Source organism: Hemiscyllium ocellatum, chromosome 28 (genome assembly GCF_020745735.1).
Source record: "Hemiscyllium ocellatum isolate sHemOce1 chromosome 28, sHemOce1.pat.X.cur, whole genome shotgun sequence".
Classification (NCBI taxonomy): Eukaryota; Metazoa; Chordata; class Chondrichthyes; order Orectolobiformes; family Hemiscylliidae; genus Hemiscyllium; species Hemiscyllium ocellatum.
The window spans coordinates 25,755,034-25,899,212 of NC_083428.1; the positions used below are offsets into that span (position 1 = coordinate 25,755,034).

Sequence of the window (144,179 nt, forward strand, 5' to 3'; positions counted from 1 at the left end):
TTAACAGCCATGATAGAAAGGCGGGAGACATCCAGACAGCCCCCACCGTGCCATCTCCATTCTCTGTTCCACTCCTCTAAACCATCCCCCCATACGCAATAAATACAGGGTCCCCTTTGTCCTTACCTACCACCCACCAGTCTCTGCATCCAACGCATCATCCTTAAACACTTCCGCCAACTCCAAATGGTACGCACCACCAAGAACATCTTCCCCTTGTACCCCTTTCTGCCTTCCGCAAGGACAGTCCCCTTTACCAATCCTTGGTTTGCGCCACTCTCCCCACAAACCCCCCAAACCCCCAGGTACTTTCCCCTGCAATTGGAAAAGATACAAAACCTGCTGGCATACCACCCCCTCTCACCTCCATCCAGGGCCCCAAACAGTCCTTCCAGGTGAGACAGGGGTTCACCTGCCTCTCCTCCAACCTAGTTTACGGTATCCAGTGCTCCCGATGTGGTCTTTTCTACATCGGGGAGACCAAACCTAAATAAAGGGAACGTTTCGCCAAGCATCTCAGCTGAGCCTGCAGTGGCCAACCGGACCTCTCAGTCACCGCCTATTTTAATTCCCCTTCACACTCCCTTTCCAAAATGACTATCCTTGGCCTCCTCCATTGCCACAATGCATCAAACTGCAAATTGGAGGAACAACATCTCACCTTCCACTTGGGCAGCCTACAGCCTGGAGGACTCAACATTGAGTTCTCCAATTTCAAATAACCTCTCTTCTTATCCGACTCCCTTCCCAGCCCCTCCCCCTCACTTCTATTCCTCTCAGCCTCCTACTGGATTCATCCCTCCCATCAACCAACCAGGTCATACCCTCTCCCGGTCTCCATCTAGCCCCAACTCAACATCTTGCACCCCCTCCCCCCTCCAAACTCCTTTAACTGCAGCTCTCCGTACACCCATCCCAGTCCTGAAGAAGGGTTACACCCAAAACGTCTACTTCTCCATTTCCCGATACTGCCTGGCTCGCTGTGTTCTCCCAGCCTCCTGTTGGTCTACCTGTGGTTGAATGGCAAAGTAGACTTGATGGGCTGAATAACCTAATTTCTGCTCCTATGATTTATGGTCACATGGTATACCCAAAACAACAAGGGCATATGTTTAGCAATTCAGGGAAAGTCTAGAATATATAATTTGATGGATAGGAGGGTGACTTTCCCTCTCTCAAATGGTTGTGAACCTTTCAATCTCTCTATTCCAAAAAAGGGGTCCAAGTTTTTGAATATATTCAAGGCTCAGTTAGACCAAGATTTGAACTTAAGGGCATCAAGGGTTAAGGTTCAGTGCAAGATAAAAGATCAGACTTGACTACTCTAATTGAATTTTTAAAGAAGGAAATGCATGACTGTTGTCTCTATGGATTTTAAGAAAGTTTTGAGCAATGCTGGATAAGAAAAGTGAGGATCATAGATAAGTCAGCATCACCTCAAAAATAAAAGGGCACAGGATGGAAAACAGAGTTGTAATAGATGGTTCTTTTTCAGACAGTGCTAGGGTCCAAGGGTTAGTACTAGGGAAACCACTTTTATATTTACTTGCACTTCTGCTAATATGTGCCACCGAGATAGAATCTGTGCTTTCAGACATTGCTTCTTTTGAGACCAATCCCAATTAAAAATGAAACCAGCCCTTCCAGTTTCCAAGGAAACTAACACTCAAATGGAAAGTACATATACAAACTTCTGAGGAGACCGAAACTGGTTGAAACCATAACAAAGACTGTGCTTTTAGATGATGATCCCAGTAATATAGCACAGTACAGACAGCCTGAAGATCAACAATAGATTCAGAAACTGAAGGTAAGTAAATATATAGCTCCTGCAGTTATTACTTGAAGATTACACTGGTTGACCTATGACATCCAGATAAACAGAGTTGAGGAGGTCCTCCTGACATGTGCCATATTTGGTGAAAACCTTGCTCATGAAACTCAGGTTTAATGCATTACCACCAGTTGAGGATCAGGTCAAATCCTAGAAGCTAAAACTTTTCTTCAGGGTCTTTAAACGCACTGAGTAGATCCCATACCAAGCCAATTCTTAACTGTTTCTGTCAATTAACGTATCACTTATAGTTCGAATTAAACAGGGACATTATGGAGTCATAAGGCAAACAGCATGGACCCTTCAGTACAACTCATCCATACCAACCAATTTTGCCAAACTAAATTAGTCCCACGTCCCCCTCGACCTTTCCTATTCATGTACCTAACCAAAGGTCTTTTAAAAGTTGAAACTGTACCTGCATCTACCCCTTCCTCTGGCAGTTAATTCCACATGACAATCACCCTCTATGTTATGGCTGTTTATATTTAATTCTATTACACTAAATACTAGATCATTACACTAATTTTGGGTTCCAGAGTATAGGCAGTTACCCAAGACAGTATTTAATGCTTGTTTAATACTTTTAAGTTGACATTTGACATTAATTCCAAACTTGCAGGTGTAACAAATAGCAAGATACCAGCAATCAACTGCAACTGGGCAATGGCTAACATAACGAGTAGGCAAGCAACAGGTGGAACCTTACACAGACAAGTGGGAGGTGATACAAACTGATGCATTCTGGTCTCTTCTGTCAAAAGGGGAAAGATAAGACTGCTGAAACAAAAATGAAGAATCCAAAAGAAGCCAGTTAGGCCAATATTTCTACATCATGGAGAAACTTGAGAAATGTAAAGAGAGGAACAATGAATGCGTTATTAGACTGCTGAATGAACCTCTCTAACTTCAAATAATATTGATCTTGTTTTGCGCACCTCTGGTGCAGCCGTAACCTTGTATTCCTCACTATGTCTATGCACCCTATGATCTGCCTCTGCTGCAAAATAAGGCTTTTCATTGTACTTAGGTACATGCAACTACAATAAATCAAATCAAATCATTTGAATGAGACGTGGACATTAAGATGGATGTCAGAGTAATGAGAAAAAAACAGCAGGAATTAGCACATCAGGACTGAAGAATCTATGAAGATTCTAGAAGCATTAAGAAGTGGTCAAGAGTGACTGAATTTATATGATCATGTGCTGCAGTGGAAGAGGAATGTGTGATTGAGGTCAGGAAATGGAAAATGCGATGAATAATCATCATTACAGTAATGAAGTAAAGCAGGAGAGGAAAAAGGAGGAGATGATGATTGAGAGTGAGGGGTAAGACAAACATAAAAACACAATTCTAAAAGAACGATGGGGGACATGATGGTACTTGCGCACAGACCTTTTAAAGTAGCTGACCATTTTAGGAGAGAACTTCGTAAAATATAAGAGACCCTGGACTTCATAAATGGAAGCATTGAAGCAGGAAAGGAATATCAAATCTATAAAATCTCTGTAATATTCTTGTATGTCATAATCAAAGTTAAAAATCACAACACCAGGTTATAGTCCAACAGGTTTATTTGGAAGCAGTAGCTTTTGATGCTTCGTCAGAAAAAAGCAATTGCATTAATTGTCTGTATAAGGACAAGTGGTACATTCATTAAAGGTTCTGCTCAAGACAGAAGATTAAGAAGGAAACTTTTATGCTGTCATGAGGTGGACCTCACTGCCTTGGAAGGTGATAGAAGCAGAGACAACGAATGATTTCAAAACACTAATGGATGCATACTTGAGGAAAACAAATGTAAATGTTTACAAAGGTTGAGTGACGAGACAGACTGAATTGCTCTACAGACAGCTGACATCAACAAAATGGATGAAATAGCCATGATAGGCTAATTTCTGAGGTCCTGCTGCATAACAGAAATGATGGCAATGGAGGATGAAAATACAGGTGTGACCAGAATGCTAACTGCTCATTGCCATTCCCTGAGAGAGGACAGTCCTGAGAAACTGCCTATTCCAGTAACAACTAAAATAATCAAAGACAGTTCTTAGAGGGCCATGGTTGGATTTTGAAGTAGGTGCATGGATGGAGTACGATGTCTGTGGCAGACTAGGTGCATAAGGATGACAACACAATAGGCAGCCTTCATAGCCATCCAAAAAAGGTGGGTCTCACTGAAGTGGGAATGGTGGGGTTAACCATTGATGAACAGGCACCATTGGGACAGAGGTTGTGGGGAAAGTGCTCAAGAGTTAAATCATCATCAAATGGGCTGCTTTTTGACAGATGTTAAAAGATTGAGTTAGGGGTCGTTAGGGCCGACTGCCTGCCCCTCTTCCGCGGTTACGTTAGGGCCCGGGTGTCCTTGGAGAAGGAGCACGCGGTGTCCACCAACACCCTGGAGTTGTTCAGGGAGAGGTGGGCGCTGCAGGGAGTGGAGTGCATCATTTCCCCCTCCAACTCTATTTTGATTTAGTCCCTGCCCTCCCCTTCACTGTTTGTTCACACAGCATTGCCCTTTGATGTGAAGGGCACTGCTTGTCACAGGCCACTCGGGTATTTTCCTACTTTTCCTGGTGGTGGAAATTGAATAAAGATTTGTACACCTTGTCTCTCACTGTGTCTCACACCTGCACACACACACCATGGGTGCTGGGAAAAAATAAGCACTACTGCAGTTAGGCGGTAGTGTGGGGGTTAATAAAAAAAAAGATTGAGTTAGACCTAGATTTAACTTGTAAAAAGAGCATTCATGCTCATGGCTTGTGCCTTGTAGAGGCTTGAGAGATTTTGGAGAGTCAGTTTTGGTGTAGCAGTTTGACTGACGTTCCACATTTGGACTTGCTCTTCTAACCACAGTACTTATGTGGCTGGTCCAATTATGTTTAATAGTGATCCCCACAATATTGAGGATGGAGAAAATTACTGAAGGCAACGCCTTTAAATGTCAAGAGGAGTTGATTAGATTCTCTTGTTACAGAGAGTCATTTGCTCGGCACTGAAGTACACACAAAACACTGTGCGGCAAATGTTACTTCTTAAAATCTGACGTGTAGTTTATCATCTTAAAATGTATTCCCTTGAATGTAGAAAGTTGATCCAACTTAAGCACACAGGAAATTGAAGTATAATTTTTTGTCATTGACATGAGCTAACAAAAGGTATAAATCTAAATGCAACTCAAATTACATTACTACAGAAAATGCCAGCCTAATGTTTATACATCGTGTCAGGATGTCCTACCTAAAGCTTAGAACTGCCAGATTCCAGAGGCTATGCAGCATCTGTTCTTTATCTTAATTAAGAGATCAAACAAACAATCTGGTTTATTTTGACTGTGATGTCTAACTTCATTCTCAACTGGTTGGTTTCTCACAAAAAGAGCGTTTCCAGATTTTGAAGGGACAACTATGGACTACAACTTAAAAACTGACAGGACAAAGCTTAGTATCCATCATAATGGAGTGGAAGCCTGAATATATGAACCAGCGGATTCAGATGACTGTCAAAGCATTGGTCTATAGTTTTTGTTGCTAACTAAAACCAGTTTTGGTAATTTACAAAAAGATCTGTGCATTTTCAATCTTCAGCTGGATAACAAATTAACATGATATATCATCGTGTGTACTTCTCAAGAAATGTTTATGTGATAATTGGGCAGGAAGGAACCCCACTGAGCCATGTGCTCACTACTGGCCCTTCAGGATTGGTTGCATTCATAAAACGTGACTTGCAGCCAGTTTAACACGTATGTGAATCAACTTCCTATAACCAGGGAGTGCCAGAGCATGACAGGATTTTTAATCAATTCATTCATGGGACATGGACATGGTTGCATTTATTGCCTATCTCTAATAGACCATAGGGCAGTTGAGAGTCAACCAACTGTGGATCTTCAGTCAACTGTTGGCTAGCCAAGGCAAGAGTTGCAAATTTCCTTCCCTAAAGGACATTAGTGAACCAGATGCAACAATCAGCAATCGTTTCATGATTATTGTTAAACTCTTAATCCCCATTTTTTAAAATTGGGATTTAATTCCACCATCTTTGACAAGATTTGAACCTGGGTGTCCAGGACATGGTTTCTGAATTAATAGTCTAGTAATAATACCACTAGGTCATCAACTCCCCAACTTACATTGTGACTTACCTTTAAAAGTAGTCTGCATCTGAGTGCAACCCAAGCCTTCCAAACTTCACCTTGAACAGATGCTTCACCCATTTTATACCATTTACCAATTTTATAACCAAAAGAAAAGCAAATACACCCCTCACCCCATATCCTAACTATTTCTCCTCAGTTCTCAGTTTCAGTATGGAGTATGGACAGATGCAGTAAATAATATAAGTATCTTCAAGCAATTATTCAAACATTCCTTTATTGCAAATATTACACACTTAATTAGACTTCAAAATCAAATTGCTGATCTTTAGGTTTTGGTGGTCAAATTAAGCGCACAGGAAATCTTTTTGAAAATCACCATTGGTAAAATGGACATACAATTGTAGTAAATCTCCATGTAACCTTGACTACGGTGCCACAGGAAATTTCAACCCAACACTTCCATCATACGTAGGTCTTGAACAACTAGACTTTAAATCTCTATTCACGCTTGCTAATAAATAAGTTTAGTGATTTGTAACTCACTGCTAAAGTTGGAAAGGGACATAATGCCACAAAAGCCAATTTGTAAAACACATTCCTGGAGACAAAAATGTACCAGAAGTGGGTAGCTTTGGAATGTCGATCATGAGCAACTGCACCGTGCCATATGGCTACAATGGGCAAGCAGGTAGAGGCATTGATTAGGCAGCTCAGACCAATTTTGTTCAGTCCGCCTTTCTCAGAAAAAGTTAAAAATCACACAACATCAGGTTATAGTCCAACCTCTCGGACTATACCCTGGTAATCATGTGATTTTTAAACTTTGTCCACACCAGTCCAACATCAGTACCTCCACATCATTTCTCAGAATAGACACAAACAGGCTTGAAGGTGACTAAATTAGGGAGAGAAATTGAATAACAGGCTCGTTCAGATGGGGCTTCTCTCTTTCCCAAGAAATCAACTGGTGCGAGCAGAAGAGTTAGACACTTAACAGCGGAAGCAAAGCAGCTGAGAAGCAGCATGCCATATGACGACATGCTGGGAGAGACTGTGGGAGGCCACAGCACAGAACAATGAATCACTGAAGCTCTGTAAACACAAGAGCATCTTCAATAGGGATGGGAGAAGTACGTTTGCAGCAAATCACTCACGCAGTCTATTTCAAATCATTCTCACAGTTAACCAGTGAACTGACAGCTCAAGTCAGTATACATTATGACACCAGTTCCCAGATTTACTAGTTTTTTTTAATTTCAAAAATATACTTTATTCATAAAATATTTTGATGGTCTGTACAGTTGGTCATGCCATACATACGTAAACATTCCATTTCTTTGCATAGAGATCAGAATTTATCATTTGTATATACAGGTCTGTACATTTATTGATCATATATCCACATACTTAGCTGAGGTGTCAGCAGAGCCCAAATGACTGCGTGGGCCCCCTGTTCTTCTTAGGCAGGAAGATGTTACACGGTGCTCCTTCTCCACCGCGCCTTGGCAGCAGCTGCCCCAAGCTTCAGCATGTCCCTGAACACGTAGTCCTGAACCTTGGAATGTGCCAGTCTGCAACACTCAGTCGGGGTCAACTCCTTCAGCTGGAAGATCAACAGGTTTCGGACCGCCCAGAGAGCATCCTTCACCGAGTTGATGATCCTCCAGGCACAGTTGATGTTCGTCTCAGTGTGCGTCCCGGGGAACAGGCTGTAGAGCACGGAGTCCCGCGTCACGGCGCTGCTCAGGACGAACCTTGACAAACACCACTACATTCCTCTCCAGACTTCTTCTGCATAGGCACATTCCAGAAGGTGGTGCGTGGCAGTCTCGTTCCTTCCGCAGCTGCTTCGAGGGCAGCGTACGGTGCGGCAGAGAGCCGGGCATACATAAAGGATCTCACAGGCAGAGCTCTTCTCACCACCAGCCAAGCCATGTCTTGGTGCTTGTTGGAAAGTTCTGGCGATGACGCATTCTGCCAAATGACTTTGACAGTCTGCTCAGGGAACCGCTCGATAGGATCCATCCTCTCCTTTTCCCGAAGAGTCTCAAGGACACTACGTGCTGACCACTTCTTGATGGACTTGTGGTCAAAGGTGTTTTTCTTCATAAACTTCTCCATGAAGGACAGGTGATACGGAACGGTCCAACTACTCACAGCGTTCTGTGGCAGTGAGGCCAGGCCCATCCTTCGCAACACCGGGGACAGGTAGAACCTCAGTACATAGTGACACTTGGTGTTTTAGTACCGGGGTTCCATGCACAGCTTGATGCAGCCACACACAAAGGTGGCCATCAGGGTGAGGGTGTATTTTCTCCCCCATTATCCAGATCTTTATACATTGAGTCCCTTCGGACCTGGTCCATCTTTGATCTCCATAAATTGGAAGATGGCCCAGGTGACTGCAGTGGCACAGGTTCTGGGAATAGGACAGACGTGTGCCACGTACAACAGAAATGACAGTGCCTCACACCTGATGACTAGGTTTTTATCAGTGATGGAGAGCGACTGTAGCTTCCATCTGCCCAGTTTCTGTCTCACTTTGCTGATATGCTCCTCCCAAGACTTGGCGCACGCCCCAGCCCCCACGAACCAAATACCCAGTATCTTCAGGTGGTCGGTCCTGACGGTGAAGGGGATCGAGGATTGGTCGGCCCAGTTCCCGAAGAGCACGGCCTTGCTCTTGCCTCGGTTTACCTAGGCCCCCGAGGCCCGTTCAAACTGGTCACATATGCACATGAGGCTGTGCATGGACAGCGGATCTGAGCAGAAAACGGCGATGCCATCCATGTGCAGGGAGGCCTTAACCTGCAGGCCCCCGCTGCCAGGAATAGACACTCCTCTCAGGCTCACATGCTTCCTGATGGACTCAGCAAATGGCTCTATGCAGCACACAAACAAGGCAGGAGAGAGGGGGCAGCCCTGCCTGACTCCAGATCTGACTGGGAAGCTATCTGATTCCCACCCATTGATTGAGACTGCACTGACAATGTTGGTGTAGAGCAGTCTGATCCATTTGCAGCTTTCGCCCCCCTCCGACCCCAAGCCCATTTTGGAGAGAACATCTCTCATATATATGTGTGATATCCTGTCAAAAGCTTTGCCCTGGTACAGGCTGATGAGGCAGGTGTCCAAACCTCTGTCCTGCACGTAGGCGATCGTATCCCTGAGGAGTGCGAGACTCTTAACGATCTTCCTGCCCGGTACAGCACAGATTTGGTCAGGGTGAATCACCGACCCCAGAGCAGACCTGACCCGGTTGGCGATAACCTTTGACAAAATTTTGTAATCCGCATTCAATAGTGAGATTGGTCTCCAATTTCTGAGTTCCTCCCCCTCCCGCTTGTAGATGAGGGTGATGATGCCTTTCCTCATGGATTCATTCATGGTACCTGCCCGAAACATACTGACATACACCTCCAGCAGGTCCTGGCCAATCAAGTCCAACAGAGCAGAATAGAGCTCGAGTGGTAAGCTGTCACTTCCGGGAGTTTTATTCTTTTCGAAGGACTCAAGGACCATGGTCAGCTCATCCAGAGATAGCGGCTGGTCCAGCCTCTCCCATATTCTGTCACCTAAGACCTCCGTGATAGAGGACAGGAACGTCTGGGAGGCCGCGCTGTCGGTCGGCTTCACGTCATACAGACTGGCATTGAAGGATTTGCTGATCCTCATGACGTCGGCCTGAGATGACGTTATCGAGCCATCTCCTTCCTTCAGGCTGCTGAGCACAGAGGTCTCTTCGCGCACCTTCTAGAAGAAGAAACGTAAGCATGTCTCATCCTGCTCCACCGAGTGGACCCTGGACTAGAAGATTATCTTGGCGGCCTCCGAGGCAAAGAGCGAGGCTTGATGACCCTTCACCTCCTTGGAGGTCTTGCGTGACATCGACCCCCATCGCCTGCAGCAGGAGCAGGTTCTGGATACTTTACTGGAGCTGGGACAGTTTTCCCCGCCTCTCTCTCGCCTTCTGAACACCTTTGAGGATGAAGAACCTCATGATGTTCCCTTTTACTGTTTACCACCAGTCCGCTGGAGACTCAAAGAGGGGCTTCACAGTTCTCCAGTCTGCGTAGTCCCTCTTGAGCTCCTCAATGTTTCCCGGGGTCAACAGCTTTGTGTTCAGCTTCCACATTCCCTTACCACCCCGCTGCTTGTCCTGTAGGTGACAGTCAGCCAGCAGGAGGCAGTGGTCAGAGAAGAGCACCGGTTTGACATCGGTGGAGTTGACCGAGAGCGTTCGGGACACAAACAGGTATTCTATCCTTGAGCAGATAGACCCGTCTGCCCGTGACCAGGTGTATCTACGCTGCGCTCCGTCTGCAGGGGTGCTGAAGACGTCGTGCAGCTTGGCATCTTTTACCGTTTCCGTCAGGGCTCTGGATGTGGCGTCCAGTTTACTGTCCCCCCCGCCGGATCGTCCATCTGCATCAATGATACAGTGGAAGTCTCCGGCCAGAATGACCGGCCTAGACGTAGCCAGCAACAGTGGAAGCTGCTGCAGGATGGCCAACCGTTCACTCATACCCACTGGGCCGCACACATTAATCATTCTCGGGGACCATTCCTATTCATGACGTCGGTGATGAGTAGGCACCCGCCCACCACCTCCTTAACCTCGGAGATAGTGAAGTTGCCTCCTCGCAACAGGATACCCAGGTCGGATGCATGGCTATCGTTGCCCCCCAACCAAACTGACGGCCCATGGGCCCACAAGCTCGACCATCTCCTGTAGCTGCTGAGGTGCGGTATCCCACACTCTTGCAGAAACAGGACATCGGCTTTAACGTTGGCCAGGAAGGCCATCGTAGAAACACATCGCGTAGCCGATTTGATGCTACGCACATTGATGCTGGCAATTCTTATCCCCATTTTAACAGTTTACGAGGTTACCAGTGCCTATTTGCTGCTGGTCTTGCCTTTCTGGGGTAGCTGTGTGCATCCCCGTGGTGACGGCAAACTGCTGGACCCTCCCAGGGCTGAGGTAGCTGTCCGGCTCCATGCTGGGGACATTTCCCTGCTCTGGTGTCTTCGGGTTGGGCCCAGGGTCCGCACAGTCCAGTTCTCTGTCTAACAGCGGGGCTGTCACAGGACCACTGCTCCCAGTTACCTGGAGCTGTGGGGCAATGGGTACCTCGTAGTTCTCACTGGATGGGGGGGGGTGAAAAGGTCTTTACCCGTCCCCTTAGAGGGATCGTCTTTTCCTGTTTGGGCGGTGCTGCCCTCCTTTCTCCCCGCGGCACTCTGTCTCATCCTCTGGTGACGTCCCTCCTTGCGCCCGTCCTCACCATCGGAAGAGCTGCCTGTATCCTCGTCGTGTAGGTGTCGTTTCCCCCTTTGCTGGATGGCTTTGGGGGCCTGGCGAGGTTTCCTCTTCCTGCTTTTGACAGTAATTCAATCCTCTGCCTTCTTTGTTCCCTCCTCTTCCATTTCCTCCGTCTGCCTTGAAGGAGCTTGGATCGGCTGCTGCACCTCCCCGCTGTCTGCCGTCTGCTCTGCCATAGCCTGCCATTCCTTCTGGGTGCAACCAGATACCGTTCCCGTGCTCGTGCTGTTTTGTGGTACCTTGCTGGTCTTATGCGGTCCACAGCTCGTGTTGCCACCTCTGGCCATCTGTGCATAGGTGGTGGCCCCTCGTCTTGGGCAGGCCTTGTACATGTGGCCTGCCTCTCCGCACAGATTATAGATCTTGGCCTCCTTATATTCCTTGGTCGGGTGGCGTTCCTGCTTGCAGTTTCGACAGACGGTCACCTTACAATCCACCGCCATGTGGCCTGACCTTCCGCAGGTTCGGCACACTTTCAGCTGCCCTGCGTATGTCAGATAACCTCTGCTTCCTCCGATGGCAAAGCTGGAGGGTGGGTGCAGGATGTTCCCACTGGCATCGACCCTCAGGGTTACCCTGACCTGCCGCTTGCTGGTCCAGATCCCAAAAGGATCAACCACATCGGTGCTTTCGCCCTCGACTTGGACGCATCTTCTCAGGAAGGTCAGGACGTCCGCTGCTGGGATGTGGGGGTTGTACATATGGATTGTAACAACCCGACTCCTCTGCGCAGGAAGCGCACACAACAGGACTGCCGACAAGATGGAGAACAGAGGTTCCCCTTGAAGACCTTCAGGAGTTGCTCACTATAGTTTCACCCAGGCCAAACATGGTGCAGAACCAGAGAGTAAGGGGTACATGGACAGGACTCCATCCAATATCAGAACCCACAGACCAATTCACACAGCACAAACCAAGTGATGGGGATCACCGTTGTTAGAATGGGCACTCAGCAAACATCCTTTCAGAGACAGGCAATAGAAACTTATAAAAGGATCTGAGTGATGTGGACTATGGCGGGGTTTATACAGAATTGGGGGAAGCAGTCCAGTGACTTCCATCTCAATGTTGGCAGCGATTCACAGCATCTTTCATGCACTGACCAATTAGCAAGGTGAGTTTCTCACTAGGCAGTAGCTTGTTAAACATCACAACTTAACTCAATGTTCAACTTCCCAAATACAATAAACAATTCGGATGTAAGGAATTTCCAAACCAGAAGGCCAAGCAGGTACCCAGCAACTTTGGCTTGCCGCTGGCTGAGAGGAGCCTCAGTACCAACCAACATGTCAAGCCCTGATTGATGGGCACCAGCCACATACACCCTCATCCATGGATTTTGCCACCCAACATTTGCTGATCTCTCATGACCATCAAAGGAGACCCACTCCAATCCATTGGCAATCTGCTGAGGAAACACAGTCTGACATTGCAGGGGACATCAGCAGCCAGCACTGAAAGGCTCCTGCAAAGACACACTGAACAGCAACTGGCACCCAGCTTATGAACTGAACCAGTTTTCACCTCAGGGCTACTCTGAGCATGAAGGAAAAAACAGTCACGTAGGTGCCCATAACATCCTTGTCTTGCCTGTTAGCACAGTCACATGGCTGGGCAGATTGTCTTATCGGCAAAGTCTTCTTTCAGTGGAAGAACATCTTACTTGACGGCAGTGTGCTATGTCAATCTCATAACTGAACCCTGTACCAGGAGCCGACATGTCAAACACACTGTATGTGTACCAAACAAGCAGCCATGTCTCCAAAACTGGAGTAGCCCTCATTGAAGCATTCGTCAGACAACGGCTCTTGGCACAGCAAGTCAGGTGTTGCCCACATTCAGGCATTTGATTGGGGTAATCTCCATCTGGGGATCAGGTCATGGTTAATCCTCTGGTTCCACTGTGGTCAGCTGGTGATGGGGTGGGGGCAGTGGGAAAGAGGGCACTAACATGGTCAGAGAGATGTGCAGGCATCAGTCGGGTGCATAGACAATGCTCATCTAGGGTCACTAGTTATGTCACTCAAAGAGGGTGAGCCACACTCAAACAGTCAAGTCCATCAACAGAAGCCAAGGGGAATAAGAAGATGGGGAATGGGATTTGCTGCCACAGGGTAGAGATTCTGGCACCTATTCTTTGCGTTTGGGAGTTTCAGGGTGAGGTGAGACAATTCTGAAAGGGCTAACAGTATTTGTGAGAAGGTGATACAGTGAAGTATGGATGGGAACAGATTTATCCCTTCAAGAGCACCCTGGCTTCAAGTTCTAGACCTTCAGAGGCTCACTGACAAGTTGAGGTAGAGACTGAAAGCTACTGCTCAAACAGTATTCACTGTCTTTCCACGGTGCCATAAATCAAAAGCAATGGAAAGAAAATAACAAATCCTGAGTAGGCAGGGCAAGTGCCTGTCATAAGGGAAGGAGTTGCAGGACCCACCATTGAAAGGCCCTTTTTATAAAGGATAATCACCTTTCGCACAGGCCCATGCACTATACACAACACCTGGCCAGGTTAATGCATTAGCTCCCTGTGCCCCCTTCCCCAGACATCATTAACCACCTTATTCACACCTACACTTTTGGACTCAGGTAAAGTTTAAAAGAAAAGGATATTTTGGGATGAGGGACAATGGCACCTTGTTCATACATGTTGCACAGGCTCTGAGAGAGGCTGTAACACGTCCATACAGGGATGTGGCATGATTTGGGAGAGTTACATTTGGACTAATTCACAACTCAAACAAGTGGGGTGCAGGAGCAGATATAAGATGTGGGACACTCCCCTGGTGGAGTGGAGAGGGTAAGTGACCTTTGTTCGACAATTGGCCATTCCTCGACAACAGTGAGACAGCACCAACGTGGGAAAGAGATGAGGATATGCCAATAGCATGGCCTCCTCTGCTACTCCTCCAGGAAGTGATGTCCTTTGCACCAATTCCTTCCACTGGAGATCCTAAAGGTCCCTGCTGGAGAATTCAGGAACCATCAACCTCTTCTCTAACACATTCACAACCTTTCCAATGAGTGGGGGCAGGGGGGCAGCTTTGGAATATCAGTGCAGATAGACCTTTTAAATATAATACAAGTGCCAGGGATGGCAATCTTTCAGGATATCCAGTGAGAGGTGATTTGTTCCTGGCATGGTGTGTGGTACAATGGGACCGCAGTCTGATTTGAGGGATGTCAACACCAGCACGTTAGACAGTTAATGAGGAGAGAGTTTGACAAAGTCATGGCAAGAAATGTCCATGGACCTTGTGAAGAGAAACTCTCCAAAAATAAAAATAAAACTTGCACTTAGCCAGTATGTTTAAAAAAAGACTATTTTGTTGGAAAGGTTTATGACTATGTTTATTTGTAAAATATTAATTTAATTAGGAAAGTTTATTTTGGGGACAAATAATGGGGTGGGTATTGAAAATCTAACATCTTAAAGAGTTTGATAGTTTTTTTTCCACATAATTTACCTGGTGTTGCAGGTCCTTCTGGGCTTTTGATGGATTAGAAATAAACAAGTGGCGATCGATTAGATACTTTTGTTCAGCAAATAATGGTTAGTGATATGGCACCTTTGCAATCAAAGGGACTATTGTTGTTGAATGTTTATTTTGCTTTCCCTGTCTGGACATTTCATTTTACAGTAGATTTGAGGGCCCAAGGTTAATATAGACAAATGATGTTGTGGGGAGAGTATTTTCTGTGTAAAAAAAAAATATCTTTTGTACATTTCTTTTGCTTTCAAGTCAATACTTCAGGTTTCAGAATCATTTAGCACTACGCTTATTTTATTGTCATGTTACCTAATTTGAATCATTCATTAATTTAATTTCAACATGCAAAAGGTTGCTGTATATTTCCTTACATTAACAATGTTGACAATTCATTGATTTGTTTGCAAAATAATGATTTAAAAAGCTGAAATGATTCATTTGGCAATACAAAATAAGGCAAGCAATGCTAATTTTTAAAAACAAAATCTAAAAGTTAACATTAATAAAAATCTAATGCAATTGCAGTGGGATACAAGATTATAAGTGAATGATTTTCTACTGCTCCCTTGTGACCTGAGCAGGCACTGCAGTCAGTTAAAACTCAGTTTTTAAAGTAACAGAAAGTACAACCAAAATAGCTCCATAGTTGCAGTGTTACTAATGACTCACATACAATGTTGTTCTTAAGAGACTTCGGGTGGGAGTACAATCCAATTTAATCAATTGATTTCTCCGAAATCACAATCCCATAATGCATGCAGAAGAGGCAAAAGATGCCAAAACAGCATGATAGCAAGAACACGACCCTGCTTTATTTCAGGAATGAATCAGCTTTCAGCCATTAATAGTTCTTCCATTCACTTCACCCTGAAAATACTTAATGGTTGGAAGTGACTTTATTTTAAACAGACCAATCCAAAAACAAATGGCTTTGATCAGGTCCATGTAAGAACAATTCCTGTTGGAATTGTATGGATTCTAGGCCAATTGGCAATATACCTTTAAGACAGCGATGGGACTTTAATGACTGTGACATTCCAGAATAAAGGAATCCACCTTAATTTCAGTCATGGTGCCAGTTTAGTGGAGTCAGAATCCAGACTAGATATTTGTCTGTGATGCTCCACAATGCTCTAGCGCTCTAAATGTTGCAAATAAACTACTAAATACTGGTCTCAACAAGATCCTGATCTTTGAGGTACATTACATGAAGTAACATATACGCTTGCAATCAGACCACATCATACTGGGAGTGGCATTGACCAGAGTGCAATTCAATAAGGCCAACTATAAACGGACCCTTTTAAGAAATCAAAATGCTGTGCCCACGACATCAGATTCTCTGACACACATCCACATCGACCCCTCTAAACCCATTTTCCCTTCAGTCACCTGGTACGATATGCCACACTAACCCTTTGACCCAGTCAGCCTTTAGGAACCACACCCCCATCATCATCCTGGGCACTCACTTTCCAAAACAAAAACACCTGACCACACCTCCCAATCTGACCCGACACCTAGTTGGCTTGACCACTTCACAGAGTTACTGGTCACCCTATCCTGACCCACTTAACTGCCACCCTACTCTTACATGTCCAAACCTAGCCACTTAACACCCTAGCCAGTCTCTCTCACACACACACACACACGAAATACATAACCTCTCTTCTTCTCAGAGGGACTTTGGATCTATAAAGCCTAGAAAATGTAAGCACAGAGTTTCACTGCCAGTATTAATCCAGTGCTGTCCTGGAACATTTTCAGAACAAGCTTGAATCAGTGGTCAGAAACATGGAGCTCCAGGACACAGTAATTAAAGATGAATGGAACAGCAATCAGACTGTGATCGCCATTCCTCAAAAAGATTCAGCCTACAGTTTATAGAACAGTTATGCTTTTCCTAAACTGGAACAGCTGATGCCCTCTTCACCTTCCTCTAATGACATCTCAAATCCCAGCAGGATCATAGATCAGTAGCTGCACCATTCCTAACATTTTCTTCATTGCATGGAATGGGACTAAGACATTAGCATCCAGGCTTTCTAACCAGAACTTGCCTGCAAGGTTCCCCTTGCCTATCAGGCAAGGAGCATCTGTAGTCATTGTATGCCAGTATGATTACCTAGGTCTGTACTTACTACCCATTCGGAGCTATTCTGAAGGTGGTGGTTTTGAATTACTGCAGTCCTTGGATGTGCCCATTTACACAACGCTGTTGCAAAGGAAGGTCTAGGATTTTGATCCAGCTACACAAAGAAATGGTGATATGACTACAAGTCAGGAGGGTGTGTGGCACTGCCATGCATCTGCTACCCTTGGCCTTCTAGGCGGGAGAGGATGAAGGTTTAGGAGTACTACCAAAGAAGCCCAAGTGAGTTGCTGGATAGCATTTTGTAGATGGTACACATTGCTGTCACTGTGCTTCTGTGGTGTGAGGCGATATTATGGCTTTAAGGAGTTGTAATTTGTTCTTTTCTTAAGTGAAGAGAGGCTAAGCCAGGAGTACAGAGTAGTCTACACAAAGCCAATAAAGTGAATCGCTTGGGAGGACAGCTTTATATAAAAAAAATGTTGGAACAGCAGTAGCAGCTTGAACAGGTGGGATTAAGCACCCAGAGAACCAGGTTTTTTAGTTTTAGCTTTCAGTAGCTGTTGGGGTTGTGAAAGCTGCTCCAGCTCGGTCTCATGTACAATTCTAGCAACAGGAAAAGAGCCCTAGATTTTCGCAGGAGCAATTTTATTGACTTTGCCTTTACCAAGGGGTTTACTTATGGGATGTTACTATGTTGGAACAGTTAATGTGCAGTTTATGACCTGAAGTATTTCAATAGTTATTGTTAAGCCAATAAACATTACAAGCGAAAGGAGTAAATATACATAATAGCCTTATTCGAGCAAGTGGAGAACATTCCGGCACACTGACTTGTCTTGTGGGTGGTGGACAGGTTTTGGAGAGACACTAGTATTGCATCTCAGACCTAAGTTCTGACTTTCTATCGTCACTATTTACCTGGCTAACCAAGTGTTGCAAAGGAAGGTTCTCTTTTACAATATCCTTGGTCACTAAAAGACCATAATATATGGAGCATCACCACCTTAAGTGAAGGCTACTACACTCACTTCTGCCCCCGGGCACTCAGTTCTGAAAAGCTTCTGGTATTTTCAACTGAAAACTTAAGTATCTATTCAGTTGCTCTGACAGTTTCTAATTATTGCTTCCTCAGCCTCTTTTTCCAGTGGTTCTCATCCACTCTTGCCTCTTACTTTGTAAGATATTAGAAACTCTTGCTATCTTGCATATTACTAGCTAGCTTATGTGCGTTTCCTCTGCCATGTTGCTTTAAAAATCTAAGCAGTTATATTCCATGCCAATTAAAGATGCAGTTACCTATTTAATCAGAAACAAAAGGGAGCCAATTTAAAAAGACCATTTTGGAGCGAAAGACCAATTACTTACAAACCTTAAGATACACTTTAAAAATAAATTTGTTCCATTTGAGAGTCTCCAGAACAAAACAAAATGCCAACATTGCTTCAGTATATTAAGCTAACCTTCGGATGTTAGATATTCATGATTGAATAAGGACACAGCTGAATATCATTCATGAACATTGCAAATAATATAGTGCCCTGTGTGACTGATATGTCATGCTGGTGAGTAACAATAGCTTTTTTTTTGACAAGCAGGGAAGCAAGGACGAAAAGAATTCTCCAATTCCAGTTAAAATTCCTGCTCTGCTAAAGCACTGCTTGACGCGCAGCTTATTCATGTACAGTGTAATTGTTTCCAAGCTTGACAACTGCAGTGAGAATTTCAATGCAAGTTTCTTTATGCCCCACTGGTTTCAGTCTGAAAGCATCAATTCCAGATGGTTTTGTTTAGTCCACACTGGAAGCTGAGCTAAACATCAGAGAGCCAGTCAGGTGATCTTTACAACTATTTAAGTTGTCTTTTTCAAAACCATTTTAGTCCCAGGTAATAAAATCAGGTAACAAGTCAAAAATGGATCATGGTAGTAACTCAGTGTAGGTATGGTAATACAATTGAATGTCAAGGGGAGACAGTTGGATTCACTTATTTGAAATGATAACCCCAAACCTCAGACATGGACAAATAGTTTATACATGACTGAGGGCAATGTGCCATTACATTGCACACAATAGGTACAACAGGGAATTTAAGGTAATAACCCTTCCCAAAAAAAAAGTCAATAAAGATGTTAACTAGAATTTTTTTTAATACTCATTAAGTATTGTTATTTGTAATTTTGCAGCTAAGTGTTTTGCCAGATATTTGTGAATCACAGTAATTAGCCATGAAAAGGAAACTGCAAGTGATACAAAGTAGTGTAACTCCCATGCCCAAGTGCAAATTGAAATTTAAAGACTAAATTAACACGTGCAATTGTTTGGCAAGTTAGCAGACATTTCTGCTGATGTGCTATCTTCACAGACAAACGTGACTGCGAAACCTTATGTTAAAAACTGGATTTCGCATTGCAACAGAGAACAAGGTTTACATTGATTTAGACCTCTCATTGTTTATCCTACACTAACCATCTATAATCAATTATTTCACAATCAAAACAATAACTTATTTGTAATGGTACTTTTTGTAAAAAGTGATCAAAAAATCCTCAAAGTGCTGGAGAAAAATTAAAACTTGACGTCAGGCCTATTAAAAAAAAAAGAGTGGTCACCAAAAGATCAGCAGGAAAGGTAGGTTTTAAAAAGCATCTTTAAAACAAAAAAAGTCAGTGGAGAGCTGAAAAAAATTCTAAAAGGGGGATATTCCAGAGCCTCTAACCTAAGAGCAAGGAAGCATAGCCAATAGTGAAGGAATAGAAGTTGCAGTTGCACAATAGACAGATGTAGAGGCTTGTAGGGCAGAAAGTGGTTAAGAGCTGGGAGGGGTTGAGGCCATGGATTTTAGGACAATTCATTTGCATTGAAACAGTTACCATCAAGTTGTTGCTGGACCTAGGTTTGAAGTAAGGCAACAAGCACGGAGATAACTTGAATAGAGCTGGCTGTGAGATCACCACTTTGGATGAACTGAGGTTTAAGAAGGGTACAAGGGTAGCAAGACTGGCAAATAGGCTCTTATTCCCATAAGAATGGAGTCCTATTGAAAGTCAAAAAATTGACTAAATGTATATTGAACTGAAATGATTTTTTTTATTAAATCTCAATACACAAAATTGAATGTACAAAAAGTACAGTTGATTCAAATTACAAAAAGTTCACAAATATTTATGGAGAAAAGTCAGTCATACTCAGCTTCTCAATCTGCAAACAAAAAAAAACAAATTTACCAGAGACAAAATGTTTTACAATACATTTGAGCCAGGCCTAAGACTATACTAAACTACATTAAAAGATCTGTACAAAATTAAAAATCACAACCCCAGGTTATACTCCAACAGGTTTAATTGGAAGCACTAGATTTCGGAGTGCCTCTCCATCAGGTGGTTGTGGAATATACAATTGTAAGACATAGAATTTATAGTAATTCGAACAGATGAGAGACATACACAGTCAAGGTATTTCTCAAATGTATAATTTCAGTTACATCACACTGTAAACTTTTGCTATAAATTCTATGTCTTACAATTGTATATTCCACAACCACCTGATGAAGGAGAGGCACTCCGAAAGCTAGTGCTTCCAATTAAACCTGTTGGACTATAACCTGGTGTTGTGATTTTTAATTTTGTCCACCCAGTCCAACACCGACATCTCCAAATCATAAAAGATCTGTGGCAGTGATAGTATCCCTACCTCAAGACCTGGAGTACCCCAGCTACTCCAGAGATGTGTAATAACATTTCTGAACGTGTTGATTAAGAAGATTTTTTTTCAAAGATAATTATAAAACATTTGCATCAAATGACATAGGTCACTGGACTTGAAACATTAATTCTGTCGCTCCCTATACAGGTGCTGCCAGACCAGATTCAAAGGGCTCAGTTAATTCTGACTCCTCTTGGTGTTCCATGGGAAACATCTTTACATCTATCAAATATTTTCAGACAGTTCAATACCAAAGAAACAAAGTGTGCTGTGCATGCAAAGATTAGATTACTTACAGTGTGGAAACAGGCCCTTCGGCCCAACAAGTCCACAACGACCCGCAACCCACCCATACACCCCTTACCTAACACTACGGGCAATTTAGCATGGCCAATTCACCTGACCCGCACATCTTTGGACTGTGGGAGGAAACCGGAGCACCCGGAGGAAACCCACGCAGACACGGGGAGAACGTGCAAACTCCACACACAGTCAGTCGCCTGAGGCAGGAATTGAACCCCAGGTCCTGGCGCTGTGAGGCAGCAGTGCTAACCACCGTGCCACCCTTCCATCTTTTAAATACAAAATTTAGTTGAGGCTTGGTCCACCATGCAGTTGGGTGAAAAAGCACGAGAGTTACTTTAAGTTTTGTTTACCCCTCAAATCAGCAAGATGATCTGGCAGTTATTGTACTGCAATTTCACCAAGTGCACCATGTGCTATTTGGTTGCATGTCACACAATGCAATAGTGAATTCACTTCACTTTGTACATGTCTCAAGGGTCATAGAGGGTGCCATTTGAACAAAAAAAAAATGTAGCACTTAAAGTCTCAATTACAAAAGATTCTTAGGGGATTTGACAGGGTAGATGTGAAGAAGTTATTTCCCTTTGTGGGAGAGTTCAGGATGAGACAGCAAAGTCAAAGAGTACATTTAAGACCCGGGGGAGAAGTTGAGAGTAGTGAATCTGAAATTCCTTGCTGGAAAGGGCTGACAAGGCTGGATCATTAAAGTATATTTGAGACAGATGGATAGATTTTGAAATCAGGAAATGAAGAGAATCAAGGATTATGGAGATAAAAGGCAGAAAAGGGGAGTTGGGGGTTATCAGATCAACCATGATCTCATTGAACAGCAGTGAGTGTAAAGGCCTACTTCTGCCCCTACATCTCAGGACCACCTCTATCAAGCTTAGAGGAACCTGCAGTTATAAAAAAAAGTTTCATGCAGAATAATTTTTCTTTCTCTCCAATAATGGGGGAAATGAACAAAATGCCCAGCTAAACACCTCATTCAATCTGATACTCAAAAGGAAATTGGAAAAAAAAGCATTCAAGCTCACAAAACTGGAAGTTGCATTTAGCCTGGTCTGTTGAAGAAATAATACAAGTAGCACACAGTGCAATTGAAAATACTTTTGAAGGACAAAAGTGTTTAACAGAACAGAAAAGATAGATATAAAAATCTGGAGAAGTGGAAATACAGAGAAGAAAAAAGTACCCATTTTAATGGAAGGAGAACCTCAAATGTTCTAAGTACGGGTGTAGATGTATTGTAAAGAAAATAGCTTTGAGTTTCCATAAAAAAATAGCATAAATCACAGGAAATGGACAATCTCACAGGAATATTTTGGTGTGCCACTAGTGAGTAATGAAGGATATGAAAACCAGAGACCTATAGCATTAGGTTACCAGGATCAAATCAGGCTTTGAAAACAATCGTTAGACTCAAGATACAAAAGAAGGTTAAGCAGAATTTCCAGACGTAGAGCTAACAGGAAAAGAAAAAAAAACAGGTGCAAAGATCAAGGAGGTACTAAAAATATTATTCAGTGATTTGTTATCATTTTAATGTTATCACTCCGGGGAGGGGTTGGAAATCAATGAGGGGAAATTTTAAGAGTAAAGCAGTACACACACTATCTCATGTATTAAGAATATACAGCATTATTAAAAACATTTAATATTTAAAAATAAATTCAGGACTGTGGTGAGAGAATAGGGAAAATAAAAAGAGGGGTAATAGGTGAAGCATTGGTTAGATAGAGAAAAAGCCATCCGATAATTTATTCAATTCAGCAAAAGTAAGGCTTTAAAAAGGGTTTATAACAAAATAAAACAGTTAAGGTTTCATGATTAGCAATCTGATATAACAAGATCTTCTTGGAAACAATATAAAAATGGAATACTCTAATCTGAAATGAACATTGTTGCAAGAAATGTAAAACGTGCATGCTAATCTTGTGATCCACTTATCAGGATGTAAATATTCCCAGTCTCAGCTTTCAAACAAAAACATTTTGCTTTTTTTATTTTTCCATTAAAGGTGCAGAACGTTATATTCCATCAAATGCATTCTTCCATACAGACCCAATTGGTCAATATATTTTTCTGCAGTTCAGCCTTCAGAGATTACTTGCCATTCTAAATTTATACTTCCAGCAAGCTTAGAAAACTTACCTCAACCCCATCTTCAATATTGTTTGTACATAGCTGAGGCCAAAGTATGATCCTTGCTATATGCTGCTAGTTACAAGTTGACAATCTGTAAATATCCTGTTTGCTAACCATTAATCCATGCATTAAAATGCCCAACTGTGTAACAGCCTGTTCTTAGTTGTTGAAAATCCAAATTATGCTACATCACTAGTACCCCCTTCTCCATTCTCAAGATTTTCCCAATCATTTCCCATGTATAAATTGACATTAACGCTACTTAATCATACCAAACAGGAAATATCCTTGATCAACTCTGGTATCTATCCTCTTATTGCACCCCCTTTTCCTTCAGGAGTGGTTCTGATCATCACTTTTAAGGATTTGAAAAATACCCGAGAACTGAAGGAATTCTGGAAGATCAAAAGCAGTGCATCTGATCGTGAGATACCACTTAGATTTGCTACTACCCAGACAATTCATCTAGTTTTAGGACTTTGAAGCAAAGTTTAGATGTAAAAATAAACAGCCAGCTAGGCACAAGAATGACATGACTATAGGTATTGAAGGGGATTGACGGTTACAAAGGAGGATAGGATTAATGTGCGAAGCAGTGAGTTCTTTAGCCCAATAAAAATGTTCGTAGTCAACAAAAAGCTGTTTAAAACCATAAGGGGACCTGATGACAAACTCCAGGTTGTAGGCATTAATTTAAATAAAAGAAAATCACTTAGCTCTTCATTTTCCATCTTAAAACAGACAGACAATCAATTAATTAAAAGTATCAACTCTTAACACGAGAGATGATTACGTTTGACTTTTTAAGGGTAAAAGATTACATGCTACTGGCAACTTATTGATGCCTCGAAGCTAAAATCTTACCTTAAGAATTGATATGCTTGTCAGAATCAATGCAAGGTGCATCATTTTCACTCTGCTATAAAATGTGGAAATAAAGTTTAAATTTAGAATACACAATGTAAGAACGTGAAATTCAGGAGCAATGATAGCTTCCCACCCCCTCTTCCCCTAACTGGTCAGTCACCACAAAATCCAAAATCAGCCCAGATTAAACTTAGATTCTTTATACTACTAGCTAGGGCTAATATAGTAAAACATGACTCTTTGGTCTGAGGTATCACAATACCACAACCACTCCCAAACCAAAATTCAACATAGTAGAATGAAGGTTTTATAAAGCGTCCAGTCTTGGATCAGTTAGGGAAAAATTTAGCTCGAGACAAATTAAACTGAAATGCATGGCTCACTTGAAGTCATTTTTAACAATTCTGCTCTAGCAAGCATGTTTGACATTTCAACAAGGCATAGTGAAATGCTGCAGGTCAAAACTTTCTGGACAGAAAAACAGCAAGTATTTCAAGTCTCTACATTTTCATCAAGTCTAATTGAAGGCTCCACTGCATGCTTCTCGGGCTACTGAATATCCAAACTTTGCAACTTAAAATCAAGCATAGTATAAAAACAGAACAATGGAATTTCAAAACAAAAAAGGACATAGTCAAAGATCAGGTAAATGGGAAAAAGGCATTCACCAGTCCTCAAGGAGGAAGTTGTAAGAAAATTCAGGTATTCAGCAGAAAAAATTTCACAGCATTTTTCTCCTCAATTTTTTTTTGAAGAGGCAGTGAGAGAAATACAAGTCAGTACTTAAAACAAGCTCTTTGGTTTAAAAAAAAAACAAAAAAAGAAATACTGGGAAAACAAATTCTACTATAAAATCAGTAATGCTACATCACTGTTGGAATTTTTAATTTAAAGATAGTGCTGGAGAGTGGTGACATCGTGTTACACTTCACTGTACTTCCTACAAATACATGTTATAAAGTACACACAATAAATCAAATCAAGTTGACAGGTAGAAGTAGTACGTTTCAAATCCGGCAGCTAAAAATATTATGCAAGTGGCTGAAGCAGCACTTAAGTTTGAATATTATGGCAATTCAATAGTTTATTCTATGCAGTATATATTTTTAATAAAGGAAACATTATTGGAATATTAAATATGTAGCCACACAACTTTTACTCAAACAAATGAGAGAACAAAGCATTTGCACATCACTTTTATCAAGAATGTGTTGTATTATAATTGACAGTTTCGGTCCCAGTTTATTTATGAACATTCTGTTGAAGACAGCAGTTTCAGATAATTTTAGAAAATTTAGGATTAGAAGTGTCAAAACAGATGGACTTCAATATCTGGAAAATGCACAGGAGTCTCAAACGTCAAAGAAAGAAATGTTCAAAATTATTCAGGAAAAACTACAATAATTCCATATGTCATGCAAAATAAAACCAAAATTTCCCAATGTTGGTTATTACCAATAAACACTACATAAAACATCCAGTTCTTACCTCATGATGTGGAGTCTCTTTCAGTCTCAAAAAGCCAGAGTCTCCAGTCTCCTCTACCTCCAAGTCAGTCTCTGTATCATTACATTCCCTGTGCTCCTCACTGACTTCCTCCGAGTCAGTACAGCATTTGCTGGGCTAAATGAAGTTGCAAATGCCAAATGTCAATTTGAAAATAAAAATCCATTAAATGGTAAAAGACTGCAGTCTTAACTAAAGGAAGACAAAATGGCATAATCATTCCAATTCTAAAAGTCTTCATTAAGTCATTAAAATGGCCTTTTAAAATTTAGAAAACTTTACATTTAAAAAAATGCTAAAGCAGATATGTTCCATAGAAACCTACTTTGCTGCTTCCCAAACGGTGTCCCAAACTGAATTCTATAGGCTTCCTACCTGCAGTTGGCAGCTGAGTTTTTCTATCCAAATACAGAGCATATTTATTGTAGTTGAGGGAGGGGCTGAGCTAAAACACAGTCTGTAAAATTCCAGATTAACCCAAAACATCGTCATTTTTATTTCTAGTAATTTTTAGTTTTTGTTTCAAATCAGACAGAAGGGTGTTTGAAGAAAGGAAGATTTAAAAAAAATTGTCATTTTTTTTCTTTTAAGATGAGGGTTAAAAACATTTTCCAGCTTTTTGTTTAAAGGCAAGGTCAGTGTTGGGAAAGGGCTTCAGGACCCTGCAGCAATTTTGCAAAGACATCACATAGTTATTCCTCACTAGAGAAATTGCAGCATGGGTGGTGTTACAAAGTGAGAATATGAAATAATCAGAAATACATGTGAAGAACCAGCATTCACATGTAAACTAACATGTAAACTAACTAGCATTAGGCAGTGGAGTTCATTGACTAGGCTTTCAATAACACAAGATCAAGATTAGCATCTGCATAGTTCACTGTAGTGTGTATTTTGAGGAGGCATTTATGTAGCTTGGTAAGTGTCACTAAACTGGGACTAATAATCCTGAGATCCAGACTAAGGTGTTCAAATCTCCATGACAGTTGGTGAAATTTGAATCAATAAATGTCAGTAAAAGCTAGGCTAATGACAACCATTGTTGATGGTTATAAATGTTCATCTGGTTCATGAACATGCCTGGCAGGGAAGGAAAGCTGTTATATTTACTTCATCTGGCCTACTACATTCACAGCAATGTGGTTTACTCTGAACTGGCCTCTGGTTCCATCAGGCAATTCAAGTAGTTCCATTGCAACTAGAGATAGACAAAACAAAAAAATGCCAGTGACACCCAAATCCCAGGAGAATAACAAACCAAAAAAAAGTTTTAACACATAATTCAGAGTTAAGAAGCCCCAGCCTTTGTGAATAATCATGAATGCAAACCCTTGCTGAGTGCATAAAACTAGGGACAGCAAAAAAAAATCCCCACTTGCAAAATATTCATTTTCACTTGTCAGAGAGAGTTACCTAGTCAGCCACAGAAGTCATTAGCTCTTTTGACAGATCAATATCCCAATGATTAGACTCTTGTATGCAGGAACACCAAGTTCTGATCGTGAGAATGTGGGTTGATACCAACAAAAAAAACAACTTACTTGTTTAAACCAGTGGAACACAAAAACCAGAAAATCATGAAATAATGGACCAAAATTGAAAAGGTACTGAAGCCAAAATGTGCTTTTTTTTTTGCATGATGCTAATCCCTCTGAGATTCTCAAAGATCTTCATAGTCTATTTCCACATTGGTCCAAGTTAAAGTAGCTTAACTCAACAGCAATGAGAACAGAAGTACTACAAATTCTGTGTTCCTTATGGTGAGAAATGCTAACTTGCTTTTGCTTTAGTAGATGGTAAGAGAGACTTCTGCAAATGCTTCTGTATGGCATTGCTATAGAGGCCGAGAACTCCAGTTACCAAGGTGTCCTGGGAGTCCTAAAACTTGTGAAGCAGTGTGACAAGCTGCACATCCTCTATTGCTGTTTCTCCACTGTAACTACAGAGATCAGGCAGGAATTGACCTCTCAAAGTAGGATATTTGCATCGTGGAGCCCAGCATGAAACGAAAGCTGACAGGAGCCAAATGGAGATTGAAAAACAAAAAGCTTACGGATGCTACGAGTGTTCAATGCAGTTCACAATGTCTTTAGAAGGAAGCCCACTTACAATATTTGCTTGGTGCAGTTGAGAAAAATTGGAGCAAAATTTTCCTTTATAGCCAAAAGCTCAGCTGCTACCTCTTAAAAAAAAGAACTTGTTCAAGTTGATTGCTTATAAATGCCTGCCTCTGGAATCTTGGGAACAAACGTCAGGAGGGTGTGAGTAATCAGAGACATGCAATTCCCAATTTGCATTTTGACTTGTTCAGGTTCCATGGAATTATACTTCCAAACAAAAAAAACAAAATAAAGAGCCACGCTCAGGAGAAACCAAACACAAGCAACTTGGTGACTCTTGCAGTAAATTGATAAAAATTCTACAACATTAGTTGTGACAATTCTAAATCAATACCTCATAAGTCGGATCCTCCACTGAATCATCGTATTCTGGTAGATCACAGGACAAAGATTCAAACCAGCAGAGTTCTTCATCAGCTAGATCATCTAGCTTTCTTTTGCTTCCTTTGCCATATGGTTTATTAGGCGATGATCGTAGTTCTGAAATGTGAAATCAGTATTGAAATGCATTTACAATGAAAATTAGTGAAATTCAGACAAATATACTCTGCAGCTGACTGTCATTTCATGGCAAGTCAGAGTCACAGATGTACAGCACAGAAATAGACCCTTCAGTCCAACTCATCCATGCCGACTAGTCCCATTCGTCAGCACTTCGCCCATATTCCTCCAAACCCTCCTTATTCATGTACCCATCCAGATGCCTTTTAAATGCTGTAATTGTCCTAGCCACACCCACTTCCTCTGGGAGCCCATTCCATACACACCACTCTCTACATGAAAAAGCTACGCTATAAGTCTCTTTTATACCTTTCCCCTCTCACCTTAACCCTACACCCTCTAGTTCTGGACTCCCTCCCCAACATCCTCCCTCCCCCCCCCCCCCCCCCCCCCCCCCCAACCCATGGAAAAGACGTTCTATTTACCCTATGCATGCCCCTCATGATTTTCTGACACCCCTCAGCATCCAACGCTCCAGGGAAAAGAGCCCCAGCCTATTCAACCTCCCCCTATAGCGCAAACTCTTTCAAATTTCACAACATCCTTCAAAAGGAAGCAAAACTTGGATTTAGAAGGAACACAATTTATAATTTTTTTCTACAAAGGCCCGAGTTCATAACCTATATAATGCAATCAGATTTCCATTTTCATGTCTTCAAATCAAGATTTGTGTTGTTACACTGAAGTAACAAAACATTTCTACAATGATGAAATTAAATCACTCAAAGCACTGTTTCAACATTTGCTTGTGCCATGGGGAAAATAAATATAGCATTTAAGACAACAGCCAAGTTGATACCTTCAGAAATAAACTGCACTCATTTTGCTAGGTGCAGCAACATTTATAAAAGCACATAAATGGTGTTTGGGAATATAGGATAAAAGGGAGTATGCTCAAGCTTAAAACACTATATTCCATGTAACAAGCATTTTACTGTCAAGCAGATACCTGCACTACCAAACCTGCATCCCAGGCTGAAAATCATTCCAGCATGCACACCATTTCAAATATAATGGAAGAAACAAACCTGTTTTTCCATTTTTATATATTCCAGAAGAATGGAACTCTACCCCATAATCAATAGGAAGCAAAAGAAACTTTTAAAAAGTAGCATTAATGAACAGTTCTCTCATCTTCAAACTGTGAGGTAATCTTAAAAGCGGTAAATAGCTTGCAAAAGGGGCAGCATGGTGGCTCAGTGGTTAGCACTGCTGCCTCACAGCAACAGGGACCCAGGTTCAATTCCAGCCTTGGGCAACTGCCCGTGTGGATTTTGCACATTCTCCTAGTGTCTACGTGGGTTTCCTCCACAGTCCAAAGACGTGCCAATCAGGTGAATTGGCCATGGTAAATTGTCCCATAGTATTAGGCGCATTAGTCAGAGGGAAGGGGGTCTGAGTGGGTTGCTCTTCAGAGGGTTGGTGTGGAAGTGTTGGGCTGAAGGGCCTGTTTCCACACTGTAGGTAATCTAATCCTCTCACTGAGCCCAGAGACAGAGACACTCTTGTTGCAGGCACAGCCCAAGAGAATTTAACCAGCACTATCTTCAGAAGGAGAGTCAATTCACCCAGCAAGATCTTTGAATCAGATACAACAGGACCAAAAAAAAATAGGTCACCGGCCATCAATTCAACCTGAAGTCAATTGAGTCATCCAGCTACATAATCTATACATCCTTTTCACATTTCAATGTACTAAATCAACCAAGCTATCCTGCCCTACTCTATTCTATTCATGCTTTGATGAACTGCAAGTGTGGACATGTGGGAGTCAAATCATAAATCATTCTATGGATAATAATTTTAGCTCTTCCAACATGTTAATTTTATTAGTGTGTTGAGTTTATGATCCCAGTGCTTATCGCGGAGTCTGTTCGAAATCACCAAGTACATTCTTTCTAATAAAACTGTTGGAGGGGAACAGATAGAATGAAATGAATAAAGAAAGGGAACCATTTTGTCCCCAAAGTTTGAACACCACTTTCATTTGTTTTTTTTTTCCCCTACACACATGCTGTTAAGTATCTCAAATCACATCACAACAGTAACACAATTCTAGTTTGCCAACACAGTGACAAAATGGTCCCTTGACAACAAGTTCATACTTTGGTAGCATCTGTGTTTTAGGACAAAGAATTGGCATCTCAGGAAACTTTAGCATGAGTGAGAAGCCAGAGGAAGGAAGAGCCAGTTACACAGTATTGGTTGCTGCCCGACTGGACAAAACTTATTTACCTTACTTTCTATGGGCCAAAACAAGCACTACAAAAAAAAAAGCAATTTATGTACAACTTGAATACTGAAGCATCTGCTTCTCAGATGCACTTCCTTCCAAAACTCCTGCAAAACTATTGTGCCAAATCTGTTCAAGAGGACATGGGAAATGGAGGTTCAAGGGTACATTCAGAACTGAAAGTAGAAGGAGGACATTACTGGGTAAGTTTGTCAGGCAACCAATGACTGGCAAAAGGAAAGCATGTGATCCTGAAATGGCCAGGTGGATAGACAAGTTGCATTTAACACAAGTGAGAGGTGATGCATTCGGGGAGGTCAAACAAGACAAAGGAATACACAGTTGAGAGAACACCAAGATTCTCGGGAGTGAGTGACCTCCAGTAAATATCTAGGTAGGAAAACAGGTCAACAAAAGGTGGTTAAGGCAGCATATATGGGATCCCTTCCTTTATTAGTGGAAGTATACCCTACAAGAACAGGGAGGTTATGCTGGAATTGCATGAATTGTTTGTTAAGCCATAACTTCACTACTGTACATGGCTTATGGTCACCTTATGCCAGAAAAGGATGTAATTGGACCAGAAAGATTGAGGGGATTGGTGCCATATCTGGGAAAACTACACAAGAACAGATAAGATAAGCTGGAATTGTCCTTGGAATGGAGGAAGTCAAAAGGGAGATGTGCGAAGTGCCTGGAAAAAATAGATTCGAAATGTTTATCTATCTTCAGTATTGAGGTCAGTGACTAGTGGACAAAGAATTGACAAAAGTGATTGGTGGAAGGATTATGGGCGGCACGGTGGCTAGCACTGCTGTCTCACAGCGCCTGAAACCCGGGTTCAATTCCCGCCTCAGGCGACTGACTGTGTGGAGTTTGCACATTCTCCCCGTGTCTGCGTGGGTTTCCTCCGGGTGCTCTGGTTTCCTCCCACAGTCCAAAGATGTGCAGGTTAGGTGAATTGGCCATGCTAAATTGCCCATAGTGCTAGGTAAAGGGTAAATGTAGGGGTATGGGTGGGTTTCGCTTCGGCGGGTCGGTGTGGACTTGTTGGGCCGAAGGGCCTGTTTCCACACTGTAAGTAATCTAATTAGAAGGAAATAATGAAAACTTCCTAACTAGAAGGTCTACATCTAGTTTCCGGCTAGCAATGTAGAAGCAGAAATTTTCAACTTTTTTTTATAATTTATTTTTCTAAAAAAGTGCCTGGAAATGTACATTCAAGTTTCAACCTGCAGAGAAGTCAATTAAAATGCTGGAAAATGGAATTTGGCTGCCTGGCACATCTTTCAGCCGATAACATTCCTGATTCAATTATCATTCATAAAATATCTGGCTATTAAACACAGACCAGCTGTAGTCAGAAAGGACTAACAGAAGCATTTACTATTTATTCAATATTACTGACTACTTGCACATTGTTTTGTTTTTGGTAAGTCAGTCAATGCAAGCTCTCAGAATGGGAGTGCTCCACTGAGGACCAATAGGGCTGTGATTGGCTAACATGCTTCCTAATTGTGGAAACTGAAGAATGCAACATAGCTGTCCATTTAGCCTTCTACACACGAGATTTGCAAATATCCAAAACAAATGGTTATAAAATCCTAATTGCATATACTTGAAACAATTCCAATCACTTATAACAAGTAGCCAATTTTTGTTTCATATAAGAAGCCACTTCACATAACAATGCTTACCATCTGAAATTTCACCTTGACCTAAACTGCTGGGCACAGGGAAGCCAAGCATCTGTTGCAGTCTGTAGGGTGCCATAGCAAACACAAATCGAACTAATCTGCTCAGGCGTTTCTTCCCTGTAACCCAGCGCCTTCCCATCAGCGCATTAGTGTCAGCAGCTTTTATTTCCTCCACTGGAGCCGAGAAAGTGGCCCAAGTTGACAACTTCCGAATCACGATGAACTAGAGAAACAGAAACTTTTAGACGAAAAAGAAAACTCAAATAATTTAAATGTCATCAGAACATTTGTAAAATGCCTCCTCAAAATCAGGTGTAGTAATCTACAGCTCAGCCATTAAATGCGCAGAAATGCTTTCCTTTAAATTTATACTTTTAGGGCCATACATTGTATAATCCGATTATAGTTATAGGTGACAAATTTAGTGACAAAGCCATTTTATATCTTGTTGCCTGTTGTGCCAGTTAGTGAGATCATTGATGTTATGGACTAGGCCAGACCACTCAAAACATTCTTAAGCAGGCAGCCCAGAATGTACCTTTGTTATTTGTTTTGGTAAGCATACAGTGAACATTACCTGGAGTAGATTAGCTAAATTGATTACCAGATTTTAACACAGAAATTTATTCAAAGTCACGGAATGAAACACAAAGAACTGAATACAGAATACCCACAGAACTCGTATCTATCCAAACTTTATTACGCTGTTCCAAAAATACACAATAGTCCCAAATAAACAAACCCCTTAAATGCAGAAAAAGTGTGAAATAGAGGCTCACAGGTCAAAGTTAGAAGGGCAGAAGGATTAAAATTAAAGCCCTGATCATTTAATGGGTTATGGTTTGAATTTGTGACATTGAACTCAGTCTATTAAAGTAACCATCTTATAAAAGGCAGCATTCGATTGGTGGAATGTTGATAAATGACAAGCTTACTTCAGTTAAGTCAGTTAATAGTCTAAAAAGTAGGTTATCATGTAGTTCCCACCTGCAACTGGATCAAGATGTCCTACCATGGTAGGACGTCATGATCCAGTTGCAGGTGGGAATTATATGTTAACATGATTCTGCATGTGGCTGCACTGCAGCTCATCATAAACAGAATGAATGACTACGAGGCATTCAAGCAAGACTAAGCCAAAAATGATGGGACCTTTTGAGTGTGACTTTAAGTCTTAGAGGTACAGCATAAAAACAGACCCTTCGGTCCAACTCACTCATGCCGACCAGATATCCCAACCTAATCTAGTCCCGCCTGCTAGCACTTGGCCCATATCCCTCTAAACCCTTCCTATTCAAATACCCATCCGGATGCCTTTTAAAAAGTAATTCTACCAGCCTCCACCACTTCCTCTGGCAGCTCATTCCATACACTTACCACTCTCTGTGTGAAAAAGTTCCCCTTTGGGTCTCTTATAATCTTTCCTCTCACCCTAAACCCATGCCCTCTAGTTCTGGACTCTCCCTCCTTAGGGAACAGTCTATTCATCCTATCTATGCTCATAATTTTATAAATCTCTAAGGCCACCTCTCAGCCTCTGACACTTCAGGGAAAACAGTCCCAACCTGTTCAGCCTCTCCTTATAGCTCAAATTCTCCAACCCTGGCAACATCTTTGTAGATCTTATCTGAACCCTTTCAAGTTTCACAATATCCTTCCGATCCTTCCAGAATTACACGCAGTATTCTAAAAATGGCCTAACCAACGTCCTGTACAGCCACAACATGACCTCCCAACTCCTATACTCAATGCTCGGACCAATAAAGGAAAGCACACCAAATGCCTTCTTCACTATCCTATCTACCTGTGCCTCTACTTTCAAGGAGCTACAGACCTGCACTGCAAGGTCTCTTTGTTCAGCAACACTCCTCAGGATCTTGCTATTAAGTGTATAAGACCTGCTCTGATTTCTCTAATCATTCATATTGGCTTCATTAGGAAGAACAGCCTGAGCCAAGTTAAAGGCACTAGAGCTGGTTCAGCTATGGAGAGGGACAGAAGACGACTGAGAAAGTGAGTGTCAAGGGATCTTGAAGCTCTGCAGCCACAAGCTGGAATCCAAAATGGTATGTTGCCTCCCTGATGCCAAGTGAAAGATGTACAGGAAGGATAGAAAGGGAGGCAAGAGAGGAGGGGCGTGGCATTTTTGATAAAGGATACCATTACAGCTGTGCTGAGGGAGGATATTCCCAGAAATACATCCAGGGAAGTTATTTGGGTGGAATTGAGAAATAAGAAAGGGATGATAAACTTATTGGGATTGTATTATAGATCCCCCAACAGTCAGAGGGAAATTGAGAAACAAACTTGGAAGGAGATCTCAGCAATATGGAAGAAAAATAGGGCGGTTATGGTAGGAGATTTTAACTTTACAAACATAGACTGGGACTGCGATAGGGTTTAGATGGAGAGGAATTTGTTAAGAGCATACAAGACACTGTTGTGATTCAGTATGTGGATATACCTACTAGAGAAGGTGCAAAACTTGACCTACCCTTGGGAAATAAGGCAGGGCAGGTGACTGAGATGTCAGTGGGGGAGCACTTTGGGGCCAGCAACCGTAATTCTATTAGATTAAAAATAGTGATGGAAAAGGAGAGACCAGATCTAAAAGTTGAAGTTCTAAATTGGAGTAAGGCCAATTTTGACGGTATTAGACAAGAACTTTCAAAAGCTGATTGGAGGCAGATGTTCACAGGTAAAGGGACGGCTGGAAAATGGGAAGCCTTCAGAAATGAGATTACTTTAACATTACAGTGTGGAAACAGACCCTTCTGCCCAACAAGTCCACACTGACTCGCCAAAGCGCAACCCACCCATACCCCTACATCTAACACTACAGGCAATTTAGCATGGCCAATTCACCTAACCTGCACATCTTTGGACTGTGGGAGGAAACTGGAACACCCGGAGGAAAAACCCACGCAGACACAGGGAGAATATGCAAACTCCACAGAGTCACCTGAGGCGGAAATTGAACCTGGGTCTCTGGCGCTGTGAGGCAGCAGTGCTAACCACTGTGCCACCGTGCCACCCACAAGGAGATGAGATAACGAGAATCCAGACAAAGTATATTCCTGTTAGGGTGAAAGGAAAGGCTGGTAGATATATAGGAATACTGGATGACTATTGAGGGTTTGGTTAAGGAAAAGAAAAGAAGGAAGCATATGAAAGGTATAGACAGGATAGATTGAGTGAATCATTTGAAGAGTATAAAGGCAGTAGGAGTATACTTGAGAGGGAAATCAGGAGGGCAAAAAGGGGACATGAGATAGATTTGGCAAATAGAATTAAGGAGAATCCAAAGGGATTTTACAATTACATTAAGGGCAAAGGGGTAACTAGGGGGAAAATAGGGCCGCTTAAAAATCAGCAATGTGTCCTTTGTGTGGAGCCGCAGAAAACAGGGGAGATACTAAGTGAATATTTTGCTGTATTTACTGTCGAAAAGGATATGGAAGATATAGACTGTAGGGAAATAGTTGGTGACATCTTGCAAAATGCCCATATTACAAAAGGAGGAAGTTCTGGATGTCTTGAAATGCATAATGGTGGATAAATCCCCAGGACCTGATCAGGTATACCCTAGAGGTCTGTGGGAAGCAAGAGAAGTGATTGCTGGGCCCCTTGCTGAGGCATTTTTATCATCAATAGTCACAGGAGAGGTGCCGGAAGACTGGAGGTTGGCTAACATGGTGCCACTGTTTAAGAAGGGCGGCAAGGACAAGCCAGGGAACTATAGACCAGTGAGCCTGATGTTGGTGGTGGGCAAGTTGTTGGAGGGAATCCTGAGGAACAGGATTTACATGTATTTGGAAAGGCAAGGACTGATTAGGGATAGTCAACATGGCTTTGTGCGTGGGAAATCATGTCTCTCAAACTTGATTGAGTTTTTTGAACAAGTAACAAAGAAGATTGATGAGGGCAGAGCAGTAGATGGGATCTATGTGGATTCAGTAAGGCGTTTGACAAGGTTCCCCATGGGAGACTGATTAGCAAGGTTAGATCTCTCAGAATAAGGGAGAACTAGCCATTTGGATATAGAACTGGCTCAAAAGGTAGAAGACAAAATGGAGGGTTGTTTTTCAGACTGGAGGCCTGTGACCAGTGGAATGCTACAAGGATAGGTGCAGGGTCCTCTACTTTTGTCATTTACATAAGTGATTTGGAATCAAGCACAAGAGGCACAGTTAGTAAGTTTGCAGTTGACACCAAAATTGGAGGTGTAGTGGATAGCAAAGAGGGTTACCTCGGATTACAACAGGGTCTTGATCAGATGGACCAATGGGCTAAGTGGCAGATGGAGTTTAATTCAGATAAATGCAAGGTGCTGCATTTTGGAAAGCAAATCTTAGACAAGGTTGGGCGGCACGGTGGCAGAGTGGTTAGCACTGCTGCCTCACAGCGCCTGAGACCCGGGTTCAATTCCCGACTCAGGCGACTGACTGTGTGGAGTTTGCACGTTCTTCCCGTGTCTGCGTCGGTTTCCTCCGGGTGCTCCTCCCACAGTCCAAAGATGTGCGGGTCAGGTGAATTGGCCATGCTAAATTGCCCGTAGTGTTAGGTAAGGGGTAAATGTAGGGGTATGGGTGGGTTGCGCTTCGGCGGGTCGGTGTGGACTTGTTGGGCCGAAGGGCCTGTTTCCACACTGCAAGTAATCTAATCTAATCTAAACAACTTTATGAGAAAGCATGACAAAGTGAAGGAGGACGACAATATTAAAAGATGGAGGCACACAGACAAAATACTGCAGTTATTGGAGATTGAAATGAACTAAGGTGCTAAAGAAACTCTTTGCAATCATTGCCAGAACTATTGACAGAAACAGACAATGTTGAGTCCAAAAAAAAACCCATCTGATTCAATGTTAACTCTTCTTCGCTCTCCATAGAAGCTACTAGATCTGCAGAGTTTTGCCAGCACTGCTTTTACTTACAGCAAATAATAACCCAGCAGCCGTGTCCTTACTCCTGGATAGAGAAGCCTAGGTTCAAGTTAAGTTTTGTGTCACAAGTAGAAAAGGTGTTTAAGAATATGTTTAGCATGCTTGTCTTCATTGCTGAGACCTCAGAATGTAGGAGTTGGAATGTCATGCTGAAGTTGTACAGGACATTGGTGAGGCCTCTTCTGGAGTACTGTGTCCAGTTCCAATTGCCCTGTTATAGGAAGGATATTATTAAGCTGGAAACAGTTCATAAGAAATTGACAAGAACATTGCCAGGAATGGAGGGCTTGAATTATAAGGAGAGGCTAAATCGACTAGGATGTTTTCCACTGGAGCATAGTAAATGGAGGGGCAACCTTATAGAGGTTTATAGAATCATGGAGGGTATAGATAAGGTGAATGGCAGGTGTCTTTTCACTAGGGTGGTGGATTTCAAAATTATGCTCTCAGCTCAGTCTTAAGGTGAGGAAAAAGAAAATTTTTTTAAAAATAGGGGATGCAACATTTTTATACAGAGTGGTTCGTGTGGGGAATGCCCTTCCAGAGGAAGTGGTGAATGCAGTTACAATATTTTAAAAAACATTTGGATATGTACATTAATAAGAAATGTTTGAAAGGATATGGACCAACAGCAGGCAGCTGGGACTAGCTTAGTATTATGGTTGGACCGAACAATCTGTTTCCGTGCTATATACCTCTATGACCTTGATGAAAACATCGATGGGTAGGTAAGGTAAGTTTGCACATGATACAAAGATTGGTGGAGTTGTGGATAGTGTAGAAAGTTGTCAAAGGATGTAGATCAGTTGCAAACATGGACAGAAATGGCAGAGTTTAATCCAGGTAAGTGTGAGGTGCACTTTGGGAGATCAAATCATAGAGTCCCTCCAGTGTGGGAACAGGCCATTTGGATCATTGAGCCTACACTGCCCCTCTGAAGAGCATCCACCCTGACCAACATACCCACGTTTACCATGGCCAATCCATCTAACCTGCACATTTCTGGACTGTGGGAAGAAACGTGAACATCTGAAAGAAACCCACAGAGACACAGGGGTACATGCAAACTCCACACGAAGTCGTTCAAGGCTGGAATCAAACCTGGGCCCCTGGCATTATGAGGCAGCAGTGCTAACCATTGAGCCACCATACCATGCGTTAAGGTAAAGTATATAGTTAATGGCAGGACCCTGAACAGCATGGATGTAGAGGGATCTTGGGGTTCAGTTCATAGCTCCCTGAAAGTGGCCATGCAAGTAGATAGGGTGGTAAAGGCAGCATACAGCATGCTTGTCATTATTGGTCAGGGAACAGAGCACAAGAGACAGGATGTCATGTTGCAGCATTATAAGTCTTTGGTTAGGCCACACTATTCTGGACACCACACTTCAGTAAGGATGCGGAGGCTTTGAAGATGGTGCAGTGGAGAGTTATACCAAGATACTACCTGGATTAGAGGGTATGCGCTATAAAGAGGCTAGAAAAACTCAGGTTATTTCTTTCGAGCAGAAGCTGAGGGGAGACCTGATAGATGTCTAAAAGATTATGAGATGCATAGATAGAGTTGACAGTCAGAATCTTCTCCTCCTCCCCCCAGAGGAGAAATGTCTAATACTGGGGGCATGCATTTAAGGCAAGAAAGGGAAGTTCAAGAGGAGATGAGAGGAACAAGTTTTTTTAAAAAACAAAAAGTCTGGTAAGAGTCTAAAACACATTGGTAGGGTAGTGGAGGAGGCAGATACATAAAGGCTTTTAAGGGACTTTTAGATAAATCTTTACTATGCAAGGAATGGAGGGATATAGACCAAGGGCAGGCAGAAAGGATTAGCTTAAATTTAGCATCATGTTCAGCACAGAGAGCTGAAGGGCCCATTCGTGTGCTGTACTGTTCTACAGTCTGCCTATGTCACACTGCAGAGTCACAGCACAGAAACAGACCTTTTGGTCCAACTTGTCCACGTCAACCAGACATCCCAATGTGGCCTAGTCCCATTTGCCAGCATTTGGCCCATATCCCTCTAAACCTGTCTTCTTGATATACTTCAAAAAAATTGACAAATCAGTTGTGCATTATTTTCCCTTACAGCATCCGTGTGGTATCCCCTTAACTAAACCACATTTGTCCATGTGACTACCAATTCTAACCCAAACATCTCTAAAACAGGTAGACTAAAGAAAAGGCTAGATGGAAACAAAACATATCTAGGTATCATCTAGAGTTTAAATAATTCAAAATGTTGACCAGTATGGTCAGCTGCATCAAATAAAGATTACTCCAAATTCAATGTTAATAGGTTTGGTTCAATTAAATCAAAAAGCTTTAAGTATGTATTTTCCATACAAAAAGAATACCCTTGACAGCAATGGGAAGGAGAGTATTCAGTTCTATTTGTTTCACAGCAAGTGTTCCCTCCCAACCTCAAATCTCTCACTCAGTAACCAGGAGTTATTGTCCTACCCACCATGCGGAGGAGAGTGGGACTGATCAAAATGTTATAAAACATCTGATCAATGCATAGAGAGTACCTCCCATGTGTCAGTGTATGATTACGAACCACGGGAAAGTATTACAGATTAAACCGGAGTACCGTAATAGCGTTGTTATTCGTTAAAAACCACTGGATAGTCATTTCCTGACAATACATTTTACTTTGCTAAATGATAGCCCTAAAACCTGAGACTTTTTAAATGTTTTCAGCTACGCCAAAATCCTCTCTAATTTATAGTCACGACGGTATCAGTAATACGAAAGGTAATTACAAAACTCTCATTTAGAATGAAAAAAAAAGTAAATTGTGGGACTCCTTGCAGTATAGAAAAACAAAAAGGGAGAGCACGTCACATCATCCCCCAGATCCATCGTGTTACAAACAAGAACAATTCCAGCCATAACTAGACTGCGAGTTCATTGCCGAGGATGGAGGTTCCACAGTGGGATTGGTAACTCTTGAACTTGTACTTAACAGTATTAGACCAGGACAGGAGCTGGTGCAGAGCAGATATCCACATACCAGGTATTTTAGCGGTCCAAATCCAGACATCCTACTCAAGAAGGCGAGCAAGGGACCTTTTGCAGTCGTTGAGCATTTTTCCTAAGTACAAATAACCCAAATTAACAACAACGCAAACAGATAGTATTCGATAATCTCATTAAACCACGCATCTGGTTAAACCAAACCTGAACATCTTTATGTTCCTCACTACCACCAATAATATCTTCCGGTAAGGCCATAGTGAACAAACAGAACCGCACCAGCCCAGTCTTTGAAATACTATACTAATGCAGATAGACTGGCCGCAGCGGGTTTAAGCCAACAAGGAAACACGTGAACCACCAAACCCACCGAAACACTCTTAAAGGGCTAGCACAAGACAGATCACTCCTCTGTTATGATGATGGTAGTAACAGCTTCTCTCTTTCTCTCAGTTGATAGCTCTCACACTTATACTGGTTGATGGCATACACTGGTTAGGTCAGTGATTATTGTCCCATCTGTAGTTGTTCAGAAGCAACCATATTGTTGTAGGCCTGGAGACTTCACATGTAGGCTACACTGGGTAATGATGCAGATTCCATTCTTTAAACAACTTTAGTGAACCCAATTGACACTGGTTACATGACTGTCATTAAGAAAGCTGTGTTTTTAATCAAGATATTTATTTAATTCAAATTTCACCATCTGCTGTAGTGGGATTTGAACCCTCGTACCTAAAACATTAGCCCAGGGTTCTGCATTACTAATCTACTGACATTACCACTACACCAACATCATTGAGTCAGGCGGTGATTTGTTTGTATCCAGAAACTGCAACACAGACATTTAGATTGATGCTCCAGTGCCCACTGAGGGAGTGCTGTGCTGTCTGACAGGGACAGAATTTTGTTCTGGGGTCTACAGTGTGGCCTCCCAGTGAAAGACCCATATTGTGACTTTTCAGAAGGTCCCACTGAAGCAATCAGGCAGTGACAAGGCCACCATCAGGTCTTTCTCAGTCAATAAGATCACAAGGGCTGCCAGCCAATCATTGCACATACCGCTTCACAAAACACTGGGTAAATCCCAGTGGTGGTGGGATGAAGTACAATCACTGGTTCTTAAATGCCTTTGAGGTAGGAATGCCCTATCCCACCAGAACATAATTCTAGCAGAGGTAGCAAGGTGGCAGAATTAAGGTACACCACCTTCCCTCCATTCCTGTCTCCAAACCCATCATCGGTGAACATATGAAACATGAGCAGAAGGTGACCATTTGTCCTTATTTGATAAGATCACACATGATGTCTTTGTGTTTCTAACTCCACATTCTCAGCAATCTCTTTATTCCCTTGCCCAGCAAGAATTTATGTACCTCTGCCTTAATAACTACCCAACCCCCACCTTCCTGAAGCAGAGAGTTCCAAATTTGCACAAACTTGTGAGAGAAAAAAACTCTTCCCAGCTCTGTCTGAAGAGTTCAGCAGATTGTGTAGCCACACTTTTATTGATCTGTGGTTCTCCCCGCATTATCAGGGTCTCAGCGAGAAGGGATGCAAGAGAAAACTTAACAAAGCTTCCTCTGAGGTGTCCATACCCTTGACTTCAGAGGTCATAGCTGAGGCATTTGTTGCTGCTGGACATTTCTCCACAGACATTGAGGGATGCCAAGCAGAAACTACAAGATAAAAAGAAAGAGAAGATGCTGTGGCCAATGGTTAGAAATGGTGTGCAATGTTTAAGAGTGGCAGCAAGGTTAATGGGAGAGTTACTTTGGAATGAAAATTGTGACTACTAGTTTCACTGGATATTGGATGGGTGTATGAATAGGAAGGATTCAGAGGGCCAAATGGGCAAATGGGACTAGATCAGATTGGGATGTTTGGTCAGCATGGATGATTTGGACCAAAGGGTCTGTTTCCAAGCTGTATGACGCTATGTGACTCTGTATGATACGGATGTTTCTGCACCCCTGCAGGAGCAGTTCCAATCTTCTCCTGTGAGGGGCAGAATTCTCTCTGCATCAGAGATGAAGACAGGGATGTTTGGAAACAATCTATAATGGTTCTTTTCACCCTGTTGTGGGCTGCCTTCTCCTGTAATGAACAAAAGCTGGGGATCAATGGGATTGCAGTGGCTAGGATGGCTCTTCGTGTTGCTGCCTCTGGGGCAAAGGTGATGAGTCTAAGCAGGCGGCACAGAGGGCATGTGGGGTTACTGGTATGATTCTTTTACTGGGGGAAACTGAGCTGAGGAAGGTCTTGTGTGCAATAGTAAGAATTGCAGAGCATGAAGGTAGGATGTGGGTACAGAGAGAGTGAGTATTAGGTGACAGAGAGAAGCACTTACTGTAGCAGAGTGGTGTGGTCAAACAACCACCAGCCCAAAATCGGACATTTTAAATTGGCTGACAGCCGGAGAGATCAGGACCGACTGAAAACAGGCCAAATTAAATTAAGGTGAAAAAGGGTTACACCCAAACTGTCAACTTTTCCACCTCCTGATGCTGCCAGGCCTGCTGTTTTCAGTGGCCAGACCACTCAAAACATTCTCACCTTGAATTCCTGTTACCAGTACCTTCTCTGGCAATAGACCCTCAGGACTGCATATGTCCTCATCCTTCAGCATTACATTCTGGGAGGACCCTGTGCCCCTTAATATTGTAACCTCCTTACCTAGTAGTCCTGGCCTATGTGAATAAACTTTACCCTTGCATGTATATTAGTCAGTCTCTGAAATGTGGCTGGAGCATTTTTCATACCAAATGGCATGACTTTGAACTGATATAGTCCATTTGGCATTATGAAAGCTGGAATTGCCTTTGCTTTCTCTGACAGAGCTACTTGCCAGTAGCCTCTGAGCAAGTCCAACTTAGAAATGTAAGCTGCTTGTCCCACTTTTTCAACACAGTCCTCCAACCTTGGATTTGGATATGCATCAGTCTTTGTAACGGCGTTGACTTTGCAAAAGTCCACACATAAGCGTTGGGTACTATCTGGCTTTGGCACAAAATGACTATGTGTGAGCTCCTGTCACTGTAACTCACTTCAATTATGCCATCTTGGAGCATACAGTCTATCTGTTTTTGAACCTGTGCCAACTTTAGAGGGTTATGCCTATAAGGATGTTGCTGAATTGGAACAGTATCTCCTATATCTATATCATGCACAATTAGGTTAGTACTTCCCAGTTTATTTCTGCATACCTCACCATGTGATAGGAATAACTCCTTCAGATCAGTTCGATTTTCTTGTGGAAGGTAACTCAATAATTTATCTCAATTTTTGACAACTTCCTCATTGCTGATTTTGATTTGAAGAATGTCCAATTCAGAATCCTCTGAACTTGGTTCTTCCCTCTGTGCTGTAATCATTAACACATTCTCTTCTTGCTTTCCTTTTGAGCATATTCACATGACACACTCTGAGAGATTTCTTCCAGTCTGGAGTCCTTATGAAGTAGTTCACCTCACTCAATTTCTTCTCGATTTGATAAGTTCCACTAAACCTGGCTTTTAAAGGCTCACCTGTTACTGGAAGTAACACTAATATCTTATCCCCAATTACAAAATTGCGAATTTGTGATTTCTTATCTGCTTCCTGTTTCATCCTGTATGATGTGACACCTTTACATGCTCTCTAGCCAACTGCACAGATCTATTTAATCGTTCTCTAAAATTTGACACATAGTCCAAATGGGTGGTCTCTGAATTCTGACTTATTAATGTCTCCTTAATCAATTTTAACAGTCCTCTTACTTCATGCCCAAAAGTTAGTTCAAATAGACTGAATTTGGTCGATTCATTCGGTGCATTTCTGATCTCAAAAAGTCAAAATGGAATTCCTTATCCCAATCATCTGGATACTCCTGACCATAAACCCTCAACATTGTCTTCAGTGTTTGATCTCTCTGGTGCTCCCTACGATTCCAGATGGTATGCAGTAGATTTGAATTGCTTTATTCCCAAGTTATCCATAACCTCCTTGAATAGTTTGGATGTGAAGTTTGATCCTTGATCTGACTGGATCTCTATTGGTAGTCCGTACCAGTAAACACTTTCAGTCTTTCTTCTACAACCCTGTATTTGTGATGTTGCATAATGGGATTGCTTCTGGAAATCTAGTCGACACATCCATTATTTATAATAAATACTTATTCCCACTTTTTGTTTGAAATAGCGAATCTATGCAATCAATCAAGACTCTTGTGAAAGGTTCCTCAAGTAGTGTTGGAATAGGCATTAAAGGTGCAGATTTTATTACTGCCTGTGGTTTTCTGATTAGCTGACATGTATGACATGTCTGGCAAAATTCAACCACATATTTGTGTAATCCAAGCCAGTAAAAATGTCTTTGTATTTTAGCCTGTGTTTTCCTCACCCCTAAATGACCTAAGTGGTAGCTCATGCACTACTTGCAGCACCTCCTTTCTATACTCTACTGGCAAAACAATTTGATGAATCTCTGCCCATTTCTCATCTGCTTGAATGTGTGATGGTCTCCAGTTCCTCATTAAAACATCATTTGTTAAATAATAACTTTCTTTCTCAGTAAATGCCTTTTGATATAACTGTCTTAACACATCTTTCTGCTGTAATTCAATCAGCTTAGCAGAGCTAAAATTACTTGCATGTTTACCTGTTTGCTTCTTTTCTGCTTCAATTAGCTGATCAAAGAATGTTTTAGATAACACTATGTCAGCTTCCTTATCTTGTGATCACATAATCAGGGAAAATTCCTGGATAAACATTCTCCACATCTTTAATTGCTTGCGTCTCCACTGGTTTTTCAATTAAAGTAGGCAGCACACCGACTGGTGAGTCTGCTACATCATTTGCAAGGACAAATTGTACTTCTGGAGCTGAGAGTTTGTCCAGTACGCCTACCACAAATGCTCCATTCTTCTCTAGACTCTCTAGCCTCACTTTACATAACTGAGCACTTTTTGTCTCACCTTGAATTCCTGTTACCAGTACCTTCTCTGGCAATAGACCCTAAGGACTGCATATGTCCTCATCCTTCAGCATTACATTCTGGGAGTACCCTTAATATTGTAACCTCCTTACCTATTAGTCCTGGCCTATGTGAATAAACTTTACCCTTGCATGTATATTTTTTAAGTAGATTTGGCACTTGCACCTTAATCAAACTCTGATCATTTTGTACACCTTGAGGCAGTTGTCTAACTTGCCTTGTGCTTTTTGTTGCTAGTTCAACAAAACTTTCAGACTTGTCTGGTTTTCCTCCATCTGGCTTTCTCCCAGTCCACCAACATTGTGATTTTATGTGGGCCACTTTATTACAATGAAAATACTGCAGCTTTTTAACTTCTTTGTACCCCTCAAGGGTTTCTTTTTTACCCTGTGCTGTTATCCTTATGATCATCACTGAGATCTACCTTTTTCTTTCCAAATGAGGATTTCTCTTTGCCCCAATTTCTATCCCTCATGGACTGAAATTGATTCTGAAAGCCAAACCAGGTTTTATGGGCCAACTCATAATCATCAGCCCCTTCAGCTGCTAACCTTGCTATTTTAACTCTCTGCTCTTCCACATGAGCTTGCATTACTTCAGGCAGTGAATTTTTGAATTCCTTGCAAAGGTTATCTTCAGCCTTTATCTCCAGCTGTTTAAGCAGATTTTCCTTTTTTAAGTATCAGTTTTAGAAGTTCAAAAGCTCTCTCTTTTTCTTTCTCTACTCTCCCTTTTTTCCTCTGTTCTGCTTTTAATCGTAACTCAAACTGTCTCATTTCTGCTGCCCTTTCATTAGTTCTCGCCTCTAACTCAAGCTACTTCATTTGTAATTGAATTCTTGCCATCTCTATAGGTTCTGATGGTTTCTCCAGCAAGTTTAAATGCTGAGTTACTGTTGTAATTATTTCTCCTTTCTGCACAGAAGCAGATAGTTCCAATTCCAGTTTCTCTGCTAATTTTTGCAACTTGGTCTCAGTCACTTTTTGCAAAACTTCAAAAGTCACTGCACTCACATCGAGAAAACCTTTGGTGACTGAGAGAGCCATTACTATCCCAAGCTTTGTCTACTCAACCAAACTAACACCTGAAATAAAGACACTAGCACCTACCACTCGCTGGTTAAAATCCCGCAAAGAGTGGGATCCCAATCTGTTGTGGACTAGGCCAGACCACTCAAAACATTCTTAAGCAGGCAGCCCCAGACCATAGCTTTGCAGTTTGTTTCAGTAAGTGTACAGTGAAAATTACCCGGAGTAAGATAGCTAGATTGACTATCAATTTTTAAAACAGACAAAAATTTATTCACAAAATTACATAATGAAACACAAAGAACAGAATAAAGAACCCCTACAGAACTCAACCTATCCAACTAGACTTAATTATGATTTTCTGAATATCCACAACACTCCAAAAAGCAAAACTCCCTTTAAAAAGCCAGTTTAAATGGAAAACATGCTTACAGGGTTGAAGTTGAAGGGCAGAAAGAGAGAGAGAGAGACAGACAGACAGAGAGTTTCCACACAGCTCCCTGTTGAACTTCCAACTAATTCAAGACTGAATTAAAACTGCTCAGCTCAGCTAGAGAACTGACCACTCCCCTCTCTTTATACAGGACTTTTCTAAAACATGACCACTTTGGCCTGAAGTCTCATCTGTTTACATATAAACAAAAGGCCTCTCAAAATCCTTTTCAGCACTGTACCAAACCAGACTGATTGGAGCCCGGCTCGGTTTATTGCCCCTGTGAAAATAAATTAAAGACAGTGTCTCCTTGAGCCAAGGAACAGCTTTTAGGGAAAAAAAAGGGACTGGCTTTGTGAGGCTGTGTTTTTCCAGCCTCCTGCTAAACTAAATGAAACAGCAGCCAACAGCTACTGGCTACAGATGACAGTGGAAACCGAGGTCAAGGAGATCACAAAGGTCAGGGGGAACCATTTACAACCAACCAAGTGGTTGTGTATTGGAGAAGTTTCAATCAGACCTAGTGGCACACTAACGTCCAGCCATTACCTCTAGCTGTGTATGTTACACCTTCCAGACATGGCGGCAGTGAAGAGTATTCACATGACCCCACTGGATACTTTGAATCCAACTTGTGACCCCATTGGCCAAAGGCCTCTGAACATTCAGGAAGGTCAGGCTGAGGCGGGGGTTAAAAGCACACATGTGGATGCCACCCCTTTGACCTGGCCCAGCAGCAGAGAGGGAGGGGAGATAGAGAGAGAGATAAAAATATCTGCTCTGTCCTGCAAGATCCCCTTTGTGAAAGTGAGGCAGCCCCACATAGGAGAGGAAGGAGATTCCAATAGCTCAGCTCAAACGCATGGATTACTGCAGGTAATCTCAGACAAATAGAGCTAGATAGAGAGTAAATATTGTGGGAATTTGGGAAATGCTCAAATGGAATATTTTGCTAATTAAATCGAGTTAAACCACAAATTGAATTCTGTGTCCCTCTATCCACCTCACTGACAATTACACAAACTGGTCGAAGTGTCCAAAGCATTGGACAATAGTGGAGAAAGTCATTGACCTTCTTACTGCATAACAGGCTGTTCCTCTGCACCACAGAAATGGCACTGACCCAAATGACAGCATGATACCAGTAAAGCAGTATCTGATGACACAGCTTCCTCTGCCAGTCCTTGGGAAGTATAGTAGAAAATTTCAGAAACAGACCTTCAGTATTGACCAACTTTGTTGATCTCATGATATATCATGGGAAGCAATGAACTGCTTTGAAATGCAATCAGCTACAAGGGTTTACCTATTGTATTTCAGCTGACAACTCTCACAATACTACAAAATAGCCACAAGATGGCCTACTTGTGCTTTCTTTGGATAAAGTGAGTTCTTGCCAAAAATGTACATTGAAGAACCACACTTTGTTTTGCCTTACTGATTTAATAACATTCCACAAACAAAGTTTTATCATGAGTTATACAGAAAGTATGCTTGTGTTATCATGGTGAAACATTAAATCCAAACACGGCAGCACATAAAAATAAAGAAAATAGGGGCTAATCAGGGTTGGACCATAATGCTTTATTCAGCCCTCTTTTTATCCTAGGAGTCAGAAATTAACAGGCGCTTATAATAATTTACAAATTTCAGGCTGATAACTAATAGTGCAGCCAATCAGTTCTCTGGTACATTGCTGAAGGAGCACAGAACAGAGATAATTATTATTAATTTCCATAATGCTTCTTTTCAATATGGATAACTTAATCTCTTCCTTTACAAGGTCGGGTCAAACAGTGATACATAATTATTGTCACAATGTTAGTTATAAATTACTCTTAGTAATAATTATTTTAGCCAAGCTAAGTTTAAAGCCTAAAAACGGCTTCCAGGGCCACAAAATTATATCTAGGTAAAAACAATGACTGCAGATGCTGGAAACCAGATTCTGCAAAGTTTTACCTGCACATCCAACAATATCATTTATTGTGTCTGTTGCTCCCGATGCGGTCTCCTCTACATTGGGGAGACTGGATGCCTCCTAGCAGAATGCTTTAGGGAACATCTCTGGGACATCCGCACCAATCAACCACACAGCCCTGTGGCCCAACATTTCAACTCCCCCTCCCACTCAGCCGAGGACATGGAAGTCCTGGGCCTCCTTCACCGCTGCTCCCTCACCACCCGACGCCTGGAGAAAGACCACCTCATCTTCCACCTCGGAACACTTCAACCCCAGGGGATCCATGTGGGCTTCAACAGTTTCCTCATTTCCCCTTCCCCCACCTCACCCTAGTTCCAAACTTCCAGCTCAGCACTGTCCCCATGACTTGTCCTACCTGCCTATCTTCTTTTCCACCTATCCACTTCACCCTCCTCCCTGACCAATCACTTTCATCCCCTCCCCCACTCACCTATTGTACCCTATGCTACTTTCTCCTCACCCCCACCCTCCTCTCATTTATCTCTCCACCCTTTAGGCACTCTGCCTGTATTCCTGATGAAGGGCTTTTGCCCGAAGCGTTGATTTTACTGCTCCTCGGATGCTGCCCGAACTGCTGTCCTTTTCCAGCACCACTAATCCATAAAATTATTTCCACAGAAAGAAAGACACTTCTCTGGATCAGAAACTCCAGAGAATGGTAGTGCCGCCTTCCCCTTCAATTTGTCAAAGGGCAGATCAACATCAGGATGCCAGTTCTCATCCTGGTGCTTAATGGGCTGTTAAATGTGAGATGGGCACAAGGGATGCCAGCCTGTTAGCAGACTCAGTGGTGAATTATTCCAGGAACAGTGTGTCATAAGGTGTTGTGGAAATTGGAATGACACATACACTAGTTGTGGGCTAGATAATTAGATCATAGAATCCCGACGGTGTGGGAAAGAGGTCCTTTAGCACAACAATTCCACACTGACTGTCCGAAGAGTAACCCACCCAGACCCATTCCCTGGGACAGATATTCTACATTTCCCCCTTACTAAGACACCTGACCTACACACTCTGAAAACTATGGGCAATTTAGCTTGGTCAATTCACTTAGCCTGCACTTCTTTAGTGCTGTGGGAGGAAACCAGAGTACCTGGGGGAGAACCCACACAGACACGAAGAGAATGGGCAGTCACCCAAGGCTGGAATCGAACTTGGGTCCCTCGTGCTGTGAGGTAGCAGTGCTGACCTCTAAGCTACTGTGTTGCCCATGGTGTAATAAGATGTATTTGATAAGATAATACATGAAAAATCTGACACATCTCGGGTTAAGCCAAAAAAAATTCAGTCCTCTGTGAAGGCATTGTTTTGGAACAAAGGATGACTCTTTCTGTATTACAGAAGCATAACCACATATCAAACCTGAATCAGGGTACCTCCTGGATTATTGGCAGGATCAACTACACTGTTAAAACCTAAACTTCCCCTTCTTTCTGCATTTCACTTTGAGAAAGGAGAGCTGGAGGGAAATGTACAATTCCATCAACAACTATATTCAAAACCAAATTATGATTTTAAATCTTGACTGTCTGAGAGTCAGTCACTGTGTACCCAATAACTGATTAATGAAAAGCTTGTTCTGTATGTGTGACATCTAGATTTACGTGGGAGCCTTAGGCTTGCATTGAACTAAGCGTGCCTGTGCAATCCATAAGTCTCTCCAGCTCCACATGCTTCAGTGACTGGAATTAAAATATGAAATGGGCTGAGAGGTTCCTTACAGACAAATTGCACTTTCTGGCGGCATGATGGCACAGTGGTTAGCACTGCTGCCTCACAGCGCCAGAGACCTGGGTTCTATTCCCGACTCAGGCGACTGACTGTGTGGAGTTTGCACGTTCTCCCCGTGTCTGCGTGGGTTTCCTCCGGGTGTTCCGGTTTCCTCCCACAGTCCAAAGATGTGCGGGATCAGGTGAATTGGCCATGCTAAATTGTCCGTAGTGTTAGGTAGGGGGTAAATGTAGGGGTATGGGTGGGTTGTGCTTCGGCGGGTCGGTGTGGACTTGTTGGGCCGAAGGGCCTGTTTCCACACTGTAAGTAATCTAATCTAATCTGTTCATGGTTCATATAGAGAGTTGAAAGGTTCACATGGTCCACACAATTGCACAGTATTAACTCCTGGATGCTGGATAAACCTGTTGAATGAAAAAAACTCAGCACTCTCAAGCTACATCCTAATATGTCCATGAGAGATATGATGAACTGCAGTGGTCTTGTAAGCAATACTTCAATAACTTGATTTCTGTAGCTGCATACTGCTGATTTTCCTGTGTGACTGTCACCATCTAGGGCAACCGACAGTTAATTCTATCAGTCTATAAATGAGCAACTGAGGGTCCTGTGGTGCAGTGGTAGTGTCCCTCAGTCTAGGTTCAAGTCTCATCAGCCCAGAGCTGCATCTAAACAAGTTAATTATCAATTTTTGTTTGAACAAATTGACAACATTTTGGAACCAGGACGAGTACAGTTTCACTTCCTCACCAGCATTCTCGTATTGTTAGATACTGTCCTTCAGATAAGAATTGTTGTTTTTAATAATGTTCAAATTGACAATGATGAAAGATTTGAGAAATCTCGGGTCTTGATTTTAACTCTGGACAAACATGTAGGATTGAAAGTAGTTAAAATCATACATATTTTACAATTATTGTTCTTGCACTGTAGCAACATTAGCTCACAGTGTGTTAAATGGCTGTAAGGGTGCTATATATGGAGAGGAATTGTCCCCCAGTAGGTGACAGTAGGCAATTCAAAATATTATGCTGTAGGATAGATGTGATGGAACACGGAAGTGTTTTCTGAATTGCAGTAAATTAAAACACATAAAGTATTTTAAGGAAGTCTTTAATTTTCCAAAAGCTTTTCTTAGCAATATCATCAATAATTTGTTGTTTTTTCACAGTAATGCAAATGATGATAATACTGCAATTTCTAAAAAATGAACCAATCTATCAGAAATTTGATGAAGTTGCTGTGGACAATGAGGTTGAAGGCAATATAGGAAAAATCATGACTTTGGGACCATGTTAGTTGAACAAAAGCAGTCTGTTTGTAAATTATATTTGTTTTCAATAAAGGAATTAATATAAACAATGCTGTGGCGTTCAGAGGAAGTTTTCCTCACATCCATATCCATCTCATAAAATTTACAAATACTGTAAAAAAATTTCCAACTTGGGCACAATCAGAAATCTGGATCCAAATGGGGTTCAAAATGGCATCATTGTCCAACATAAAGCTACCATTTAAGTTTCCCCTCAAATTCATTTGTATTTTATAGAAAGTAAAACTCCTCATGGATCCCAGCCAGCATTTTAAAACAAATTTTATTATTAAACATTTTCCTTGATAAGTTTATGCTTTTGATAATAAAATTGAAAATAGGTTTATCAAAAATTCAACATATTAAAATGGTGCCTAATCCTCTAATTGTGAAGAAAATTGTTTTGAATAACTAAAAATAGCTTTAAAATAAAATATAGAAACACTGTTGCATAGTAGTTGGCTTGTTTAGTAAGTCAAAAATATATTTAAAACCTTTGATGTATGACGATTGATGTCTATGCACTATAGAAAAGTTTCACCTTAAAAGTCCCCTCAAACAGTTGCAAACAATACCTTTAGTGTAGGAAACAAAAAACTGAAAGAACCGCTCATGCTGGTAATCAGCAACAAAATCAGAAATTGCTGGAAAAACTCATTAGGTTTGGCAACATCTGTGGAAAGAAATCAGAGTTAACCGTTGGGGTCCAGTGGTCCTTCCTCAGAACAGCTCCTCAGAACAGCATTTAGTGGAGAATTGGCATCAATGACTAATTCAGTTTTGGGGCATAGTTACCTTTGTGCACAGGATAGCTCCCAGCAAAACTGTTTCTGAAACAAGTGTAAAAGATTGCAAAGGACTCAGTTTGCATTGCATGTACTGTGCACAAGGGGAGAGTCAATCTTTTATACTGGGTTAAGCAATTTTGAGTGAATTGAACAGGAAACACCTTGTGGAATCTCTAGACCACGATGCTAAATTTTCACCCTCTGTCCATCTTGTGACCAATTCTCGAACAACCTTTCAGGATACTTTTTTCAAAAAAAACTCTGAAAGCTGCAAAATAACTCTGAACACAATAATAAATATTAATTTTGTTTCCCCCAAACAGCGTATTTGTTATCTCCCCTACTTTGTGATATAAAGCCACAGGGGGATATCCAGCATGTTATGAAATCCTCTTTAAGTATTTCCATGTCTGCAGGTTTTCAAGAGTAATTGAGTCCTTCCAAATACTGATACCCCAGGGGTTGAAATTTTCTTTTTCTTGAGACTAAATGTAGATGCAGACCCAAAAGTGGGCCAAGTCTGGAAAATGAAATTAGAATAGTTAAGTAGTTGTTTTTGACCAGCATGGATGTAATGGGCTGAATGGCTTCTGTCTGGAATGTAGACCTCTATGACTCTATGATTGTTACACATTCTCATCTCTTTTCTGGGCAGGTTTTGAAATAAGGAAAAAGTACCACTAATCCCGGAAATTTATAAAGCTGATTTCAGATATACTTTGTTAGTTATACGAAAAATACATTGTTCATATGCAAAAGAACCATATTACAAAAGTTGGTGACAAGTTGTAGGAGAATAGATGGAAGAAATTGAACATAGTGGCTTAGACTTTCCACAAGGTATGGTAATGTTTTGTGCTAAGTACGATAATTATATCAAAAGTCAAGACATTGCAAGTATTACTAAGGATAGGCAGTAAATGTTGGCAAAGCAGTGACATCCATGTCCTATGAGTGAACAAATTTAAAAATGCAGTAATTATTTAAAAATCTATCAGTTGTTTCACTGGCAAAGAATTATTCAGTTGTATTGTATTGTTTTATCTTCATTAAACAGATTCTGAACTTAATAGTTATGAAATATGGGACAACATTTACAGTCAATTCTGCAAGGATGCGATAGATCCATTCTCGTGCAGTCCTGTCTTAAAAGAAAATCGTGTAATAGCAGCACCATTTAAACTAATGAGGCCATAACTGTGTTTTAATTAATATACGCATTAAAACTTCATGTTTTAGAAACAGTGCCCCCAATTCGTCAATCATGTTATACAAATTTTGTGTTAACAAAATGCACATTGTAGCAGAATGACCTGTACTGTAGGTTCAGAGCCACATTCACAGAAGCACACCTCTTAATGCCATTAAGCCTGAAAAGATTTCCTAATTTGTCTCTTCCATGCTTGTTGTCTTAATAACGATGGCAGTGAAATCTCAAAATGGAGGCAGAGAGGTGTAGACATAACTATGACAGAGGGCCCTTGTACTGGAGGGGAAATTGTTCCGCTTAAACTCTGGGGCCATAGGAGTGAGTCTGGCAACACACGCCTCCTATTTGAGGGACATTGATTAGGCAAAAGCTGCCTCCACTGTGCCTGTCCCAATTGCACAACCAGCAAAATGCATGCAAAGCTACAAAATCATTCGTAATTGGGGTCCAAGTCATGATGTTGCTCCCAGAAAATCTCTTATGATTGTACATCAGAATTGTCTTCTTTCCTTGGCATTGGTGTATGTTTATTCCAACAGTAAATCTTCCTTTAGACTATGTCCCTGAAATTGTGCTGTCAGGATGCTCATGTTGTGGTATGGTTAGCGCAATTGAGTAAGCATCAATTGTGTAGGTCAGATTACCATCAGCAGACAGGTTTCGATCCCAGCCTGGCTGCGGTAGATTCGGGGCTTAACTGTGGTAAGCCTTTGCCATTAGTCAGCAAATAATGGCTGAAGCCCTGCATTGGGCTCAGAATTGAAGAAGGAGGTGCTGCTATATTGAATGTTTATCAGATATCTATGTAATCCTCTCTTAACTTCTTAAGTGAACATCAAGACCTCTTTCAAATTCACAGGTGTCAGCTAAAGCAAGAGAGAGGAACTTCACATGAATCCGTGAAGTATTAATACATAGATGGACCGTGGGGTAAGTTTGTGTTTTAACAAGTAAAAATAAAGCATATAACATCCTTGTGTTTAATGAACAGAAATGGATCAGTCAAAGTTTCCACCAGAATCTTGTTTATAATAAACAGTAGAATTGAGTAGGTGACATCAGTCAGTGATAGAGCAGAATTCAGAAATATATCAAATGGCCTGCACTGGCAAGGAAATGTTTACCAGATGCACCACCATCTTGGCTATTGGTATGTTTCATCTCTTATATAAAATGTTTTATATCTTCAGATAGTTTGTCTCTTCAAGTTGCTTATTAGCATGCATCAAAAATAACTGAGTTAAAGAAAGTTGGAAAACAGTCTACTTTCTCAGATGTGATGCACCAGTGTTGGACTTAGATGTTTCTACTGATTAGCAACTTGTACATTTTGAAAGAAATCCAAATAGTTCGTTGAAGTTTTAAGTCTGAATATATTTTCTTGCTTCTCTTCAGAGAGAACTTAAGATTCAGAGTGGTTTAGAGGAGATCTGAGGGAATTTGTTTTCATCCAAATGATGGTAGAAATAAGGAGCATGCTGCCTGAGAAGGTGGTGGAGGCAGGTACTCTTGCAATATTTAAGAACATTCTGGAAAATGCCAGTGCATAGGCTATAGACAAGTGCAAGTAAATAGTACTGGTGTAAGTTGGAGGGCCAAAGAGCTAGTTTCTAAAATGTATGATTCTATGAAAATAACACCAACATTTAATATAGACATGGCTGGAAAAGCTCTGCAAATCTGGAAGCATCTTTGGAGAGAAATCACAGTTAACGTTTCGGCTCAAGTGACCCTTCCCCTTCTCCAAACATTTTTCTAGCTGCCATCAGTTCTGAGGAAGGGTCACCTAACTCGAAACATTAACTCTGATTTCTCTGTGAGATTTTCCAGCAATTTCTATTTTTGTCTGATTTACAGCATCTGCAGTTCTTTTGGTTTTTACCCACATTAACTTTATACAACAGGCCTACCATACACTGCAAAATGTATTTACAATCTTTTACATAAAGGTTGGAGTGTGTTAAAATGTTCCACCAGTCTTGTGCCTCTAGATGGTGCTAAAAGTCTACTTATGTACACAAAGGTTTTGGTGCTGTCCTGAAATTGGATGGTTTGTACTTAAAAGCATTGTGGTGTACATTGTGAGATATAACAATAATAAAACAATATGGGAAGTAAGAAAAATTATATTATTAACTGGAAGTAATAAGTGCTTTGTTGTCCATATTGTTACAGAACTCTGAAGAACATTGAGTCATTGAGTCACAGAGATGTACAGCATGGAAATAGACCCTTCGGTCCACCCATCCATGCTGACCAGATATCCCAACCCAATATAGTCCCACCTGCCAGGACTGACCCATATCCCCCCAAACCCTTCATATTCATATACCCATCCAGATGCCTTTTAAATGTTGCAATTGTACCAGCCTCCACCACTTCCTCTGGCAGCTCATTCCATCCTCGTACCACCCTCTGCGTGAAAAAGTTGCCCCTTAGGTCTCTTTTATATCTTTCCCCTCCCACCCTAAACCTATACCCTCCAGTTCTGGACTCCCCCACCTCAGGGACAAAACTTTGTCTATTTATCCTATCCATGCCCCTTATGATTTTATAAACCCCTATAAGGTCCCCCTTCAGCCTCCGATGCTCCAGGGAAAACAGCCCTAGCCTATTCAACCTCTCCCTTTAGCTCAAATCCTCCAACCCTGGCAACATCCTTGTAAATCTTTTCTGAACCCTTTCAAGTTTCACAACATCTTTCCGATAGGAAGGAGATCAGAATTGCACATAATATTCCAAAAGTGGCCTAACCAATGGTGTGCTTACAGCCTACAGCCACAACATCTGTAAAATAATTTAATTAATTAATTATTAAGTGCGCAGAAGTTTTGAATTTTTATCACTCCCTTGTTTCCATTGCTGGTTTCATAAGACTAAATGGAAAAATGCACCAAAGTCTAAAATCTGCTCCAGCACTGCCCTTATTTAGTGTTGACTGCTCCCAACCCATTTTTAGCTCCCAGCTTACAGAACAAAGTACACCCATTCTTGGCTCTAGTCAATTACACACCTGAAGCAAGTTTAATTTTCTATTCTTTCACAGGATTTGGGTGTAACACAAGCATTACTTGCCCATCCTTAAATGTTTCTGAGCCACCCTCTTGAACTGCTGCTGTCTGAAAGCTAATGATTTGGCAATGACACTGTAAAAAAGATTTCCTATATTCTTGATCCTCACAGAATCTACACTTGGACATGCCAGAAAGCAGAGTAAGGGGAGAGGAGAGGAGGAGAAATATATAATCTTTTATCTCATCCTTTTTGAACTACTTACATAATTATTATACCTTCTCCTGTCTTCTTTCTTAGCTCCTATCCACAGGAGCGCTTTTCCCTCCCTCTTGTTTCCGGAGTGATTGCAAAAGTGAGGGATTTGTCTTATGAGAGGAGATTGAGCAGTTTAGGCCTACACTGACTGGAACTTAGAAGCCTGGGAGGAGATTTAATTGAGCTATGTAAGATACAAAAGAAGATTGACAAAGCAGATGTAGAAAGGATGTTTCCACATGTGGGGTAATCTAGAACAAGAGGTCATAACTTGAGGATAAAGGGTAGCACATTTAAAACAGGGATGAGGAGAGATTACGTCTTTCAAAGGGTCATGAATCTGTGAAATTCAGTTCCCCTGAGTGCGCTGAGGTATTGATTTAAGGAGGAAACAGATTTTTAATTAGAAATGAGGGAAATGATTCTGGACAGTTGGCAGGGTTGGGGAATTGTGGCCAAGATGAGATCGTATGAAATGGAAGAGCAGCTCAAGGGGCAAATAGATGACTCTTTCTAGAAATTAGTTTTTAAGGAGTGAGCAAGGTGAGGACCCTGTGACAGGCAGTCAGAATCACGTAGAGAGGGTAGCAGTCAAAGCTGGAAAATAACATGAGATCAGACTGGTTAGAGGGACAGGAAACAGCACGGGGTGGGAATCTGCATTGGGAACTGCCTCCTGCAGTTAGTCCTTACTTCAAAAGAAGAAGAAACTGATTGGTGAATGCTGGTAAGTGTTCGTACTATTCTAATTGTGAGAAATTGTTTCTAAAATTGTGATTGCAGGCCAGCTCAGCCTAAGGGGAGTGGCTTGGGTCCCTGGCACTGTGAGACAACAGTGCAACCTACTGAGCCACTGTGTTGCTCTATTTGATTCAATCTGTTGTCTCAATAAGAATATCGGCTTGATTTTTGGAATTTGATTTTTCAGGTAGAGGCAGGTGGATTTTTATTTCAGTTCTATGATGGTACCTTTACTTTGAAATGTTCAGAAAGTAACTTGCTTCAGTGATCCAAAGTTATCATTTCCAAGAAAATATATGATTCAGTTCACTGACTAATAGCATACCTATGATATCAATTGATGGAATGTTTAAATTGCTGCGTTTTATGAAAACAGACCAGAAGCCATTAGTTTAGTTTTTAGTTGAGAAGAGTCAAGGGTTAAGTTCACAATTCTCTTAGTAAAAGAATCAGGAATTCAATTCAGGGCAACATATATCCTAACAGAACAGTTTTAGTTTCTAAAGTCTCCAGGCTGTGAGAATTAGAAAGTGGTCAGAACTAGAAAGAGATTTTGTCTAGCAGACTTAAAATGAAAAGGAGTCATAAAACGTCCTTAGCGCTCATGGAAGTAAAATTGGACAGAGTTGGCTAGGTGAGAAATTAATACATGAATATGTTTCAGTGACTAACTACCACAGTAACTGACTCCAAAAGGTAACATTACCAAGCTTCATTATCACATTTCACTCTGACATCTTACATGTCCAGTATTCCCATTGCTTGGGCTCAAAATTCAATTGATTCCAAATGATCGATGTGTGAGAGATTTAAGATTGCAACTTAGTGATTGGTTCAACATTTTCAGTGTGATACGATATGTATACTGTACCCAAGGTCAATCCTTGCCTCATTGAGTGTGGCCATTATAGGATGTAGATGTATTTAATTAATCAATCCCATTTGTTTTCCAAACTTATGTTGATTCTAAATTCTTTGTAATTCTTTGTTTTAAAGACCAAGTGTCTTCCAAAGTGCAACTCCAGAATGTGAAATAATGATAAAATAATAAAGCAGACGCAGATACATTTCAGTAAGCTGTCAGCCTCCTTTCAGAATCACCCAATCTTCTATCCATTCTTCTTGAGTCTTATTATCCAACATTAGGAATATAATAAGAAAACAGAAAGATGATGAGAAAAGGAAAACACTAGCAATTAATATTTTAAAATTGAACAAATTTTAAAACCTCTCAGAAATTGCATTGGAATAGAACTAAGTGGAATAATCATTCAGTGCATAATAAGTTGAATGAGTTCCTTCTGTGTTAAAAACATCTGAAATTCTCAGCTTGTGTCCATTTCTAACCACATTGTCTAAAATATGAATAACAGATTTCATTTTAAGAAGAATCCTGGAATGAGAAAATGGAATCATACAGTACAAATGAGACTCTTCAATCCATCAAGTCCACTGACAAAAAGCTACTTGAAATCTACACTAGCCCCACTTTCCAGCATTTAGCCCACAGCCTTGATTGTTATGACATTCCAAGTTCTCACCCAAGTAATTTCTAAAGACAGTGAGGTTTCCTGCCTCAACTACACTTTCAGGCAGTGCATTTCAGATTTGTCCCACCTTCTAAGTGATAAAGAATCCAGAAAATCCCTCTAAACCTCCTGCTTTTCACCTTACAAGTATGTCTCCCTTGTTGTTGTCCCTTCAACTAAAATGAACAGCTGCTTCTAATCAGTCTAGGCCCTTCATAACCTTATACTCCTCAATCAGGACCCCTCTTAGCCCTCTTGCTCTGAAAAAAACAACACGAGCTCATCTTACCTTTCTTCGTACCTAAACTGCTGCATACCAGACAATATACTGGTGAATCTCCTTTGTACTCCCTCCAGTGCAATCACTTCATTTCTGTAATGCAATGAGCTGAACTGCATACAGTACTCCAGTTGTGGCATAACCAAAGTTACAGTTCCAAAATAACTTCCATATTCTTATAATCTGTGCCATGACTGAGAAAGAATGTGGTGCTGGAAAAGCACAGCAGGTCAGGCAGTATCTGAGGAGCAGGAGAATCAACGTTTTGGGTTTAATCCCTTCATCAGGAATGCTGTTTGTGGGCTGAGGGCTGAGAGATGAATGGAAGGGGTTGAGGTTGGGGGAAGGTAGCTGGGAAAGTGATAGGTGGATGAAGGTGAGGGTGAAGAGAATAGGTCAGAGGGGGGAGTGATGGATGGGTCCAGATGGCAGTGCCGAGTTGGAGGCTTGGGACTGGGATAATGTGGGGGGAGGGGAAATGAGGAAGGACGGTGTTGAGATAGGAAGAGAAGAGTTCGATGGGACAGGCACAGGGGGCAGTCAGGTTTGTGAATCTTAGGAAGGAGGTAGAATTGGGCAGTGCGGTGTACATGGACAATGAGTTTGAACGCTGTGGATGGGAGATCCCCAGAGGTGTTGAGATTGTGGATGGTCTGGGAGATGATGATTTGGTGTTGGGAGGTGAGGTTGTGATCAAGGGGGCAGTAGGAGGAGGTATCTGCGAGTTAACACCTGGTTTCAGTGGTGTAGAGGTCAGTGTGCCACACTACTACTGCGCCCGCCTTTGTCTGCGGATTTGATGGTGAGGTTGGTGTTGGAGTAGTGGGAGTGGAGGGCTGCGCATTGTGAAGGCGGGAGATTGGAACGGGTGAGGCAGTTGGACAGGTTGAGGCGGTCGATCACACAGTGGCAGTTTGGAATGAAGAGGTCAAGGGCGGATAGCAGGCTGGCACGGGGTGTCCAGGTGAATGGGGTATGTTGGAGGTGGGAGAAGGGGTCCTCAGTTGGTGGATGGGAGTCTTGGTTAAAAAAGTAGGCATGGAGGCAGAGGTGGTGGAAGAAACATTCAAGGTTGCAGTGTGTGTCGGACTCATTAATCTGGGACTGTAGAGGGATAAAGGTGAGGCCTTTACTGAGGACTAAACATCTGTCCTCAGTGAAGGGGAGGTCTGGGGGAATGATGAAGACATGGCAGGGATGGGAGCTAGGACCTGGAGTGGGGTTGGAGTTCACCAAATGGACCCCTATCAGTGTTCCAAAAAGGCCATTCCCTCTGTGACTCCCTCATCAGGTCCACACCCCCTACCAGCCCACACCCTACTCCTGGCAACTTCCCCTGCCACCTCAAGATGTGTAAAGCCTGTGCCCACACCACTCCCCTCACCTTGTCCAAGGCTCCAAGGGATCCTTTCACATCCATCAGAAATTTACCTCTACCTATGTCATCTACTGCATCCATTGCACCCGGTGTGATCTTCTCTACATCGGGGGGACAGGATGCCTTCTTGTGGATCGTTTCAGAGGACATCTCTGGGATACCTGCACCCACAAACCCCATTGCCCCATCAAGGACATGCAGGTCCTGGGCCTCCTCCACCTCTAAACCGTTACCACCCGATGCCTGGAGGAGGAACGCCTCATATTCTGCCTTGGGACCCTGCAAGCACACAAGATAAATGTGGATTTCAACAGCTTCCTCATTTTCCCTCCCCCCACGTTATCCCAGTCCCAAGCCTCCAACTCGGCAATGCCTCTGGACCTGTCCATCACTGCCCCGTCTGACCTATCACCTTCTCCCTCACCTTCATCCACCCCGCACTTTCCCAGCTACCTTCCCCCAACACCAACCCCCTCCCATTTATCTCTCAGTCCTGACCCACAAGCCTCATTCCTGATGAAGGGCTTATGCCTGAAACATTGATTCTCCTGCTCCTCAGATGCTGCCTGACCTGCTGTGCTTTTCCAGCACCACACTCTCAACTCTGACCTCCAGCATGTGCAGTCCTCACTTTCTCTCACGACTGAGAAAGGTCAATGACCCTTATGCCTTTGTAACCAGCCTATTCACCTATCATATCACCTTCAGGAGTTTGTAGACAAGCACAATGAGGTTCTAATTGTCTTCTGAATTTGCCAGAGTCCTGCTGTTCATTACTCCCTTGTCTTATTCCTTCTTCTTCAAACTTGAGTGTTAGAATTCCATCTGCTACTAATCTTCCCATTTGATCAATCTGTCAATACCATCGTCTAACCCAAGACATTTTTCCTCATTGTCTGGTCAATCTTTGTATCATTGGTAAATTTACTTATCATCACCCACATAATCTCTTTTATATTGTTTATCAAGAAGGGACCCAGCACTAAACCCTGTGGTACACCACTTGACACCAGCTTCCAGTCACGCCAACAGCCTTTTACCACCACTCTGTCTCTACTGCTATACCAATTTTGGGTTCAACTTGCCAAGTTATCTTGGATGTCATGTGCTTTTAACTTATTTAACAGTCTCCCTTATGAAATCTTGTCAAACATTTTGGTAAAATCCATATAAACTATATCAATTGCACTACCCTCATCTACTCACCTGGTCACCTCCTCAAAACATTCAGTCAGATTTGTTAGGCATGACCTTCCTCTGACAAAGCCATGTAAACTATCTCTGATCAAACCTTGCTTCTCCAATTGGAGATTCATTCCTTCCTTCAGAATTTTCTCAAATAGTTTCTCTCCCACTGATATGAGACTGACCGATCAGTTATTCCTTGCTTTATCTTTACCCTTCTTTTTCAATTAAAAATCACACAACACCAGGTTATAGTCCAACAGGTTTAATTGGAAGCACTAGCTTTTGGAGCATCGCTCCTTCATCAGGTGACGCTCCGAAAGCTAGTGTGCTTCCAATTAAACCTGTTGGACTATAACCTGGTGTTGTGTGATTTTACACTGTGTACACCCCAGTCCAACACTGGCCTCTCCAAATCATTCTTTTTCAAAATCACATGAACTGTCTTCCTGGCCCTTTGGCCCCAGAGGAATTAAATGTTTGGTTCATCCCTTTTCTCCCACAGCAGCCCGGAATGCAACATATGAAAGAATTAATAGCCACTATTTGGAAAAGAGTGGTTGGATTGGACAGAGTCAGTATGGGTTCATGAAAGGGTAATTATGCTTGAAAAATCTGCTAGAATCCTGGAGGATGTAACTGGTACAGTTGATGAAAGGGACCCAGTCGATATGTTTGTTTGGACTTACAGAAGGCTTTCAACAAAGTTTCCCATAAGAGATTAGTGTGCAAAATTAAAGCACATAGGATTGGGCATAGTGTAGAAATGGCTAGAAATGTGATTGGCAGAAAGGAAATAAAGAGTAGGAATAAATGGGTTTCTTTACAAGGAGCAAGTAGGGTCTAGTGGTGTACTGCAGGGATCAGTGCTAGGACCTCAGCCATTCAGAAGATATATGAATGAATTGGATATGAGAACTAAAATGTAACAGATCCAGATGTGAAGTTGACACAAAGCTGGGTAGGATGGTTAGCTGTGAGGAAAAAGCAGTGTGATTTGGTTAAGCTGAGAGAATGGGTAAATGCATGGCAGATGAACTATAATGTGGATAAATGTAGGTTATCCACCTTGGTAGCAAAAACAGGAAGGCAGATTATTATCTGAATGGCTAGAAGTTGAGAGAGCGGAATGTACAACAAGATTTGGATGTCTTCGTACACCATTTGCAGAAGATAAGTGCGCTCATGGAGCAGGCAGTTAAGAAGGCAAACTGTAAGTTGACCTTCACAGCATGAAGATTCAAGTACAAGAGCAGGGATTCTTGCTGCAATTGTATAGCACCTTGGTGAGACCACATTTGGAACATTGTATGCATTTTTGGTTTTCTTACCTGAGGAAGGATGTTCTTGTTAAAAAGGGGGTGCAGCAAAGGTTTACCAGACTGATTCCAGGGATGGTGGGTCTGTGTAAGAGGAGATGAGGTTTTGGTTCAGATTATATTCATTGTTGTTCAGAAGAAAACTATAAAATTCCAACAGGACCAGACAAGCAAGATGCAGGAAGAATGTTCCTGCTGGTGGGTGAGTCCACAACCAGAGGTCACAGTGTAAGGATACAGGGTTAAATCATTTCGGACTGAGATTGGGATAAATTTGTGCACCCAGAGAGAGTGGTGAGCCTATGGAATTCACTACAACAGAAAATATTTGAGGCCAAAACATTGTATGATTTCAGGAAGGAGTTGATATAGTGCTTGAGGTTAGAGGAATCAGAGGAAAACTGCAGGAACAAGAGACTGAGTTGGATGAACAGACATGATCATAACGACTTACGGAGTAGGCTCAAAGGGCCAAATAGCCTACTCCTGCTCCTTTTTCCTCTGTTTCTATGTATCACATCCACACCGGGGATTTGTTCACTAAACCTGTCAAAACATCCAATACTTCCTCACTCCCTGTGCCAAACTGCTTGCGACATTCACCTGAGCACAATAGAAAGGTATTAACCAACAGGAAAATTCTGTCCAACATCTTTGAATCCCTCCACAAACTATGTTCCCAAGACATTGATTCTATTGCTGTCCCTAGTCCCTGTCCGAGGTTGAACAAGAAGCTGAATCACACTGGTGTGTTATTTGTCTGTGACTTGCCTTTCAACCATGGCTACTTCAGGACTCCTCCAATTTTCAAATGACTCGTCCCCTATCCTAGCAATATTTGGATCCTAATGTTATATGGGAAGATTTTCTGATTTGTTTATCCAATATTTGTTTCTTTGTCGTAGTGTTCAAACTTTCTGTCTCTCCAGCTTTGATTCTCAGACTCACTTAGAAAAACAGATCCACTTACTGGCAGAGAGATTTCCTGGGTCCACTCTGTCCCTAGGCCATGTTTGCAGAAGTGGGATGGATGGACCCAAGATAGTACCAGCTCTCAAACAACAGATAGCTGACACAGCCTTTTAAATACGAGCTGAGACCAATTAAGAGAGGCCAAATTAAAAATTCAGGTTCCCACAGTGGGGGACAGGAATTTGTTGTTAGATTGTATGGTGGCGACTGGTGCTTCAGGCATGCTAAGAGGCCCTCCCTCCCTACTCCAGCTGCAGCCGGCCTCTTTGTTTCCCTCACTGGAGCAAAGGTCACACCCTGCTTTAGCATTTTTCTTCTGGGTTTCATAACATTGCTTATTTCAAAGCATTCATCTTATGGCAATATTAGTTTTAATGACAATACATTCCCAACGCTTATCCCTGATGAAAACTACCTGATATAGCAACTTCACCTCATGTGAAGGAATGGCCTAGAAATTCAATTGTAGCTATGCAGTTGGAAATACTGGATTCAGTGCCTGCACCAGATTGATGGGTTTAAGATCCACAGTGAGCTGCAGAGAGTAGGAGGCAGTTTACATGATAAAACAGGGTTGAAGATGGGCGGGTTACCCGCTTTAGCGTCAGATAAAGCAGGTATTCCATGTCCAGGTTTCTAGTGCTAATGTGTATGCACCACATTGAAGCTAATCTGTTTAAAAGGTAACTAAAAAAAGCATCACATGCAAGATTGTTGGAATGTGGAATGCATTGTCTTGAGGCCATAAATGCAAAGACCAGCTGACACCTGCGGACAGTTTGGGCGTTCTTCTATGATTCACAACGCTTAAATTTAGCATCCATGCCATGCCAATGCTATTTCCATGCCAGTCCTAAACTTACAATGTAAGTGTAACGTTAGTTGCATTATTAGGAGGTACCTGGTATGATCCTCCCACATTGCATGCGTTCTTTGAGAGTTATGTGTCATTAGATACTCGTGTAAGTGAAAGGGTGTGTCTCAGTTTCTTCCTGGTCCACATTCTCTGCCCATGTGACAACTTCTTTCATTTTATACCTTGGATTCATAAATTCAAGTTTCAGTCCAAAAATGGAGCCCTATTTAATTGGATCACAAATATCATTTTTACAACTCTTGGATTAAATAAATCGATTTCGCCGTCTGTTCTATGAGGTCAGTGTTGTCATAAATGAACCAAGAAAAAAACTAGTCGTTACATGAAACTATTGTGATTTCCGCAACCAAATTAGAACTAATTCGGCTAATAATTGAAGCTAATTTGACCAAATTAAACCTTGTAGGGGTCAGTATATGACCATTAGGAAGCTCTGGACATAATGGAAATGAGGCAGGTACTATAATGGCCACATGATCCGTTTAGACACCTTATAGTTAACAGGATTCAATGTTGGTTCCTCAACTTCAGAGAATGACCTCTGTCCTCTATTTTTCTTACATTCCCCAAAGTTTCCATGTCTTATTTGTCTGTTGATAGCGAACTAAGTTTCTCCTTTCCCCAGACTCATTTTCTCCTTTTAACAATTACACCGATTTCACATACCTGTATCTTCACTCCTGTACCACCATTATCACTGCCTGTGTCTTTTGTTTTGGGTACACTCACCATCTGTTCCACTCGCTCCTCCTCCCACTTTGTCAATGGCATAGAAGATATTATTTACCAGCTCCTTTCATTTCCAAAGAAGAGTCATATTATACTTGAAATGTTAACTCTGTTTTTCTCTCCACAGGAGCTGTCAGACTTGCTTAGCCTCTCCAGTACTTCGATACATGTGATATGCTTAAGCAGTTTTTCACAGAATATGGGATTGTTAGACCTCACAGCCTGTCATGTCCGAACCAAAACAATAAAGATGAAAATGACTCCCTTTGATTAAAGACCAGGACCTGGCACATCAATGTCCTAGCTGACATTACAGTGACTGAACATACCACTGGAATCCATTGTGTGTTCTCAGGCTCTTTAATATTGATTAAATTGAATGAGATAAGTTTCCAAAAAAGGAAAATGGAAAAGCAAAGGAATGGATTCAAACAAAACGGCCAAAGAACAAATGTTAACAATGGGGTGATGGGCTGAATCACCGACACTGTTTAATTTCCATGGTTCCGCAATTCTCCAAAACAGTCCCTGTATGGGTTGTTTTTCAGGCATTAATTCTTTTCTGTGTCTATGCACTCATTAGAAATAAACAATACGTTCATGAATCAATGAGCCAAACTACATATACATTACATTTTATTTTCCTCATTTTATGTTATCAAGAAGTAATGCAAACTACAAAGTCTACAATTATAGAGATGGAGGAAATACCTGATGCTTCAACACAAAGCAGGCATATCAACTTCAGTTAATGATCATAAACCCAATTAAAAGATCCCCTGAATATAAAAGTATGGTTATCAACATGACTGTCCTAGTAAGAATCATTTTATATGAAATACCCTAAAATTAATTCAGCTGGCCTGCAAACAGTTGTGATTTTCTTCCAGAAAGTAATGATGCTTCTTTCTGTAATGTTGGATATCTGGTCATAGAGTCATAGAGATGTACAGCATGGAAACAGATCCTTCAGTCCAACCCTTCCATGCTGACTACATATCCCAACCCAATCTAGTCCCAACTGCCAGTACCCGGCTCATATCCCTCCAAACCCTTCCTATTCATATACACATCCAAATGCCTCTTAAATATTGCAATTGTACCAGCCTCCACCACATCCTCTGGCAGCTCATTCCATACACGTACCACCTTCTGTGTGAAAAAGTTGCCCCTTAGTTCTCTTTTATATCTTTCCCCTCTCACCCTAAACCTATGGCCTCTAGTTCTGGACTCCCCAACCCCAGGGAAAAGACTTTGCCTATTTATCCTATCCATGCCCCTCATAATTTTGTAAAACTCTATAAGGTCACCCTCAGCCTCCGACGCTCCAGGGAAAACAGCCCCACCCTGTTCAGCCTTTCCCTGTATCTCAGATCCTCCAACCCTGGCAACATCCTTGTAAATCTTTTCTGAACCCTTTCTAGTTTCACAACATCTTTCTGGTAGGAAGGAGACCAGAATTGCATGCAATATTCTATCAGTGGCCTAACCAATGTCCTGTACAGTTGCAACATGACCTCCCAACTCCTGTACTCAATACTCTGACCAATAAAGGAAAGCATGCCAATCGCTTTCTTCACTATCCTATCTACTTGCGACTCCACTTTCAAGGAGCTATGAACCTGCACTCCAAGGTGTCTTTGTTCAGCAGCACTCCCTAGGACATTACCATTAAGTGTATAAGTCCTGCTAAGATTTGCTTTCCCAAAATGCAGCACCTCGCATTTATCTGAATTAAAATCCATCTGTCACTTCTCAGCCCATTGGCCCATCTGGTCCAGATCCTGTTGTAATCTGAGGTAACCCTCTTCGTTGTCCACTACACCTCCAATTTTGGTGTCATTTGCAAACTTACTAACTGTAACCTCTTATGCTCGCATCCAAATCATTTATGTAAATGACAAAACGTTGAGCACCCAGCACCGATCGTTGTGGCGCTCCACTGGTCACAGGCCTCCAGTCTGAAAAACAACCCTCTACCACCACCCTCTGTCTTGTATTGCTGGACATCGGAGTGCATCTGGGAAAATTAACAAACAGTGAAATTCACAACTAATCTTGGAGGAACTGTTGGGCGAAGTTCACAGCACAGAATCAGATAAGTTAATTGTTTTAAGTCTGTCCAAGAGAAAGGCTGCAGTAGTGAATATAGTGGATTCTTTCTTGATTATATATTTTTGGAGATAAGTCTCTTGATTAAACTCAAAATACAAGCCATAGCTATTAATTTAACCAGGGGCAGTGTTTGTAGAGGAACAAGACGGTGTTATTTTTTGGGTCTATAGATTGTGAAGGAGCAAAAATGGCCTTTGCAGTGATATGTACTTGTTGTCAGATGTGAGAGTTTAAAGAGAGTTTAAGGGTTACTGTGGATTATACCTGCCATAAATGCTGTTGGATGCGAATCTTATCAGATCGAGTGGGATCTGTTAGAGAGACAGATAGAAGCGATTGAAGAATTTGCAACAGCAACAGTATGTGATGGGTGGCAGTTATAGGAAGGGGGGAGAGTCTCAGATACAGGCACATTGATGGGTTAACTCCAGGAAGGTGAGTGAGGTCAGCGCCTAGGGCAGGAGTCTTTTGTGGATATACTCATTTCAAACAGGTATGCTATTTTGGAATGTGTAGGGGGTGATAGATTCTTAGGGGAATGTAGCACGAACAGCCAAGTTTCTGGTATTGAGACTGGCTCTAATGCAACGAGGGGTATGTCGGCTTCCAAGAGATCAATTGTGTTAGGGGATTCTGTAGTCAGAGGTACAGACAGACGTTTCCGTGGCCAGCAGAGAAAAAGCAGAATGGTGTGTTGTTTCCCTGGTGCCAGGATCAAGGATGTCTCAGAGAGCGTGCAGAATGTTCTCACGGGGGAGAGGGGCCAGCAGGAGGTCATTGTCCACATTGGAACCAACGACATTGGAAGGGAAAAGATTGAGACTCTGAAGTGAGATTACAGAGGCAGAAATTAAAAAAGGAGGTCCTCAAGGGTAGTAATATCGGGATTACTCCCAGTGCTATGAGCTAGTGAGGGCAGGAATAAGAGGATAGAGCAGATGAATGCATGGCTGAGGAGCTGGTGTATGGGAGAAGGATTCACTTTTTTGGATCATTGGAATCTGTTTTGAGGTAAAAGAAGGATAGATTGCACCTAAATTGGAAGGTGACTAATATACTGGCAGGGAAGGTTGCTAGAACTGCTTGGGAGGATTTAAACTAGTAAGGTGGGGTGGGGGAGTGGGACCCAGGGAGATAGTGAGGAAAAAGATCGATCTGAGACGGGTACAGCTGAGGACAGAAATGAGTCAAACAGTCATGCAGGCAGGTACAAGGTAGGACTAATAAATTAAACTGCATTTATTTCAATGCAAGGGGCCCAACAGGGAAGGCAGATGAACTCAGGGCACGGTTAGGAACATGGGACTGGGATATCATAGCAATTACGGAAACACGGCTCAGGGATGGGCAGGACTGGCAGCTTAATGTTCCAGGATACAAATGCTACAGGAAGGATAGAAAGGGAGGCAAGAGAGGAGGGGGTGTGGCATTTTGATAAGGGATAGCATTACAGCTGTGCTGAGGGTCGATATTCCCAGAAATACATCCAGGGAAGTTATTTGGGTGGAACTGAGAAATAAGAAAGTGATGATCACCTTATTGGAATTGTATTATAGACTCCCGAATAGTCAGAGGGAAATTGAGAAACAAACTTGTAAGGAGATCTCAGCTATCTGTAAGAATAATAGGGTGGTTATGGTAACTTTCCAAACATCGACTGGGACTGCCATAGTGTTGAAGATTTAGATGGAGAGGAATTTCTTGAGTGTGTACAAGACAATTTTCTGATTCAGTATGTGGATGTACCCACTAGAGAAGGTGCAAAACTTGACCTACTCTTGGGAAATAAGGCAGGGCAGGTGACTTAGGTGTCAGTGGGGGAGCACTTTGGGGCCAGCGACCATAATTTTATTCATTTTAAAATAGTGATGGAAAAGGATAGACTAGATCTAAAAGTTGAAGATCTAAATTGGAGAAAGGCCAATTTTGATGGTATTAGGCAAGAACTTTTGAAAGCTGATTGGAGGCAGATGTTCGCAGATAAAGGGACAGCTGGGAAATGGGATGTCTTCAGAAATGAGATAACAAGAATCCAGAGGAAGTATATTCCTGTCAGGGTGAAAGGAAAGGCTGGTAGGTATAAGGAATGCTGGATGACTAAAGAAATTGAGGGTTTGGTTAAGAAAAAGAAGGAAGCATATGTCAGGTATAGACAGGTTAGATCGAGTGAATCCTTAGAAGAGTATAAAGGAAGTAGGAGTATACTTAAGAGGGAAATCAGGAGGGCAAAACAGGGACATGAGATAGCTTTGGCAAATAGAATTCAGGAGAATCCAAAGGGTTTTTACAAATATATTAAGGACAAAAGGGTAACTAGGGAGAGAATAGGGCCCCTCAAAAATCAGCAAGGCGGCCTTTGTATGGAGCCACAGAAAATGGGGGAGATACAAATGAATATTTTGCATCATCCTTTTACTGTGGAAAAGGATATGGAAGATATAGAATGTAGGGAAATAGATGGTGACATCTTGCAAAATGTCCAAATTACAGAGGAGGAAGTGCTGGATGTCTTGAAATGGTTAAAAGTGGATAAATCCCCAGGATCTGATCAGGTGTACCCGAGGACTCTGTGGGAAGTTAGAGAAGTGATTGCTGGGCCTCCTGCTGAGATTTGTATCTGGTGTGTAGGGTTAGATTAGTGGTGAGAATTTAATGCTCTCCCCGGGACAGGTTTGGTGGCAGAGTGGCATTGAAGTGAATAGGAGCATTATGGGTGAGGACCCCACTGCCTTCTTGTGCCTTCACAGATATGAATGTTGCAATTACTTCTCATTAATGAACCTCATCTTGCAGCAGTGGTTAAAGGACTTGTCATGTCAGAAGTACAAAAACTGTTGCTGCTTCAAAAAAGCATCTCTCAACCAAAGGTGCTCATCATCTGATCAAGGGGCCGAGGATTGGGAAGGACTGAGAGCTGCTGTATGTCATTACTTTACCCTTATTGTTGACTCCATTCAGACTCTCCCTCTGACCCCTCTGCATAATTCCCCATGCACCACTATTTACCTGTCCTTGGGTCCTTTGATCATCCTGAATCTCAGGTGTGGGCACATTATTAATAATAGTCAACACCTCCCCAATGGTGCTACTAAGAAAAGCTACCACCATCTAATTGATTGGGAGACCTCGATTGGGGAAAGAAGGTCCAGTGCTGCCCAGTTAAATGTGGATACTTAGTGCAGGAAGCTTCTGTCTAGGTGGTATGAATTCCTTAAGTGGTCACATTGTGGGCCCCTCTTTCCACAATTGGAATTTTATTTGCCGTGGCAGAATTCCAAACCAGGTCTGCTGCCTGGAAGTACCCATTAACTGGGTTGGTGACCAATCAAGAAAAGGGTGCCTCCTTTTGGGGCTTCTTGTCCCCTTGCAAGGTCTTCCCACCTGATATTTCTCACTGTCCATCTGGTACTTCACCCCCTTCCATCTACCCCCTAGACACTGGCAAACTCCTGAATTATCTTACTGTCTGGGATCTATCATTATCTAGCTTCCACAGACAGGGATGCAGTCGCAGCAATGGCCTCCATCTCCAATCGCATTATCAGCAGAATTTCCTTCTCAAAAGTGAGTGGAAGACCCATCTTAAGCTAATTAGCAGCTCGATGATCATTAAATAGTGATAGATCAGATTTGTCATTTAAGGAGGCTGTTCTATTTGTAGATCAGTGATAACCAAACTAAGATCAGTCAAATTTATATTTAAACATACTTAAACTGAACTAATTCTGTCATTCCTGGAAAAATGTGATATAAAATATTGACAAGAAGAAAGTGACGACTGCAGATGCTGGAGATCAGAGGTGAAAAATGTGTTGCTAGAAAAGCGCAGCAGGTCAGGCAGCATCCAAGGAGCAGGAGAATCATCTTCCTCTTTGGAACCCTCCAACCACAAGGGATGAATGCAGATTTCTCCAGCTTCCTTATTTCCCCTCCCCACATCTTATCTCAGTCCCAACCCTTGGACTCAGCATCGCCTTCTTGACCTGCAATCTTCTTCCCGACCTCTCTCCGGCCTATCACCCTAACCTTAATCTCCTTCCACTTATCGCATTCCCAATGCCCCTCCCCCAAGTCCCTCCTCCCTACCTTTTATCTTAGTCTGCTTGGCACACCCTCCTCATTCCTGAAGAAGGGCTTATGCCCGAAACGTCGATTCTCCTGCTCCTTGGATGCTGCCTGACCTGCTGCGCTTTTCCAGCAACACATTTTTCAGCTATAAAATATTGACAGTCAATAAGATTTACAGTGACATTGATTCATACTTATGTTCTCCTTAATTCTCAGAAGAATGCAAACTTGCAATGATTATTTTCATTTTATGCTTCTTAGGTCAAAACAAAATGAATGCATCATGTTTATTTGTCAATAACCTGGATAGAATGTTGGAAATGTATGCAGAAGACATAATTATTCCATTTAATGTACAAATGGCAACACTTAACAATCTGATCATTTAGAGATGAACTTCAACCTCAGATGGGAAACCCCATCTCAGATGGCCTCCCTGCTTGAGACACTTCAGAGCAGAATGTCTCAACTGATTGTTGCAGCCAGTCCTCACTTACTTTCTGAACACCTTAAGACATTTGCCCAAATTACCTTGGTGTTTAGCTGTTTCAGGTTTTCAGGCTTTGGGATTTTAATGTGATTAATTGTGACCAACTGCTTCTTTCCATTTTTGCCACTTGTTAATATCAGTACAGTCCATGGTGGGGAGCAAGGCTATTGTCCAGGTGAGAAAGATTCCTCACAGCAGAGGTCTGGACTTTACCTCAATGCGCTGAGGAGCACTTCTCCTCCTCATGATTACACTCTAAAAGATTTTGGTTTACCTCAGAAAGGTTCCTTTCTGCCAGGTTTCACTAAGTGGATTACCATCTCACTGTGTATCCAATTAATATACATGGATATTAAAGTACCTCAATTAACATGCATCAATGAGACTCTTTACAAATGCTACCAGATCTGTAGAGTGTTTGCTACAACTTCTGATTTTATTTCTGATTTACAGCATTTGTAGTTCTTTCAGTTTTTATTCAATGAAACCTGTACTGGAATCAGGAGATCAGACAGTCATTACAGTATTCCCAGTCTCTGCTTTGCAGTAACAGCCTTGACACCGATGCATCTGCCCCAGTTAATTTAATCTCCTAGTCATGCTAGATTCTTTTATATTGATTGAGAAGTTACAAAATTGCTCTATATTATTACAGTACAATCTATTTTGCAACTTGCTGAAGGTATTCTGAAAGACAGCTACAGAACAAGAAAAGTTGACCTCAGCTGAATAAAGCTGAAAATGTGTTGCTGGTTAAAGTACAGCAGGTCAGGCAGCATCCAAGGAACAGGAATTTCGACGTTTCGGGCCAGAGCCCTTCATCAGGAATGAGGAGATTCCTGATGAAGGGCTCTGGCCCGAAACGTCGAATTTCCTGTTCCTTGGATGCTGCCTGACCTGCTGTGCTTTAACCAGCAACACATTTTCAGCTCTGATCTCCAGCATCTGCAGACCTCACTTTTTACTCAGCTGAATAAAGTCAATTTTTATATATGTTAACCATGCTAAAAATGTAAATATCAATATTTTCATTCATATCAATGTTTTTAATGAGAATGTAAATGACATTTTAGCACAAGAGCACTGGGAGAAGGAAGTAGGACTATTTATGATTGAGCTTACTTGACTATTTTGTTAACCATAGGGATTATTCTAATCCCTTGTCTTTTTATAACTTTAAACATTCAAATTAATTTAATGTCTCTGGCTTCCAGGCACTGTCAATCATGTTTTCACAATTTTTTAATGTGAATGTTTTTGTTGGTTTTCTTTTTAACCAGTTCATGAACAATGTAGCAGATTATGTGAAATATTGTGTAAAATAGATTCATTTCTATCAGGGCTTAGTTTAAGTAGCCGAATTCTGAATGTCAAAAAAATTCAGTTACCATAACATTTTTTAAATTATCATTTTCAGAAAAATGACTTGATTTTTGAATTCTCACCCAATTTCATAACAATATTCGCGTGCATTTAGATTTGGGACAATTAAAGATTTAAACTTACCATCAGTGCTATTTGTGTTCCAACTTCCACCTTCAAAGGTCTGCAGCTCTGTCCTAGATTAGCATGGCCTATGTCAAGGCATCCACATGACAGTTGTTTTGTGAGTGCAACAGAGATGCAGTAACCAAGAGGAAATGCTGGTGAAAACGACATTGTATGAATGCATTTCAAATGTCCCAGCAACTTTCAGGTACCCATTTCTGGGGAAACGTGCAGTGGCTGTGTATGCAGGATTCAGTCCCTTCATGTGAATGCTGAGGCCAGAGATAACACTGATATTGGGCCTGAGGTTTTCTCTCCATAACACAGCAAGCTGGAGAGAGGCTTGAAGCAGTTCACCTGACAACATGTTGTTGAGAATGTACTGACCATGACATTAACTTATAATAAAGAGGCTGCATGCCAAAATTCCTTGGGTTTCAATGCATCAAATTGGAGCTGAACTAATTAAAGGCAAATCTAACATAAGAACATCATCTATATAAAGGGCATTGGGACATTTCATGCTTTGTTCAGAGGCCATGGACACAAGTCCCAGCTAATATCTGCTGCCTGAATCTCCACTTCACTCTCACCTCAATGCTGTCATCTAAATGCACCATAGCATGACCAGCAAGTTAATACATAGTCTGTTAGAAAAGACAAGTTAATCAAGCTCTGGGAAGCATAAAAAAAATTTCCAAATAGTAAAATTTGCTAAAAAAAAAGCAATTGAACACAAATTTGATTTGAGATTGTGTTTACTCTCGGTTTCAGTTTGGTCATTTTAAGGACAAAACGTTTCTTTCAGGAGTGAGGGCTGACATCCTCAATTCCATGCCCCCTCCCCCATCCCTCTCGCCAACTCCCAATCACCATCCCATTGTAAAGTTAAGTACAGGCAGTTCCCAGGTTCCATTCTGGAGTTTGCTCACAAATGATTTATACACAAGTCAGAAGACAATATAAGACAGCATTCTTAAGTACTGGAAATATTTGTCTGTCATGCCTTTAAAATTGTACCCATGTATGAGATTGTGTTTGTAAGTACGAGCATTCGTAAGTCGAATGCTTGTAAACTGGGGGCCCCCTGTAAAATCACCATAGTTCCAGAGGACTATAGGGCTGAATTCTCATTAAAGAGACGATTGGTGACAGTTTAACCTGAGGGTCACCACTCCTCTGGTGAGGGGAGAGGTTCAGAAGGCAACACCTTCGTGATTACCATCCCACTGTAATGGGCTGCCAGATCAGGTGCTTAATTGAACTGAAGTGCAGAATGAGTGGCTTCTTAGTATATCTGATGCCTTGGCAGTGAAGTCTAATCACAGGCTGAAGGTGACTGGGAGCAGAAGAGTGTCAATGGAGGCCCGAATTATGTAAGTTGCTTTCTCATTGTCTCTTTTAAGTTCTATTCTTGTCCTTGCATGAAAATTGAGGTTCAATAGACTTCCTGCATCCTATCATTAGATAGTGAACATGCCTTCTTTCAACATACCAGTCAATCCAGCAAATAACAATGTCCAGTTACGCCTTGTGCCTTAGCAAATGTAGCAAGTATTTTGCGAATCAAGAACATAGTTTAACATTCAAAGAAAAGTCTTGTTTAATTTACTTCTCAAGCAAGTTCAGACTTTATAAATGTTGTTTGCAGTATGTACAAGAGGAATTCATTTCAAGACTTGAACAAAGGCAAAATATTTTGGATGCTGAAATATGAAACAAACAGAGAATGCTGCAGAAACTCAGTCATTCTGGCAACATGGCAAAGAGACACAGAGTTCATGTCTTGAATCTGGCACAATGCTTCTTCAGCATTCCAGTTAAGTTTGCTTTCTCTCCACTGATGATGCTAGACCTGCCGAGTTTCTCCAGCTGTTTCTGTTTCTATTACAAGTGTAAAATGTTGGTACTAGAAGTACTTTGAATGGATGAGTCATATCCTGTGACAGCAGGATCGCATCGTTGAAGTCATGAGTGGACCAGGCAGGCTGCCAGTTCATTATCCTGATGCAGCAATTTTCAAATAAGTTAAGGATGCTTTCATGATCAGCATGCAAGCTCCAGCTTGTGCCAAATTAAGCCGCAAAAGGTGAGAGGAGAAATTTGGAACCTTCCCTCCTATTTTGTTCACAAACTCTCCCCACAATTCAACAGAAATGAATCAGTTAAAGTTATCTCTGAGACCTACTTCAAGCCAAATAATACCACCATTCCCATGACAGCAAATAAAGTGAGAGAAGAATTTATTGTGCTATCAAATGGCACATGGCAGCTCACAAATATACATCAGCTGCAAAACAACAGTTTACTTGTGGTTAAGTAACTATCATACTTGATAGTAGTTTGAAGTAAATTTACTGCTTGCTGCAATTATATCGGGCCTTGACGAGACCACACCAGGAGTATGGTTTGCAGTTTTGGTTTACTTATCTGTGGAAGGATGTTCTGGCAATGAAGGAAGTACAGCAAATATTTACTAGACTGCCTCCTGAGATGGCAGCACTGGCATATGAAGAAAGACCAGATCAGGTAGGGCTATACTCACTGGAAGGGAGTCAGTTTACTTACATGCTTGGTTTTGACCAACAGTGCCAACAGTGAGGGTCAATTCCAACACTGGCCAAGGTTACCATGAAGAACCCTCTTTCTCAATCTAGGAGACAGAAAGGACTGTAGTTGCTAGAAGTCAAAGTCAATGGAGATGAAGCAGGAAGAGCACAGCAGGTCAGATAGCTTCCGCGGAGCAGGAAAGTCAATGTTTTGGGCTGAAGCATTGACTTTCCTGCTCCTTGGCTGCTGTCTGACCTGCTGTGCTCTTCAAGTGTCACTCTCTTTTTCAATCTTTCCCCTTGCCTGAGGTGTGGTGACTCTCAGGTTAAACCAGCACAGTTGTCGCTCTCTAATGAGCAAGCAGCCTTGTGGTCTGATAAGATGGTGGTGATTTTATTCACTGGAGTTTAGAATGACAAAGGAGGAGTCTCTGGAAATGTATAAAATTCTAACAGTGAAAACGCAGGACGTATGTTTCCAATGACTGGGAACTCGAGAACCATGGGTCACAATCTAAGGATAATGGATAGGCCATTTTTAAGGACTGAAATAAAGAGAAATTCCTTCACTCAGAATAGAGATCCTGCAGAATTCTCTGCCACAGAAAGCAGTTGTAGTCAAAGCATTCAATGATTTCCAGAAAGAATTAAATAGCATTCTTTGGGCTCAGCAGCCATAACCATATTAAATGAGGGACAAAGGCAAAGCACTAAATGTCTTACCTCTGCTCATGTCTTCTGTGATTTTAAAACATTCTAGACTAATAAATAGTAAATAGCAGATTTTAACATTTGGTTGACTGAAAGACTATACAGTTACTGGAGACTGTAACCATTAAGACACCAATATCTCACTTAAATAAAATTGTCCAAAGTTCCATATAGCTCACAGATTCTGAACAGAATAAAATCCTGGAACTGCAACAATAACAGTGTTGAAAGTTGAAAGGATAAAGTTCGAGAACACCTTAGCTCCAATAAAACAGTTTAAAACTAAATAAAAGCAAAATACTGCTGGTCCAAGAGACATAAAATACTAGAAAAAACAAGCAGCTCTGGCAGCACCTGTGGAGAGAAGCTTCTAAGTCCGAAATGATTCTGTTTTGGTCCTGGGTTGAGTTCCCAACACTTACTTTTTATAACTTAAGGCTTCCCTTTTTTTTGTCTCTACCTACTGTATCTTGAGTAAAATTAGTTGTTGAATTATTGGAGGCATAGCTTCATCTTACAAAGGTAACATAAGTTAAAAGACCCAGCTGGAACTTTGACATTAACAAGGCAATGATTCCAGCAAAGCTATTTTAAGGCCTGATTTAACCATATTTTTAATCTCTCAGAATAAAACAGTTTATTCCCCAGTTAAACGTTATTTGAATATGTAACAAAAAACAAAATATACAACTATGTTAAATTTAAGTATAAAAGGAACCTTTATTTATAGTGTGTGCTACTTTGTTATGGTCGTCCTTAAATATATTTCAATAAAATTGAAACAAAATGATGTTAATCAAATTGTTCCCTTATTCCAGTTTGGAAAAATACTCGGGTTTGATTTTGCCATTACGACATTGACTTAAACGATTGAACAGAATGTATGAGGAAAAATGTGAAAGGAAATATTGCTTGCTAATCAGAGAACACAGTTGAAGTGCATGAAGGTGGAGAATGGGAAAAAATTCTGGCTGTAACAGGCTGCTCCTTTTTTGAGGTATTTTAGATGTTGGAGGTGATTTCCTCAAATTCCAGGAGCAGCAATCACTATTTCATACGCTGTTGCATTGTTTTAGAACTTTGGAGAGAAAAAAAATCAAAACAACAGCACTTTTAAAAGGGAGAGGAACAGACAAAGGAAGCACATGGTGGGGTCAGTGCATGAGAAAGAAAGAGAGAAAGAAACCCACACTGCAAACTGGCACAGCAGTGAACGTGCACAGTTACTGCCTTTGCTGTTTGAATTCATGCATCACTAGACATCGGAGTGCGTCTGGGAAAATTAACAACAGTGAAATTCACAACTAATCTTGGAGGAACCTGTTTGGGAGAGGTCACAGCACCGAAACAAATAACTGAATATTTTAAGCGTGGCCTTATAGTAAGTCTGCAATAGTGAGTAGAGTGGGTTCTTTCTTGATTATATGTTTTATTGAGATAAGTCTCTTGATTAAACTTAAAAATCTAAGTCATAAGTATTAATTTAACCTGGAGCAGTGTTTGTAGAGGAATAGGAAGGTGCTATTTTCTGGGTCTGTAGATCGAAAGAAGCAAAAATGGCCTTTAGTAAAGTGATATGCTCTTCTTATTGGATGTGGGAATTTAGGGAGAGTTTACATGTTACTGAGGATTACATCTGCAATAAACGCCATTGGTTGCAAATCCTATCAGATCAAATGGAGTGGGTGGAGAGACAGTTAAAGGCAATGAGAAATTTACAAGAGCAAGGGGATGTGATAGATGGCAGTTATAGGACGGAGGAAAAGTCACAGATATAGTCACAGAGATGGGTTAACTCCAGGAAAGGAAAGAGAGGTAGGCAGTTAGTGCAGGAGTCTTCTGTGGCTATCCCCATTTCAAACCAGAATGCTGTTTTGGAAAATGTAGGGGGTGATGGATTCTCAGGGGAATGTAGCATGAACAGCCAAGTTTCTGGTATTGAGACTGAGTCTATTGCAATGAGGGGTATGTTAAATTCCAAGAAATCGATTGTGATAGGGGACTGTCTAGTCAGAGGGACAGACAGACGTTTCTGTGGCCAGCAGTGAAAAATCAGAAAGGTGTGCTGCTTCCCTAGTGACAGGATCAAGGATGTCTCAGAGAGGGTGCAGAATGTTCTCACGGGGAGAGGGGCCAGCAGGAGGTAATTGTACACATTGGAACCAACGACATAGGAAGGGAAAAGGTTGAGATTCTGAAGGGATATTACAAAGAGTTAGGCAGGAATTTTAAAAGGAGGTCCTCAAGAGTAGTATTATCTGGATTACTCCTAGTGCTACAAGCTAGTGAGGGCTGAAACAGGAGGATGGAGCAGATGAATGTATGGCTGAGGAGCTCATAAATGGGAGAAGGATTCACATTTTTGGATCATTGGAATCTCTTTTGAGGTAGAAGTGACCTGTACAAGAAGGACGCATTGCACCTGAATTTGCTAGAACTGCTCGGGAGGATTTAAACTAGTGAAGTTAGGGGATGGGACCCATGGGGATAGTGAGGAAAGAGATCAATCTGAGATTGGTACAGTTGAGAACAAAGGCAAGTCAAACAGTCAGGGCAGGCAGGGACAAAGCAGAGAACAAGATAGGACTGATGAATTAAACTGCATTTATTTCAATGCAAGGGGCCTAACAGGGAAGGCAGATGAACTCAGGGCATGGTTAGGAACATGGGACTGGGATATCATAGCAATTACAGAGACTTGGCTCAGGGATAGTCAGGACTGGCAGCTTAATGTTCCAAGATACAAATGCTACAAGAAGGGCAGAAAGGGAGGCAAGAGAGGAGAGGGAGTAGCATTTTTGATAAGGGATAGCATTACAGCTGTACTGAGGGAGAACATTCCCAGAAATACATCCAGGAAAGTTATTTGCGTGGAACTGAGAAACAAGAAAGGAGTGATCACCTTATTGGGATTGTATTCTAGACCCTCGAATAGTCAGAGGGAATTTGAGAAGCAAATTTGGAAGGCAATATCAGTTATCTGTAAGAATAACAGGTTGGTTTTGGTAGGGGATTTTAACTTTCCAAACATAGACTGGGAGTGCCATGATGTTAAGGGTTTAGATGGAGGGAAATTTGTTAATTGTGTACAAGAAAATTTTCTGATTCAGTATGTGGATATACTAACGAGAGAAGGTGCAAAACTTGATCTACTCTTGGGAATTAAGGCAGGGCAGGTGACTGAGGTGTCAGTGGGAGAGCACTTTGGGGCCAGTGACCATAATTCTACTAGTTTTAAAATGGTGATGGAAAAGGATAGACCAGATCTAACAGTTGAAGTTCTAAATTGGAGAAAGGCCAATTTTGAAAGTATTAGGCAAGAATTTTCAAAAGCTGATTGGGGTTAGATTTTCGCAGCTAAATGGACGGCTGGAAAATGGGAAGCCTTCAAAAACTGAGATAATATGACTCCAGAGACAGTACATTCATGGTAGGTATAGTGAATGCTGGATGACTAAAGAAATTGAGGGTTTGATTAAGAAAAAGAAGGAAGCATATGTCAGGTAAAGACAGGTTAGATCAAGTGAATCCTTAGAAGAGTATAAAGACAGTAGGAGTATAGATTATACTACTTACAGTGTGGAAACAGGCCCTTCGGCCCAACAAGTCCACACTGATCCTCCAAAGAGCAACTCACCCAGACCCATTCCCCTACACCTAACACTACGGGCAATGTAGCATGGCCAATTCACCTAACCTGCATATCTTTTGGACTGTGGGAGGAAACTGGAGAAAACCCACGCAGACACAGGGAGAATGTGCAAACTCCACACAGACAGGTGTCCGAGGTAGGAATTGAACCCTGGCCTCTGGCACTGTGAGGCAGCAGTGCTAATGTCTGTACCACCATGCCACCCACAATGCTTAAGAGAGAGATCAGGAGGGCAAAAAGGGGACATGAGATAGCTTTGGCAAATAAAGTTAAGGAGAATCCAAAGGGTTTTTACAAATACATTGAGGACAAAGGGGTAACTAGGGAGAGAATAGGGCCCCTCAAAGATCAGCAAGGCGGCCTTTGTGTGGAACTGCAGGAGATGGGGGAGATATTAAATGAGTATTTTGCATCAGTATTTACTGTGGAAACGGACATGGAAGATATAGACTGTAGGGAAATAGATGGTGACATCTTGAAAAATGTCCATATTAAAGAGGAGGAAGTGCTGGGTGTTTTGGAACTCATAAAAGGGAATAAATCCCCAGGACCTGATCAAGTGTACCCTAGAACTCTGAGAGTTGCTAGGGAAGTGATTGCTGAGCCCCTTGCACAGTCACAGAGGATGTCAGAAGACTGGAGTTTGGCTAGTGTGGTTCCACTGTTTAAGGATGTTGCCAGGGTTAGGGGATTTGAGCTATAGGGAGAGGTTGAATACGTTGGGGCTTTTTTCCCTGCAGCGTCAGAGGCTGTGGGGTGATCTTATAGAGGATTATAAAATCATGAGGTGCATGGATAGGATAAATAGACAAAGTCTCTTCCCTAGGGTGGGGGAGTCCAGAACTAGAGGGCATAGGTTTAGGGTGAGAGGAGAACGATATAAAAGAGACCTAAGGGGCAGCATTTTCACACAGTGGGTGGTATGTATATGGAATGAGCTGCCAGAAGAAGTGGTGGAGGCTAGTGCAATTGCAACATTTAGAAGGCATCTGGATGTGTATATGAATAGGAAGATTTGGAGGGATATGGGCCAATGCTGGCAGGTGGGACTAGATTGGGTTGGGATATCTGGTTGGCATGGACAAGTTGGTCTGAAGAGTCTGTCCCCGTGCTGTACATCTCTATGACTCTTTGACTCTAAATGAAGGGAAGGATAATTCAATGGGTTGTGTTGCTCCTCATCAGCTTTTCCTTTCTGTACTTCACCCAGGCAATGTATTGAGACAGTAAAATTGAAATTATGTGCCACTTGATCAATAAAACCCTTATTTAACTTTTATTTCTTATGAGCATTGATTCCTCTCAAAACATATTTCTTCTACAGAAGTTCAGATTGCCTCTTTTACCAGGCTTTTGCAGCCTGCTCATTTGAGACTGCCTCCTATTATTGGCACTATAAATGCAAGCGTTATGAACTTCCCTCTAAGTACAGTCAATTACTTGCAACAAAAAAAAATTAAGAGTTTAAATCATCAATATTTGTGCACTAAGTTGAATTTTACTGTGTAATTTATGGTTTTAATTAAAATCATTAGTCAACTATCTGATGCATATAAAATTTTCAGATATCATATGTATATACTGTTTATTCTTAATACCTTCTTTGACAAGATTTGACCAGAGCTTTTCTTGTTCCTATTTCTAAGGAAACATATTATCTACTGTTGAAAATAAAGAAACAAATAGAAGGTATTCATTGTAATGCGCTAAAAAGCTATCAAGATTCATTAAAAAAACAGTTTCTGAGGTACTATATTATTATCAATTAGTTAAAGCTAACACTGGATTTGATCGTATTAAAAACACTTAAATAACATTGCTGCTTTATGATTTTTCACATATGTTCCTTCGATGCATGAGAATCAACCATGTACTTATTATCTTATGAAAATCTATATAGAATAGCATTGAAGATAATAGATATGAGTTTCTTCATATCCCTTTTTGTAAAGATGCAAAAGCCTGTGCCATATTTTCTAAGGATTTTGACCTGGGCTCCTGCCTCTATGGCAAGCAAGTTATATGGGTGTGTCTCTAGACAGAATTTGCATGAGATTAAATGCAGGTAAATTTTATAGGCGGTCATGTCTGCCTTTCAAATCTACTCTTTTTCACATTGAATTGAAGGATGTAATTTTTTTAAAAATGTATAATAGCTTATTCAGCATTTGTTTTGCAATTTGGGGTGACCAGAAACATCCATTTTTTTTGTGGGATCCTTTTTGATGTCTCTTAATAACTTGATATCCTGACACCCAAAACTGTGGGCAACTGTGCAACTGTGCAAAAGTGAGGACTGCAGATGCTGGAAGTCAGAGTCTAGGTTAGAGTGGTGCTGGAAAAGCACAGCAGGTCAGGCAGCATCCAAGGAGCAGGAAAATTGAAAAAGGCCTTCAACAGGAATGTCCAATTCTGGAGCTTTATATCGTCATGTTAAACTGTGGTGACATCAAATGCAAAGGTCGCACTGCACACACACAAACACACACACACACACACACACACTCACAGAACAAACACAATATTGAAACAGGCTTCAGCAAAAAGCAGTGAGGACATGATGGGGGGGGGATGAGAAGACCCAGAAGGCATTCCTCCCCACTCTCTGTCCTCCACTTCCCATTGTTCATGTCATTCTCATTTCCTTGATCATTCCCTCCCTTCTTCTGCACCTAACCCCTCCCTCTTTCCTAGCCCCCCTCTTCACCCATGCTGTCTTCTTCTCTCCTGAATGTCCATCTCTCTCCCCTGGGCCTTTCATCTACCAGGTTGCATCCCTGAGAATCCCATCTCCTCACCCTATTCAGAGCTATCAAAATCTATTTAAATTCGCAATTTTAAGCTGTGCAAAATGAATACTGGTGTTGGAATGGCCTTTTGCTTTCTGGTGTTTGATGACCCCCTTACTGGACAGTAACAAAGTATTGGTCTCCAGTCGGCAAGACAAACAGAATAGCAGTGATAAGTTGGTACATATCTAAAAACAGGTAAACTGAGTGGCCTGGAGGTTAAAGAGTGACTAGGCTAAGAGAATGTGGCTGTATGTGTGAGAGAGTGTTAGCCATTAGGAGTGGTATGGTGGCTCAGTGGTTAGCACTGCTGTCTCACAGCAGCAGGGTCCCAGGTTTGATTCCAGCCTCGGGTGACTGTCTGTGTGGAGTTTGCACATTTTCCCTGTGGCTGCGTGGGTTTCCTCCCACAGTCCAAAGATGTGCAGGTTAAGTGAATTGGCTGTGCTAAATTGCCCATAGTGTTAGGTGCATTAGTCAGAGGGAAATGGGACTTACTCTTCAGAGGGTCAGTGTGGACTGGTTGGGCCGAAGGGCCTGTTTCCACACTGTAGGGAATCAAATCATTAACATCTGTGTGGGAAAGGACAACAGGTGTTGATGGGAGTTGTGTACAGACCTCCTAGCTATAGTCAGGATGTGGGGAATATAAAAGGCATGCAACAAAGACACTGTTACTACAATTATGGGGGCCTTCAATACGCAGGTTTCTGGGAAAACCATGTTGGTAGCAGATCTCAAGGAAAGGAATTCGTGGAATGTCAATGAGATAGTTTTTCGGAACAGGTTGTGGTAGAGCCCACGAGGGAACAAGAAATTCTGGGAGAAAGTGTGGACTGTAGATGCTGGAGATCAGAGTCAGAGAGTGTGGTGCCTGCAAGGCATAGTAGCTCAGGCGGCATTCAAGGAGCAAGAGAGTCAATGTTTCGAGCATAAGCCCTTCCTGATGAAGATCTTACACTTGAAACGTCAATTCACTTGCTTCTGGGATGCTGCCTGACTGACTGTGCTTTTCCAGCATCAGTAATTCTTGACCTAATGATGTGTAATGAGGGAGACTCAATTAGGGATCTGAAGGTGAAAAATCTCCCGGTGAGCAGTGACCAGAAATTGATAGAATTCACTCTGCAGTTTGAGAAATAGAAGCTGAATCAGGTGCAATGGTATTACAATTACTAAAGGTAACTACAAAGACCTGAGGGAGGAGCTGGCCTGAGTGTTTTGAAAGAGAAGTCTAGAAGAGAAGACAGTAGAGCAGCAATTGTAGGGGTTTCATGGGATAATTTACGAAGCACAGCAGAAATTTATCCGAAAGAAGAAGATACATCCTAAGGGAAGAGTGAGGCAAGTGTGGCTGGCAAGGGCAGCAAAATATCAAAAGAGGATTGGGAAGCCTTGAAAAACCAGCAGCAGATATTGAACAAAAGCAATTGTGAGGAGAAGATGAAATATGAGAGTACGTTAGCTAGTAATATAAAAGTAGATTGCAAAAATATTTTACATATCCACAATTACAAGAGAGGCAAGAGTGGACATTGGACTGCTAGAAAATTAGGCTGGACAAGTAGTAATGGCGAACAAAGAAACAGTGGAGGAGGTGAATAGTTAGTTTGCATCAGTGGAAGACCCCTGCAATATATCAGAACTTCAGGGGAATCAGAGGAGGGGTGGGTGTAGTGCCCATTAATAAAAAGAAGATGCTTTGCAAGCTGAAAGGTCTGTAGATAAATGACACAGACCAGATAGACCACATCCCAGAATTCTGAAACACATAGCTGAGGAGATTGTAGAGGCATTAATGGTGATTTTCCAGGAATCACTGGACTTAGGGAAGGTCACAGATGACTGGAGGTGGACAATGTAACATTCTACTCAAGTTTGGATGAAGGCAGAGGACATGAAAATATAGAGCTGCAAATGTGTTGCTGGTCAAAGCACAGCAGGTTAGGCAGCATCTCAGGAATAGAGAATTCAACGTTTCGAGCATAAGCCCTTCATCAGGAATAAGAGAGAGAGAGCCAAGCAGGCTGAGATAAAAGGTAGGGAGGAGGGACTAGGGGGAGGGGCGATGGAGGTGGGATAGGTGGAAGGAGGTCAAGGTGAGGGTGATAGGCCGGAGTGGGGTGGGGGCGGAGAGGTCAGGAAGAGGATTGCAGGTTAGGAGGGCGGTGCTGAGTTGAGGGAACCGACTGAGACAAGGTGGGGGGAGGGGAAATGAGGAAGCTGGAGAAATCTGAATTCATACCTTGTGGTTGGAGGGTTCCCAGGCGGAAGATGAGGCGCTCCTCCTCCAGCCGTCGTGTAGTTGTGTTCTGCCGGTGGAGGAGTCCGAGGACCTGCATGTCCTCGGTGGAGTGGGAGGGGGAGTTAAAGTGTTGAGCCACGGGGTGATTGGGTTGGTTGGTTCGGGCGGCCCAGAGGTGTTCTCTGAAGCGTTCCGCAAGTAAGCGGCCTGTCTCACCAATATAGAGGAGGCCACATCGGGTGCAGCGGATGCAATAGATGATGTGTGTGGAGGTACAGGTGAACTTGTGGCGGATATGGAAGGATCCCTTGGGGCCTTGGAGGGAAGTGAGTGTGGAGGTGTGGGCGCAAGTTTTACATTTCCTGCGGTTGCAGGGGAAGGTGCTGGGGGTGGAGGTTGGGTTGGTGGGGGGTGTGGATCTGACAAGGGAGTCACGAAGGGAGTGGTCCTTGCGGAACGCTGATAGGGGAGGGGAGGGAAATATATCCTTGGTGGTGGGGTCCGTTTGGAGGTGGCGGAAATGGCGGCGGATAATACGTTGTATGCGCAGGTTGGTGGGGTGGTAGGTGAGAACCAGTGGGGTTCTGTCTTGGTGGCGGTTGGAGGAGCGGGGCTCAAGGGCGGAGGAGCGGGAAGTGGAGGAGATGCGGTGGAGGGCATCGTCGATCACGTCTGGGGGGAATCTGCGGTCCTTGAAGAAGGAGGCCATCTGGGTTGTGCGGTGTTGGAATTGGTCCTCCTGGGAGCAGATGCGGCGGAGACGAAGGAATTGGGAATATGGGATGGCGTTTTTACAGGGGGCAGGGTGGGAGGAGGTGTAGTCCAGGTAGCTGTGGGAGTCAGTCGGTTTATAATAGATGTCTGTGTTGAGTCGGTCGCCCGAGATAGAAATGGAAAGGTCTAGGAAGGGGAGGGAGGAGTCTGAGACAGTCCAGGTGAATTTCAGGTCGGGATGGAAGGTGTTAGTAAAGTTGATGAACTGTTCAACCTCCTCGTGGGAGCACGAGGCAGCGCCGATACAGTCATCGATGTAGCGGAGGAAAAGGTGGGGGGTGGTGCCAGTGTAGTTGCGGAAGATGGACTGTTCCACGTATCCTACGAAGAGGCAGGCATAGCTGGGGCCCATGCGGGTGCCCATGGCAACTCCTTTAGTTTGGAGGAAGTGGGAGGATTGAAAAGAGAAGTTATTCAGGGTGAGGACCAGTTCAGTCAGTCGAAGGAGGGTGTCAGTGGAAGGGTACTGGTTAGTGCGGCAGGAAAGGAAGAAGCGGAGGGCTTTGAGTCCTTCGTGATGGGGGATGGAGGTGTACAGGGACTGGATGTCCATAGTGAAAATAAGGCGTTGGGGACCGGGGAAGCGAAAATCCTGGAGGAGGTGGAGTGCGTGGGTGGTGTCCCGAACGTAGGTGGGGAGTTCTTGGACTAAAGGGGACAGGACCGTGTCGAGGTATTGGGAGATGAGTTCGGTGGGGCAGGAGCAGGCTGAGACAATGGGTCGGCCGGGGCAGGCAGGTTTGTGGATTTTGGGCAGGAGGTAGAAACGGGCGGTGCGGGGTTGTGGGACTATGAGGTTGGAGGCGGTGGATGGGAGATCCCCTGAGGTGATGAGGTCCTGGATGGTCTGGGAGATGATGGTTTGGTGGTGGGAGGTGGGGTCGTGGTCAAGGGGGCGATAAGAGGAGGCGTCCGCGAGCTGGCGTTTGGCGCACTGACCTGTACACCGCTGAAGCCAAACGCCAGCTCGCGGACGCCTCCTCTTATCGCCCCCTTGACCACGACCCCACCTCCCACCACCAAACCATCATCTCCCAGACCATCCAGGACCTCATCACCTCAGGGGATCTCCCATCCACCGCCTCCAACCTCATAGTCCCACAACCCCGCACCGCCCGTTTCTACCTCCTGCCCAAAATCCACAAACCTGCCTGCCCCGGCCGACCCATTGTCTCAGCCTGCTCCTGCCCCACCGAACTCATCTCCCAATACCTCGACACGGTCCTGTCCCCTTTAGTCCAAGAACTCCCCACCTACGTTCGGGACACCACCCACGCACTCCACCTCCTCCAGGATTTTCGCTTCCCCGGTCCCCAACGCCTTATTTTCACTATGGACATCCAGTCCCTGTACACCTCCATCCCCCATCACGAAGGACTCAAAGCCCTCCGCTTCTTCCTTTCCCGCCGCACTAACCAGTACCCTTCCACTGACACCCTCCTTCGACTGACTGAACTGGTCCTCACCCTGAATAACTTCTCTTTTCAATCCTCCCACTTCCTCCAAACTAAAGGAGTTGCCATGGGCACCCGCATGGGCCCCAGCTATGCCTGCCTCTTCGTAGGATACGTGGAACAGTCCATCTTCCGCAACTACACTGGCACCACCCCCCACCTTTTCCTCCGCTACATCGATGACTGTATCGGCGCTGCCTCGTGCTCCCACGAGGAGGTTGAACAGTTCATCAACTTTACTAACACCTTCCATCCCGACCTGAAATTCACCTGGACTGTCTCAGACTCCTCCCTCCCCTTCCTAGACCTTTCCATTTCTATCTCGGGCGACCGACTCAACACAGACATCTATTATAAACCGACTGACTCCCACAGCTACCTGGACTACACCTCCTCCCACCCTGCCCCCTGTAAAAACGCCATCCCATATTCCCAATTCCTTCGTCTCCGCCGCATCTGCTCCCAGGAGGACCAATTCCAACACCGCACAACCCAGATGGCCTCCTTCTTCAAGGACCGCAGATTCCCCCCAGACGTGATCGACGATGCCCTCCACCGCATCTCCTCCACTTCCCGCTCCTCCGCCCTTGAGCCCCGCTCCTCCAACCGCCACCAAGACAGAACCCCACTGGTTCTCACCTACCACCCCACCAACCTGCGCATACAACGTATTATCCGCCGCCATTTCCGCCACCTCCAAACGGACCCCACCACCAAGGATATATTTCCCTCCCCTCCCCTATCAGCGTTCCGCAAGGACCACTCCCTTCGTGACTCCCTTGTCAGATCCACACCCCCCACCAACCCAACCTCCACCCCCGGCACCTTCCCCTGCAACCGCAGGAAATGTAAAACTTGCGCCCACACCTCCACACTCACTTCCCTCCAAGGCCCCAAGGGATCCTTCCATATCCGCCACAAGTTCACCTGTACCTCCACACACATCATCTATTGCATCCGCTGCACCCGATGTGGCCTCCTCTATATTGGTGAGACAGGCCGCTTACTTGCGGAACGCTTCAGAGAACACCTCTGGGCCGCCCGAACCAACCAACCCAATCACCCCGTGGCTCAACACTTTAACTCCCCCTCCCACTCCACCGAGGACATGCAGGTCCTCGGACTCCTCCACCGGCAGAACACAACTACACGACGGCTGGAGGAGGAGCGCCTCATCTTCCGCCTGGGAACCCTCCAACCACAAGGTATGAATTCAGATTTCTCCAGCTTCCTCATTTCCCCTCCCCCCACCTTGTCTCAGTCGGTTCCCTCAACTCAGCACCGCCCTCCTAACCTGCAATCCTCTTCCTGACCTCTCCGCCCCCACCCCACTCCGGCCTATCACCCTCACCTTGACCTCCTTCCACCTATCCCACCTCCATCGCCCCTCCCCCTAGTCCCTCCTCCCTACCTTTTATCTCAGCCTGCTTGGCTCTCTCTCTCTTATTCCTGATGAAGGGCTTATGCTCGAAACGTTGAATTCTCTATTCCTGAGATGCTGCCTAACCTGCTGTGCTTTGACCAGCAACACATTTGCAGCTCTGATCTCCAGCATCTGCAGACCTCATTTTTGACATGAAAATATAGGCCCGTTAGCCTGACTTCCATCATTGGTACGATTTTAGAGCCTGTTATTAAGGATGAGATTGCAGAATATGTGAGAGTGCATGTTAAAACAAGGCAGAATCAGTATAGCTTCATGAAGGGAGGTTATGCCCAACAAATCTGTTGGAATTCTTTGACAAGGTAATAAACAAGTTAGACAAAGGAAAACCAGTGGATGTAATCTATTTGGATTGCCAGGAGGCCTTTGACAAGGTGCCACAGGAGGCTGCTAGATATGGTAAGAGCCCATGGTGTTAGGGGTAAGGTACAGGCATGGATAGAGGATTGGCTGACAGCCAAATTGCAGAGACTAGGTGTAACGAGGTCTTTTTCATGATGGTGTCCAGTGACTAGTGAAGTTCCACAGGGGTCAGTGTTGGGACCAAGCAATTAACATTATACATTAAAGATCTGGACAAAGGAACTGAGGGCAATGTTGCTAGGTTTGCAGATGATATAAAGATAGATAGAGGACATGTAGTTTTGAGGGAGTTGGGAGTCTGCAGAAAGACTTGCACATGCTGAGAAAGTGGGCAAATAAGTGGCATAATGTGACAATGTGTGGGTTATGCACTTTGTTGGAAAGAATAGGGTTGTAGACTATTTTGTAATTGTGGAAAGGCTTTGGAAATCTGATGTGCAAAGAGATTTGGGAGCCCTAGTTCAGGATTCTGCTAAGGTTAACATGCAGGTTCAGTTGGTGGTTGGGAAAGCAAATGCAATGTTGGCACTCATTTCAAGACAGCTAAAACATTTGGTTCTGGTCAGATCACATTTGGAGTATTATGAGCAGTTTTCAGTCCTTTATCTAAGGGATGATGTGCTGGCATTCGAGGGGGACCAGAGGAGGTTTACAAGAATGGACGCGAGATGAAGGACTGCCCTATGAGGAGTGATTGAGAACTCTGGACCTATACTCGATAGAATTTAGAAAGATAAGAAGGGATCTGATTGAAACTTACAGGAGACTGAGAGCCCTGGATCAAGTGGGTATGGAAATGTTTCTCTAGTAGGAAAGACTACGATCCAGGGCGTAGCCTGAGAGTGAACAACACCTCTTTAGAACTGAGATAAGGAGGAATTTCTTCAGCCAGATGATTTGTGGAACTATTGCCACAGAGGGCTATGGAGGCCAAGTCATGGACATATTTAAGACAAAGATAGATAGGTTCTTGATGAGTAAGGGGATCGGGATAATGGGGGGAAGGCAAGAGAATAGGGTTGAGAAACATATTAGATTTGATCAAATGGTAGAGTAGACTCTTTGGGCTGAATGGTCTCATTCTGCTCCTTGCATAAAGTCGTGTGACAGATTTGGAATTGAAGGATGTCATAAGGGTAGGGTAGTTAATGAGGCACATTTACTAAAATGCAGTGAGAAATCTCACTGAGCCCTGCCACAACCCACACTGAGCCAAAAATTATTAATATGTAACCACGTGTGTTGAGCACAAGAGACTGGTCTGGTTGGAATTTGGAGGTTTGGTCATGGACCTGGGGAGTGGGCATTTGAGGTTTGATGGGGGTTGAGCCGACTAGGTCAGATCAAGGCCTGGGGGTGAGAGCACTGCAGGCATTGTTTGAAGGCGAGCTCATTACAGATCCATTACAAGCTCAAAGAGGCTCATTTTAGTCAAAAGAAAATGCACATTTGCTTAGGTGGATGGATTAAAGTCTTTAAACATTGTTTCCTGCCAACTTCTATTTTAACTAAGACAGGAAGATCGGTGGATAAGCACAACACTCTCATGAGGTAACTATACAATGAGGCTGTGACCTTCAATGTCATTCAGTTTTCTTTAAGAGTACCTGTTCCAAGGCTGGGGAAACGCAACAACTGCATAGAGGGGACGACTTCGTGGATCTGAATGGACCTGTTTGATTTCTTGACCTAAACTCATCATTTTTTTTTGTTTTTAATGTTCCTTTTCAAGTGTACGATGAACAGCTTTTATTCCATCCCAACTTTAGCTCTGTCATAGCAACTATTTAATTTGATGCAATGGCCTCTCAAGCCATTTACTGCTGCCAACAGTAGCCTGACAATTATCTTCAATTGTAATTACATTTCATCCTGATATGCTTAACTATCTATTACCTTCTTAATTTTGATACTCAGGTGAAAATTAATGCTGTTCATTTATTCAACAAAAGGTTTTGAATGGTATACAAAAGCCAAAATTTTAATATAAAGCTAAACAACAAGTCATCTTCCACTTATTGAAGCATATGGAGTGGAATGGAATTTAAATTGAGGTGTAACATGAATGAGCAAAAAATTCAGGATGGTTGTATAATCAAGGTGGGGCGAGAACAAAAGACTCAACTTTAAGGAAATCCTAGATGGTTCTATGAATGGAAAATGACTTGTCATTTCCTTTGCATAAAAACTTAATAGTTCATCAAGATTTTAATAATAACCGTAATCCTAAGATATCAGTCGTCACCACAAAAGAGGATGTATTTGGCTCAAATACAGAGGTTTCAGTGAACAGGAATAAAATCAATAGAATCTCATCAGAAACAATAACAAGACATTAGCAGTGCAAAGACTCCAGGACAGCTGTCATTTACAAAGCATTACTGTGTTCACATTTTCCTAAGGCAAGCCCTAATGGCAAATTATACATTTGGACTCTTGACGCAAAAGTGTTGCTGGTTGGGAGTGTGTGGAATGCAGGTGTGGAGGTCAGCAGGTTATAACATCTTTAATGAATTCTGTTCAAATCTTAACATGGGCTCCCTGGAGGTTAATACCTATGCTTATATTTTGTACACTTAACAAGCAGCCCACATCAGAGGAGTTAGGGTACCAACAGTAAATGCCTTCCTATGCTGGAAGTGAAGCTAGAAAGTTACTCCTTAATTGACAAAATAACCTTCAAATAGTCAGTGCTGTTATACTTTTGAATATTATCATATTATTTCAAAGAACAAGAAAATGAGCGAGCATGCATTGCAGAGATTTTAATGAGAATAGGGACCATTCAATCTTACATGACCTTACACATGTTGTGCTTCCTATATTGTCAGTTTAATTTCCAGGTTATCTTAAAATTAGGAAATATATAATCGCTCAGGATTGAACAGAATTTGTGTTAGTAATTTGGTTTCTTCTTACAGATTTCTGTATCTGTGAAAAAGTTCTTCCCTTCTTCCTCTGATAAAGTACAAAATCCTGATGGCGTCTCTTTCTCACATTTAATGCCATGAAACTGGATTGAATACAATATTAACCCAAATGAGCAGCTAAGTTCACATTCATGGGACACAGCCAAGTTGTAAACTCAATACAGTTAAATAAATTTGTATGCGCACATTGATAAAAGAATTACATTTTTTAAGCATTTATTAGTTATATTAACAGGCAGCATGCATTTTCAGAATTTAATATTAATTGTCTTAGTACAAGATCTATTAATTTCTTTATTAATATAAATTATCGATGATACAAAATATTGAAGAAAAATAATATATTCTTCTGATTAGTTTGATCATTATTTATTTCAGTTGTCTTGCATGAAATAAACATATTTTGAAGGACAATGTGAAAAAGAATGTGACAAAGGTGGCACTGTGGCTCAGCGGTTAGTACTGCTGCCTCACAGTACCAGGGTCTCAGGTTCAATTCCAGCCTTGGGCCACTGTCTGTGTGGAGTTTGCACATTCTCCCTGTGTCTCCGTGGGTTTCCTCTGGTTTCTTCCCACAGTCCAAAGATGTTCAGATCAGATGAACTGGCCATGCTAAACTGCCCATAGTGTTAGGTGCATTAGTCAAAGGGGACTGGGTGGGTTACTCTTCAGAGGGTTGGTGTGGACTTGTTGGGCCAAAGGGCCTGTTTCCACACTGTAGGGAATCTAATCTAATGCCCTTTACAGGAATATTTGAGCTTTTTATGAGAACAAGCAAAAACAATGATAAAGACAACTTCATTTATTATTTTTTCTATAGGAAGTATTTTAAATTACAAATACAGCAAAATAAAACACTTTTAGTAGATTTAAAGCACTGTTGTATATTTAAATTTAATTTTGAATATTTATTCATCCATTTCCAAAGATTGGCTGCTGTTCCCCTATGTCTCATACATCGAGATGTCCAATCCTGGCTCAGAGGCACATGACTTGTTTGTCACCACTGGTCCCACCTGGACTTTCTCAGTGCGGTGAGGGGCATCTCCCAGGGGTGAGGTGCAGTGACACTGCAGTAAACTGGTCCAAGTGACTGCTCCAGACCAATTTATCCCTTGACTACACCTCGTATAGCAATGTTCTGTTTGAACCACCAACATCGCTGGCATCCATTTTTCCCTAGGCATGTAATTCCAGGCCAACATGGTCTCTGCTGTTTTCAAAACACGTCACAGTGAGGTTCCTGCCCTCCTGATAATCTGTCCTTCTTTATTTCTCTGCACCATCTCACTGGTGTCTTCAGGCTACTGTAAGTCAAACATGGTTCTCAGCTGGTGGTTGAACATGAAGGACACTGGCAAGTGTTGGGTCACTATGTATGACGTATTCCTGTATGTGCTAAAGAACTTGTTGATTCACCATCCTGGTGATCCTTGTGAGGAGGTCTTTAAGGCCTGCTTCAAGTTTTGCACAAATCTTTCCACCTGGTTGTTTGTCACAGAGTGATACGAAGCTGATCTCATATGTCTGACTCCATGATTTTCCAGGTATTGCTCAACCTCTTGTGGAACAAACTGTGGACTATTGTCACCCAACATGTCCAGTGCCTGGCAAATATTTCATCCAGTCCGTCTATTGTTGCATCCACTGATACCAACTTCATGACCACCACATCAGGCCATTTGGGGTGGGTATCTGCAACCACAAGTACCATCAGTCCTGCTACTGCTCCCATGAAATCAATGTGAATCTGCTGCCATGGTGATGGAAGCCATTGCCATGGGTGAAGGTCCAACAATGGCAGTGCCTTCCTTATTAATGTCCAGGATTTGCATGATCCTGTTTTAAATCTGGGAGACCCCATTTGGCCACCAGAAATAGCTTCTAGCAATTTCATTAATTCGCACCATGTTGTCACGCCCTTGGTGCACTGGTTCCAGCACTTGCCCTCTTAACAGGGGAGAAATAACAACTTTCAATCCCCACAATATACACGCGTCTAATACAAACAACTCTCACCTCCTGGACAGGCAAAGGTGTAATTCTGGGCTGTTTCTGTGGCCGGTCCTTCCTCTCAGGACTAAATCCACCACTAGACTCAACACCAGGTCATTTTGGGTCAAAAGTAATGATGGCAGGTGATGGGGGGTTGTTGGAGGTTGAAGGGAGTTTAGAGTCGGCAAGAGCAGTACCAGGAGATGCTCGCTTCATGAGCTTAGGTTCATCATTCAAAGCACAGAGTGGAGGGCATTCTCCCCCCACCCCGGAACATCTCAGAGGTTTGCTTGTTGCACTCCTCGACCATGCTGTGCCAACACCTGTGGTGATGAAGTCCTTAATTGGTGACTTAAGGATCTCAATTGATGGCAAGGTTGGCAGTGTCATATGGGCCTTCCAGCCAAACCGAGTCAAGGTGGAGGTGGAAATGTGATGGGAATCCAATCTGCCAACATCCTGCCTGATTGAAGCTCCGCCATTAGCGAGATACTAAATTCCACCCATGATTCTCCATTTAACAGTTTGTAGGTGAACAGGGTTCGATTGTTCAAAGTCTAGAATGAGTCAGGATGTTCGGCAGCGAATCCCAAAATGATATGGTTCTGTATTTCATCCTGGAACTCTTTGAAAACATGTTTTGAGTTATTGCTGGTCTGATAGGGATTATTGGATTAGACAGTCATTCCCTTCACTGAATGAGATTCATACTAAAAGCAAACAAGGGACTAGTTTAGAAAGTAACAGACACAACTTGAAGATGTCAGGGTGGCACAGTGGCTCAGCAGTTAGCACTACTGCATCACATGATTCCAGCCTCAGGGGACTGTCCATGTAGAATTTTCTCATGTTCCCCATGTCTGTGTGGGTTTCTTCCTAGCTCTCCAGTTTCCTCCCACAGTCCAAGGATGTATAGGCAAGATGGAGTAGCCATATGAAATGTGGGGTTATAGGAATAGGGTAGGGTGGTGGTTCTGAGTGGGTTACTCTTTGGAGGGTTGGTGTGGACTCAATGGGCTCAATGGCCTACTTCCACACTATAGGGATTCTATGAGTCTATGATGTCATTGATGCAACACCTTTCTCACCTGTTGCCTGAAAATAGATAACTACTCCAGCTGGCACCATAGCATCCTTACATTGCAGAAAGAGGCCATTCAGCCCATACCGACCCTGCAAAGAGCATCCCACCCAGACCCGTCCTCTCTTCCTGCATTTTCCACGGCTAACCACCCCCTCTAGCCTGCACATCCTTGGACACTATGGGACAAATTAGCATGGACAGTCTACCCTGCCTGCACATCTTCAGACTGTGGGAAGAAACTCACGCAAACAAGGGAGAACATGCAAACTCCACACAGACAGACAGTTAGCCAAGGCTGGAATTGTACCCAGGTCCCTGGTACTGCAAGGCAGCAGTGCTCGCCACTCTGCCACCATAACTGCAGGAGCTTGTGTAAATTGAACCTAACTATTAAGACTAGGAAGGCTTACACAGCCTGATGTTTCCAGATTTTTTGCCCACTCCCAGGCTCCCCCACATCTTCTTGTTAATAGCAATGTTCAAAAGGTAGTCAGATATTCAAAAAAATGGACAGGGGAAGGCCATTGGTTATTGGTACTAAACAAGGTGCCTCAGGTGCCTAAACATTATTCTTTAAGCAAAAGTAAAATACAATGGTTACTGGAAATAAAGACAAAAACAGAAACTATGCAGGGATCAGTGAGGCAGCATGTCTGGGGATGAAAAAAAATGAGGTGACATTTTAGGTTGATGACCTTTGATAGAACTAGAAGAAGTTATTTGTAACAGTACAGAGTTAGAGAAAACAAAAAGACAAGAGAGAAGCTGGGTAAGAGAGGAGCAGGCCTTGCATCATTTTCATATCAGACAGAAAGCAAATAGAATTAATACCAACCAAACCAAGTGATATTCAGCATAACTTCGAACAGCTGCGGATGTTCGAAGTCAGAAACAAAAACAGAAGTTGCTCAGCAGGCCAGGCCTGGCAGCATCTGTGAAGAGAAATCAGAGTTAACGTTTCAAGTCCAGTGACCCTTCCTCAGAACTGATGGTAGCTATGAAAATGTTGGTGTATTGTATATGCAGAAGACAGGGTAGGGAGAGGGGCTAAGGAGTCAACAATAGGTGGGGATAGAGCTCAAAGGGAGAGAAAAACAGTCGGATAGACAAAGGAGTGGATAACGATCTGGCTGAGGGGGTGAATAGCTGTTAATGGAGACTGTTAGTGGCGAACAATAGGCAGCGTATAATGGCAGTCTCTTGCCAACAAAGCCTGGTGTGTGAGGTAGGGGGCTAGGACATGGGAGACTTCAGCCCCTGAAATTATTGAACTCGATATCGAGTTTGGAGGGCTGCAGGGTCCCCAAGTGGAAAATGAGGCATTGTTCTTTCAGCTTGTGCTGAGCCTGAGACAGAGATGTTGGCCAGGGAACAGGATGGTATGTTGAAGTGGCAGGTAACTGGAAGCTTAGGGTCTTTTTTGTGGGCAAAATATAGATGTTTTGCAAAGCAGTTACCCAGTCCTTGCTTCATTTCCCCAATGTAGAGGAGCAAATGTAGTAGACTAGATTGTGCGAAGTGCAGGTAAAGTGTTGCTTCACCTGGAAGCTATGTTTGAGCCCTTGTTTAGTGAGGAGGGAAATGTGGGGCTGTTGAGGGGTTACTTGGAGTGAAGGAGGAATGGACCAGGGTGCTTTAGAGCGAACAGTGCCTGCAGAAGGTGGACAAGGGAGGGGAGCATGTGTCTGATGGTGGTATCTCACTGGAGATGGTGGAAATAGCGACTGATGATCTTCTGGATTTGGATGCCAGTGGGATGGTAGGTAAGGACAAGGGGAAACCTATCCCTGTTGCGGAAGGGAAGAGAGGGCATGAGGGTAGCCGTGCGAGAGATGAGTCGGACCCAGATGAGGGCTCCATCAACAATGGTGCTGGGGAATCCTCAGCTGAGGAAGAAGGTGGATCTTTCAAACACTCTCTTGTCAAAGTCGGCTTCATCAAAACACATGTGACTGAGACAGAGGAACTGGGAGAATGGAATGGAGTCTTTACAGAAAGCAGTGTGCAGGGTCGTATTGTGCAGGTAGCTGTGGGAGTCGGTGGGTTTATAGTGGATATTAGTGGCCAGTTTATCCCCAGAAAGAGAAACACAAATGTTGAGGAAAGGAAGGGGAGAGTCAGAGATAGATCAGGTGAAAGGGAGGGTGGGTGGAAATTGGAAGCAAAATTGATGAACCTCTCCAATTCCGGATGAGAAAGGGAAGCAGCACCAATGATATCGGATATCAGAGAAAAAATTGTGGATTGGGGTCCGGAATAGGACTGGAACAAAGAATGTTCTATATATCCCACAAAGAAACAGGCATAACTGGGGCCCACATGGACACTTATAGCCAATCCTTGACCTGAAGAAAATGAGAGGAGTTAAAAGAGAAGTTAGGAGAAAGTGCGGACTGCGGATGCTGAAGATCAGAGTTGAGAGTGTGGTACTGGAAAAGCACAGCAGGTCAGGCAGCATCAGAGGAGCAGGAGAATCGACATTTCGGGCAAAAACCCTTCATCAGGAATCCTCCCTTTCCTTCATCAACATCAGTGTTTCCATGTCTGGGGATAAACTGGCCACTAATATCCACTATAAACCCCCCTCCTCCCACAGCATCCTGGAAAGAGTTGTTGAGGGTGAGGACGATCTCGGTCAAGCAGAGGAGGGTGGTGGTGGATGGGGACGATTCAGGCTTTGTTCCAGGAAGAAGCAGAGAGCCCTGAGAACCATCCTGGTAGAGGATGGACACGTAGAGGGATGGCATGTCCATGGCAAAGAGAAGGTGGCTGGAACCTGCAAACTGGAAATTCAGAAACTGGTGGAAAAAGTCAGAGGAATTGCGGATGTAAGTGGGCATGGACCGGACTGGGGGGAAAGGACTGAGTCAAAGTAGGAAGAAGTGAGTTCTATGGGTCAGGAGCTGACTGAAACAAAGGGTCTGGCCAGGCAGGCCAAGATGTGAATTTTCAGAAGGAGGTAAATGTGAGATGTGCCAGGCTGGGGGATGATCATCTTGGAGGCAATGGGGGGAGGTTATCAGATGAAATGAGGCCAGTGACCATAGTTTGATACAATGACCTGATGTTCCATTGGGGGTCATGATCCAGTTTGGAGGAGGCATCTGAGAGCTGGTATTCAGTCTCTGAAATGTAGAGGTCAGTACGCCAGACTACAACAGCACCACCTTTATCAGCAAGCTTAGTTGAAAGTCAGGCTTGAATCTGAGAGCATGGAATGCAATCAGTTTGGAAGAACTCAGGTTGGATTGAGTGGGGGGTGGGTGGGGAGAGACATTGAGACAATCACTGTCACATACTCAGCATCCTTGTTGCTCTGTTCATTTTTGTCTATTGTGGAAGACAGGAGACAGTGTTTCAAATATCGATTTGATCTGCCTTTGAAGGAAGTGTAAATGACTCAGATAGCAGAGGTGGTCACGGCTAAATAAATATTTAAAGGCAGGTGAGAGTCAACTTGCTTAAGCAGAGCCACACCTACATGGAGCAATTGCACCACTGAAACCAATGAGAGATCTTATTCAGTTTTGAATTTGTAACAACAATCTAGTTGAGCAACTTCTACATGTTTAAACTCAGCAGCATTTGCATTTCTGTTGGACTAGATTATGTTGAAGACAATTTAAAATAGAAGATCAATTTTCCTTATTAAACAGTTAACAAGAAACTCTCTTAGTCGTTTTCAAATACTAAAGTAAACAAGAGAAAGATAGAACTTAAGTTCAGGGGTGAATTTTAGTGATTATGGGAACAAGATGTCTGAAAAATACAGATCTACAAATTCAGTTCAATCATTTTACTTTTAGGACAAATAAAATGAGTTAGTCTGATATCCGCACACATGCACAGAACCAATACTATTTGTGACTGCATATATAAAAACAATGCATTTGCTGAGCCAATTGCCATACATATCAGACATTCAAAAGCAAAATACTATGGATGCTGGAAATTTGAAACAAACACAGAGAATGCTGGTGAAACTTGCTAAATCTGGCAGCATTTGTGGAGAGGGACTTAGAGCTAATGAATTGAGTCCAATATAACTCTTCTTCAGAATTCATTGATACACTCTATCCAGCCCACTTATGATGGGGTAAGCATCTATGAAATCTTGTTTTAGCCTTTTTCTCTCCAAGGAGAACAGTCTCAAATTATTCAACAGAGCCTCCTATAACTTCATAGAACAATGATAATCTATTTCTATACTCACTGGAGAAGGACGCTCCACAAATATCCCCATTGTCATTGGTGAAAGTACTAAACACATTGTTACAAAAGACAAAGCTGAAGCATTCACAGCAATCTTCAACCAGAAGTGTCAAGAGGATAATTCATCTCAGCATCCCCAAGCAGTCCCCAACATTACAGATACGAATCTTCGGCCAATTTGATTCACTTTACATGATATCAAAAAACAGTTGGAGACACTGGATACCAGAAAGGCTATGGGTCATGGCAACATTCTGGCAATAGAACTGAAATTGTGTACTCCAGAACATGCTGCTCCCACAGTCAAGCTCTTCAAGTCCAGTTACAATACTTGCATTGCCTGACAATGTGGAAAGTTGCTCAGATATGTCCTGTCATAAAAAGCATGAAAACTCCGATCTGGCAAATTACTATCCCATCAGTTGATTCTTGATCATCAGTTCTCTCTCCGCAGATGCTGTCAGACTTATCAAACTTTACCAGCATTCTCTGTGCTTGTTTCAAATTTCCACCGTCCGCGGTATTTTGTTTTGGAATGTCTGATTTATATGACAATTGGCTCAGTAAATAGACCACCTTTATATGTGCAGTGACAAATAATATTGGTTCTGTGCATTGGTGAGGATATCAAACTAACTCATTTTAGTTGTCCTAAAAGTAAAGTAATTGAACTGAATTTGTGTAGCCATACACTTCACAGACATCACCATACTGACGTGGAAATATATCACCATTTCTTTATTGTCACTGGGTCAAAATCTTGGAATTCTCTCTCTTAGGATATTGTGGGTACATGGACTACAGCAGTTGAAGAAGGCAGCTCACCGCCACCTTCTGTACAGTAACTAGGGATTTACAGAGCAATAAATGCTGGCCAGTGAATGTTGTTCACAATCCACGAGTGAATAAAAAGGATTTTTAAACAGTTGATGTGGCTTGATGGAATTGTTTTAATAAAGAAAGCATCAAATCTTTAAAGTAAACAAGTATAGCAAATCCAATAAGTAAACATAATTCCTTTTGGTAGATCAATATTTGTGATTTTAAATACAGTTCCTTTCACTATAACCTCACAGTCGTAAAGCAATTTGATTTTTATTATTAAAGTGTGGGAGTTAGAAACTGAGGCAAATAAAATATAATCGATCAAAGCATAAACAATGAAACACTATCTTAGATTAGCAATTAGTTATAAGAGAGTCCATTAGAAAAGGAAGTAGTTACCACCACTTATTAAGACAGTTTATCTTCACCTCTGTAATATCACCTGATGCGACTCAACCTGCTTCGACTCATCTGTTCCTGAAAACCTCATTCATGTTTATGTTAGTTTTGTCATTTTTTAATGATAAACCTATAGGAGTTCTTAATCAACCTGTTGAGATGTATATCATATACCTCTGGAGCTGGTTGGACTTGAAGCCCAGCCTCTTGGCTCAGAGGGTAGACATAGAGATGGACAGAGTCTGAATTTCAGAGTAAAGGGTCATCTATTTCAGGCAGAAATGAGAAAGAACTTCTGAGACTAGTGAATCTGTGGAATTCTTCGTCACAGAGTTCAGGTTGAATCATAAGCCTATTCAAGGCTGAGATGAGATAGATAGATCAGTAAGGGAATCAAGATTTATGGGGATAATGTGGGAAAGTGGAATTGAAGTGGGTTATATTAGCCATGATCTAATTGAATAGCAGAGTGGACTCAATTGGAAAAATATCCTACTTCTGCTCCTTTATTTTATGGTCTTATGGTATAGAAAATCTTTGGAAAGAAATGCTTACAACTTTCATTTAGCTAATAAATTAATGGTAATGCCTTGGGTAGTGTTGTAGAACAAAGGGAGCGAGTGGTTCAGTTACATAACTCTTTGACATTAGCATCACATATAGATAGGGTGGTTAAAAAGGCATTTGCCATGCTTGCCTTAATTGCTCAGTCCTTTGAATATAGGAGTTGGGAAGTCGTGTTAAGGTTGCACAGGACATTGGCGAGGCCTCTTCTGGAATACTATGCCCAGTTCTGGGCACCCAGTAATCGGAAGGGTATTATTGAGCTGGACAAGATTCAAAGGAAATTTACCAAGGTGTTGCCAGGTATAGAAAACTTGAGTTATGAAGAAAGGCTGGATAGTCTGGGATTTTTCAGCAAGCTGGGAGACGACCTTAAAGAAGTTTGTAGAATAATTAATGGTAATTATCTTTTCCCAAGGTTGGGCAATTTCATAACCGGGGGCACTTTTTTTAGGGTGAGAGGAGTAAGATTTTAAAAAGACATGAGAGTCAAATGTTTTACATAGAGGTTGGTTTGTGCATGGAATGAACTTCCTGAGGAAATGATGGATGTGGGCACAATTACAATGTCTAAAATATATTTGGATAAGTACATGACGAGGTAAGGTATGGAGGGATATGGGCCTGGAGCAGGCAGGTGAGACCAATTTAGTTTGAGATTATGGTCGCCATGGACTGGTTGGATCAAAGGGTCTCTTTCCATGCTGTATGACTCTATGCCTCTAAAGTACAATTGTGCCACAACAGCTCTATCCATGGACAACAGTCAACTCTGGGAAATTAGCACAGAAACAAAGAACAGAAATTGCTGGAAAAGCTCAGCAGCAACTGTAGAGAGACCATAAGAGCATAGACCATAAGAAATGGGAGTGGAAATAAGGCGATTTGGCCCATTGAATCCACTCTGCCTTACAATCATGGCTGATGGGCATTTCAACGCCACTTACCTGCATTCTCCCCGTATCCCTTAATTCCTTGCGAGATCAAGAATTTATCAATCTCTGCCTTGAAGACATTTATCGTCCCAGCTTCCACTGCGCTCCATGGCAATGAATTCCAGAGGCCCACTACTTTCTGGCTAAAGAAATGTCTCCTCATCGCTGTTCTAAATTGACCCTCTTTAATTCTAAGGCTATGTCCACGAGTCCTAGTATCCCCGCCTTTTGGAGACAATTTCCCAGTGTCCACCTTTTCTAAGCCATGAATTGTCTTGTAAGTTTCTATTAGATGTCTCCTCAATCTTCTAAACTCTAAAGAATATAATCCGAGGATCCTCAGCCGTTCATCATTTCAGGAATCATCCGTGTGAATCTCTGCTGGATATGCTACAGTGCCAATATGTCCTTCCTGAGGTGTGGGGTCCAAAACTAACACAGTATTCTAAATGGGGCCTAACCAAAGCTTTATAAAGTGTCATTGCACATCACTGATTTTACATTCGGACCCTCTTGAGATAAATGACAACATTACATTTGCTTTCTTAACCATGGACTCAATCTGTAAGTCAATCTTTAGAGAATCCTGTACTAGCACTCAGAGACCCTTTGTACTTTGGCTTCATGAATTTTCTCACCATTTAAAAAATAGCCCATGCCTGTATTCTTTTTTTCCAAAGTGCAAGACATTTGCTCACATTGAAGTTCATCAGCCATTACTTGGACACTCTCCTAAACTATCCAAATCTTTCTGCAGCCTCCCCACCTCCTCAGAACTACCTGCCTGTCCACCTAACTTCGTAAGATCGGTGACTTTGCCAGAATGCCCCCAGTCCCTCCATCCAGATCATTAATATATAAAGTGAACAGCTGCGGCCCCAACACTGAACCCTGTGGGACACCACTTGTCACTAGCTGCCATTCTGAAAAAGAACCTTTTATCCCAACTCTCTGCCTTCTATCAAAAAGCCAATCCCTAATCCATGCCAGTAGCTCACCTCGAACACCATGGGCCCTCATCTTACTCAGCAGCCTCCTGTGAGGCACCTTATCAAAGGCTTTTTGAAAGTCTAGGTAGATAACATCCACTGGGTTTCCCTGGTCTAACCTACTTGTTACCTCTTCAAAGAACTCTAACAGATTTGTCAGGCATGACCTCCCCTTACTAAATCCATGCTGACTTGTTCTAATCCGACCCAGCACTTGCAAGAATTTAGAAATCGCATCCTTAATGATGGATTCTAGAATTTTACCTACAATCGAGGTTGGCCTAACCGACCAATAATTTTCCATCTTTTGTCTTGATCTTTCTTGAACAAGAGTGTTCCAATCATCTGGGACTTTTATTGACTCCAATGATTTTTGTAAGATTACAACCAATGCCTCTGCTATTTCTTCAGCCATTTCCCTCAGAACTCTAGGAAGTAGCCCATTGGGGCCAGGAGATTTATCAATTTTTAGTTTAGATTACCTACAGTATGGAAACAGCCTAACATGTCCACACTGACCCTCTGAAGAGTAACTCACCCAGACCCATTCCCCTACCCTACATTTACCCCTGACGAATGCCCCTAATACTATGGGCAATTGTAGCATGGCCAATTCACCTGACCCACACATTTTTGGATTGTGGGAGGAAACCGGAGCACCCGGAGGAAACTCCCGCAGATTCAGAGAGAACGTGCAAACTCCACACAGTTACTCGAGGTGGGAATCGAACTCGGGTTCCTGGCGCTTTGAGGCAGCAGTGCTAGCCACTGAGTCACTGTGCCACCCCCATCTTTTGTAATGAGAAAGAGAAATCAGAGTTAACATTTCAGATCGAGTGACCCTTCCTCAGAAAGTCAGATTTCTCTCCACAGATGCTGCCAGACCTATTGAGCATTTCCAGCCATTTTGATTCTTGTTTCTGATTTACAGCATCCGTAGTTATTTTTGGTGTTTATTTAGTATTTAACTCCCATTGAAATTGAAATAAATCTGATTTTTCTAAATAGGATGTGATAGTATTTCTAAGCATGCCCAACTTAAAAAAAAAATTCCGCTCCCCTCTCCAGGAAATTAATGCTGGTTGTGTACAATTCCCATAGATGGCAATTACAAAGGCATTTTGTAAAACATGATTTCTGATCAGATTCAGTGGTTTAACTGATAATTTACACCTACCTAAAGTACAACTGCTGTGGTAATGAATCCTGGTTACTGCTTGTACTAATTAACATGAACTGCAGCAGGAATGTGGTTCTGCCTGGATAATGAGAAACATGTCTTTACAACAATAAAGATTACTTGTAGCTACCGTGTGTACGGTGATGTAAACATTATGTATCATCTCAAGGCATTTAAAAGGAGTATAATCAAGCAAAATTTGGCACCAAGCCACATTAGAGAAATTGAGCCCAGACAGCCAACAGTTTGTAATGTTTTAAGAACATTCTGAAAGAGGAGAAAAAAAGTGTTGAGGAAGTGGAAGGAGAGAAGCCCAGAGCTTGGTGCCTCAGTGGGGTAATTTAATTCAAGACTACTCAAGGGATGGGGGGTATTAAAGGAGTACAGATACCTCAGAGGATTATTGGTTGATCTTCAGCCAAATGGTGGATTTAGTCCAAGATTTTTTCCATGTCTATGTTTCAGGCTTACCACAGGTAAGTAGACATACTGGTGTTCGGATACTCTATTATATTCCCACAGATATCTTTAAAAGACAGGACTTTGGGAGAGGCTATAGTTTCTGGAGTGTTTTTACTATACAATGACTTCTCACAGAATGAAAGAATCCCTACAGTGTGGAAGTAGGCCATTCAGCCCATTGAGTCCATAATAACTCTCCGAAGAGCATCTCACCCAGACACATTCCATAACCCTGCATTTCCCCATTGCTAATCCACCAGTCCTGCATATCCCTGGACATAATGGGCAATTTAGCATGGCCAATCCACCTAACACGCACATCTTTGGATTGTGGTAGGAAACAAAAGCATCCGGAGGAAACCCATGTAGACATAGGGAGAATTGTGGCTTTACTGCACACAATTTTAAGACCAGAAAGAGTTGCGAAGCCCCCATTATCATAGGCCTTAGTCATAGAATCATCGAGATGTACAGCAACCCAACTTATCCATGCCAACCAGATAACCTAACGTAATCTAGTCCCATTTATCAGCACTTGGCCCATATCCCTTTAAACCTTTCCTGTTCATATACCCATCCAGATGCCTTTTAAATGCGGTAATTGTACCAGCCTCCATCACTTCCCTCTCCAATTCAGATTTTTTCTCAACTGCTGAATACAATTCCAAGAAATCGCAAAATCATATTCAATCTAGAAAACTGTCCGAGTATTCTATCTCTTCCAGCTTGCTTCATGTAACCATTAAATATTGATGTGTATTCCCAACAAAGTATGCTGTCCCTTTAAAGGTGGAAACCAAAAAGGCACAAACTATTCCAAGTGTGGTCTTGATCAAAGCCTGATACTATTAAGCACAGCTTAATTATGCTTGAACTCTAATTCACCCTTGCAGTAAAGGCTAACATGTTATGTGTCTTCTTAATTGCTTGTTGTTTTTCTAAATTCTTTGTATGAACACACCCAAGTTCGTGTGAACAGCAAAAATCTACAAGTTTTACATCTTTTAAAAACATTCTCCTTCAAGATATGGTAATTCCCATTGAAATTGAAAATATCTCTTTATTTAAAAACAGTATGTGATAATAGCCTTAGATTTCATTAATTTATTCATCCAGTATTCTGCCTTCTTCAGTGCCCACCCTTCTGGTATTTTCTAATTAACCCTGTTCACTCTTGTAAGATATAGCTCAGGAACGACTCTGCCAAGACTCAAACCCAGAACCTTTGAATACCTCACAGCTTAATCTAGAAGTCCAACGCGCTATCCATTGTGCCACGGAGCTATATCTCAGGAGCAAGCAGAACTTGAACCCAGGTCTCCGGAATGAGAGGTAGGGACACTACCATGGCACCAAAAGAGCCATTGTCCATCCTTTACCTTCCAATCTGGCTCAAGCGTTCGAGTGCTGGTAAATTAGATTGAAGGATTGAAAACATTTACTATGTCTATTTAAATAGCTGGACAGAATAACTTCCATTATGATGAGTTATAGATTAAATTCCTTACAGTGTGGAAACAGGCCCTTCGGCCCAACCAGTCCACACCGACCCTCTGACTAATGCACCTAACACTATGGGAAATTTAGCATGGCAAATTCACCTGTCCTGCATAGGAAACCAGCAGGGAGAACGTGCAAACTCCATGCAGATAGTTTCCCGAGGCTGGAATCAAACCTGAGACCCTGGTGCTATGCGGCAGCAGTGCTAACCACTGAGCCACCGTGCCATCCCTTTGATTTATTTAATTTCTTCATCTGTCATTAAATAAATTTGTTAGATCATCGCATTCAGAAACAAAGATTGTTGTGCTGGCATAATGCTTTTTGCAGAGGGGAGATAAACACTGCGTAGATGTAAGATAATGCTCAGAGTTTAAGTACTGCACAAAAACATTCTGCTGTCTCACCTTAGGTACTTAATGACAGCTACCTAGATGTCAAAGAAAGTGAAGATATTCTGGAACTCCTGAGTTATTGGAATTCATGTACGAAAGTAATCTTAGGAATGGCATCCAAATATATAGAGGCGAAGACTTCCAAATGGACAGCAGTAACAGTATGTTCAGCTGAGGGATTTTTGTTTCCCTTTTCCAGAGTTGAGAGGTGCTTTTATTGAACAACAGCTGCTCCTCTCCCCCGTGGTTTCCTTTACCAAGGTTTTCTTTTGGTTTTTGGAAGACATAAAATTAGTTGGCTCCTTTGCTAACCATTCCTACCATCCTCTATGCAGTGAAACCTTTAAACTTTGTCAACATCAGCAATACATATTTAACATAGGACAGTGTGATGTTCTGAGTGTTCTTTTCTTAGTTTTTTGTTCCTTAACTCGAACCTAAGAGATTTGTTTATGTAATCTTCCCTATGTCATCCTCAGTTCTACCTACGTCTTAGTGTTTTAATCTGTAATTAAAACAGCCATCACTACTCCTACCCCTCCTGACTATTTTGTTGCATGGAATGTTCAACATCCAGTCCTGCCCTCACCTCACCAACACCATTGAAATGGTGTTAAGTCATATGCCACATGTTTATTTATGTTTGTAATTCCCCAGATTGGTTTTGTGCATTTATCTGCAACTCAGATTTTCCACAATTTACTTGCCAAAACTTCTATCTTTTTCTACTTTTCACCATCCTAGTTATCTTCCCTTTTCACCCTTTTGGTTTTGCTTTCAATTCTACTTTTCAACTTTTGTGCCATCTTCTCAATGCTCTATCAGATTAATTTCAACTCTTCCCCCATAACATTTGTCACTTTCTTTTTAAGAACAATGTGAATCAATACAATCATTGAGTAGTTAGCTTAACAGAGCATGAGGGGAGGCTGACAATCAGACAATCGATTGGAGAGCAGGCATTGCTAATGTGACATCAACAAACTGTGACAGTTCTACCCCAGCTAACTATTTCTGGGCCAGGTTATTTTAAGATTTAGCCCATTTGATGCCCCTTTTTCTTAACTATTTCATTTTACTGCACAAAGCATCCACATTGCATCCTTTTAAATAATTTACTTCTACTAAAATTTCAGAATCCCAATTTTCATAGCTTGGTGAGTCTTTAATTTTGTATAGGTTAGCATCTGTACCACATGGCAAAAGATGGAAATTAAAATGACAGTGGGACAGGATCAAGCTGGTAATTCAACCACCTCCCAATTTTAACCATGACCATTCAGTTTTCATTGGATCTCCCTTCTTCACTGTGTAAATGTGATTACAGTATCAAGCAAATCCCCAGGTATTACGAATCTGAAAACTGCCATCACATATTTATCTGTGTCGTCATAAAATCAACTCTTCCTATTCCTATTGTGATTCTTAGATTTAAATAAGAGTAATCTGATTATTCCTTTTGGAGGTTGTTTTAAACTGTGAGATTGCTTTTGTACTTATTTCTATTTCTTCTTGTGCCAGTGCTTCAAGAATGAACTATGGAGGTAAATTTAGTCCACACACTCTGTGAGAACGCCTTGAGTGCAAAGATAAAACTGTTTCAAAATACCTTCTGTACTGTTCTCATTAGTTTCTATCTGGCAGCAATTTCAGTGTTTTCTTTTCGCCAGCTGAGGCAAATGATGAAATGAGGCAGACGTTGATGAATGCTTTTAAAGTTGAGTACTCTCAGGCCTTTAGGATCACTTTATCCACTTGCACGGTGGCTCAGTGGTTGGCAATGCTGCCTCACAGCGCCAGGGACTTGGATTTGATTCCAGCCTTGGGTGACTGTGTGGAGTTTGCACATTTTCCCTGTGTCTGTGTGGGTTTGTTCCGGTTTCCACCTACAATCCAAAGATGTCCAGGTTAGATGAAATGGACATGCTAAATTGCCCATAGTGTAGGTTATTGGTGAATGTGGGGTAGGGGGAATGGGCCTGGGTGAGTTACTCTTCAGGGGAGTGTCGGTGTGGACTTGTTGGGCCGAAGGGCCTGTTTCCAATCTGTAGGAATTCTAATTCTAAAAATATCTCACAGTGTTGCTTTCTGAGGCAAACTGGAAGCAATATTTAAAGGGAAGCCCACATACAAGATTATTGAATCATGAGTATTAATGAGTTATTTACCATATGAGATTTGGAACACCTCGATTGTGTCTATCTTAGTTTTTAATTACCCTGTCATAATTTATCACAGATCTTATTTTAAGTACTTTGATTTAGTCCGAGGAACAGATGATGGATTGGGAACAGCTACAGTAATGGCATCAGTTGTACTGAGGGCCAAGGTTTTGCAGTCCAGACAATTCAGGAGCAATTCAAAAAGGGCAGGCCAGATCAATTTCTGGGATTCCTACTCCCATTTCCAGGGCTGACAATTTTCACTAGTTTGGGATACGATGAAAGCAGTGAGCCCACACCATACACTCCTGAGCTGGTTGACCCCAGTGCAAGAGTAGGCATCTTCTAGCCTCATGCAATTTTCATGAAGTTAGCTTAACTTCTCTGTAACTGGTTCACAGACATTCAGGTGAATTGTGAACTATAGTTTGAATTGGGGAACCATTTGAAAAATATGTTTAAAAAGTGCCCTCCGCATACCCAACCCCCATCCAACCACTCCCATTAATTTCTCATACATTCCATGTCAACTCAATGGCCACTCATGCCTCCCAACCACTCCTTTTGTTCTTCATAATCAGCATATCACTCAATATCAACTCATACCCATTCACCCACTATGCAATATTGTAGAAAAAAATGAGCTGTAAAATAACAATAGCACATGTAAAGCCCATATCCCTCCAGACCCTTCCTATTCATATACCCATCCAAATGCCTCTTAAATGTTGCAATTGTACCAGCCTGCATCATTTCCTCTGGCACCTCATTCCATACATGTACAACCCTCTGCATGAAAAAGTTGCCCCTCAGGTCTGTTTTATATTTTTCCCCTTTCACCCTAAACCTATGCCCTCTAGTTCTGGACTCCCTGACCCCAGGGAAAAGACTTTGTCTATTTATCCTATCCATGTCCCTCATGATTTTGTAAACCTCTGTAAGGTCACCCCTCAACCTCTGACGGTCCAGGCAAAACAGCCCCAGCCTGTTCAGCCTCTCCCTGTAGCTCAAATTCTCTAACCCTGGCAACATTCTTGTAAATCTTTTCTGAACCCTTTCAAATTTCACAACATCTTTCCAATTGGAAGGAGACCAGAATTGCACACAATATTTCAACAGTAGCCTAATCAATGTCCTGTAGAGCTGCAACATGACTTCCCAACTCCTGTACTCAATACTCTGACCAATAAAAGAAAGCATTCCAATCACCTTCTTCACTATCATATCTATCTGTGACTCCACTTTCAAGGAGCTATGATTTTCTTTCCCAAAATGCAGCACCTCGCATTTATCTGAATTAAACTCCATCTGCCACTTCTTTGCCCATTGTCCAATCTGGTCAAGATCCTGTTGTAATCTCAGGTAATCTTCTTCGCTGTCCACTACACCTCCAATTTTGGTGTCATCTGCAAACTTACTAACTGTACCTCTTATGCTCACATCCAAATCAATTATGTAAATGACAAAAAGTAGCGGACCCAGCACCGATCTTTGTGGCACTCCATTGGTTACAGGCCTCCAGTCTGAAAAACAACCCTCCACCACAACCTTCTGTCTTCTACCTTTGAGCCAGTTCTGTATCCAGATGGCTAGTTCTCCCTGTATTCCACGAGATCTAACCTTGGTAACCAGTCTCTCATGGGGAAACTTTTTGAATGTTTTACTGAAGTCCATATAGATCACATCTACTACTCTGCCCTCATCAATCCTCTTTGTTACTTCTTCAAAAAAGTCAAACAACTTTGTGAGATATGATTTCCCATGCACAAAGCCATGTTGACTATCCCTAATCACTCCTTGCCTGTCCAAATACATGTATATCCTGTCCCTTAGGATTCCCTCCAACAACTTGCCCACCACCGACGTCAGGCTGCTCATTGGTCTATAGTTCCCTGGCTTGTCCTTACCACCCTTCTTAAACAGTGGCACCATGATGTCCAACCTCCAGCCTTCCAGCACCTCACCTGTGACTATCAATGATACAAATATCTCAGCAAGAGGCCCAGCAATCACTTCTCTAGCTTCCCATGGAGTTCTAGGGTACACCTGATCAGGTCCTGGGGAGTTTTCCACCTTTATGCATTTCAAGACATCCAGCACTTCCTCCGCTGTAATCTGGATATTTTGAAAGATGTCACCATCTATTTCCCTACAGTCTATATCTTCCGTATCCTTTTTCACAGTAAATACTGATGCAAACTACTTGTTTAGTATCTCCTCCATTTTCTGCAGCTCCACACAAAGGCGGCCTTGCTGATCTTTGAGGGGCCCTATTCTCTCCCTAGTTACCCCTTTGTCCTTAATGTATTTGTAAAAACCCTTTGGATTCTCCTTAATTCTATTTGCCAAAGCTATCTCATGTCCCCTTTTTGCGCTTCTGATTTCCCTCTTAAGTATACTCCTACTGCCTTTCTACTCTTCCAAGCATTCACTCGATCTATCCTGTCTATACGTTACATATGCTTCCCTCTTTTTATTAACCAAACCCTCAATTTCTTTAGTCATCCAGCATTCCCTATACCTACCAGCCTTCCCTTTCACCCTAACAGGAATATACTTTCTCTTGATTCTCGTTATCTCATTCCTGAAGACTTCCCATTTTCCAGCTGTCCCTTTACCTGCGAATATCTGCCCCCAATCAGCTTTTGAAAGTTCTTGCCTAATACTATCAAAATTAGCCTTTCTCCAATTTAGAAATTCAACTTTCAGATAGTTTAAATCTAATGGAATTATGGTCGCTGGCCCCAATGTGCTCCCCCACTGATACCTCAGTCACCTGCCCTGCCTTATTTCCCCAAGAGTAGGTCAAGTTTTGCACCTTCCCTAGTAGGTCCATCCACATGCTGAATCAGAAAATGCTTTCGTACACACCTAACAAGTTCCTCTCTATCTAAACCCTTAACACTATGGCAGTCCCAGTCTATGTTTAGAAAGTTAAAATCCCCTACCATAACTAACTTATTATTCTTCCAGATAGCTGAGATCTCCTTACAAGTTTGTTCCTCAATTTCCCTCTGACTATTAGGGGGGGTCTATAATACAGTCCCAATAAGGTGATCACCCCTTTCTTATTTCTCAGTTCCACCCAAATAACTTCCCTGGATGTATTTCCAGGAATATCTTCCCTCATCACAGCTGTAATGCTATTCCTTATCAAAAATGCCACTCCCCCTCCTCTCTTGCCTCCCTTTATATCCTTCCTGTACCATTTGTAACCTGGAACATTAAGCTGCCAGTCCTGCCCATCCCTGAGCCATGTTTCTGTAATTGCTATGATATCCCAGTCCCATGGTTTTAACCATGCCGTGAGTTCATCTGCTTTCCCCGTTAGGTCCCTTGCATTGAAATGAATGCAGTTTAATATATTAGTCTTACCTTGTCCCTGCCTGCCCTGACTGTTTGACTCTCTTCTGTTCCCAACTGTACCAGTGTCAGATTGATTTCTTTCCTCACTATCTCCCTGGGTCCCACCAACCCCCCACCATCTCCCCCACCCCTCCCTCCTCCACCTTACTAGTTTAAATCCTCCCGAGCAGCTCTAGCAAATCTCCCTGACAGTGTATTAATCCCCTTCCAATTTAGGTGCAATTTGTCCTTCTTGTACAGATCACTTCTACCCCAAAAGAGATTCTTTGAAAAATCAAACTGTTGTTCCCACAGCACTATGAATGTGTTAATCAGTTAATTAAAGTAATAATAACAGCTTTCAAATATTTCACATTATTATTCTTGTTCAAAAATGCATTTAGATGTTGATGAAAGAGATTGGAAAAGAACAACTTATAACCATTAAAATATATCATTGAAACAAAGTTAACAATTCACTTGTCAATACCAATTTGCTACTGAGCTACTGCTTTTATTTCTCTGGGCTGTCAGCTATGGGCATGGCAGAGGCATGATGGGCCATAGTGACTGGGTAGGGAGATGCTATAGTTGGTATTCAGGGATTGAGTGTTAGGGGGACTAACTGCTTTAATTACAACTGGAGCCAAGTCCCAGAGAACCAAGTCCTGCGTTCAAGACAGCTCCACCTCAGTAAACTCTTTGGCTGTCTGGTATCTGTTTCTCAAATTCCTATACTGTATCTGCTGTTCCAAATTCCTCCAGCAATAATCCTGTAGCAAAATTGTAAAATTGCATGTGATCGTTAAACAAAGGGAAGTCTGTAGAATTGGGAGGTTTACTTGGTCACAAAAATTTGACCTTTAGCTGCCAGGTCCCACTCTAAATTCTTTATCATATAAACTAGGCCATGCAATATTAAGGATGCCATATTTCTAAACTAGACTTTAAACTGGGGTCCAAAATGCCATCTCAGTAGATGTAAAATAAACCTACCATGGCAAAAGTGTTCTCATTGGCATCGTAATCACTAGTTGTAGTTCAAACAAGACCACTGATAACAAATACATCCAGTTGCTCTATGTTGAATGAGTGCACATTGGCATCCTATATTACAACAGTGACTACACTTTTAAAGTCCAGTCTTAGCTGTGATGGACAGGAAGGGCTTTCCTAGGTAATGAAGGTCATTGTTTTTTTTAAACAACTGGAGATGGAAGAGGAACGTAATAAAAGATAGCAGATAAAGAAAGATGTTCACATGAGACCATTTCCTCATAACAGAGCGGGTCAGCCAAGAAGAATCATCTTGACATGAAACGTTAGCTTGTTCTCTCCATGGATGCTGTGATCTCCAACATTTGTTGTTTTCAGAGCAACTTCCAGCATCTGCAGTAACTAGTTCCTCCTCTCTGGATTTACCTGAGGAACAGTTTATCAGGAGGATACTGAACCTCTCTGGAAGACCATCATAGAAATCTGCAGACTTCTGCAATAAACTAATAAAACTTACTGCCTAATTGTTTCACAGATGTTTAATTTTGGGTTCTGTTTCTGATGCTTATTTAAAAATTGAGTCAGTCCAATGTCCTTTGATTGATGGAGTCCAATACAAATTACAACAATAAAAAGGAGTATGTTTCTGCCTCAGAAGTAATGCAAATTTTCTAAAGACAGCGAGGAGGTGCCACAGAATAGATTGTTACTTAAGGTTCAAACTCATGAGATTGTGGATAATATATTAGCATGGAGTGAAGACAGACAAAGAAAGATTTGGAATAAGCGGGTCATATTTGGTTTGGCAGGTGGTAAATTGTGGGATATTGGAAGAATCAAACTATATGGGAAAGTGAGTCGAGAGAAGGATCAAAAGGGATTAAGTGAATGAATGAGAAGGTAGCAGGTAGAGCACATTATTAAGATAAGGGAAATTACCCATTTTGGTTCAGAGAATAGAAAAACAGACTTTTTTTCTTAAGGTGGAATGACAAGTAAATGTTGGTATTTAGGGATTGAGTGATCATGTGCACAAATCTCAGAAAGTTAATGTGCAATAAGTAAATAAATGTTTTGTCAGTTTTGTTGTAAAGAGTAGTGAAAATGAACTAAGGACATCTTGCTGCACCTATACAGGGCTTTGCTGAGAAAAATGCTTTTCACTAAGGAACTTTGAACCTTTCAAAGTATTTATTCCAGATGGCTGCAGATGCTCAGTCATTGACTATATTCAATACTGAGATCGATAGAATTATGACACTTAAGGAACCAAGGTATAAGGAGAGAGAGTGCAATAAGTTGAATTAGAAGACCAATCATGATCTCACTTGAATAACAAAGCAGGATCAAAGGCTGATATGGCCTACTTCTTAGGCTCTGATATATAAAAGGCCCACCTGCAAAACATCTGGCAGACCACATGGGAATGCCTCATTTGATAAATGGCATGTGAACAGATTTTGAGTTCAAATTTACAAATGATATTGAATCATGTCAAATAAAGAGTCCAATGTGTATTTTAACAGTGGGTAATCTTATAGAAAATTGGCTGAGTGTAATTTCAGTGCCAATAATAACAGAACACAATGGTATGACACTTCCTGAATACATCTTGTGCACTATCCATCATGCCATTTATGGCGAACAGGATTTTAATTTAAAATAGTCATCAGACCAATACAGCAACATCTGGTAAGCCATAATTTAGAAATCCTAAGTTTCCAACATTTTATTTAAACTATTTACATCTCGGAGATTCCCAGTGTGTCACATGTTGATGTAAAAAAGGAAAGGTCACAATTGTGCTACCAAACCTTAGTTTGGCTTTCACATTACAGAAAGAGAGAGAGAGAGAGAGAGAGAGATGCCTCAGGTCCAACAGAAAACAAACAGAACTGTAATATCCTCTTCGATCAATTCTAGAGTGTCTTTCACAAAAGTTTTGTCCATTCACAAACTGTGTTAGGTTTCAGTTGCAAATCCCCGCCTCATGCTGGCAAGTAATAATCAATGAGGAAGACATCAAAGTCAACATTCATATCATTTTGTTCACACCATGCTGACAACATTCATTTACTTTTGTAAAATTTGCCAGTTCCTTAAGGGTTTTTCCACAGAGGTTTGTGCTACACACCCAGTTGACTTACGCCTAAACTATTATATGGCATGTGATTACTGCAGTGTGAAGCCACAACCCATAAGGCTACCTATAATTAATTATTCATTCTATTCAACTCCAACAATTGCAGTGCTCTATTTATATCCCCTCCCAATTCAGTGATAAATAGGTGATCACTTTTAGCACTTTGTCATGATTACTAATCCTAAATACTGCATTCAGTAAACTATGTTTTGATTACCACACACCTTGTACACATGAAAACTTGTCACTTCACACACTAGATACCTGCCAGAATTTTCTCTAACATTTGTGTTGTTGCTCCTTCCTAGCTGCTTTGATGTGGAGTTAGCCAAATCTGATTCTTACATCCTTCTCAAACAAGTGTCAAGAATTAGCGTGGGCAGTATGTGTGTGTACCTGCCATATTATAATGTGATCAGTTTCACTCACCAACTGACAAGTCTGTGAATTGCAAACAGCATCTCTGTCTTTATATTACCACATTAATCAATATCCAGAAAGAAGTTGAAATGATGTTACATTTTGTTCTCTTTCATCTTGCCGACATCTCTTCCCCCGATATAATTCTTCTGCCTGAATCCAGGGAAAAAGTCAGAGGTCACATGACACAGGCTATAGTCTAACAGGTTTATTTAAAATCACAAGTTTTCAGAGTGCTGTTCCTTTGTCAGGTGCAGTGCTCCAAAAGCTTGTGATTTTAAATAAACCTGGTGGACTACAACTTGGTGGCATGTATCTTCTGGTTTTGTCCACCCCAGTCCAACACCAGCATCACCACATCATCCAGACTACTCAATGCATAATAGGTTATAAAGGAGCATGTGAAAAGTTTGGGGGTCCTGTATTGCACAGAGGATTTCTCTCTCCTGGAGTTCTACTGTTTAAAAGCAAGCAATTAATCATCTCAAATCTTGCTTGTTACCTGTCAGAGCATTGGTTTAATCTAAGTTGTTATCTTTGCAGAGTGAAACATAATATACAAATATAATTCCATTTGTTCACTTTGGTCACTTTAAGCCACTAAACTGATGAGGCACATTTATTTTGTTCTTTAATTGCTAAATGCCATTGGCACATATTGGCCTTTCATGGGTGTTGGCTTCTTACATGGGCAGGACAAAATATTTTCATCAATCATCTTATGTTGTTGATTTCCAAAGAATAGGCCTCCAGTAAATGTGTTGCATAATAAGAGGCCAGAACACTACATCAAGTCATAGAGTCATTGAGATGTACAGTATCCTTCCCCTCTCAAGCTGAACTTATGTCCTCTAGTTCTGGACTCCTCCACCTCAAGGAAAATACTTATCTATCTACCCTATCCATGCCCCTCATGATTTTATAAACCTCTATAAGGTCACCCCTGAGCCTCTGATGTTCCGGGGAAAACAGCCTCAGCCTATTCAACCTCTCCCTATGCTCAAACCCTCCAATGCTGGCAACATCCTTGTAAGTCTTTTCTGAACCCTTTCAAGTTTCATATTGCCTTGTAGAGACCAAAATCAGCAAAACACCTCATGTTGCTTATAAAATTATAATTTATTGGGTCAGTATTCTGAATAAAAATGTTTTTCAGCCATTTATTAGATAGTGCCTTGGACTTGTGTGCTTACTTTCTATAAATTATGATGATTCTTATGTTTGACCATTGAGGTTGATCTTTAAGTACAAGAGAAATAGAGAATTAAGTGACAGCAGTATTCCTTAGTGTGTATGTGTTACTTATGAGTTTCTGTTCTGTTCAATCAGAAGTATTGAAGATAATATTCCAGAGTAGACAATAAAGCCAAGGAGAATTGAAAAAGAGGATGAGTAGCATTGATAAGAAAGGTTATTATCAGGGCATTTGTAGAAAGAATCTTGGGTCAGAAAATCAGTTTGGATGGAGATAAGAAACAGCAAGAATTAGAAAACACAAATTAATTTTGTGACATGTCTGAAGGTTAATAATTTAAATTTTCCAACATAAGCATTTAAATTTTTCAGATATAAAAGTTGATGGTTATTAATGTAGAAATGAGAAAGTGTTGTCCCTTCTCTTAGGATCAATTGAGGAGAGGTGATTTGGTTCCATCTTTTCAACCCCTTGGTTGGTTTTCAGCTTGAAATTTTACATCTCTACAAGTAAAATGTAGTCAACTAATTTCAACAGCAGTAGTAACAAATTTATTAGTAAAAGCAAGAATAATTATATTATCTGCCAAAAAAAGACATGCATCAAACATACACAAACACAAAGTTAAAAATGGAATAGAGTCAAGATATAAGGAAGATGAAAGAAATACATTGTGTTAAGTCCTTAAGATTCCCTTGGTGCGTGAGATGTGAACCTGAAACCATGATTGTTTGATTCGTGTCCTGAATTACTAGCAGTAGCAATTACTTCAGTTATCCTTTTAGTTCTCAGTGCTTTTTAACCAGCACTGTAATCTGGTGTTTTTTTTCTTGAAAGACAGGGAGGAGCTTTTTCAGTTGATTTCAGTCCACAGTCAAAAATCTGCCTTCTCTCTTCAGTTACAGTGAACTGCTTGAAATATAAGCTTGTTTGAATAAATCTATGCCTGCATTCACTGTCTCCAAGAAAATAAGGACATAAGAACATAAAAGCAGGAATAGGGAAGTAAGCCCCACAATTCTGCTGTACCATTTAATATGATCACAGTTGATCACATCTCATCATCAACTCCACTTTCCTGCCCACTCTCCATAATGATTCATCCTATTACAAATGAAAAATCTATCTCCTCCATCAGTTTATTTGATGTTCCTGCATCCATGGCACTCTAGGGTAGTGAATTCCAAAGATACATTATCATTTGAGTGAAGTAATTTCTCCCCATCTCTGTTTTAAATCTGATACCCTTTGTCCTAAAACCATGACTTCTCATTTTAGGTTGTCCCACACTGCCTCCAGTGTAGCTACATCACTGCTCAAGTAAGGGGACCAAAACTGTATGCAATATTCCAGGTGCAATCTTATTAATGCAATTGCAGTGACACTTCCCTACTTTTACACGCTATTTCTTTAGCAATAAATGACAAAAATTCAATTTGGCTTTCGTATTTCTGCTGGACATGCATACCGGTTTTTCGTGATTCATGCACGAGGACACCCAGATCCCTCTGCACCAAAACACTTTGATGCATCTGTCTTATCATACAGATAATTTGTATCTCTATTCTTTTGACCAAAATGGATTACCTCACACTTATCCACGTTAAATTTCATCTGTCAAATTTTGACCATTCAGCTAATCTGTCCGTAATTTGGAGACACCAGTGTTGGACTGGGGTGTACAAAGTTAAAAATCACACGACACCAGGTTATAGTCCAATTTATTTAGAAGCTCTAGCTTTCGGAGCACTGTTCCTTCATCACAACTACCTAATGAAGGAGCAGCACTCTGAAAGCTAGCGCTTCCAAATAAACCTGTTGGACTATAACCTGGTGTTGTGTGATTTTTAAATCAGTCCAGATTCCTTCATCTCAGCTTGGTACTTGCATATTTTCCTCTCCAACATATGAACATTTATATACAGGCGCAAATAAAATAGGAGATAAAGGCACTTTCAGAGCTTCTGTGGGCATGGGGAAGGAATTAAGGGACTTGCTGGCTGTTTCAGTGCCTTTGGATTAATTGTTAACTTTGGCTTGACTGCCTATTGTCTAATTCATGTTAAATTTTGGACGTTGTGGTCAGGTGATGCCTGTGGCCATTTGTCATATATCAATGCATCTGGTTCCTTTCTGTCAAACAATCAGTTTACAAGAATCCCTGGTTTAAATTGAATGGTGGGATCCATGTGCTTGGAAATCCAGTATGTTTGTTACTAAGTGTAAAGGTAGATTGCATGAAGCATTATAACAAAGGTAAGAATAGGTGTAGTGCTGAAACTATACTTAATGAAAATTAAGACTTTTGCAATTATACAGAAGTTAGAATTAAATGCCACCTATCCCGAATCATGGAACCTCTCCCATCTATCAATGTTTGATTATGTGAGCACCTCGAAGAAACAACTACCTTTCACTCATAAACAAAACAATTTGCTAAATAACTTCTGTTAGAATGTTAACTGTTTCTGACTTCTATCTGCTCAAACTGTAACAATAAGCTAAAACTGAAAGAATGTGACTTTCAGGATTCACCTCTGCCTGAACTGCTGCAAATATCTAAATGTCATATTCGTGACACAGACAGGGAGCAATTACTGACATTATGACTAATTAAAGTCTCTTGGACTGAGTAAAATTTGTGATTAGCTCAAAAGATATTTAGCTTCATCATTCAAATTAATGTTTATTAGCATTCAATACATGAGGAGTTGTCAATTTAATGCTGAAGGAATCCTACTCAATTAAACATTGAGTCAGCCGACAAACAAGGAGAAAAGCGGGCTCATACATGAAAAGCAACATAAAAAGTTTAGTGAAAACCAAACAGATATCTACCTATCAACCCATTGTTGAAATGAGACTCAATGATGAAACAGTAACTTCTAATAGTGCCAATATAGTGCTGAAATTCATAGGCATAAATTCTATTTCATCACTGAGTACATTAAAGAAATCCCTTTCCTTTTGCAGACACATGTGTAAATAGGTTTAGGATGGAATACTATCACTTATGTCAAATTATGTAATTTCCACTTTTCTATCTACTTTTAACAATGTACTGTCACTGTTTAAGGTGATGCAATTTGTCAGGACCTGTTTATTGGACAGAAGTAATTGTTTAAATTACTATGGCTCAATGAGATTTTTGTCAATAATTGACTATACCTTGAGATGTACTGAAGATACTGTTAACATGTTTCCATTGTTTTCCAAAAATCTTCTATTACTCCTGGAAAGGATTGTACTTCAGGAGCATTATTGATTTATTATCTAGTCATTTTACAATGCATTTTGCATTTGGAAATCTGGCTTTCACAAACTGTCCACTAGAAGATGAGGAAAAGCAGGGAAAGGATTACTCAAAGACAAATCAGACTATTCCTTACAATGGTAACTTAAAACAGTTCTTGGAATCAATGACTAATTGCTATAACCATGTTTCTGCTATTTTACAATGGGTTTGATGAACTTTTGAATAAGTTACAGCAAGAACCAAAATAGATTTTGAAGACTTCTGTCCACAGTAATTGGATGGACAGGAGCACAGAGTTGGAAAATAACCTTGCACAGAATAACTGCCAAAAAATGAATTAAGTCCAATATTAATTGATGTACTACAGGTTCATCCCCAAAATCTGTTAGCAATACACAAACCGGCTTCAGCCACCAGATTAGAAAAACAATGCCGATTAACATTCTGATGCTGGGCTCCCAACCAAAACATTAACCCATTGCACAGAGACAATTTTCCAATTATAATTTGGGATAAGGTACATAATTGACAGCTTCTGCTCTGAAATAGAAAATTTCGAAAAATAGTTATGAGATGATCGAATTTTTTAAGCCTACCAGTTGTTCTATTTATCATCTGAAAAGAAAATGGCAGCCACAATAAGATCACAGTTAATATCACTCTTTAATATATATTTACTGAAACTGACATCATCTTAGTGAAACCTTTAAACTGAACTTTTATGTGACAGAACAATTAGAGTCTCAATTGTAGGGAAACCACAATAGACCCACTTATTTATTTCAATTAATTAACTTTTCAATTTTTCTGACAGTCCTGCAACTCAACTCTAGCATTTGATACTGTGTCATTACCACTAAATCTCTTTAACTCATAAGCATTTTGCTGGGATTAAGATAATTACTTCGAAGTGTGGTGCAGGCATTTGGCTGCTTTATTAACCATTTGTTTAGCAGTTGAGTCGAAATGTTGTTGAACAATACCACAGAGATAATCTGTAAATATCTGTATATCTGTACATCTGTAAGTCTCCTGGAAAACACCAATTTTTTTTTGAAAAAAAGCAAAAGTCTGCAGATGCTGGAAATCAGAAACAAAAGCAGAAAATTGCTTGAAAGTTTCAACAGGTCTGGCAGCAGCTGTGGAGAGAAATCAGAGTTCTTAGATACTGTTCTTAGATATTTAGAGACCAATATTTTTCTTTAATTAGAGGAGTGTTTTAGATTTTCAATCAAATCTGACTCTTGAAAAGATAAAAATGGATCTTGGTCTCGAGATCATACATTCAAGATAAATAACTTTAATAATAATATGTAGCTGAATAAGAAATGTTTGGAGGGATTTGGGCCAACTCAAACAGTGAGACTAGTTTAGTTTGAGATTATAGTCGGCATGGACGGTTGTACTGAAAAATCTGTTTCTGCGCCATTATGACTATAACTCAATAACTAGATATAATTTATTTTCTTTCAGTTTTTCATTTGAAGTGATTGTAGCAATATATGTGATGGCAACAAATTGGCATAGGATAAACATATTTAGTGACTTGGTAATAATGTTTGGACAAGGTTGGAATGTAAATATACTTCCGATAAACCTGATTTAGAAATACAGAAGCTTCCCAAATTGACAAATATCAGGAAGTGGGAGATGTTTGCACTTCAAGGAAATGAAAGAGAAACGACTGCGAAATCTCACAGAATATTTATTTTTACATTTTTGAAGCAATGAGAGCCGATCCACTTTGGTGAACGGAACATTGGAGACAATATAAAATAGGTGGGACAATTCTAAAGGGGGAGGAGGAGCAAAGGGATCTGAATGTATTTTTGCACACACCATTAAAGGTGGCAGGACAGGTAGATCAATTAATAAAGCCTACAGCGCCATCAGTTTTATTAATATGGGCCTAGAGTACAAGAATTAGTATTTAGGTGAAAATATTTTCAAGGGGTATAGGGAATTAAGCAAGAGATTGGCAATGAACCAGTGTAGGCAATTTTCATTTTAATTATTTTCTTAACAAACAGAAAATAGGAACATAAAGTCCCATGATACTACTTGATAAAGAAATATGATGACCCTTAACATGAATTAAAGAGCTGATGTGCTTGCTGCAATATCTAAAGGTTTTAGTTTAATTAGAAATCTTTCATATGGAACTTTGTTAAATATTTTTGAAGTTTCAAATAAGCAGTATGAATAGGAGTCAATATCCACCTCACTAGCCATGTTTTAGACACTAGGAGAGCACTGCAGAGAAATATGAAGCCAGGCAAGTGCATTCACAAAATTGCACAAATATGAATAGTTTGTAGTTGTCTGCATATAGATTTACTGTTTGATAAAGATATTATGTAAAGGTTACTATTGATTGTTTTTATTGTTGACAGTACCCAGTTTTCTCTGTTGGGAAAGCAATAACATTTCTTGCCAGACAAGAAGGCACACTGAACCTGATTGGATCCAAATAGGAGCCTGGACTCTTTTGGTGGTTTTTAATTGACCATACACTTAAGATCCTTACTTCACAATGAGTTAGAAAGGGCATCGATGGACTTTCTTGCTCAAGACTTAATTGCTGTGATGTTGAGAAGGGTGTCTCTCTGGTGACAGATTATTCATTGTCCTACTCTCCATCTGCCCCACCTCTTCTCGGGAGGGAAATTCCTGCTCAACATTTCAAGTTGAGATGACCTTTCAGATGGTAAAACTACACTTCACTGATCTAGAGGTTGATGGAAATTTTACCTCAGCTGGCTGTCAATGTCAGCCATATATATATATATATATATATATAGGGAGACAATAGCAACAGCCCTGGGTTAAATCTGAAGGTGTGAATGTGGACTTGAGTATCAACAGTGTTCATGGTGACAGCTGATCACATGATTTGTGAAAATGTTACTGGTGAGTAGCATGTGAGGGGCAGGGATGGCAATCAAAGAAAATTGTATGTAGCCATGGAATGTAAGCTATTGGAATAATGAAATATCTACAATCCAAATTTAAATAAACTAGTGGGATTCCACAGTGATCTGTTTACAATATATATTAATGAGCTGGATGAAGGAAGTGAATATACTTTAGCCAAATTTGCAAATGATAAAAATAGGTGGAAGAATAAATTGGGAGAAGAATACAGGCAGATATTGATAGATTAAGAAATGGACAAAAAAAAAACAGGTGGAGTATAATGTGGGGAAATGGAAGGGAGAATATTTGGGAAAGAGTTTGAGTAAAACTTCAGAAAGTTGCAACACAAGGAGACTTGACAGTACTTGTGCACAAATTACAGAAAGATGGCACACAGGTGCAGCAGGTCATCAGGAAAGGTAATGGAATGTTGGCCCTTATTTCAAGGGGGTTGGAGTATACAAGTAAGGAGGCCTTACTGCAACTGTGCAGGGTGCTGATGAGATCATTTCAAATAGGATCATGAAGAAGGCTTTTGGTATGCTTTCCTTTATTGGTCAGAGTATTGAGTACAGGAGTTGGGAAGTCATGTTGCGGCTGTACAGAAATTGGTTAGGCCACTGTTGGAATATTGCATACAATTCTGGTCTCCTTCCTATCGGAAAGATGTTGTGAAACTTGAAAGGGTTCAGAAAAGATTTACAAGGATGTTGCCAGGGTTGGAGGATCTGAGCTACAGGGAGAGGCTGAACAGGGTGGGGTTGTTTTCCCTGGAGCGTCGGAGGCTGAGGGTGACCTTATAGAGGTTTACAAAATTATGAGGGGCATGAATAGGATAAATAGACAAAGTCTTTTCCCTGGGGTCAGGGAGTCCAGAACTAGAGGGCATAGGTTTAGGGTGAGAGGGGAAAGATATCAAAGAGACCTAAGGGGCAACTTTTTCAAGCAGAGGGTTGTACGTGTTTGGAATGAGCTGCCAGAGGATGTGGTGGAGGCTGGTACAACTGCAACATTTAAGAGACATTTGGATGGGTATATGAATAGGAAGAGTTTGGAGGGATATGGGCCAGGTGCTGGCAGGTGGGACTAGATTGGATTGGGATGTCTGGTCAGCATGGATGGGTTGGACCAAAGGGTCTGTTTCCATGCTGTATATCTCTATGGCTCTATGCATCTACCAATCACCTTCTCAACTACCTTCCTCCAGCCCACCCCCACCTTCCTATTTATCTCTTAGCTCCCTCCCTCCCTACATTCCTGATGAAGGGCTTATGCCCGATACATCAATTCTCTTATTCCTTGGATGCTGCCTGACCTGCTGTGTTTTTCCAGCACCACAATTCTTGATCTCACTTTCTCCTTATGACTAACAAGGTTAAATGTGTTTTTTTAAAATAAATGTGTTGAAAACTTCTGAGCCTTTAGAATCTGTACAGCATGGGAATAGGCCCTTTAGCCCAACAATTCCACACTGACCCTCTGAAGAGTATCCCACCCAAACCCATTCCCCACTACAGTTAACCCTAAGTAATGCACCTAACCCACACATTATCTGAACACTATGGGCAATTTAGCATGACCAATCCATCTAACCTGCAGCGCATTGGATTGTGGGAAGCAACCCATAAAGACACAGAGAGAATTTGCAAACTTCACACAGTCACCCTAGGATGCAATTGAACCTGGGTCCCTGGTGCTGTGAGGCAGCAGTGCTAACTACTGAGCCACAATGCCACCCTGACCCTGCCTCTCCTTCAGATCCAATTTCATTGTTGAATTATACAGTGTCACATCAATTTATTTTTCCCTCCTCCTAAACATTATTAAATGCCACTAGGTTATGTAACAATGCATTTGGTTCTAAATTATAGCTTGAATTTGTGCTAATTTCAGATTCAAGTCACATTTGATCGACTCCAATCATTTGGTATGTATTCATGTCATGAAACAAAAATAGACAAATGACAAGTAATGAGGACGCATTTTGTGCTTATGCAGAACTGAGACAAATACTTCATTATAGGAAATTATTGGACAGTGTTTCCTTAGTGACTGTGACTTTCCACTTAACTCTGATCAGTTTCCGTTCATCTCAATAGTAACATATATCTTCAAGGGGTTGGTCATGTATCTGAAACTCATTTGAGTATGTAATCTCAATGAATAGTTTAGCATCAATACAACAGTGCTACACAGTTAATGGACTATGTGTGAGATGTTAAACAAATTCGATGTGTGAGTTTTGTCAGAATATGTTGACTAATAATTTGTTCATTAAGTAATATTATTGAAATAAATTTCATTGGTGTTATCTTGCTATGTTGAAAAAACCCACCATATTAATATACATAATACTTGAAAAGTATTTAGTTGGCAATGAATCGATTTCATACTTTGTAGTTGTGTTAGCCTTTGGACAGTGTTCTATAATCCACCTCCTGCTAGTCTTGTCACATTACTTTTCACAGGTATTTGTCACTGACTGTCAATCTGTTTCACTTTATAGATGCAGAATCATTGAGTTTAAACAAGTTTGGGCTGGAATTTGACAGCTTTAATCCTTAACCTGTACAGAAAAATATACATAGCATTATCTTTGAACATTTTCGGAAACTGCCTTCTGTGCAGCTGGATTTAGTGCTGAGTGAACCTTTGGCAAGTTTATCTCACATCATACCTATGTTCTTTTGTTATCTATTTCTCTATTTCCAGATATCCTGAATAGGCAACATGTAGCTGTTGCAGTATTCAAGTGACACTAAAGAGGGAAATGACAATTTCTTATACACGTACACATAAAGTGAACAAAGCTCAAGATTGTAGTTCACTTTACACATTGTAACACGTTGCAGACATGCAGGGTTCTCAGGTAGCCCTCATTATTATATGATTACAAGTTACTCAAAACTCATGCAGTACTTTGGAAGTCTCTGCGAAACTGGGCAAGTTTCCGGACAAAGCATTCTACAGTGATTACATTCTTTGTGAGACTAATCCGTTCCTCCACATGGCACATTCTAGAATGATCTTATCTCTTTTTGTTTCAAACAAGATCTCCACACTATCTGCTCACTGCATTTGTTTCTTGAAAACATTACATGCATTGAATTGGTCAGGTCTCCTTTTGTGATTTTAATGTTGGTTGGGTCCTCTTCTCTTCTCCTCTTTTCCCGCTCTCCATTCTCCTTCACCACTCTCCTTCCATCCCATTCCCTCCCTTCCCCTCTACTTACCTCTCCCCTCATCTCTCCCTCTTCATCTCCCCACCCTGCCTTACTTCTGCCCTCCCACTCCCAGTCCCACATCCTCCATCCCTCCTTTCCCGTCTCCCCTCCCCGTCTCCCCTCCCTTGACTCCCCTCCCTTGTCTCCCTTTTCCTGTCTCCCCATAAGACCATAAGACATAGGAGTGGAAGTAAGGCCATTCGGCCCATCGAGTCCACTCCGCCATTCAATCATGGCTGATGGGCATTTCAACTCCACTTACCCGCATTCTCCTCATAGCCCTTAATTCCTTGTGACATCAAGAATTTATCAATCTCTGCCTTGAAAGACATTTAGAGTCCCGGCCTCCACTGCGCTCTGCGGCAATGAATTCCACAGGCCCACCACTTTCTAGCTGAAGAAATGTCTCTGCATTTCTGTTCTGAATTGACCCCCTCTATTTCTAAGGCTGTATCCACGGGTCCTAGTCTCCTCACCTGACAGAAACAATTTCCTAGCGTCCACCCTTTCCAAGCCATGTATTATCTTGTAAGTTTCTATTAGATCTTCCCTTAATCTTCTAAACTCTAATGAGTACAATCCCAGGATCCTCAGCCATTCCTCGTATGTTAGACCTACCATTCCAGGGATCATCCGTGTGAATCCAGTGCCAGTATGTCCTTCCTGAGGTGTGGGGACCAAAACTGGACACAGTACTCCAAATGGGGCCTAACCAGAGCTTTATAAAGTCTCAGTAGCACAACGGTGCTTTTATATTCCAACCCTCTTGAGATAAATGTCATTCCTTGATTCCCCTCCTCATCTCCCCTCTCCCCATCTTGGCACCCCATCTCCCCTCCTCTTCTTGTCTCCCCTCTCCCTATTCTCCCTATTCTCCCTATTCTCCCCTCTCCTTTATTGCTCCTCTCCCCTCCAGCACTGTTCAAAGCAGAGTCTGTTACATGTTGGTTCATGACTGTGCTAACTTAAGCAATGCCTATTGTGCAAACAGGTGGTGTCAACAGATATGGTTCATCTCACTGCTGTTTTACCACAACCATTTCTCCCTATGATTCACTGACTTTCAACTTTACATATATATGCCCTCCTTTGTGATTTTAAACAAATTTATTTTCCACGTAAAATTTGAATATTTCAAACTCTGTTTGAAGCTTGCAGATGCAAGTAACTTTTCTGTATACCTCACTATTAATTTCTAAATCAATACTTATTCCTTCCCCAGTTTATCGGGTCCAACAGAATCATTTTCCTTTCCATTTGCTTTTCCAGTTTCAGGAACTTGCAGGCTTATATTTGCCAGGTTTGGTTTATGTAAAGGAGTTTCCAAATACCTTTACAAAATGCTTTCTCTTCACTTTGTAAACCAACAGGCCTTCAACAATGTTAACGTAATTTTATGACTTACCCCATGTTTTCTGACCATTGGATTGACATTGTGTTATAGATTAGGTTCTTTAAACTACCTCCAGTTCCTATTTTAACATTAAGGTTATCCTGTTTCAGATGAATAGCAAACATAAGGGGGCAGGGCCCCAAGTGTAGAGAGCCAGTTGGGTATGGTCCCAGCTGGTCAGGCCAACCACTTTGATCTAGAGGAAAGTAAGGACTGTAGATGCGGGAGATTAGAGTCAAACAGTGTGGCACTGGAAAAGCACAGCAGGCCAGGCAGCATCTGAGGAGCGAGAGAATCGACGTTTTGAGCATGAGCCCTTCATCAGGAATGTGGGGGTGCCCAAGGGGGTTGAGAGATAAATGGGAGGAAGTGTGGGGCTGGGGAAAGGTACCTTAGAAGGTGACAGGTAGAGGGTGGGGGTAGAAGGTGGGGGTGATGAGTTGGAGCGGAGGGTGGAGCGAATAGGTGGTAAGGCAGGTGGAGAGGTAGAACAGTGCCGAGTTGGAGAGTTGGACTTGGGAAACTGGTGAAATGACATTGATGCCATGTGGTTGGAGGATTCCAAGGCAGAAGATGAGGTGTTCTTCCTCCAGGAGTCGGGTGGATTGGATTTGGCAGTGGAGGAGGCCCAGGACTTGCATGTCCATGGTGGAATAGAGGGGGAGTTGAAGTGGCCAGCCACAGGGTGGTGGGGTTGTTTAGTGCATGTATCCGAGAGATGTTCTCTGAAATGTTCCACAAGTCGGCATTGTGTCTCCTCGGTGTATAGGAGACCACATCGAGAGCAATGGACACTGTAGATGAGGTGTTTGGATGAGCAGGAAAATCTCTGCCAGATGTGGAAGGATCCTTTGTGGCCTTGGATGGAGGTGAGGGGGGAGGTATGTGATGGAGTTTGATGTGTTGTATCCAGAGATTGGTGGGATGGAAGATGGAGACCAAGGGGTCTCCTCTACACCAGGGAGACCTTGTTGCGGCTAAAGGGTTGGGGTTCAAGGGCATAGTTGCAGGCAGTGAAAGAGATGCACTGGAGGGCACTGTTGATCTCATGGGAGAGGAAATTATGGTCCTTGAAGTAGGAGGCCATCTGGGATGTTCTGGAGTGGAATTTCTCTTTCTGGGAGCAGATGCGTCAGGGGCAGAGGAATTTGGAGTAAGGGCTAGTGTTTTTGCAGGAGGCAGGTTGGAAGGAGGTGTAGTCCAGGTAGATGTGGGAGTCGGTGGGTGTGAAATAGCTGTTTATGTTGAGTTGGTCACCGGAAATGGAAATGGACAGGTTCTGGAAGGGGAGGGAGTTTTCTGAGATGGTCATTCCGCCTTGGAACACTTCAATCCCAGGGCATCAATGTGGACTTCAACAGTTTCCTCATTTCCCCTTCCCCCACCTCACCTTAGTTCCAAACTTCCAGCTCAGCACTGTCCCCATGACTTGTCCTACTTGCCTATCTCCTTTTCCACCTATCCACTCCACTCTCCTCCCTGACCTATCACCTTCATCCCCTCCCCCACTCACCTATTGTACTCCAGGCTACTTTCTCCCCACCCCCACCCTCCTCTAACTTATCTCTCCACGTTTCAGGCTCTCTACCTTTATTCCTGATGAAGGGCTTTTGCCCGAAACATCAATTTTGCTGCTCCTTGGATGCTGCCTGAACTGCTGTGCTCTTCCAGCACCACTAATCCAAAACCTAGGAGAAGCAATTCCACTCCAGAACATCCCAGACAGCCTCCATCTTCAACTCCCACCCATCCAACCACAACAAGGTTAGAACCCCCCTCAGTCCTCACTTTCCACCCCACCAATCACCAAATACAACACATCATCCTCCACCATTTCCACCACTATAGTCAGACCCCAGCACCAGAGATGTATTTCCCTCCCCAATCTTATCAGCATTCTGCAGAGACCATTCACTCTGTGACTCCCTCATTAGGTCCACGCTCCCCCCCGCCCATAACCCACCCTACACACCAAACACCTCATCTACTGAGTCTGTTGCTCTCGATGTGGTCTCCTCTACACCAGGGAGACATGATGCTAACTTGCAAAACGGTTCAGGGACATCTTCAGGACACACACATCTAACAACCCCACCGTCCTGTGGCTGATCACCTCAACTTCCCCTCCCATTCTGCCAAGGACATGCAAGCACTGGGTCTCTTCCGCTGCCAAATCCAAGTCACCCAATGCCTGGAGGAAAAACACCTCATCTTCTGCCTTGGGACCTTCCAGCCACACAGCATCAATGTTGATTTCACCAATTTCCCTTCCCCCACCTTATCCCAGATCTAATCTTCCAATTCGGTGCTGCCCTCTTGAACTGTCCCATCTGTCCATCATCCTTCCCACCTATCCACTTCACTCTCCGCTCTGACTTATCACCTTCACACACCACCTTCACCTTCCCAGCTATCTTCTCCCCAGCCCCACCCCACGCCCCCTCTAATTTATCTCTTAGCCCCCTTGGGCTCCCTCCACATTCCTGATGATGGCTTTATGCCCACAATGTCGATTCTCCTGCTCCTCGGATGCTGCTTGATCTGCTGTGCTTTTCCAGCGACATACCTTTTGACCATTTTGACCTATTCTGCAAGCTGCAGAATGACAGGCCCATCCCTGCAAACTCAATTAATTCTCATGGCTATAGGATGCAGTCAGCCATGACTACTTAGGGGCCTCAGTTGATGACAGAATTTAAGTCTGATGGAGGCAGTAAGTCAGTGGATTCAGGTTTGTCCCCCATCTTAGTTTAATGTCTTTCCTGCCTCCAGGCTCACCACCACTGAGAGTAGAAGGTTCCACATGTGGTGTGTGATATTGGTTACCCATTGACAGAAGGTCACAAAAGCAGGACCCAATTTGCTTTCTCTGTGCCAGGGAAGAGCTGTCAAAATGCAGGTATGGCTCTGAGCAGAATCTCTTTCCAGAAATCTAGAGCACCCTCTTTTCACAAAACTGAAGGGCGGGGTCACCTCTCAATGCATACAAGAGCACACTGTATCTGTGAAAGCAGGTCAGGTGCATGAAATTCAGAAGTGAACAACTCATCAGTTGCTTTCCCAGGGTCAATTATAAAGCACAAGTCAGGAATGTGATGAATCCTCTCCAATTCCCTGGCTGTGTCACTCCAATAACATTCAAGAGGATTGACACCATCCAGGAAAAGCAGCCTGCCCTGGCTGGCACCCATCCATCACCTTGCTTTAGCACCAACATACCTTGGCAGAAGTATGCACCATTACAAGAAGCAATGCAGAAACACAGCAAGGTAAAGGTACCATAGTTTCACCTGACCATTGAGTTACTTTCTTATTGGAGAGAGACAACTAGTGGTTTATTGTGAAAGAAAACACACCTCAGGCAAGGGGAGAGGGTGAGAAGGAATATGGTGCAGGAATTGAAACCACACCGTTGGCGTCACTCTGCAATACAGCTGTCCAACCAACTGAGCTAAATGACCCCCGACTGGTAACTCAGCAAGTTTCCTCTAACACAACTGTCTAAACCTGTAGCTTTTACAACTGAGAAGGACAAGGGGAACCAATGCATGGGAAAACCATGAGCTACAAGATCCCCCCCCCCCCCAATGACACACAATTGAAATTGTATCATTGCTCCTTCTCTGATGGTGGAGCGAGATTCTGAAGCTCTTTTGCGAACTGTACCCTGCATATCCCTACACCCCAAGGGCTGCAATGGCTCAAGAAGGCAGTTCAACAGGACCTTCTGCAGGGAAATTAGAAATGTGCAATAACTGCTGCTCTACCCAAAACCATGAAAAACATGAACAAATGGGGAAAAAGGTGCAATTATCAGAAATGGAAATGTGTTTTCAAATGTGCACGCCATAAATGATGCAAAATGCATCTCCACACCTTAATAGTGGCTTACAAGGGTCACAGACTGATCAAAAAAATGGCTGAGTTCTGAGGAAGGGTCACTGGACTCGAAATGTAAACTGTCCACAGATGCTGCCAGATTTGCTGAGATTTTCCAGCTATTTCTGTTTTTGTTTCTGAGTTACAGCATCTGCAGTTCTTTCAGTTTTTAAATGACAGAATTACCTTGGTACTGTGGTCACAGTGGAACATATGATAAAATACGAGTGTTACAAGGCAGGTTAATGGAGCAGCTAGGAGATTAAAATTAATCAAAATGAATAGCAATGAAGTAAGGAATAAGATAAAGAGATCTCTAAGACCTAATGATGCTGAAAGGGAGGTAAGAAAATTGCAGCTTGGTTCGTCATACTTTTTCAATATCCTCTGTATGCATGAATTGTTTCTCCAGATTGGAAAATTGCAAAGTCACAGCGTAGCTTACAAAGGGAATGAGCGCACAAGTAACTGTAAACCCATCATTTTGGCATCAATTATAGGGAGGTTATTGGAGTCCATCATTACTGAAAGAAGGATTTTTTTTGGAGGCGAAACAAAGTCTAAAGTGAGGCAAACGATAAAATTACCAGTAATAGGTGACGTATTGATATCAGTACACTCACCTAAGAACCATCAATAATAAAGATGGGGGTGCATAAGACAGCAATCCCATGCTCCTTCCAAACCAGCCCAATTCGACCAATTAAACAACTTGTTCTAAACTTGTGGAAGTGAGAGGCTGGGATATTTAAAGGGGTGCACATATTTCAGAAACTGTCAATTTGTGTTTATTTATAGGGATTTGCAGCGTGGAGCCAATCAGGGATGCCCAGGGCATCAGCCTGTCTCTGAAGAGGAGAATGTCAACCAAGTAACAAGGGGTGCCCTCGGTGTTGCCTGGGTGCAGGCAGAGTGGGTATTCAGCAGCCTGGATTAAATTGGGGTCAACAAGTGGAGGCAATCACTTTGTGGTATTATCAATAGCCTAACAATCCAGGTAATGTTCTGAGTTACACAGAAAATTGTGGAATTTGAATTCAATAAAAATCTGCAATTAACGAAGACAACAGAATCATTGTCATTAAAAACCCACCTGCTTCACTAATTCCCTTTGGGGAAAGAATCTTACTTGGCCTGGCCTACACATGACCCCAGTCCCACAACGGTCTACTCCACTCCTAACTATCGTCTGAAATGACCTAGCAAACCAGTCAGTTGCAGCAACTGCTAGGAAGCTTCAAAACAGGAATAACATTGGATGGATGATATGGCATAAACTGATGCACTGACTCAGTTGGTCCTGCAAAGTCCACCTTACTGACATATGTTAAATGTGTGAGAGCTTTCTGATAGACTAATCAAAGCTGCCATAGTCATACTCAGCATACCTCACTATTGTCATCATCTCCGGGTATGCCTTGTCCCACCAGCAGAACAGACTCAGCAGAGATAGCAGCACAGAAGTAGCAGCAAGTTGGAATGGACTTGGCCCAAGAGTCCTGACAAGTAACTAGGGGTCCCACAAAGTCTCATAGTGACAGATCAACATTAGTAAGGAATCCTTACTACTCCTGTCCCTTCTGCTGAGGTGAAACATTACTTGGAAGAAAGGACTGCAAAATATTCTCTGGAATAACAGGGGGGGGGGGGGGGGGGAGAGAGGAGGAGCTTCAATTTATACCATCAAGACTGACCACTACTGAGTGAGATGGTCAAATTCAAATGAACATAGCTGCAGGATTGGACCTGCAGTAGGTGATGAGGGGACTATCACATTTAGCCTTGTCCTCATTAATCTGCCTGCCAGATGCATTTGCCCATGACAGTCTGTGTAAGATTGTCTCCTTGTGGAGACAGAGTCCCATCTATACATTGAGCCAAGCTTGCATCATGTTGTGTGGTATGATCACAGTACTGATGGAATAGGCTTCAAACAAACCTGGCTACCCAAGGCTAGGTCAGTGGGCCACAGAAGCAGCAGAATTGTAACATTCCAACATAATTTGCAACATGATTCCCTTTATATTCTCCATTGTAGCACTATCAGGGGATTGATCTTGGTTAAGAGGAGAATGCAGGAGGGTATTCTAGAATCAGCTTCAGTTAACCTAAAACTAAGGTGTCAGCCTGATGAAGCTACCAAAAGGACTATTTGTGTCCCAAAAAGCATAAGCAGCAAGTGATATCACAGCTAACGGATCAGATCTAAACTCTGGAGTCCTAAACACATCCAGTCATGAACGGTGCTGGACATTTAAACAATTGGGATGGAAGCTCCACCAAAATCCTCTACATCAATAATGAGGATTCAGCTACTTCATCAATGGCTTTCCTTCCATTATAAAGTCTGAAATGTTCACTGATGATTGCACAACATTCAGCACTACTCGCTACTCCTCAGATACTGAAGCAATTGATGATCAAGTGCAACAAGATCTGGATAATATCCAGGTTTGGGCTGACAAGAAATGTCAGGCAATGAATGTCTCTTATTGGAGACAATCAATCTAACAACAGCCCTCTGGCACTCAGTGGAATTAACATCACTGAATCCCCAGATTTCAATATTCTGAGGATTACCATTGACAAGAAACTCACATTGACTCGCCACTTATATACAATGGCTACAAGAGCAGGTCAGAAGCGAGGAATACTGTGGTGAGTAACTCAATTAGTGACTCCCCAAAATCCACAAGGCAGAGGTGAGGAGTGTGATGGAATACTCTCCACTTGCCTTAATAGTTACAGCTCCAACAACGCTCAAGAAGCTTGACACCATCTAGGACAGAGCAGCTTGTTTGATTGTCACCACATCCTCTAACATTCGGACGAAGAGGGGCTAATGACTATGAAGAGGAGAAATTCTTAATATAGGATTGGGATGCATGGTGACACAGTGGTTAGCACTGCTGCCTCACAGTGCCAGAGACCCAGGTTCAATTCCCGCCTCAGGCAACTGTCTGTGTGGAGTTTGCACATTCTCCCTGTGTCTGCGTAGGTTTCCTCTGGGTGCTCTGGTTTCCTCCCACAGTCCAAAAATATGCAGGTCAGGTAAATCAACCATGCTAAATTGCCCGTAGTGTTAGATGTAGGGGAATGGGTCTGGGCGGGTTGCTCTTTGGAGGGTCGATGTGGACTTGTTGGGCCGAAGGGCCTGTTTCCACACTGTAAGGGCATAATATACTGTGAGATCAGGGTCCTTCCTTCCTGAAGAAGGGCTTTTGCCCGAAACGTCGATCCTCCTGTTCCTTTGATGCTGCCTGACCTGCTGCGCTTTTCTAGCAACACATTTTTAAGCTCCATGCATATCACCTCAACTCAAGCTTTAATGGAGTATGCAGGTAAACTGTGAGTAACAATAATGATGAGGGGGTGTCAGTGTTGGTCCAGGGTGAACAAAGTCAGAAGTCACATGACACCAGGTTATAGTCGGTCACACACATCATCTACTCGATCTGTTCGAATGCTACATTGGGAGGCAAGATGCCCACTTGCAGAACGCTTCAGAGAACATGCATGAAACAACCCCACTACCCCGAGGCCCTCCCACTCTGCCAAGAATATGTAGGTCCTGGGTCTCCTCCACTGCCAAACCCTTACCACTCAATGCCTCATCTTCTGCCTTGGGACCCTCCAACCACATTGGATCAACGTGGTTCACCAGTTTCCTCATTTTCCCCCCCTCCACCTTATCCCAGATCCAAACCTTCAACTTGGCACTGCCCGCCTGATCTGTCCTACCTGCCTATCTTCCTTCCCACCTATCTGCTCCACTCTCCTCTCTGACCTATCCCTTCACCCCAACTTCATCTACCTATTGCATCCTCAGCTACTTTCCCCCCAACCCCATTCACCTCCCACTTATCTCTCAGCCTCCTAGGCCCACTCCCCACCTTCATTCCTAATGAAGAACTTATGCTTGAACTGTTGTTTTTCCTGCTTCTCGGACGCTGCCTGACCAGCTGTGCTTTTCTAGCACCACACTTTGGACTCTGATCTCTAGCATCTCCAGTCCTTACTTTCTCCTAGTTATGGTGCAGGCATGGGACTAAGGTGAAAAACCGGACATACTAATCAACAAACAAAAGGGTTGGGTGGAAAGTTGGGGAGCCTCCTGGTGCTATCTGATGGAGTTGACAGCGACAGCTATAAGGAACACATGTGGGTCTGAGGGGAGCACCTGGACTAACAAGTAGTACATGGAACTGATTCTGAGGAGCATGATCTGGATATCCTTCAATCTTTCATTAAATCCCAACTGCATGATAATGATGAAAAATGGCTGCTGGCACTCCATGAGTGGGCAGGGTAAGTGTGTATTGTTTCATCTTCAGGCTAAGTGCTCTTGTGAGTAATGTGACACCTGTCAAAGGTCAATTGTATTCACTGAGGCAAGCATTGAGTCAATGTGCCACACATCTTTCAGTAAATTACTCTGCATGTACTACTTATGCATTAACCAACAATACACATTTGAAACTCTGGCCACAAGCAATCCTAACCACGTCTTTGACTATCTTGGTCATCCCTGTGAAGCAGAAATGATTACAGTGTCACCAGTTATCATTAATTTTCAGTTGTATTTCAAAGGTCTCATTGCTGCAAAAGCTGCTTTCCTCTCACAGTGAATTGTATGTATCGTAGAATCCCTACAGCGCAGAATGTACTGCAGTCTGAATGCAAAAGTTCAGCCTTCCTCTCCACCAGCTTATCTTTCATACAGCAGATGCTGCAGTTGTGACTTTGAATTGGTTATGTCAGAGAGCTTTCAGAAATGAACTAACCACCCTGTGCTTCTTGGCAACCAGAGGAAGCATTCCGAAAATGGAAAGTTGAGAAGAAACTTTCGTATCTGTGAGAATTTAGCCAACAAATCTTGTGAACAAAAACGAGAGAAGTTTATGGTTTTGCACTCAGGTGTGCATGTGTTTATGTGCGTGTGTTTGTAAGATAGTTCATAATGGGTTTAGAGGTATATATGTGGATTACACTTAATTTAGTTTCATTATTTACTTGTATATAGAATCTGATTACCTGTAATAAATGGTCATTGCTGCTAAATACAGAAACCTGGTCAGTGTTTTCTATCAACCTGGATCGAAGATCAGATAGTTTGGGATTTTGTGAATTTTCCTTCAACCTTTAAATTTTGAAATGATTCCAGTAATAGTGGAGTTTGATTTCCAGTGCACTCCTCCCCCTGAGTTGTGAATAATAGCCTGGTGTTCTGTACTCTCTTGGCCTGCTTGGAGAGATGGGGAGATGCAGAGAATGTAGAAGTGAGAGGGTGGAACTACAACATCCAAGGAGAGCTTAAGTGAGGGATAAGTGTGAGTGGTGGCTGCTCAGGTGGGTCTGTGTAGGAGGCACTTTTAGACATAGGGATGGGTGCACTAGCATCTTTGTCAGTGTGAGAATGATGTGCAGGACAAGGCTGGGAAAAGCAAAATAAGGAGGCCTGAATAAGCCCTGCCTCTCACCTTTCCTGGGTCCTGTCATTCAATCTTTGACAACACTATATCCAGGAGGGAGGCATCACACTCCTGCTTCTGGCTTCTTTAACAATCTTTGGCCAAACATGTGTACTCTGCAACAGATTTACTTTTTCCACTTATGAGGAAAAGAATTGTCCTACAAGCCCTTTTACTATTCAACATAAAAGCAAGAATACATGTGAAAGGCATTACATCGCCTTTTCCTGTTGCCAATTCCTCTCTCAGGTCTGCTTTGATGCTTTGACAGCATTTAATTCAGCTGACAAAGGTCTTGCTTGTCCACCCAGTTGGAGAGTTGACAATTACCCCGAGTTGCCTGTTTTGGGAAGGCCTGCACATATTAACTGCCTCTCAGTAATGTAAGTGGAATGGCAGGCCTGATCATAGAATCGTAGAATCCTTACAATGTAGAAGCAGGCCATTTGGCCCATCGAGTCCACAATGATCCTCTGAAAGCACCCCACCCAGACCCATCCTGTGACTTCATCCCTGTAACACTGCATTTCCCACAACTAATCCCCCTAGCCTGCATATTCCTGGACAGTGCGGCCAATTTAGCATGGGCAATCTACCCAACCTGCATATTTTTGGATTATAGGAGGAAACCAGAGTACCTGGAGGAAACCCACACAGAGACAGGAAGACCTTGCAAATTCCACAAAGACAATTGCCTGAGGGTAGAATCGTACCTGGAACCCTGGTGCTGTGAGGCAGCAATGTGAGCAGTGATAGATGAAGGGAGAGTGGATTAGTTAGGATGATATGATTGGAGTTTAGAGGACAACAGTGGAGGGTGGGGCATCTCATAGAAACCTATAACATTCGAACAGGATTAGACAGGGTTAATGCAGAAAGGATGTTCCTGATGACCAGGGAGTCGAGAACAAGGGTTCAAAATTTAAGGACAGGCCACTTAAGAGTGAGATGAGGAGAAAAATCTTCACCCTGAGTATGCTGGTCCTTTGGAATTCTCTGCCAATTCAAGCACTTGAGGCCAAAACACAGAATATTTTCAAAACTAAGTTAGATATAGTTCTTAGGGATAAAGGGATTAAAGCAAATGGGGCAAAATAGGAATACTGATGAACAGCCATGATTATACTGAATAATGAAGCAGGCTCAAAGGGCTGTATGGTTTACTCCTGCTCTTACTTTCTCTGTTTCAAATTGGCTAGCAGCAGACCTTCCCATCAATCAAGGACCCTGAGGGATGGCAAAAAGAGCTGCTGACCAACTCGTGGCTGGAAGCTGTCCATTGCAGGCAGCACCCCTTGAGGAATGACAGCTTCAATGGCAATGCACCCTGGGACAGACTTAGGAAAACTGATGGACCGAGACCACAGGTGAGTGACGGTGGGACGGGGTTACAGGAGGTGTGGGAGGAGTTCACCATCAAAGGCAGAAGGTAGTTCTCAACATCTCCCTCACAACACACATTCTCATGTCAGGGAGGTCAATCAGGCACTGTGCTTTTGAAGAAGGGATTCTCTTCCACCGCCCTGCATGCCCAAGAACCTATGACCTGTGGCTGGCTTTGGTCACTTTTGACTTTGGACAGCTCACACAATGACTGGTCTTTCTCCCTGCTGGTTGAATACTTTCAATACCTGAAGCTAACACTAATTCCCAACTTATGGATCTCAGTTGGTGGCAGAAGGATGTCCACGAGCCTTCTCCCACCCCAGATTTAATCATAACAGAAAAGGGGAGGTAGGAGGGACTGTAAGACATAGGAGCAGAAATAAACCATGAAGCCCAATGAGTCTACTCTGTCATTCAGTGAGATCATGGCTGACCTGATAATCCACAATTCCACTTCCCTGCCGTTTCCCTATAACCCCTTGATTCGCTTTATGATTACATATCTGCATATCTCAGCCTTGCATATATTTAACGACCTAGTCTATGTGGTAAGAAGTTCCACAGATTTGCAGCCCTCTGAGAGAAGAAAGTCCTCTTCATCTTTGTTTTAAATGTACAACTCCTTATTCTGAGATTATCCCCTCTGGTCCTAGTTATCCCAGCAGTGAAACAATCTTTCTGCAGTTCTCTGTCAAGTCCTTTAAGAGCCTTGTACATTTCAATAAAGTCACCTCACATTATTCTATATTCCAACAAGTACAGTCATAACCAACTAAATCTCTCCTAATAAGACAGTGCCTCCATACCTGTTATCATCTTAATGATCATAGAATCAGAATTGACGATCTGGAATCTGAGCTTCAAACACTGAGGCACATCTGGGTGGGGGAGAGTTACGTGGTGCTGTGTTTCAGGAGGCAGTCACACCCAATAGAATACGTAATTCAAACTCAGTTAATGAACAGGGACAACAGGGTGTGTGACTGTAAGTGAGGCACGTAGGGGGATTCTGAGTTCAGGAGTGGGCAGCACAGTGGCACAGTGGTTAGCACTGCTGCCTCACAGCGCCAGAGACCTGCGTTCAATTCCCGCCTCAGGTGACTCACTGTGTGGAGTTTGCACATTCTCCCCTTGTCTGCGTGGGTTTCCTCCGGGTGCTCTGGTTTCCTCCCACAATCCAAAGATGTGCAGGTCAGGTGAATTGGCCATGCTAAATTGCTCGTAATGTTAGGTAAGGGGTAAATGTAGGGGTATGGGTGGGTTGCAGGTCGGTGTGGACTTGTTGGGCCGAAGGGCCTGTTTCCACACTGTAAGTAATCTAATCTGATCAGAGTGGAGTAGCCTCAGCCCCTGACCTTGTCCAACGGGTATGAGATTTTTGCTCCCTGTATGGAGGAGGAAAGGGGCTATGGACAGGATGAGCCAGCTGACCACGGCACCATGGTGCATAAAGCTATTCAAGAGGGGGGGGGGGGGGAGCAAAAAGACAAGTAGTTGTTATAGGGGATTCTATAATTAGGATGACAGATAGATCGTTTGCGAGCTGGATCAGGAGTTCTGCGTGGTGTGTTGCCTGCCTTGTGCCAGGGTGCAGGACATCACTGACTGGCTTGAAAGGATATTGGAGCGGGAGGAGGAGGATCCAGTAGTTGTGGTCCATGTTGGCACCATCAATATAGGCAAGGCTAGGAAGGAGGACCTATTTGGGGATTGTCAAACACTAGGAAAGAAATAAAAGAACAGGTCCTCAAGGGTCATAATCTCTGGATTACTGCCTGAGCCACATGCTAATTAGCATAGGGACAAGAAAAATAGGGAAGTAAACAATTGGCTAAGAGTGGGAAAGAGGGATTCCATTTCCTGGGACATTGACATCAGTTTTGGAACTTGAAGTGATCTGGAACCAGTGTTCTGGTGAAAAGGATAAATAGGATGGTCACGAGGACTTTAAATTTGTGAATCGGAGGGTGGGGAAGGGAAAAACAAAGCTACAGGGAGTTTGGAGTTAAGTAGAAAGATAAGCAGCAGGTTAGCATGTGTTTAACTTCAAGGCAGGCTAGGAATGAAGCAAAAAGGAATGATAAATTAGCTCATATTATGAGAGAGTGCTCCAGACCTCCCCCTCTCTGAGGATGAAAGATCAGTCCTCAGCAGAGGCCTCACCTTCATCCCCCTACGCTCCCGGTATAACAAGTTCAACACGCGACAAGACATCGAACAATTCTTCCACCGCCTTCGCCTCCGCCCTACTTCTTCAACCAGCATTCTCGCCCACCCTCTGACAACCCCTTCTCCCGCCTCCAACACTACCAACCACCTGGACACCTCATGCTGGCCTCTTACCCGCCCTCGATCTCTTCACAGCCAACTGCCACCTCAACCTGTCCACCCCTCTTACCCACTCCAACCTCGCACCCTTTCAATGTGCAGCCCGCCACTCTCTCCGTTCCAACCCCAGCCTCGCTATCAAACTGGCAGACAAGGGAGGTGCGGTGGTAGTTTGGCGCACCAATTTTTACATTGCTGAGGCTAAACGCCAGCTCGCGGACACCTCCTCCTACTGCGCCTGTGACCATGACCTCACCTCTCACCACCAAACCATCATCTCCCAGACCATCCATAACTTCATCACCTCAGGGGATCTCCCATCCTCCACCTCCAACCGTATAGTCCCACAACCCCGCACCACCCGTTTCTACCTCCTGCCCAAAATCCACAAACCTGACTGCCCCGGCCGACCCATTGTCTCAGCCTGCTTCTGCCCTACCAAACTCATCTTTGCATACCTCGACACGGTCCTGTCCCCCTTAGTCTAAGAACTCCCCACCTACGTTTGGGACACCACTCATGCCCGTCACCTCCTTCATGATTTTCGCTTCCCCAGCCCCCAATGCCTTATCTTCACCATCGACATCCAGTCCCTATACACCTCCATCCCCCATCACAAAGGCCTCAAAGCCCTCCACTTCCTCCTTTCCCGCTGACCCAACCAGTACCCTTCCACTGACACCTTCCTTTGACTGATTGAACTGGTCCTCACTTTGAACAACTTCTCTTTCCAATCCTCCCACTTCCTCAAACCAAAGGAGTAGCCATGGGCACCCGCATGGGCCCCAGCTTTGCCTGCCTCTTCGTTGGATATGTGGAACAGTCCATCTTCCGCAGCTACACTGGCACCAACCCCCACCTTTTCCTCCGCTACATCGATAACTGTATCGGCGCTACCTCCATCTCCCATGAGGAGATTGAACAGTTCATCCACTTTACTAACACCTTCTACCCTGACCTCAAATTTACCTGGACCGTCTCAGATTCCTCCCTCCCCTTCCTAGACCTCTCCATTTCTATCTCGGGTGACCGACTCAACATGGGCATTTACTATAAATCAACCGACTCCCATAGCTATCTAGATTACACCTCCTCCCATCCTACCCCCTGTAAAAACGCCATCCCATATTCCCAATTCCTTCGCCTCAGCCACATCTGCTCCCAGGAGGACCAATTCCAATACCGAACAACCCAGATAGCCTCCTTCTTCAAAGACTGCAATTTCCCCTCAGACATGGTTGACGATGCTCTCCACCGCATCTCCTCCACTTCCCGCTCCTCCGCCCTTGAACACCGCCCCTCCGATCGCCACCAAGACAGAACCCCACTGGTTCTCACCTACCACCCCACCAACCTCCAGATACATCGTATCATCCTTCGTCATTTCCGCCACCTCCAAACAGACCCCATCACCAAGTATATATTTCCATCCCCTCCCCTATCAGCATTCCGGAAAGACCGCTCCCTCCGTGACTCCCTCGTCAGGTCCACACCCCCACAAACCCAACCTCCACTCCCGGCACCTTCCCCTGCAACCGCAAGAAATGCAAAACATGCCCCCATACCTCCCCCCTCACTTCCCTCCAAGGCCCCAAGGGATCCTTCCATATCCATCACAAATTCACCTGCACCTCCACACACATCATTTACTGCATCCGCTGCACCCGATGTGGCCTCCTCTACATTGGGGAGACGGGCCGCCTACTTGTGGAATGTTTCAGAGAACACCTCTGGGACACCCGCACCAACCAACCCAACCGCTCCATGCTAAACACTTTAATTCCCCCTCCCACTCCGCCAAGGACATGCAGGTCCTTGGCCACCTCCATCGCCAGACCATAGCAACATGATGCCTGGAGGAAGAGCACCTCATCTTCCGCCTAGGAACCCTCCAATCACAAGGGATGAATGCAGATTTCGCCAGCTTCCTTATTTCCCCTCCCCTCGAACTTATCACAGTCCCAACCCTCGGACTCAGCACTGCCTTCTTGACTTGCAATCCTCTTCCCGACCTCTCCGCCCCCACCCCCACTCTGGCCTATCACCCTCACCTTAACCTCCTTTCACCGATCGCATTCCCAACGCTCCTCCCCCAAATCCCTCCTCCCTACCTTTTATCTTAGCCTGCTTGGCATACCTTCCTCATTCCTGAAGAAGGGCTTATGCCCGAAACGTCGATTCTCCTGCTCCTTGGATGCTGCCTGACTTGCTGCGCTTTTCCAGCAACACATTTTTCAGCTCTGATCACCAGTATCTGCAGTCCTCACTTTCTCCTACATATTACGAGAGATGCTGGAAATCATGAGGATAAGAAAATTAGCATTAAGGTGTTTTATCTAAATGCTCGTAGTATTCGTAACAAAGCTAATGAATTAATGTCACAAATCATTGTTAATGATTATGATGTGGTAGGCCTCACAGTGACGTGGTAGCAGGGGGTTCAGGCAGTTAAACATCTAAGGATTTACAACTTATTGAAAAGACAGGGAGACTGGCAGAGGGGGCAAAGTTGCCTTGTTAGTTAAGAATGAAATTAAATCTATGGCACCAAATTGCATAGGGTCAGATGATGTGGAGTCTGTGTGGGTGGAGTTGAGGAACAACAAAGGCAAAAAAACCATAATGAGAATTACATACAGACCTCCCGGCAGTGGTCAGGAGGAGGGGTGCAAGATGTCCCAGGAAATAGGTAAGGTATGTCAGAAAGGCAAGGTCATGGTGATCATGGGCGACTTCAATATGCAGGTGGACTGGATGAATAATGTTGCTGGTGCATCCAAAAAAAGGGAATTCTTGGAATGCTTACAGGATGGCTTTTTGGAACAGCTTGTGATGGAGCCCACAAGGGAGCAGGC

The 144,179-nt window shown here is 42.4% G+C and overlaps 1 protein-coding gene across 1 annotated transcript; it reads right to left on the minus strand.

Annotated features, from left to right (window-relative positions):
- Positions 1-20,018: 20,018 nt before the first annotated feature.
- Positions 20,019-98,589, minus strand: org (oogenesis-related gene). Its single transcript, XM_060846584.1, has 4 exons — positions 98,344-98,589; positions 31,937-32,159; positions 27,840-27,985; positions 20,019-20,054 (listed from the first exon to the last, which is right to left on the minus strand). Exons 1-4 carry the CDS (start codon positions 98,587-98,589, stop codon positions 20,019-20,021), a joined length of 651 nt encoding a protein of 216 aa, XP_060702567.1.
- Between the last annotated feature and the right edge of the window lie 45,590 nt (positions 98,590-144,179).

Coding starts and splice junctions, on each gene's coding strand:
- org (XM_060846584.1), bottom strand. CDS start 98,589: ATGCCCACTTACATCCGCAATTCCTCTGACTTTTTCCACCAGTTTCTG. Junction 32,160..98,343: donor ACAACTCTTTCCAGGATGCT/GTGGGAGGAGGG, acceptor CTGTTTCTCTAG/TTCATCGTGATTCGGAAGTT. Junction 27,986..31,936: donor TCAAGGTGAAATTTCAGATG/GTAAGCATTGTT, acceptor TTCACATTTCAG/AACTACGATCATCGCCTAAT.